The sequence below is a fragment of the Haemaphysalis longicornis genome, unplaced genomic scaffold (assembly GCF_048455015.1).
Source record: "Haemaphysalis longicornis isolate Haplotype H1 unplaced genomic scaffold, Haemaphysalis longicornis Haplotype H1 scaffold_4, whole genome shotgun sequence".
Classification (NCBI taxonomy): domain Eukaryota; kingdom Metazoa; phylum Arthropoda; class Arachnida; order Ixodida; family Ixodidae; genus Haemaphysalis; species Haemaphysalis longicornis.
The window spans coordinates 221,570,964-221,684,304 of NW_027526361.1; the positions used below are offsets into that span (position 1 = coordinate 221,570,964).

A 113,341-nucleotide genomic window follows, 5' to 3' on the forward strand; every position below is an offset into this window, starting at 1 on the left:
ATGTTTTTCTTATTAAGCAGACTATACGAAAATAGGGTTTTCAAGAGGCCAAAATTTTGAGTGCAGTTGGCCTTTAAGACTGGTGTGCCCCCTTAAACAGGCAGCAAATATAGGTCAGTTGGTGAATTGTCCTCTCACAGAACAGTCTGAGCAAAACATTGGAATAAACAGGAACGACATATGGAGTAGTGACGAACGAAAAATTTGTTTGGTAGGCAGTCACCGCTTTATGCTATCCGCTGTCAATTGCCCTGTTCTGAAAGGGGGCCATGAGGACAAAATACAACTTTACAAAGACCTAACTGTTAGCAACTCGCCCAGCTCTATTACTGCAACTAGGAGTGTTCTTCCAACAAGCAAATGAAAGGAAAAAAAGTAAACTTCCAAATTTCATGCCAAGGTGATGCAATATGGTTAACTGTACAGCACGCAAACATTTAAGTGATACCGTCACCTAGAGCTCTGGGCCCCGCTACGACAGCCCTGTCAAGTTTCTTGACAAACGAGATTCTGTGGCGTAAAGAAATCAGCAGAAATTGCTTCATTTGTTTCAGTTTTGTGTGGTGATATTTAAAATTGAGATATCACCACATATATTGCCATATATCATCCCATATATTTTACTTTTGCTCCCCCCCTTTTTTTATTTCGTTCCTTTCATTTCACTGTTGCCTCCCCCCACCCCCACCCCCATCTGGGGTAACGTGCGCCACACTTAGTGAGGCTAACCTTTTCAGATCTCTTTCTCTCTCTCTCTTTCTTAGTAATAGTGTCATTTAAATCAGAACAAAGCAGTACTGTTTTAATGAAAAAAAACTTGCAGTTTGCTTTTATGGCACCTTGAAGCAAGATCAAAGTTTTCTCAACTTTCCAGCAATGAAACAGTAAACAGAGGTCAGTTTAAAATTGTATTAGTAGTATCGACATTACGGTACCTTGTGCCACGTGCCGGACGTCACAGTAGTGCAGGATTTCAGGTTCTTTTTCCCTCGTGTTTTCGATGCCCGAGTGCCTGTCAGTGGTGGAGGATTTGAACACGATGCCTGAAGATTGAAAAAACTGAAGTCCTTTGATCAAGTCTTTTTTTTTTCCCATATTTTATCTGGATTTGACATCTTCACTCTGAAAAAGAATTTACTGAGTAGTTAGATAGTTGTGTACTACATATGGCCATATACAGCAGATCAGATGGCAATCATGAACTTTGACGTAAATCATAGGTTGACGTCGTGTAAAACAATAAGGCGAAAAATAGTGGTAATAAGCGTAGTTCTTTTGCTGGTCGAACAAAATGCCTTCCTTGAAGTTACCTCGCTCACTCGGATTTGCTCTCTACAAGGTTGGGAAATTTAACTTGTCATTTTAGATTTCATTATTCCTCCAATGGCTACATTACATGGTGGTTTAGGATCGGTTGCAAAATAGTACACAAAGGCACGAAATCTTTACAAGCAATATCTGTACAACAAGTGAAGTGAAACAGTGTTACCCGTACAGCTTTTATGCGTCACACAAAGCTGGTGTAAGAGAGAATGTTTTTGGAAAATGGTTTACGTCCCATCACAAACCAGACATTTGACTACCACGTCAACGAGATACCAATTAGCTCTAATGCAGTACATTTACCAATCACAAAAAATGCGATTCATTTAGGGCCCTGCAGGTGATGCCATTTAAGGGGTGACACTGCTCTTTAAACGGCTTCCTTTAATTGTTAATAAACTTTGCGAAACTTGTCAGTATTGCTCCTTTTTTTCCACTGACTTCAAATGTGCCATTATTTTTTGAGTGAGTCAATTAGTTACCAAGATAATGAGAGATAATCATTTTTGGAGGAACAATAAATAAATCAGTGTTAGTGATAAAACTTTAATCTTTATATTTTCCAATACTAGGAACCCTGATGAGTGCAACAAAAGAATCGGTTTTTTGATGCACCGCTTGGAACTAATTTTACAGCTTTTACAACCTTGGTGTTTAAAATGGGCCTTCAAAATGGTTCCTTGCCACTGGAACTGTAAAATTAGTTCCAAGCGGTGCATAAAAAAAAAACGATTCTTTTGTTGTACTCATTAGGGTTTATAGTATTGGAAAATATAAAGATTGAAGTTTTATCACTAACACTCTTTTGTTTATTGTTCCTCCAAAAATGATCCTCTCTCATTATCTTGGTAACCAATTGACTCACTCAAAAAATAATGGCACATTTGAAGTCAGTGGAAAAGAGCAGCAAGACTGAAAAGTTTCACAGAGTTTATTAACAATTAAAGGAAGCTGTTTAAAGAGCAGTGTCTCCCCTTAAACCCACTGCTGCAAGCGCTAGTCATCTTCTGTCGTCTGCAAATTTTTATTTTCGGCATAATTATCGCAAATAGCATTTTTAACTAGTGCTAAGCATGCAGTTATGGTTCATGCAAAGAAGAGAAGGGTATACCAGCCATTGTGACAGTTGGGAGGAGGTGTAATGTTTTGTACTCATAAAAGGCACGGTCTGCAATCGTGTGCACTTCCATCATTTTCAGCAGCTTCGATGTTGTGGCCAGACTTGCATCTGTGAAAAGAATTGCAGCGTCCAAATCAACATTGCCCTTTGGTTTCCGGTCAACTGTCGGCTGGCTCGTCCAAACTTGCTGCTCCCGCTTGGAGCATGCATTGTTTCGACATGCGGTTGTTGCCATAACACTGGCAACATTCAAACATAAAGGGACCCTGCAGCCCTTACCATCGACTACTCAGAATGCCATCATCATCATCACCACCAGCGTATCTACGCCCACTGCAGGGCAAAGGCCTCTCCCATTAATATCCAATTACCCCGGTCCTGTGCTAACTGCGACCAATTTATCCCCGCAAACTTCTTGATCTCCTCTGCCCATCTAACTTTCTGCCGCCCCCTGCCACGCTTGCCTTCTCTAGGGATCCACTCTGTTACCCTTAATGGCTTCGCATTACATGCCCTGCCTATGCCCATTTCTTCTTCTTAATTTCTACTAATATGTCCTTAAAGGGACCCTGCAACATTCTTTGAGCACTGCAAGTAATTACTTACCTGCGCGACGTTTAGATTACACTGCCAGGAATACCTGAGCCAAATATTACACGTGCACGTGAAGCGGTGAGCGCGCAAATCGATGTGAAAGACGCGGAAAAACCAACCGCTCTCTCTTCAGTTGTCCTCATTATGCAACCCCTGGCATGGCCTAAGGGACGTCACATAGGCCATGGCTGCCCGATCGGCTGTCACTGGTCAACTTCGCGGCTAGATTCTCCCATTTCCGTCGTCGTCATCGCTGTGTACGAACCTCTTCTATGCCTGAACCTGTACGCACAGTTTTGCAGTTTCTTTTGTGTTTTGAGTGCGCGCGAAGCTTGAGTGATGAGCTCAATATTGTCCTTTCAACGGGACCACTCGACTACAAACGTTTATTGCTTCAAAAACGCCCTACCAGCCCGAGCACGCACTTGCGAGCAGGCACCCATGCCTGCTTTTTTGTGGCACCAGACCGGAAATAGGCCCCTCCGCGTTGCGGAGAAAAGGAGAAAACTACCCGGCATGTGATATATCGAAGGCCGCCGAAGAGAACGCCGCGAGCCGCCCCCTTCTCCGGGAGAGAGCGCGCAGCTTTCGTCGCGCTGTCCGCGGTCGAGTTGAGAGGGAACGATTATGCGCGATTTCTCATCGCGCGTAGTTTCGTTAATTGTGAACGGATTTTCATAATTCTTGCGGGAGGAGATTTCTGAACAATAGACTTTATCCCAAAATACATTACTAGTAGTCGATAGCAAGTGTTGCAGGGTCCCTTTAACACGCGTTTGTTCCCTGACCCACTCCACTCTCTTCTCGTCTCTTAACTCTCACCAAAAAAAAAAAAAGAATCTGCGTATTGATGGAATTGCAGAATGGGGCTTGGGGTGCGGCCTGACCCCAGCGACCATTGCCGGTAACGCACTCCCTCACCAGAGCAGGAGTGGCCACCCTGGTGTAGTAACGGCCACAACCTCCCATGAATACACCAATTAACCCACTCAGAATGTATTTTGGGGTAAAGTCTATTGTCCCAGCAATCTCCTTCCGCAAGAATTATGAAAATCCGTTCACAATTAACAAAACTACGCGTGATGAGAAATCGCGCATAATCGTTCCCTCTCAACTCGACCGCGGACAGCGCGACGAAAGCTGCGTGCTCTCTCCCGGAGAAGGGGGCGGCTCGCGGCGTTCTCTTCGGCGGCCTTCGATATATCACATGCCGGGTAGTTTTCTCCTTTTCTCCGCAACGCGGAGGGGCCTATTTCCGGTCTTACCAACTTCAATCACGCTTTGTCCCTGAGAGCTTTCCAGGCGGCACAAGCACATTTGAAAATTCAAGCCTGTCTGCAGAGTCAGGAGGCAGACACGCCAAAATGGCTGCGTCAAACAAGAAATGCCGCAACAGAAAGCAGTGCATCTAGCCCTTAGAATGTGTGCGGCAAATGGTTGCCACAACACCTGCAGACACAAGCTGACACCAAGCATGGTTGCTCTGTGCTGTTCAAACGTCCACTCAACACACTGCTCACTTGGGTAATACCATATTTATTCGCATATAAGGCGAGGTTTTTTTTCCAAAATCCGCAGTCTCAGTCATACCCCGCCTTATATTCGAAGCTAAATACATATAAATATATATATATATGGTAATTTTTTTTTTCTCTCGAACGTGCACCATTTCCTTATAATGATGACCGTCTTATGATCGAATAAATATGGTACTTGAGTTTCAGTGCGTTGTCATCATCAAAATGGCACAGAATTATGTTTGAGTTTTGAGTCACCCATAATGGTGTCTGTAAAAACACCATCATTGAAGGGACCGTGAAAACAAAATACAGGTATTAAATAGACTGCTTTTTCGCGATAACAATGGTCACAATTTTAGGGCAAACTTAAACCAAACAACGGAGTTATCGAGGAATGCATAAGTTAACAGTGGCGACTCCCCAGCGACTAACAGCGATTTCTGTACGATGTCGCAAAATCTTCACTGTGAGATTGGCAGCCACCGATGACCTAAGCCACCACCAAGAAACATGACAAGGAAATAGTAGTGAGGGTCCTAGTTCTGCTCAATGGTATCACTGGAATAGTTACGTGCAGTCAACGCTGTGATGAAAATGTCGTTCGTGCTGGGCTGGCTCATGTTATGTCACTCCTGAGTCCTGCCTATACTGCACCACTGTAGCACAAAATTAGAAAGTTTATCAATATTCAGCATGCCTTTTTCAATAAAAAAAACAAAACGAATGGAGCTCACACGAACGCATAAGACTTGAAGGTAGCAAAGCTGTAGACTAATTCCCCGCCCATCACGACAGTTTAGGTCCACGATTGCAGCCGATTTGATTCCTTTTCGCTGCCGCAACGGCCTTTACTCCATCATTGTTGCTATAAGTGTGGGCTCCTTTCATTTTTCGGAAGCAATAATCATTGGACAACACCTCGGAGGGGCATACATTATGACGTGTCTTTCTCAGTTTGAGCAAGTGTTGCCACGATTACAGTGAACGCTGGAGTCTTTCTCGTCCCAGCAAGTGTTACCACGATTACGGCGAACGCTGGAGTTTTCTTTTTTCTGCCAATCTTGGCCGATTTCCCTAAGTAGGCATGCTTGGGCGGTCATCGCTAGGCACGCACACAAGACCGATAGACATTTTCTTGGTTTTGTTAACTGCCGGGCGGTCGCCGCGAGGCCCGCGGTCACGTTCGCGTGCTCGGCAATTTCTCGGTATTTTTAACTGCAGACACGAAAAATTACGATTTGCTGAACAGCTTTGCTGTTAAAACGTCATTCCGGGCTTGAATACAGCTGAGCGGGCTAGCAAAAACCAGTTCATTCAAACTCAATAAACTTGCACTTTGTCTTCATGGTCAGTTGAAATTCGCTTGTAACAGCTGCCTGCCTATTCACTGAACTGTGGGGCTTCGTAGAACATTGACTGCCTGCAGCAGTTCAGCCTGACATGAGGTTTGACTGCATTTCATCATTACATCTGTATTCAGGTAGTAGAACAAGGAGGGATATTTTCCTTTTTCAATTTCAGCTTGTTTTCTCCCTTCAACTCCCAGCCCTTTTTGGTTCATATTTATGCGTGTATAACACACCCCTGCATGCAACCCACACCCCCACTCTCAGCACGCCAGAAAAAAAATTGAAAAATTCTCGCGTATTGCCCGCACAATTGATACAGGAGAGGCTGCACCAAAGCTACTCCTCAAGCAACACATCACATACTGTGTAGAGAGAACAAGTGTATATTTAGCAAGTAGAATACACTGACTGCAAGGCGAAAGTCACAATTCACTCAGTGTCACTGCTCTCGCGAGAGCTATCACTTGAGCCGCAGTCCTCACTGTTGTACACAAGGTCATCTTCACGGCGCAACACGCAGTGCAGTTTCATGGCACAACGCGCATTGCTGCGAAGCTGCACTAAAGGAGAAACCCCGCGTATTATCCGCACCTTTATTTTGCCACTGAAATTTTCACATTTTTGGTGTGGGTTATACGCGAGAAAATATGGTATTTCTAAGAAGAAGCGAACAAATCAACCTTAAATTTTCTGCGTTCTGGAACAAGGTCAGGAATACCCTTCAAAGTTGTCACACAGTGTCAGAAATACAGAAAACAAAATTACACAAAAGGATAGTTTGTCAACATTGTTGAGTCACAGTCCTGGAGACTGACAACAATGCTACAGGTTTTGTCTTCACCATAATGTCTTTAAGGAAGGCTAACAAAATTCATGTGACCTAGAAATAAATAAAATGTTTTGGAGAAAGCATTTCCACCTACTCTTTGCCAAGAGTGCTTTCCGACGCCAGTGTCGTTCTGCCTCGTTCACACACGGCGTCTGAGGCACTGTCTTTGCCCCGTGGAGGTAAGACATCGGGCGATGGTAAATGAGCTTCCAGGTGTCGACGTTTGACTGGTGTTGATTGAGCAGGTCGGACATCCTGACTTCCGACTTGCACTGCTTTATAACAGGCTTCCTTTACCATGATGCTAACCTGGACACCTTCCAAACACCATAAAACAAGGAACGTTCATACACTGTGCCAGAAGCATTGTTTTTGCCCCATGCTGGTGAGACATCAGGTGGTGGTAGGTGAGTTTCTTGGTGTCGACGTTTGACTGTTGTTGATTTAGCAGGTCGAACATCCCGCCTTTCAACTCGCATCGCTTTATCAAAGGCTTCCTTCACCGAGATGTTAGTCTGGACACCTGCCACAAAAATATAAAATGAGAAAAGATGCATCAGTACCAGATGTTTACTCGAAACGTGTTCACAATTTATCTGCGTGGTTCTGGTCTACATTCATTTTTCAACCACAATGAATATATTTATGCATGAGATCCGGCAATGCGCGAGACAGGTTTTCTGTCTATAGGAGTGAAGGTGCCGAAGAGAGAACAGTGATTCACTTATAGCATCAATGCAGAAGCTGTGCATATGCATATCTGTTTCTCTAGCAGCCTCACAGCATCCCTTGGTCTTCAATCGTTCACTTAACCAACCGCAGCATTTGATTACTTCTTTCATAGATAAGAAATCAAAAGTGGCCACGCATTGTAATGACTTCGTGCCAAGTGTAAATGAGAGAAAATTAATCATCAAGACTTTATATCTGGAAATTCAAAAGAGGGTCCACAACAACAAAACTATGGGTGTCGCAAAGAAACCGGCAAACCAGACTGAAGACCCAATGATTGGTTATGGTTAAGGAACTCCTTCACCAATCAGCTAGTGCTCCACCTTGGGTTGCAGCAAAATTGGTGGTATGCTGTGCATCTTGGAGACGCAGATTCACAAACACATTCAGTTGGTGCTGAAGTACGTATACAAACTGACCAAGGGCACTCGCGCATCCCCACAATTTTTTCCAATTAGTCACAGTACACCTTATGTATACACAAAAGCTGGAAAATTATTTACTATGTTGATATGCTCGTATCTTGTGAATATTTCTGTAAGTGCGTCGTGCCGGCTTGGTTACACAGAAACATGGTAAAAACAAAATGGAAATCCGTAATGTGTATGCAAGTCGTCTGCACACAGATCTTTGGACTCACGCTTGTTTCTCCCAGGTATGAAAGCTTGGACTCCTTTGTTGTTGCCCACATCGTGGCCCGTTTGGGTACCCACACAGCCGTGAGGTTGCTCCTGGCTTGGAACGCCAGAATAAGTGGCCTGGAAGTGCAAACAAGAATTGAACCACATATCACGTGTGGTTTATCTAATGCAGAGTAAAAAATTCTGTTCGACATTGTCAAAAAATGCAGCAATTTGAATTTGTCATATTTGTTTTTCTTGAAAAAAAAAAAGCGTCTGTTAGAATTTCAAAGACATTTTTGTAGGATTTGTCACAGCACTGAAGTTATTCACATTTGTAGGGGGGGGCTCCTAAAAAAAAGAAAATGGCTGCGTTTCTGCTCCTTCCGTTGCAAATGCCGAGGAAAGACAATAGTCGACTGGTGCCCCTGCCAAGTAAAGGCCTCTTTTCTCTTTCCCGCTCACCTCTTATGCTGTTCCTCTCCCGTCTTACTCCTCTCACCATAAATGCTCTAGAGGTTTGCTCAAGCCAATTTAAATCTACCGTGTTCCACTGCTCCTGGTCGGGTGCCTTGATGCCAGCACTGCCGTAGCGGAGATGCGCGTGAATCGAGGCATCCTACTAACGTTTATAGAACCGCATTGACCTACTCCACAAGCGTTTAAAGCGGAATGCGGAACCTACCGTAATTCCCCGATTCTAACGCGCACCTTTTTTCTGGAAAAATAGGCCTAAAAATCGCATGCGCGTTAGAATCGGATACGAAACCGAAACTGCCGAAACAGCGGAAATTTCGTCCCACCCATAGCCATCGCCATCTCAAGATGGCGCTAAAGCCTTTAGCAACAATTTTTCGAACGCATAAAGCATAGGCGCCTAGGCTTTTCTATCGGCGTTCACACAAATCGTCAAATCGTTCCACTTGCGCGCTTGATAACAGCAATGGCAGCAGCGGCTCTCACGCGTTCAAAACGAGCGGTCGGCTGACGCGTGCGCCCCTGGAGCTCGCGGGATGGGCGTGCGAGGCGTGGGCCACGATCCCATCGACCATGGTTGAGCGTTCGTTCAGAAGTGTGGCATGGCGAACGCTCTTGACGGCACTGAGGACGAGATAATGTGGTCAGCGGAAAGCGACGAGGAGTGAGATGAGTGAGATTACTTTGGGAAATAAATCGCCCGTTTCTCTCGCATTCGTTTCTCTGGGTCACAAAGTTTCGTGCGCGTTACAATCGGAGGTGCAGTTTTTTTCGTTTTTTTGCCAGGAAAATCGGGTGCGCGTTAGAATCGGGGGCGCGTGAGAATCGGGTAATTACGGTATATAGTGGAACTTTCTCGTTACTGTTGCCGTTTCATTTCTTAAATGCCGCCAGTAGCTATAGTAGCACGGGCAAGAGGAGGCGACGGTTTTCTGCAGTTGATGTAGTCGTTTATTTGCCATCACAAAAACTAAGCATCCGTGAATTTTTTAATAAAGGAACACTGCAAATATCACTCATGTATTGATTTCCTGCCTTATATTTGCGTAATGTCTTGTTTCTGTTCAACAATGTTGACAAGTATAAAGAATGCCACTGGACTTAAGACGTTTTACATTTGGCTGTGGGTATATAAAAATATTGCACAGCTTCTGCTTCCCTTTAGCCGAGTAGCTGAATCATGCTACGAGTAACGTTTTGGACTGTATTATAAGCAGTCTGTTCGGACTCAGACTTCAAATGAACACACGTTCAAATGACGTGTTGGTGAACTTTCTGATGTGAGCTGGTGCTTTTGTTTTGAAAGAAATCGTGGTGCCGCATGTCTTCGAGCCCGGCCGCAACGGGCGATGTTCCCACTGGTGTGGCATGTCCGGTAGATCCTGATGAGTTATTTGGAACACGAGTTGGCAGCTCTAGGCAAAGAAGCCTTCCTTTTGTGCTGGTCATGCACTTTATGGTGGTCAGGAGTAGAGCACTGCACGGGCCTGATTTTAAGGCCCGAGCCCGACCCGAGCCCGCTTCGCGAAGCCCGAGCCCGACCCGGGCCCGTAACACCTAGCCCGAGCCCGGTCCGGGCCCGGGCATTCATAAGTGAGCCTGGCCCGAGCCCGGCCCGGGCCCGCCATCTCAAGCCCAGGCCCGGCCCGGCCCGGTAATTTATTTTTTGGCCTAGGGAGGGCCCGCGCGTGTGTGACCAGGCCCGGTCTTTGACGCTGAAGAAAGTTTGTTTGTTATATTCCGGGCGATCAGACGGAGCATCTAGTCTGTACAAGCACGTCATGAACTGAGCGAAAAAAATAAGGGTTTAAAAGTACACGTAGTTTAGCTTTCACCGTCTGCAGTTCACGCCACATCGGCGTAACAATAGCTCGTATTCTTAGACGAGAGACACCATCACCTTTGATTACCAGACTCTTGGCAACTTCACGTGGTTGTCTCGGACACAAGTTGGTATTGCTGCAATTTTTTGATCCGCATTTGAATCAACGAGTATGTACGCGCGTTGAAATACTTCACCTGCAGTGGTTGTTAAGCGGTGGTGTTTCTCTGGCATGCGTGTTTGATTCCCGGCCACGGCAGCCGCATTTTGATTGGTGCGACATCTAAAACACACGTGTACATACATAGACATGGGTGCAAAGCTCCAGGATATCTGAATTAATTTCTTCCCCTCTTGGGCACTCGTTGTAATCGTATCTTTGGTATGTTATACACCAAAATATAAAATCTTGATGCAGTACAAGAAATGTCACTAAAATTACAGTATAGTGAACATCAGACCTAGCAAAACACGTTTTTAAAACAATGCGTACAACTAACAGCAAGAAGCGTGCAAAAATAAACCAAGAATATTCATTTTTAAGCTCTTCTCTACACTTCACGTCGGACCTATTAACGTCGTGCCTATGAATTCAAGCCCGAGCCCGGCCCGGGCCCACGGAGTCGAGCCCGAGCCCGGTCCGGGCCCGCGGCATTGAGCCCGGGCCCGGCCCGGGCCCGCCGAAAATCGACTTCGGGTGGCCCGGCCCGGCCCGCGGGCCGGGTCGGGCCCGGGCTTTCGGGCCGGCCCGGGCCCGTGCAGTGCTCTAGTCAGGAGCAACATCCTGAGCGTCTCTCTAGTGCCGTACTGAGTTCGGTATAATTTATGAACTCTTTCTTTGAACGCTGGCGAACTTTGTGCGACTTGATTTGTTGTAGCTTGTGTCCCACCCCAAACCATTCTTGTGTAGTGTGTGGAAGACCATGTTACATGAAAACTCATTGGATAATTTTTTGTACCTAGGGCAGTGCTGTTACTAGTTGCTGCGCTGCGCCCTGATATGGGGGTTATAACAAATTCTCTTTACCACACCTCCCCTTCTTACAGCAGTCATCACAAGTGGCGAGCCATGCGCAAACTTTGGGCAGGCCCGTCTCGGACCCCTCCGTACTCGGGCATATTACAGCTGGCTCGCTTGACGAGGGTGGGTTAGCTACTAGTCCAGAGGTTACACTCGCTCACGGGTCGGTTAGCATGAAGATATAGCCGAGGTCTTCGTGGGGCATTTCACCACCCTTTTCTTGACCGAGAACATGTCATGGGATGCACAGGATTTTGAGGACAAGCTCAGCGCGTTTTGTGGGGTGCTGCCGTGTGTGCCAGATCACGTTGTTGAATCACTGTGGGCTCTCGTGGATGCTGGCGAGCTCTGCGAGTGTGTTGAGAAATTGAATGGTGCATGGGCACCTGGGCCCGATGGGATTCCTGCTGGGTTTAACAAGAGGTTTGTCCCGCCCATTCAGGGTGCGCTCCTCGACATGGTGAACAGCCTCCTTCTCCACGGAGTAAAGCCGCAATCCTTCCGTGAGGATCGCATAATCTTGATTGTGAAGCCAGACGGGGAAACTACGCAGCCCCAGGCGTATCGACCGATTACATTCTTCAACACTGACTACAAGATCGTAGCATCCATTTTGGCCAGACGCACCAGTGCCGTTTTACCCGATAATATCAGCCAAGCATAAACGTGCCGCGTGCAAGGTCACATGATTTTCTTGTCCCTGGAATTGACGGGGGATCGGTTCAGCTGTGCAACAAAGATTGGCACCTCTGGATGCTTCGTCTCCCTAGATCACGCGAAAGCCTTTGACAGAGTGGAACATCAATACCTGGCAGGCATTTTGCGTCAATACGGCTTTCCGCCCGACTTTGTAACAATGCTTGAGCTGCTGTACTCGAACGTGAGCGTTAGACTCCTTGTCAACGGACTATTAAGTAGTACATTCCCTGTCACCCGTGGGATAAGGCAGGGCTGCCCCTTGTTGCCTCTGCTCTTTGTCATTTGTCCGGACCCACTGCTTCGCCGTATTCTTCCCGTTGCCAGGCATAGGCCAAGACAAGGTGTCCGCGTATGTGGATGATGTATCCCTGTTCATTTGGGACGTGGGCAACTATCAAGCATTTATGCGGCTGTTTAATGAGTACGGTCAGCTGTCTGGAGCTCGACTGAACAGGGGCAAAAGTATGGCGGTGCGCTTCAGCACATTTGCGGCTGGCATAGTGGGCGACATGGAATGGGTTATGGGTGTTCGAGTACTTGGTGTGGTTTTCCATTCCTCGGGTGAAGTGGCACGTAGTACATGGAAGGGCCTCCTCGAGACAGCGGAGCAGAGTCTTGCAGTTGCATCAAAGTTCAGACTTCCCCTCGCAGAGCGTAGCTACATAATTAAGTCGTCCGTCTCGGCGTCGCTATTTTATATGCCACCGGGCCATTTCACCCGTCAGCTCGCCACGCAGTTTGGGTCCTTCTTTTGGGCTGGCAAGACAGAAACAGTATCGCGTGCGCTGTTCAGACTGCCCAAGACAATGAATGGGCGGTTTCAGTCTGCCTTGCTTGCAAACCATGTGTAGCGTGCTGAGTACCCAGGGAGGGTGCTGCTGCAATACTTTCTTGGAACTTCCCGCTCAATGTGACGAACGCATTGCCGGTCCGTCTGCAGAGCAGTCGCCGCCATTTTATGCCTTTAGTTGTCAAAACACTGACAAATGTTCAGTCTACCTTGCCAAGCTTAAATTTTAGGGAAAGCACGGCACGCGAATTGTGCGAAAAATTGGCAATAAACCAGTTATACAATCATCAGATAGCAAGATCACGCAGCATCCGTTGGCATCAGCGGACTCCGGCGGAGCTTGCATCTGATGTTCGGGATTTCGGATGGTTGCGTGGCTGGGAAGCTCTTCCGACAAGTGACCGTCTAGCGAGATTTGGCATTGTGCGTTGCTCACGGTGCCCGCACTGCGAGCACAGTGAAAAATTGGAACGTGCCTTGTTCTAGTGTCGCGTAGCAGCAATGTTTTGGACTGTGTTTTGCAGGTTGTTTGTTCTCACACTTCGAATGAGCAAACGTTCAAACGACGTGTTGGTGAACTTTCTGATGTGTGCTGGTGCTTCTGTATTGTGGCGAAATAGTGGCGCCACGTGTCTTCGTGCCCGACCGCACCAGGCTGTTTTCACTGCTGTGGCGCATACGGTCGATCATTCTGAGTCACTTAAAAACTGAGTTGGCAGCTCTAGGCGAAGCCTTTCTGTTACACTGGTTCATGTGCTTCATAGCAGTCGATCTAACATCCTATTGTAGAGCATTGAGTTTCAGCTAGTTACTGAACTCTCTCGGGGGACACCTGTGAACTTTCTGTGGATTAATTTTGCAGCAGCTTGTTTCACCACCACAGACATTTGTTGTGAAGAGTGTTGAATGCCCGGAGCACGTGGAAACTGTTTTTTTTTTTTTTTCTATTTTTTAGGGCAGCTACTGTTACCACTAGTAGCTGCGCCCTGATATGTGGTTTGTAATAAATTCTCTTTTCACAGACCAAAATTTCTGTGTTTAAGTCGTCCAAGAAAGACTATCGTCTTTAAAAAAAAATAAGAAGCGCCACCTATACGTGCCAGAGGGAATTGTGCGGTCTATAACTCATGCTCAGTGCCTTTGGGGTCGTAGAATGTAGTCGGGGCCTCAGAGGACTGCAAAGGGGTCGTAATGGACGTGACAAATGTTTTCGTCCAGCGCCGCGAACCAGAGGTGGTACCACTCAACGTGCGCGCGCATGAGCTACGTTGTTCCCGATTATGGCACTTTCAATCGCTACTGCGTGAACTCGGAATCGAGCGGTTTAGAATGAACGCGATCAACGAATAGCTGTTATAAACGTACAAAGCAAAAATGACGCACGCACGAAATCTCGACAACTGTCCAAGGATAATTAAGCTGGGCGAACGATACCTTCTGCCCTATCACATCGGTTTTAACAAGTAAACTGGTATTCGAAGTACTTACCGAGTGACTCTCGCTTGGCTCCGAATACTCGGGCTGACCAGGGGGCACCACAGATGGGACGGCGGTGTTCATAAGTCGACGACGAGCGGAGGCATGTCCCAGGAGGGAGCTAACGTAAGGATCCCTGCTGTAATCACTTCGTCGGAAATGAAGCGAGCACACTCGTACTTCCTTAAGCTCTTTTTCTCCTCCGTTTGCAAAGTTCACAAAACGTAGCCACTTGCTTCGCCGAGGTTCGTCGTGGGGCAGCGAGTGAAAGGAGACCTCCTCATCGGCGGGGATGCCGCACTCCCTCGACGATTTGCCCGTACTACATGGGCATGTCAAAACGCAGCAACGAAATTTCATTGTAAAGTACTCTCACCGCTGCCTGACGTTCTTTACTTCCCTCTTCCTGTCAACGGTATGGGTTAGGACACCAAGCAAGGTCGCGGCTACGCGATCTGGAACGGTTCGTTGGCCCCCATGTTTGCGCGCCGGTGTGGAGTGCAGCCATGGTGCAGCATCGGTAAGGGGTAGTTTCGTACGCATTTGCGTGCATGTTTGCGTGTTCGTCCGGAACTTCAACTGCTTACTCCACCGTTCTTAGTGTTATAATAAGAATGTGCACTAAGTTTCACAGTCAAATAACTCATAATGCAAGCTTATAAGCCCTCCCTAACTTGCGTTTGCTTTTGACGGCCTCAGCCAATCGCACTAGCGGGGCATATGACATCATAGGTTCTGTGGCGGGAAATGAGCTAGTGGCTAGTGGGTCGTATGGTCATTCCTTTCTTCATAATTATATAGCTTATTTGAGCGAAGTTTATGTTAAGAGTGTTGTCAATATGATTCTAACGAAGCAATCTTTCAAATGAACTAAACTTGTGTTTTGCCTGCAAAAGCCCCCCAAGAGATTCATGATTTCACCATACACCTGCTTGTTGCGGGGCATTCCACAGCACGCGCCCGGCTAACCACCAACGCACACCACGCCGGTAACGGGCAACTGACCCCCACCCAGGCTTTATTCAGCTTTGGCAGTGGTGCCCTCTCACGATCGGTAGCACACACACCAATGTAAGGTCCCTAAAATTACTAAGGTAGCGCCATCTTCAGATCTCGCCGCCTTTCGCCCTCACCCGCGCTCCTCTCTTACTTCGTTTTTTGCCATTTTCTTTTTCGCCGGCGAACGCCGCGCGCCATTGGCCAAGGGAAAAGTCACGTGGTTTTGTTTTTTTTGCTCCGCCGCCGGGTTGGCCGGGTCGCCTCGCCGATGCCTCGCCCGCTGGGACATTGCGCAACGCCGCCGCTGCGACGCCATTGCTGGCTTCCGAGCCACCGTCGCCACCGTGCTTCAGTACTGGCTTTATCGTAGGCGCCAGCTAATAGCAAAGTAAGAATTAGCTGCTCGTTTCGAAAAAATGTCGCACCGGTGTCGTTTTAAAGGGGGCCTGAGATGGATTTCAAAGTGTTTTTGTTTGTGTCAGAAAACTACTCTATAGTTCTTGTAGAAACAAGTCCAAAAATGGTAAACATATTCGCTCACGCTAACAAAAGTTATTACCCCGACGAGACAGAACTATTTGTTGGCTCGGCGGCTTGCGATGACGACATAGTCCGACCTCGTCCGAGGCGAAGCACTCATTTCATGGTTGGCCGCCGGAATGTCCGCGATTTTTGACGGCGGCGGTTTGGTTTAGAGCGTCGTCGTTACCATGGTTACTTCAGCGAGTGGGTCGCACATGAGACGACGACGTCCTTTTTTTTTTTTTTTTTAAGCTACCTTTTCAGTCCTTACGGACTTTGAGCAGGATATACTGGTGATTGCGGAAGTCGACCTTGCATGCGCGAGAGTTTCCGTGAACGGTAACTTATTTTTACCGTCGGTATACATAGCGATACAGAGGCTATAGAATTTCTACCGACTTAGTAGCGAGCCCCCTGCGCCGGCGAAATGTACGCTCGCGTTTTGATTAGATTACCGGAAAGTTCCGAGTGAACGCCCTCCCCCGAAACATCGCCCACCCCCTTTTACGGGTGAAATATTCAATTTACTGAAAGACGCGCGCCCACCCCGTAAAATCCATGGCGTTAGCGCCGCGCGATGAGTGAACAAAACAAACCCGAATCATCTCTTCATGTGTAGATGCGGTCACTTATTCGTCCTTTCCGCGCTTGACCCGAAATTTCGCCCATCTCGTATTTTTCACTTGATATATCACTGTACTTAAATTTGGGTGGGCGTTCTTCCGGAACTTTACGGCACAGCAAATGCGCTGTGCTCGGCGCTTCATGCAAGCAATCTTAGTTGATGTAGTTTACTACATTCTTGCTAAATGATGATCAGGAGCACGATAAATGACAATTTTTTTTAGAATGAGCGAGCAAAATTTCCGCCCCTACTCCAGCTTCCCACGCTTCCAATGGTTCAGATGCCTTTATGAACTAGCATAGCTCTTTTATGCTTTCAAAATCGTCTTGGGCAAGGTAATATAGGTAACTGCGGAATCATTACAATATATCTTACTCATTTTATATCGAAATATTTAGCGGTGGCGTGAATTCTGGTTAATGCAATACTTGGTCCTAATTGTTCCCACAAGATGGCGGCGTCAACGTCATGTTTTCAATTTTTTAAGCTCTACAGTAGAAGTATACGGCTCTTTTAAAAAAAAAATTATTGTATTGTGAGAGTTCAATCTAAGACGTCCAAGATTCAAGCCATTTCAAGCGTAAGCGAACAGTTCTGGGCAAAAAACGTTTGTGCAATTTGCTTTGAGACAAATACGCCAGATGTCGCTACTCGGCAGAGCCGCTAAGCCGGAATGCAGAAACCGCAGAGTGCAATCCTTTCGTTTTCAGCGGCAAACGGCTACTCTTGCTTCATTTAACACGGTAAACGGTAAAGCGCGCTAAGGACACTAGGCAACAGGTTCATTCAGAAGGCCGGCGCAGCAAACCACACTTTCCTGCGATCATGACTTGATGGGAAGCAATGAAATGAAACTCTTTGGCAGTTGTCGTTACGGGATGAGCATGCTGTTACCCTTGTCGCGACCGCCGCAGAGAATCAGCTGCGGCAGCGTTTGGGCTTGAACTGATTTATTCAGCCCGCGTGAGCGCACTTGAGCGTGCGCCTCGTGATCACGAGCAGTGCCCAGCGTCGTCCAAGCGCTGCGTGCGGAGCTCCGCCTTCGTCGTCGGCGCGGCGCTCCCTTGGCGCGCCGTTCGTTACCACCTCTGAAACAACGTCGAGGCTACGCTCGAAACACAGATGGTGCAAAGAATCCTTTCGGGTACAGCGTCCAAGAAAGCAAATGCAAAGAAAACTGATGATACTCTAACACCAGACACGGAGCGCTGAGCGATCACGCTGGCTGCAAGCGTCGTTGCTCCTGCGCTCACTGTATCCTTCCGCCGAGAACGGAGGAGCGTCAAGCCCGGTTTGGCCCGGTGTGTAAGTGCTTTACACTCCGGTATAAAACAAATATGTGCGATTGTGTAAAAGCACACACACACAAAAGATGTTTTTTGTAGCTTTCTGATGTTTTTACGCTCGTAAAAAATTGATTAAATCAAGAGCGCACAAACACGTCACGATTAGTTCAAGAAATAGCCGTTGAGCTCCGATACCATCGACCCCCCAAAAAACCCCATCTCAGGGGCCCTTTAAGTTGCTTCTCGGTGTCGATGTGTTGTGCCTTAGGCAGCGCGAATATCGTCAGGCAGGGCACAAGACTTCGTTATTCCGTCCGGGAAACGCGACGCAGAAAGGAGAAAAGTTTGGTTGCATAGATTTGAACGGGCATACTTCAGGCCGACGCTACCATCACTCTTTTGCGAGGTAAGTTTCTGAATGCTTGTTCTTGCTCTGTTAAATTCTGCGCGAGCTTGAGCGGTCACTTACGAAGAAATGCGTATTCCCTTCGCGACCGTCGTCCACGCTTTGTTCTGAGTAGGCATTGCGCGCAGCGCCGAGTTCGTCCCGTCGTAAGCTTTGGTTTGGATAAGAGGCCGTGTATTTGTCATGTGCGCGCTTAACTTCCAGCATCAATATCAGCGGCATAGCATGTTCAGTCAGTTGTCGTAAGGTTTTCGTGACGCGAGAATTGTTCACCTGAATTCATGCTTGTTTTGGCCGACGGCAGCTTGCGTCTGACCATGTATCGTGTGCGTTCCGAGTGCGTGTACGCTCTTTTTGGCGTGAAGTCATGTTTTGTGTGTTAGCTACCCGGGTGGTATTATAATCCCGTTGTTATGACATCGGAGTGATTTGCTGCGTAATATGGGCTTGGTCGGTGCGGCGCAAATTGAGGCTGTTGCGAGAAAAAAAAATTGCGGCTAGGTAAAACAATTTAAGGTCAGCTAATATAGTGACCGCGCCGTTGACGTACGTTTGATGCGCAATTCTGTTATCGCTTTATTAAATTCGCGCACGTTTGAATGAGCACTTCAAATGCATATTCGCACCGTAACGGCTGTACGCCATTTCTTCCGTGTATGCACAGAGGAACGTTAATTACGACTTACGTTTGCATTACACGTGATGCCGTACATTTGCAGTGTGCGCGCTTACTTCATCTTAGTAGTCAATGGCGCAGCGTATCCAGTCATTGCGATTTGAACCAAAACACACTGGGCGACTATATTATTTTCAGCAGACGTATTTTTGTCCAGCAAAGCGCTTGCTAAACGGGTTTAGTGTAGCGAGTTGAGCGGACGCGGCACTGAGCAGATGCGCAAACACGAATTAGACCATGCTACGGTAGAACAGTCACTAACTCCCTTCTGCAATGCATTATTGACTATATTTGCCGAGTGTTTGTGGCGCATCTCAAACTCGGTGGCGACATTTTTTTCCCTTCTCAATAGGATTATTTCACGGATCAATTTGAGCAACGGATATTGGAGAAGCTTGGCGTTAAAAAAACTAAACCCAAATGCCACTCCCAACATTTTTTCTCACGGGAAGCCACGTCAGCAGCACAAGCCATCTGCACGACGTCATTGCGGACGTTTGTTCCAATAAAATATCTATTTGCTGGCACCAATTCATTTTTGTGATTTATTGTTTTCTCTTGATAATCATCGTGACATTGGTCCTCTTTCGAATTTCTTTCGGGTGTATCCCTGTGCAATGTACAAATCTGCCAGAATATATCCCAGGACAAAACAATTATGTCCAGGCGCCTCCATTAATAACGGCTGTAAACCTATGCTGTAAACGACCGCGCCCGGTGAAAAAACGTATTGCATGATTAATTAACTGCACTAACTAGTTACATAATTTGTACCTAGAGGGACTCGATCTCTGGTTCGTGTGAGAAATGAGAGGCCACAAATCTGTAATTTCAGTTTACCCGATCGATTCATCGCAGTCTTCTCTGGCGCGTATTCCCAGAATTATAAGTCTGCGTTTTTCACTAGGTTCGCACATGAACGTACGGCCGCGAGTGTAGTTTAGTGTATCCGGCTGCGAAGTCGGGGAAGCAGGGGCTTTTCACGTCGCTGTACGTGCACACACGCACAACAGCATGTGTATGTTTTTAGTCTACTCACAGCAGCCTATAACGACATGAAGGTGAAGGAAACATTTCTACAAAAACGGCAAAGCACTCTAAACTACGCGGAATTAAGGTAGGCTGTAGGTCGTTAGTAAAAGCGGGCGCAGATTGAACGCCGCTGAGGATACACAATTATCGCAAGAAAGGCGAGTGCAAGGACGCCAGCGCAGCGCTCGAACTACGGCATTTGCGAATGAAGCGCACTGTATACTGCCGCGAACCGTGCGCAAGACCTCTGTGCAGTGATTGCACGACCACAGTCACGCGAATGCAAGAACGGAACTACCGTAACAGAGCAGTTTGAAATGTCCACGCTCGATCCTTTCGCATTCACGAGCTATCCTGAGGTGTTACAGAATGCCGCACACGTAAACAAAAACCGCGCTGTGCGTATGCGCCAGCGGCATCCGCCCCGCAAATACCCCCTTGTAGACAAAAATATAAAACAAAACACTATCACTCAGTGCGTGTTGGTAAAACGGGGCTCTAGAAATCCTATAAATGCTACCAAAGAGCGATTTCGGCGCGAAAACAAGAGCAAACTGCAGCGAGCGCCCTGAAGCGTAGCGAGGGCGTCTGCTCTCAAGTGGCCAACAAATATGGCGGCCCCGCCGCGGAGTTAAAGGGACGGCGGCGCCGCGGGTGAGGGGAGAGAAAAAAGAGGAGGGCAGCGGAGAAGGAGGGAGCAGTTGGCGCTACCTTAGTTCTTTCAGGGACCTTACACCAATGGTCACCGTGGTGCCATCTGTCTATATGAGCACACACTACACTGCTGAAGTTGTTCCTTGAAATTGTCATGCACATTTAACTCACGTCCTCTAATTAAATGCGTTTATGTCAGCTGTGAAGCCTGCACAATTGGCACTGCTCGTTAACATTTGACAGAAATGATTTGGTTGTTTTTAACGTATGAGCATTCATTTGACAGAAAATTCCCCTGGGCATATGTGCTTTTAAAGGGACACTGAAGTGATATGTAAACATTGCGGGATAACTTGCGCAAATTGTAGTCCGGAGTCCGGCCATGTTTCGACCACTCTGGGCGCGTTTACGCGATTTTATTTAGTAGAAAAATCAATTCAAAAATGCTGTCCTCCTCTCTTTACGCTCGCCCATTTTTTGCGGCGTTTTCGTGTGACGTCGACTAACTAAACTAACTAAGTGGTTCGAGTGAAAAGGAAAGGAGATGCACTGGGGATATTATTGAGCCCAGCTGGGGGCTCACCTGCATACAACCCAGTGCGGGGGGGAGGGGGAAGAGGGGTATATAAAGATTAGAGGAGAAAGGGAGTGATAAAAGGATAGGTAGGAGAGAGGGAGAGATACAAATATAGGTAGGCGAGCAACAAGAGCGAGGAGCCTCGACGTGAATATCCGTGAAGCAGCAGCAATGGCGCGTCCAGCAGACTACTGTCTATAGGCGCTGAGCAAGTCCTGTAGCCTCCAAGTAGGCCAGCAGGAGGCGGAAGACGTGACGGCGGGTGAAGTCAGGGCCTGCTGGGTGTAGCAGGTTCTCCAGGCGCTGGTGGGGCAGCCCAAGACGTTGGAGCGAAGTCTGCAGCACTCCTCGGTGTGCCGCAAACTCCGGACAGGAGCAAAGCAGGTGCTCCAGCGTCTCAGGCTCGGGACAGTGGGCACAGGTGGGGGAGGCGCGGCGGCCTTGGCGGTGCAGTCGGGCTGCCACGTCAACACAATTCAGCCGCAGCCGGAGCAGCAGGCTGCGGACGTCCCTGCTCAGACGCCCCGGGAGGACCCGAGGGGTCTGGCCACTCACCACACGGCGGTCTGGGTGCATGGCGAGGGCCACTTTGGCGAGCTGCTGGCGTGCAGCGTCGAATGGTGTGACGTCCCGGGAGACAGGGGTGACTGGCTGGTGGGCACCCTTGGCCAGGGCGTCGGCGGCGTCGTTCCCCGGGATCCCCATGTGGGACGGCAGCCACTGCAGGCGGACATGGCAGCCGCCAGAGGCCACTGCATGGAGCTTGGCAGCCAACGATGTTTCTACGTGCCCGCAGGAACTGGACGGCTGGTCTGCCTCCCGCAGTCGTAGCAGAGCTGGCCGAGAGTCCGTCAGGATCAAGGCCTGGCTGTCCTGGCCCGCCCCCCAAGTAGCACAGAACATTAGACTAACGTTATCTGGAAGTTGCGAAAGTTTAAATAACGTTAAATGTTACGAGGCAATGTTTATGTAACGTTTTAAAAAAACATTCAATGTTTATGTTATGTTAAAAACGTTATTTTTACGTTGAAAACAAACATGTATGTTAACGTTTTGTTCCCAACATTTATTTAACGTTTAGGAAACAACTTAAAACCAATGTTAGAAATGCTAATGTTATTACAATGCTTATGACTCAACATTAAAGTAATGTAAATATACAAACATTATAACAACGTTCAGGCATGTTCAGGAAACAACTTATGACCAATGTTAGAAATGGTAACGTTATTACAATGCTCAGAACTCAACATTAAAGTAATGTAAAAATTCAAACATTATAATAACGTTCAGAGCATGTTCACGGCAGAACATTAATGGGATGTAAAAATGTAAACATTATTATAATGTTAGGAAGCAACCGCACAGCAACGTTATAGGTAACATCTTTATTGCAACATTATTACAATGTTCAAGGCATAACGTTGAAGTAACTTCAGAAATTTAACGTTATTAAAATACTCGAGGTAATACTGTCAGGTAACATAATAAATCTGATCGTAAGCATAACATTTAAGTTACAACAGCAGAGTAATGTGATGCTTGAAGAATTAAAAAAATGTTCAAACTAATTGCACAATACGACAACTGGCTTTTACCAAAGTACTCAGGGGTACAGGTGGTCAAAACACGCCCTCCCCCCGAAATTTCTCGTGAGGGAGGTGGGGCGGGGGGGGGGGGTGTCATCTAGGACGGGTATTTCGTGTCAACGTGAATCGCACGCGCTAGATAACGCTTCCAGGCTCCAGCGCGTACCGCTCGGTTCTTCTGGCTCCCTCTTCACCATTTTGACATACTAAAAAGATAAGGATATTTCGGGTTGTTTCCTTATTTCACATATCACATTTCAACTTTGCATCTCGTGCCGTCGGCGTGTCGCCACCGATTCTGCTATCTCTGGCGTGTCATCCGCGGTAAACTTCCGGCTCGTTTGAGCTCGTTCAGCCAGTCACATATATATTTTTTTGTACCAAAGAGGCCACCTTTTTATCTTCTTTCCCGCGATCGACGCGTGCCTCTCTCAGCTTTTCGATTTAATCTTTTCCGCAGCCTTCACGCAACATCCGTTACCTCCCGTCACAGCTCCTAAAGCATGCGTTGCGCCATGGAAACTAAGTTCGATGAAGTGTCACAAGCCTTGGTCGATGACTGGAGAGACAATTAAGGAGGACAGATGTCTGTTTGGGCCCCTAACATTAGAAAGATCAGAGCTCTAGTCAATGTGCAGCGAGAGGCAGCTATATGAAATTGTTCCGAATGCGTAAATGTGCCGCGCTTCTTGTGTCCGAACCCCTTCCACTTCTTCAACTCGCGAGCCCTGGCGTAAATTAAATGTTATGACCTGAAATAAGGTCCCCGCTTGTTACATTGTTAAATTGGTTGATATCTCGAATTAGGCTTGAAATAAAGAAAAAGGACGCTCTGGGCGAATGAAACCAACTGTCTGTTCTTAGCAGACATCGTGACGAAGAGACAGAAAGGCAGTTTAGTGGGTAAGCTTTACGGGTGAGGGCGGGAAGGGAGGCTAACAAATACCTCCCCCCCCCCCGGTATAAAATCCTGGCTACGCCAATGCTTTTAAAAATCGCAGCCACATTATTTCAGTGCTTGACTGCAGTTTGACGCCGGAGATGCGCTGAGACAACGGTTGTAAGTGTGTATGCGCGCGTGTTTATTTTGTGTTATGAGCCCAGCCGCGAGCATGTTGAGGAGGATAAATTACAGCCCCAATCGGGCACCACTTGTGGTTTTTGGCCGCTGCGAGTCAGCGCTAAACGTTTCCCAGGTAAGGCGACTTTCCCCTCAGTTGCTTTTGTTCCCTCAGTTCAATCAGAGACATTGAAGGACCCGAATAGCTCCGTCAACAACCGGTCCTATTCATGACCAGTCCTATTGTTGCCCAGCGCCCCTCCCCTCGTTTTGCAAGGCGTGTTTCATTCGGTGTTGGTTTCATGCGGGTGAGCGCGGTGAGTGGGGGCTTGCTCCCCCTCTCACGACCCGCAGGGAAAGTCCGTCAAAAGCCTGTTCTTGTCTGTCATCTGCACGGAGCGCAAGAAAGAGCGACAACACAGCAGCAGAAGGTGCTTTGCGTCATCGAGAAACACACTTGTTGCAGGGAAACAGCGATTTGCAAATAAAATGCAGGTTACTTCAAATATACACGAAAACACGCTTTTAACTATTTTCAGTAAGCATCATAACGCTAAATTTATTTTAAAAAACAGTAATGCTGGAAAAATTAATAGGAATTGATAGTTTTATGTGTAATTTTTACATCCCTGTCACGTTTGCACCACAAATTCTGCGCTATTGGAGCAGAAAACAAAAATGTGAGGCCTACTTCTTATCAATGCGGCGATCGAATTAACACCCATTGGATGATCTGGTAGATTTGCAACGAACTCACACCTACAGTGAAAGCCAGAGTTGCCCTGCACATGCAACGCGAAACTGCGACACCGCAGTTTCGCGTTATTTTGTTTCGTATTAGCCATATAAAGTACAACAGTATTGTTATGGTGCGTCAGCCACAGAGGAAGGAGACACGAACGCCAGTGCCTAGCCTGCTCGGACATGTGCTTAATTGTAGCCAAAACAAGACGCTGGGCGCGCTCAGGTCGACTCTGAGGTGTACATGTATTGAAAAGGAAGTAGACGAAGCTCTGGCGTTCTTGGTCTGCGCGGGGCCTTCTGTTCTGTAAATACGCCGTGTTGGTTTTTGGATTGTAGGGTTTAACGCGGCGATGCAACGCAGGCGATGAGGCGCGCCGTAGTGGAGGGCTCCGGATTAATTTTGACCACCTCGGGATCTTTAACGTGCGCCAAAATCTCGTACGGACGGGCGTTTTTGCTTTTCACCTCCATCAGAAAAGCGGCCGCAGCGGCCGGGAATCGAACCAGCATCCTCGTGCCCAGCAGCACAACGCCTTAGCCACTGAGCCACCACAGCGGGTGTGAATAGGCCTTGTAAATACATCTTCGTTTCACGTCTTCCTCTCCGTAACATGTTGGTGGCGGTTGTTAACCATACATCCGTGCTCCTGCCTCGAGCCTATACGAGCGCGTAAGTGCTCCCAAATGATGATACCCTACGCTCACGCTCGCGCTACAAACGGCTAGCCTCCTGGTTATAAGTTTTGTCGGGAAATAGACTGCATGATGTCGATGGACGCTGGACCAAAGGTTAAGTCAAGCACCGGAACCCTTGCGAAGTATCTAACCAAGCTGTGCAGCCTTCCTTTGTAGCCGCATAACTGTATTTCTAAAGTGGATTTCAACTTTTAACGTCTACGTATATAAGCTGCACTCCGCTGTCGCTCCAATTCCTCCCCATAGCGCTGCGCTGGCGGGCACGATTGCTGCCTAAATATTCTATAATGTTTGACAACTGCATTACCTTTGATGAAACTTCATAAAAATATTTAGGAGACGAAATTGAAACTTTGAAAACTTTCCTTTGCGGCAGACGTAATCAATTCGTCAATTTTGATGCAAGTCTAGGTTTATCCGCCATGTAAAAGCGCGCACCACGTTGAAATACAGAGTTACCCGTAAAGTTAAACCTGGATGTAACGAAGTTGATAAAAATTCAATTTTTCGTTACATGCAGGTCTTCATTATATGCAAGTTTCGATTTAAGGCACGCGTAAATGAAGCAGAAACTAAATCAAAATACTTGACATCAGGGATCGTGAACTCTCCCTTCAGGAATTTATTTCAGTGAAAAAATGCGCTATTTGCGGCCTCTGCTTTCCCACGAAGTTTTTCAGTACAGGGCAGTCCAAAGAATCAAGGTCATTTACCCCTGTATTCGCAAACGTAACTTAAGTATTAATTTTGCCTTTTGACATTCTTCGCTGCCTTAACCAGTTTCAAGGAGCAAACGTATGCTGAAAGGGCGCCTTTTCGCGAACTTGATGCTATTTAATTGCTGCACTCAAACGTTTTGAGAAGGTGCTAGCTGGGATACTGTACTGGACGACAACGTTGATCCTACTTCCTGGCGACGGCATGCTTTATCGGCGATCAGGCGAGAATTAAATTACGTAATCGTGTTCAGTGCTCAAGGCTGCAGGGGTAACTCGCTTGTTTAAAGAATACATGTACGAAAAAAAAAAAACTTTTTTTTTGTAGTTATGTGACCACACAGCAGTAGTTATTCGGCACGCACCAGCCGGACTGGTTAAGTTGCCCAGAATTCTTTTTTCATCGAAGCATCATATTTCTGACTAGTGAATCAAAACGTTTAAGTTCTAGTTTACAAAAAAAAAAAAAAATGTCACTGGTGTTTTTGACAAATTTTCTCCCTACATCCCGGACTACTATAAAACTGGACGTGTAGCCACTCTTATTTCATGTTTGGTTATGAAGCGTTCCTTGATTCGTGCATCACGATCGATCAGTTTCGTTCAAAGTCATGCCTTATGAAATAATGTTAAATCTTGCTCGCGAGTCCTCCTCATTCTGTTCGTCGAGACGAGCAGGTAAGGCTGTCTTCACTATGGAATGTAAAAGGCGAACCCCGTGGCGCTGTCCCCAAGGGCGGGTGGATAAGTGTCCCGTCGCATTGTGCGACGTTTCTTTGTGTAGCATCCCCCCACGGCTTTTTGTTTATTCAGACAGGTTTCAGCCGCAGACAGCGGCTGCGGAAAGTTGCTTGGAGATCCACTGCCTTCTCGCCCCATATGAGAGGGAAAGAAAAAAGGGCAAGGGCCGAAGGGGTCTTTTCTCGCCACTGCCGAGAGGACCCCGTACCCCGTGCGTTACGGTGCGTACCCAGCTCCAGTCGTTGCACCGGATCGTTTACCTGGCACACTGCAGTTGTAGACGTAAGTATATGCGCAAGCGCATGCTTGTTCAGTCGTAGTCTGTTCGACGGAGTTATATCTTTCTCTCTGGTCTCTCCAACCGAGACCCGTTTAATCGCTGGATATTGAAATTGAAGCGCCAGAGGCAGCGTTTGGGCAATGTGAGCGACATACAAGGAAAACAAGGAAGGTGTGCAGGAGCAGCTCGTGAGTATTTCCTTGCTTATAGGCCCGTGCACACTTGCGACGAAGCAACGCCATTTCTTTCGCGGCGACAAATTGGCCGAGACCAAACGACAAAACCGTCGCCGGGCGGCAAAAGCTCCTGAAATCGCGTCGCTTCGTGTGAACGGGCCTGATATGTTTGGTGAAATATACTAGGCAGTATTGATGGAAGAATTGATGTTACGGGTTCGTTGCATGGAAACGATTTTTGCGCGCCTTGTGCAAAGTGAATTCGGAAAACTAACCTCGCGCACATTCGAATGATTTTCACTTCAGTCTGGCAAGTGAGGTAGCGGCATGGGCACGCGAAACAAAATAATGTGCGTCTCACGCTAGTTCGTTGTGCTAAATATTAAAAAAAAAAAACATTACGTTTGCCCCTAATTGCCTGGCGATGCGATAATCATGTTGGGAACGCCGGGGTTTTAACGTGAACAAAAAAAAGGGGGGGGGGGAGGTGCAAGCTACTTCGGAATATAGTCGACACTAATGCAAATGAACTGGTCAGAATGCACCCCTTGGTAGCCTATTTTGCTGCTGGTTAGCGTGGTATGATAGTGTACCTATCGCGAAAAGTTCGTCAAACTTCTCGGCTACTGTTAAAAGCTGCAAACCTGAGCCTTTTGTCGTAGCTCTCTTCGCTGGCGATAAGCAACCAGACAACCTGCGTGACTATACAGCCAACTTTGTTAGAAAGGGGCACTTTGAGAGTCAGTATATTATCTCTATGACTTTGAGGGCTGAAGGTGTCACAGAGGGTGGGAAAAAGTGCGCTGTTCGAGCACATGCGTTCGTTTGAGACTTACATTTTTGAAATGCATTAAGCAGCATAGCGCGTTCTTGAGTTGTGAGAAATGCACCCCAAAAGGCTGGTAAATAGCAACTGGTAAAGAGTCGAAGTCACTTTCATTGCAGGCTATGGTTTTCAAGATACCCTCAAACCGGGAAAGCCGCGGAGTTCATCGACTATGAGTGCCAATCCCGAAACTATAGAAATCGGTAAGTAAATATTGCTCAATTGTGTAAATTGCTAGCGAGTTAGCCAATCAAAATGGAAAAGCGAATTAAATCGATAACGCACAGCACAACAGGAGGTGGAATGACCAGGGCAGCCGATAAAGATCCGAAGGGGGTAATTGGGGGTAGGAGGTGTGGGAGGTACTAGGTCATGCTAGCGATCACCCAATCCCTCTAAAGGGACCCGTTCCGCCCAAAAGAGGTCACTCTGGATACAAAATTTTGTCTACTGCACGTACTTTGTCAGAAGTTTGGAACCAACACGCTTTCATTGCGGCCGCATTGAGCATGCACAGCCGTCGTTCGCCGAAATTAAACGGACATGCTTCTGGCAAAAAGGCTAGTTCTAGTAGTACTGTCCATCGGTGGTGCGGTTTCGAACAGCTTGAATCAAAGGCTTTTACTTCCGTGGTTCCAGGCGCACTTCCCAACTTTTGAAAAATCCTGTAAATGCTCAGCAGTGATGAATAACAGGGTGCGTTTCATATGACGAAGTAACTACGCCGAGCGTGAAAAAACAAAAACCGTGGTTAAAGTGAACGCTAACAAATTTAGTTGCTGCAATGATGCGCATGGCTTTGACTGAAAAACTGAACCTTCCTGCATTCGTGCAAAAAAAAAAAAAAGAAAAAGAATGCCCCGGTTGTTGTAAAATGCTCAAATTCTTCCTCATTTTTTCCCCTAGCCTGCTCCAAGCATGTATTATAAAACATGCGAAACAACTTTTTTCAGTGCTGAGAAAGACTAGGATCTAAGTTGTTCGTTTATGAATTCCCACTTTGGTTCCCTTTATTATGTAAGTAAACTTGGACCATTTATACACATTCGTGTTTAATGGGTGTGTTCTTTTGTGTGACCCATCTGTAATACCTTTTAGCACTTTGTGTTCTTTTTTAGGTGAAATATCTGCCGGACTGGAGGAGCAAACATCGCTTCTACAACCAAGCGAATTTTCAGATTTGTTGTTTCAATTCAGGTAGCTGTCATCTATATACAGTTGGACAGGAAGAAAAGAAGAAAAAGGTCCGAGAGGCTTAAAGTCCGTCCCCTAGTAGTATTTGGTGAGTGTATAAAATTTCTGAGAGCGTATTTTGATTTGTTTTAGTAGTTCAATTTATGAACTGCTATGCAGCCCATAACTAGTCGCGCCCTATGTTTCCAGCTGCTGCGGGTGTGACCCAGGCCACAGTCAATAGCGGGCCACATTTTTGGTGACTGGCTCCGCTTTGCAAATATTGGGCTCACAGGAACCCACAAGGTAAGAATAAACTGATATTCTCAAAATTTAATAGTGCATTTATATTTAAATGATTTTCATCCTAATCTCTGCCTAATAAAAATATATGGACCATGCAGAAGACATAAAACTCCGCAAGCAAGCAACAGTAAACTCGGGGGATTCAAGTTGGGAGTCAGGTGACCCAAAATTTTGTGCGCTTTCTTTCTTCTGGTCATATGATTAGCAAGAGTTGCTGCGTAGCTGCTTGTTCGTTTACTCTTCATTTAGTGTGTGCGTGTGTGCGCTCTTTTGAACTAAACAAATCCTTAGGGGGCAATTACTTTTTCGCGCAAAAACAGCCTACTGCTGCAGCGTACTGCAGTAGAAATTGTTTGCTTTTTCCACACAGACGCAGCCAGCCCCTGGATGGAGCCTCTTCCTAAGTGTGCTATCCATAGCCTCTCCTGCACAGCCGCAGCAATGGAATGTAAATAAAAAAAAATATATGTAACCATGCAAAATGAAATAAAATTTTGTTTGAAATTTCACTTTTCCTTGTTATTTTGAAAATGATTTAAATATATCGTATCCGGTGTACGGGGATAACAGAAACAATGCTCAACGATATACATTCCATACGTTTGGCAAAACGTCACTGTAACGTTCCTGGTCCACATTCTGAAAAGGTTTTGAAATGTTAAAAGATCGTTTCAAGCATGTTTTCTGCAACGTTAGGTAAATGTAAATCCAACATAATTAATATGTTGCCGAAATGCTTCCTCACAGTTCCAATAATGTTTCACGAAACGTTACTGTAACGTTTTTAGCTGTTCTTAAAATGTTTTCTAGCTTGTTTCTGCAACGTTAGGTAAACGCAACTCCAAAAGTATTTATTTGTTGTATAAATGTTTTCTTACTGTTCGCATGACGTTTGGCGAAAATTGATGTAACGTTTTCCATTGCTTTTAAACGTTTTTTGAACGTTATTAGATTGTTCGCTGCAACGTTAGGGAAATGTAACGCTAACATTAATAATATGTTGTAAAAATGTTTTGTAGACGTTTAAATAATGTTTTCCAAAACATTATTGTAACGTTTGGGACAACATTAGTTAAACATTTCAAAAAAATGACATTAAGAACATTGCTCTAACGTTAACACCAAACAAAAAAATTACGTTCTTCTAATGTTTTGGTGCTACTTGGGCCGTTCTAGCAGCAGGTCCGCAGCCAGGTGCAGGCCGGCCAGCTCCGCAGTGGTTGACGACGCAGGGAAGGGCAGGCGGCACGTTCGGCTGGCGCCCAGCGCAGGAGCCGTGCAGGCAGCTGCCGCAGTGCCCGTGTGGGGCAGTACCGAGCCGTCCGTGTAGACATGTAGGCGTCCACTGGCGCCCTCGTGCAGCAGGGCAGCCACCTCCTGGTAGATGGCCGCGTGTGGGGTGGTGCGCTTGCTGCGTACCCCGTGGAGCTTGGTGGCGATCTGCAGGGCCTCCCCCGTGCCAGGCGGAGGCGGCTCCAGACGGGGCCGCTGCGGCACCACGATATTCTCCTCGTAGAGCTTCAGCAGCGTGCCCATCTGCGAGTTGGGCCTGCCTCGGAACCGCTGCAGCAGGGCGGCCCCATCCACGGACTTCTGCAGCCGATCGATGTGGCGCAGACCCGTCTGGAGGGCCCGCATCTCGATAGTCCAGGTGGCCGCCTCGGTGTAGGTGCCCCCAATGGGAGAGTACCTGGGGAGGCCCAGGCAGAGCCGGATGGCCCGGCGCTGGTCCAGCTCCAGCTCCCCCCACCGGCGGCGTTTTAGCGTCACCAGCGGCAGCGCGTACAGCACGGCCGACGTGGCCATGCTGTTGTAGATACGCAGTGCCACACTGTGGGAGCACCCGTTGCCACGGGCCAGCAGCTGTCGTACTCCATGCAGTACCCCGGCAGCACGTCGCTGTTGGGCCCGCACGGCTGGTGTCCAGGTGAGCCGGCAGTCCACCAGGAACCCCAGGTAGGTGACTTGGAGGCGCCAAGGAAGGGGCTTGCCATGCAGGACAAACTCCGGCGTCTGGCGGCGGGCGGTCTTCCCGTAGGGGTGCCGCATGATGGCCTGTGTCTTTGCCTCGGACAGCACCAGGCCGCGGCTTGCCAGGAAAGCCGCGACCGAGTCCAGTGCTGTCTGCAGGCACGCCCTCACGCGCCTGTTCTCCCCGGTGGGCCCGTGCGTCCAGATGGCGATGTCGTCAGCATAGACCGCCATCCCAACTGGGTACTGGAGGCCAGCGGGGATGCAGTCTGGAAGCGGGGCCAGCACCAGGTTGAACAGGAAGGGGCTTAGCACGCCCCCCTGGGGCACCCCAGAGCAGACGTCCCGCGGGCTGCTGGTTGCCCGGCCGACCTTGACCCGGAAGGTTCGGCCAGCGAGGAACGCCTGCGTCGAGAGGAGCCCAGCTCGCAATTTTGGCTACGCTACTGCACGGCTCCCCGGCCTTCAGACAGAGTCCGTCGGCCCAGCGTTTCGTCCGCCGGCCGCCGACGGGTCGTCGCAATTCGTTCGCTCAGTTGAAACGAAGCCAGAACACGTTTGTGAATGGAAGAATGGGCCTTTCTTTACTTGGTTAGTTTGTACACTGTATCTAGCTCCAAGTCAAGGTCGCTTCACACAAGCGCTGCACAAGCGCACATGCGACGCTTCGCTGACTGGTAATCCAGTAGGAAAATATAAGGCCTCTTGAAGGCGGGAGAAGAGTCAGCGAATTCAATATAGGTACTAAGGAAATAAAATCAACTGATATTTTTACCGTACAGCGTAAAAATAGGGTGCGGGAAGCACTTTTTTGCGCTGGGCGAACAAGCACAGCGGTCAGCAGCACGACTACGCATCTGCGAACGCTTTTCCGTCTACGAAATGCAATTGCTAGACGTGAGCTATTGTGGAAACTCGGGCGACGCTTACTGCACGAGTGCAATACAACAAATAGTCACCTAAGCTGCTTGAAATGTCAAAACTCAATAAAAGTTTAAACTGGTTGTACAATATATACCCTATATATTACAAATGCCCGCGGAGCCCGCTCCTTGGCCGAGCGGTCTGGGTTGCTGGGTATGCCACCGCAAGCATTTTGCAAGTCACCAGTTCGAATCCCCGCGGGTACGTGGCTTTTTTTTTTTTTGTAAGTTAACTTTTTCGTTTTCTGCCGATGTTTTCTACATTGAGTTCACCTTTTTTTGGGCCGCAACGTTCATGGCTCCACGAACTAGTTCACAGAACGCGCGCAGGCTGGCACTGGCGCGCTAGCGAGTTCTCGTTGGCGTGCTGTTGCCATAAGCACCGACTGCTTGCGGGCAGTGGGCACAGGCCAGAATGAACAGACCCTTGGCCTGGTGCGAACACGCTTTTTACGGTACAGGCATGAGTGAGGCAAGCTCCAAATATGGGGGAAAAGCGCATGACATTTGGGCGTCTGCGGGTACTCGGAGGGCGTCCATGCACTGCGTAGGCCTCGGCTAGTGAATGCTACGATTCCAAGCCGTCCTGGGAGGCTTATCTTTATGCATTTTTACAGGTGACAACATGGCAGAAGCGCGGTACGATGATTACTGAGTTATTAGAGAGTTTTAGCATAGCGGCTCCCGTACGCTACGCAAAGGTTAGCGGGTAGCGGGAGCGGACTGCGCATGCGCGCGCGGGGAGTGCGAGGAGGTTGCCCCTCAGCGGAGGGAAAGAGCGGGCATGGCGAAGGCAGGCCGCGCGGAACTAATCCACCCCACCGTGACGAATTTGCTCTCCCCAGTCGCGCCCCGCTACCCGCCGCCGTAGCGTTAGCGGACGGAGCACGCTATGCTAAAACTCTCTATTGAGAATGCCCATCCAGCAACGCCACCGGTTGTGTTTTACAGAACCGAAACCGAAACTTGTTTGGTTGCTCACCTTGGGCATCGTCCAATCACGGTGCGGCTCCTCCTAACGTCACACACTGCGCCATTGCTGCTGCTTCACGGATATTCACGTCGAGGCTTCTCGCTCTTGTTGCTCGCCTACCTATCCTTTTATCTCTCCCTTTCTCCTACCTATCCTTTTATCACTCCCTTTCTCCTCTAATCTTTATATACCCCTCCTCCCCCTACCCCCCCGCACTGGGTTGTATGCAGGTAAGCCCCCAGCTGGGCTCAATAATATCCCCAGTGCATCTCCTTTTCCTTTTTCACTCGTACCACTTAGTAGTAGTAGTCCTAACGTCACAGCTTTAGTTGGTGCGGCCGCCGCAAACCGCGCATGGTAGTTTTTCTTCTTTCGCGCTTTGTAAAATAATTACCGATTTGTCAACCGGATAAACGATGAAAAGTGTGCTAATTTGAGCCAGTCTACGCAGTGCAAGCAAAAACGGGAGCTTGACAAATTCACTTCAGTGTCCCTTTAAAGGAGCCATGAAAAGAAAATACAAGTTGGGTTTATTAGGAAAACTGCTTAGTCCCGAAAACAATGATACTAATGTCACCGCAGTCATATTGCTCTCTCTTCCCTATATATTTTTGTGCCTTTTCACACAATTCACTTTGACCGGCTTCATACTTCTGCCCACGTGGCATCACGTTGTGTCACGCAGCACACACGTCTACAACTTCTACGTTTCCAGTTGATAGTTTAAAAAATTTTGTGAAATGGGCACATTAGCCCCTCAAAGCTCCTGAATACTGACGAATCCAGCAAGTGAGTACGTGCCCGAAAAAAAGGAACAACGGAGAGAGAATAAACATCTTTAAAGCTCGATGGTGCAAGATGGTAAGAGCACAGGCCTGTCTGTGTGGGGCGTCCACTAGACCGGGATGTCCTGGTCCTTGCTGGGTGCTCGTGCCATCTCTATCTAGCAGGCGCTGGGTCGAGAGGTCTGAGCTGGGCTGCTCGTTTGTGGGTTGAGGATTTGGTGTGAGGGTCGGGGATTGTTGGCATTTCCAGGTCAGATATGGTATAGGGTGCCGGGCTGGGGGCAAAAGTTGCAGCTGCTGTAATAATGGGTGGCGTACATATGGTGGGGGAGGGTTGGGTAGGGGTAGAAGTTGGTCTGGAGTTGGCAGAGTGTGGTCACTTCGGCTCGGGAAAGATGGGAGTGGGGTGACAGGAACTGCTGCTGTTCATGTGGTCTTCTCCTGGTGGTCTTGACTCGTTTCGGAGATAGCCCAACCGGAGGGTGTTTACTTGGGCCGTGCCATGTTCCGCCTCATTTCCGTTTAAGCGGGATTCACACGACGGAGAAACCCTCTCACGGAGGCGGACGGATATGTGACGTCAACAGCACGTGACCGGATTATCCGGCCTGGCGGCGCATCCACACGTGCGGAGCTACGCGGAGTGACTAGCTGACGACAGCGCCGAGGAACAGGTTCCATTCCCCGCCGAGGGCCACCGCCGTCGAGCGAAAACATGCGGAGGTATTTTCTTTCGCGGAGCCACCGCGGGCTATCCCCACCGAGGGGCGGAGCCTAAAACCGTTCACGTGAGCGGGTCCCGCGGGTCAAAAAGAGAGGGTTTCTCCGTCGTGTGAATCCCGCTTTAAGGACTTGTTTTTAAAGGTCGGAAGTAGTAAAAGGCTTGCTTTTACCACTTTAATTTGCCCTAAAATAGAATACGCCAGTGCCATTTGGGACCCTCATCAAGCCTACATCGTATTAAATATCCAATCCTTGCAAAACCGTGCTGCTTGTTTCATTTACTCAGATTATTCTTCCTATTCCAGCATCACTAACTTAAAAAACCATGCTGAGCTAGAGGATTTAGCCCTTCATCGGAAATAGGCGCGCTTATCACTTTTCCACAAACTTTACAATCACCCATCATTACATGACAGTTTTTTTGAACCCCCCTGTTCTATCTTTCCACGCCGTGATCATCCTAACAAACTCCCGCTATCTCGCTCACTTCGTTTCGCACAGTCATTCATCCCGGCCACTATTATTGAGTGGAACAGTTTTTCCTCACACATTGCCACTGAGAAAGACTAGCTAAGTTTTTAGAGCTCATGCGCACTACGGTGACTAACTAATTTTTTTTCTTTGGTTGCTTTTGTTGTTTTGTTTCCCTTTTTTAACTATTGTATAACGCCATGCAATAGACCCTATGCAAAATGCGCCCCGCCATCTCACGTCGACTCCGGTAACTAGGTCCGCCATTTTGGTACGGTCGTTTGAAACCGAAACCAATTAGCAAAACATAGAAGGCGGGCATTGACCGCTCTTGGTGATGGACTTCAATGCCGGAGCATTGCTTCGTGCCGCAGTGCACGCAATGCGGAAATACCGGTACAAATGGAGAAAAGGTACGTGAAGTTCCACGCTTTTGAACGAACTTTCTGACGCGAACTATGCCGGCGCGAGCAACCTTTGTGACACGCTGGGCGCGGTGCGCTGGGAGCGAATATTTGTCGCTGGTTCGCTAAGCGCGGGATTCCGTAGTCGCTGTCCGGATGAAAAATACATCTGCGTTGGAGTTCTGTGGTCCAGCCTTTGTATTCGAAAAGAAGCCTGAGCGTGCGCCACCTATTCATGCGACTGACAGCGGCACTCGACCGGGAAAACAGTACCACACGTTGCCAAAATTAAGCTGTTTCTTTACTCGTCCCTGTGGCTCTACGCCCGCTTCATTTCATTGTTAAATGGTGCCGCTTAGCCCTTACACGAGCCTTTATCTTACCTAGGGCTGTAAACAAACTTTTCTTGCCGCACTACGCCGTCACGGCGCGGTTGAAAATGTCCTCTGTGGCGGGCGCGCACGGTATGGGAGTGTGTTGTTGGTTTCTTTTACGTTGCATTTAGCCGCGTGTCGTTGCAGAAGTGGCGTACACTGTTTTATGATGATCTAACGGTGGAAAATTCGAGCTATTGCACTTGGTTCCTGATTTGCCGGGCTGAAAGGTTTGTTGTTACGTCAAGTTAACTTGGTGCCCATTGTAATTTCAGCCACGATGTATTTACTGTCGAATATTTTGCGACTAAATACACACTCACTCCTCTAGTTTGTCACATGCTGCATGCATGCCTCCGACGTAATGATAGTGGCCATTGATGTAGGCAGCTGAGACAATTTTCAAGTTTTATTCAAAAAAAAAAAGAAAAAGAAAACGGCCACAGTTGCATCAGGCCACCAAGCACCAGCTTGAGTGCTTTTGCATTTTTTGTATCCACAGTGAAAATCCCAGTAAATTAAACTACTTCGCTGATTTATAGTGCGTACAGTATAGCAAACTGTGGATATAAATGGAACAACGGGAAGCATTCGCGCACCCCTGCATGCCGCGGTCTAGTAAACATGAGGTTGCCCAGCCTCTGCGTGCTCGCGAGATGACCACGCAGCCTCTGCGTGCTCGCGAGATGACCACGGCGAAATGTGGCATGAATGCTTGCTGGTAGATCATAGGTGACCCCAGTGCCGGATTAGGAAACTTTGGGGCCCGGGGCTACTGCGTCCTTGGGGCCCTGATAATGATGATGATGATGATTCCCCTTTAATATGCGAAAATTTTCGAAGCCCATGTTATGCTCTCTGATCAGTGATAAATTATGCATAATTTTACGCTTTCCGGAAACTAATTGCTCGGCTTTATGTCTAGTATTATATAACGGATTTTAAGAGGCGTAAAAGTTAGTATGGTTTGATTGCCGGTCCGTCACAGATTCACAATTAATCGAAGCGCCGTGTCGGCCTGCACACGCCATGGTACATAAGAGTATTTTCTTACAAGAAGCATATTTTATTTAGCCTGTAAAGTTTTAATTTTATTGTAAAGTTATCCACCTGCATATACGGGAGGGCTCAAAGTCAGCGCAGGCAGCTGTCACTCACAGACATCTGCCAAACAGTTAGCCTCCACGGCTTACAGGCCAAAATCCTGTAGATTACCCGCGCAGACGAAAAAGCACGCGGCGGTTAGAACATACGCAACCTTCCTATCGCAGCACGATTAGCACAAAAAAAAAATGTCGCTTTTTGGGCTGGGGAGTGGTCGGCTTCATGCGTGGGTTTGCGCATGGCCGTCGAACTTTCAGCGGCGAGAAACTCCTGTTGCGCGCGCAGCTTTGATGGTCTTGCTAGTCGGCAAAGCCGTTGCACGTTAACGGGTCCCCTTTGGGTTGGATAGCGACAGGTGAGCACGAGAGATGGCATCAGACAACAGTTTAATAGGGATAGACAGTCTCTGCTCCCCCCCCCCCGCGCTGCTGCTCCCGTCGGTGCCGCGCAACAATTCCAGCAGTCAGTAGTTGGTTGTCGATCGGTCGGGTCGTTGTTCGGTCGTAAAGTGGAAACACGCTGAAGACCTCTCGTTTTCGAGTCCTCAACCCGTCTGCCGCGTCCAATGTTTTTCCCGCGCTCCTTCGGGGGTTCCTCTCCTCCTGTCGCCACGACCAAGCACGACCAGAACTGCGGGCCGCCCTTTGGTCCGCGCTGCGCCGTGCGGCGGCTCATTTCAAAGCGAAAAGCGCCCACGGGGACAAGCGGCTTAACATCCCCGAGTCACGGCGGAGGTCCGTTTTCAAGATGGCATCGAAGGGGCCGCACGCAGGATGCGTTTTTAAGTGGGCACAGCTTTCGTCATCCCGAACAGAAACAGACGTTGTTGTTGCTTTGTTTGGCGTCCACGCCTGAGCTCTTCACACCGGCTAGGCCTGCTGATTGCCCAGCTCGAAGGGAGCCGCTCGGGCTGGCCCGGCGGCCTCTGCGTCCACACAGAGTGGCGCCTGAGAATTAGCTACAAATGGAGTAGCGCGGACGTATAGCTTCCGCAACGCTTGTTGCTCAGACAGCCTGCAGAGGCTACAGCACAAAGGCACGGGCTGAAGCCGAACGACCCCGCCAGTGGCCTACACAACCTTTGAACATTTAAATAACCATACGCTGACCATTGAGCGAGAAATATCGAGTCGATATCTATCACGCTTATGCGATTCAACTAATCCACTAGCTTTATTGAACGGGTCGTCATCGCAATGAAGTTCCTTGTCAAGCGCTATACATTGAAATTTCTGGCAGAAATTGTGTATGAGAGGGCAGTGCTTAAGTTGTCAATAATGACATATAACGACCCTCAGGTTTAAACAATTTACAATGTTCTTCCAACATTATTTCATTATTCGCATGCCTGACCCTTTCTTATACGGAAACGTGCGCGCGCCGAAACGTCCGCGTACTTAGATGTCCGTGTACCGAAAAGACTACCGAACCGACCTGTGTCGCGAAAAAGACCGGAGCCGAGCTCGGGGCCTGTTTTATGTGGCTTCTTAGGCCCGGTCAAGCTGCGTACCCAAGACTTTTGGTCAAAGCCGTATTCTCATAAACCTCGGCAAAACAAGAAAGAGGAGTAGGAATAACTAATTTAAATTGAAATGGACTCGAAGGTTGTCAACCATAGCGTGAGGGGCCCCCCACTCCTCCACACCTGTCACGAGTTAGTCAGCTACGGTGTGAAGGTGAGGTTGAAGCTCCTACCTTCAACTTTCAATGCGGGCAGCGAGCACACTCAATAACTTTTTTATATGGTCGAGAGGGGCCCCTGACAGCTGTGGGCCCGGGGCTGCAGCCCCCGTAGCCCCCACCCTAATCCGGCCCTGGGTGACCCTTCAGGTGCCATGCCAGTCCTTGTTTCTGTCACTGTGGGGGGTGAGGCCAGCACAACTGGGGCAAAAAACCCATTCCCAAGGCTACCAAGTTTTCTCCCAAGCGCCTGCACGACACTTTGTTGCTGCTCGCATTGCTCCTGTACTCGACGTGCATCGAACAGACGCGTTGGCAAGGGAAGGGAGGGGCCATTTTCTCGAGGGCTTCTCCAGTCAATGTCTTGGGCACTCGCTGGCTTGATGCCCTGCTGTCTCGGACGTCCCCACTGTTGTGGCAGCTCAGTGCACGCAAGCTCCGGTGGCGCCTATTAAAACCTTCGTCTTGCAAGAGGGCGAGTAGGTGCACATCAGCCAGGATGTGACTCCATGCTCCACTGCAACCCGCCGGGCAATAGCACGCTGCCTCAAAATCGCCCCACTGTCCGTCTCAAACGTGAGGCACACAGCATAGGGCCGGTCACTTTTCTTCTGGGAGCGAAAACAGCTGCTGAGCACATGGATGAGGCCCAACCTGCAAGAACAGAGAGAGTAACAGTAAATAGCACTCATAGAAGAACAGCACTAGTCCGATACAGTTTATGGTAAAGGGACAGATCAGAAAGAAGTTGCTGCAAGGAGCAGACTCAAAATGACCAGATTTTGTGTCACGCTTAACAATGTTGCAAGGGCAATAATAAACACCTCAAACAGCAATGATGTCAAAATTGTTTGTCAAGTTCGAGCGTGCAAGTATCTCTGCATGCTTTGTTAATGCATTTTCAAGAGAAGGAAGTTTAACATTTAAAAACCTCACCGTGGGTAATGAATGATACCAGTACCCACATAATCTTGTTCGTACGTCATAACTTAAAGCAATAATATGATTATCTGGAACTCACTTCCAGAACCTTTCGAGATAAACAGGTAAACATTTGGGATATACCGATGACCCATCGAGTTAAAAAAAATCTTATAGTTCACTGACTTCGAGCTAACGAGGTTTTACTGTATTATCTATTCGTGCACACCAAAAAGACGCGCTTTAGAAACAAACACAACCACAACCACCCCACCGCCAAAAAAGAAGAAGAAAGATACACAAACAGATTTTTGCGGCAGAACATGCGCAATAAATAATGAAAACACACACAAAAAAAGAAAATTCAAGGCGTATGTGCGCTTTTGTAGTTGACTTCGCCGCAAAGCGCGATTGCTTTGCGGCAAACGCGCGGGCGGACGACCGTCACGGAAAACGGCCGCAACCTTTCCGTAAACATCTTCGCCAAAAATCATCTCGTAAATTCGATGTACAGCATTTGAAAATACAGTGTGTTGCGACGGTAATTGGAACACTTTAAAAATTTTTCCTGAGCGAACCGCCGCTCTATTCGTGCTCAAACTTGCCACGATGGTCGCAATTTGTGGTCTATTTTGTTTGACACCGGAAACAACGGCGGTACTTACCTGTTTATCCTGAAAATAAATAAAAACGATTTTCGCCTATGGGAAAATGGCGGCGATTTGAACGTGCGAGCCTAAAACCGGGTTTTCTGATCGTCTGTTAGCTCATTTCTAGGTGCATTTTCTGATCGCCTGCTGCACCATTTGGCTCCGAACGTGAATCCCAAACGTGCGTTTCACTCTGCAGGAGGTTCCGTCGTTCCAACATCAACTTGCGTTGGCTCGCACGTCCAAATCAGCCGCCATTTTCCCATAGGCGAAAATCGTTTTTATTTATTTTCAGAATACACAGGTAAGTACCATCGTTGCTCCCGGTATCAAACAAAATAGACCACAAATTGCGACCTTCGTGGCAAGTTTGAGCACGAATAGAGCGGCGGTTCGCTCAGGAAAAATTTTTAAAGTGTTCCAATTATCGTCGCAACACCCTGTACTTAATCCACCCACTAGCGGTACGGTCTGGCGATTGTCGCTTTCCTCTTTCAGGGTTACTGCAACAGGGTCGCCGCTACGCATTTGCATGGTAAACAACGGCGAACAAAGTGCTATACAAATGCTCATACCAGTTAACTCGCGTCAAGTAAAAAACAAAGAAGGATTTACTTACTGCGAGTCGCACGTGTTTGTCCGCACCGATGAAGGCGAGCAATGCGCCTCGGTGGCTAGGCGGCATGCCCTGCTCCGCTGCCGCTCGGATGGGTCTTTGGCGCGGCACCCCGAGTGGTATGAGTCTTCAGGCACAGTCGGCAGCGCAGACAAGTCCTTCGTCCACAATCCGCGGTCGGGAGCCGGAAAACGCCGTCCAGTTTGAGCCATATTGCGTTACCGTCACTTACTCTTCCGCAGTAATACTGGTAATACGAGACTTCCCGATCGGCGCCCGTACCAATATGGCCGACGGCCTCGCTTACATCAGTGTTGCTAGATCACCAAGCAATTTCGCATAAGGTTTGCGTTTTGTTGCGGTTGTCAGGTTGTAGTGTATCGTGTTGTACTGCTTTTTTTGTTGTTTTCACACCATGTTGTATTGCCCCCGCCCCCCTATGTAATACCCTCTTCTAGAGGGCGTAACCTGAATAAATAAATAAATATAAATGTCAGGAAGCTGCGGGATGGTCTTAAGAATCGTGAGGGCAAGATGCTTGATATGCGGCCAAGCTGGTAGCTAAGGCATGCTACTTGCAAGTCTGTGATCACTGTGACGTATTCACAGTTTGTTGTGGTTGCTAAGGCGATGGCATATATCCTCAGCAGCATTTATAGAGGTGGTGCATATAATTAATTGGCGATCGTGAGCTGGGTTCCCTGGTTATCCATCAATGTGACTGCATGGGCAGGTTTGCGGGTGTGGTGTGCGGTGTCCATGTAGCACGTCGTACGGTTTCGTGGGTGCTTCTTAGTAACAACATCAACCCGTGCTTGTGGCATGCTTTGTTGAAAGGCGGCACATAGTTTGCGGTATGGGAGCTACACGAATGTGTTGGAGGATGTGGAGGGGGACACATTGTGGCTGGTCTTCTTTGTGTGGTACTGGGTATCCGAGGTGTGTAAGGGTGTGTTGTCCAGTAAGTGTAAGCTTGAGGCGGGTGGTTTGGGAGCAACGATGAGTTCATTGCGATTCTTTCAAGGTGTTGTGCACTCCTAGTTGGAGCAACTTGCGTGGGGATGTTGACGGGGGTAGGTCTTGGGCGAGTTTGTAGGCTTGGCGGATGAACGTATTACGTTTTTTTTTCTTCGGTGGGTTTGAGAGCCCGTTATGGTGTGCCGTAGTTTAGATTAGTGATCAATATCCTGAAGGCTGTAGCGGCGATGCATCGCACGAGGTGTGCGAGGTGTGTGAGAATGCGTTGTTAGGCAGGTAGGGTTTGAGAGCCGGTTCATTTTTGGGGATGCTGAGGCCAGGTATGCGGAGGTGGGAGACTGTGGGTACTGGTTGGTTGTTGATTGTTAACTCCGGATGGGGAACTGGGTGTGTTCGTTTTTTGTAAGTGCGGCCACAGAGCGTGAGGAGGGCTGATTTTTTGGGGATGCATTCTAGTCCATGAGCTTGGAGGTATGTTTCGGTGACATGTATGGCTTCCTGAAGTGCGTCTTGTTTGGCGCCGGTGCAGCCAGTGGGGACCCACGATGTGAGGTCCTCGTTGCGGGTTGGTTGAGGAATCGTCACTGTATTGCGGGTTAGTTACAGAATGGCCACTTCAATGGACCTTTTTCTCGTGGCGCTCTGCGCATGCGCAATTCTAGCTTCCAGCGACTGATTCGCCATTCTTGGGGGGCTAAATGTAAACAAAACGACGCCATATAGGATTACCCAGTTGTGAACGCCGAGACAGCTAAGTGGTGCTCCGTTTTCTCAGTACTGAAAGCGGCCCACAGATATGCGCTACGGCTTCCACCGAAAAAGTTCTCTGCCACCAAAACCATGCGGGGCGCCTGGGACGGCTTCCTCAACTGTGCAGGGTAGGCGGAAAAATGGGGGCGGGTTCTTCCATAATCCCCCAAATGTGGTTCGGGCGGCCGCCGCAAGAGGGCTACGCTACTGAAAAAAGGTCCGTTTCCGCCATGGTAAAACGTGCGTCCATGTCTGGGTTGGGTTTCCCCGTCTATGATGGAAGTGGCGGAGTAGTGGAAGGGGGCACAGGAACAACAACTTTTACTCTTTTAGGGCTCAGCCCTTTGGCGGCCGTCTCTGGGCTGAGCCGCGTCGCCGTCGTCGTGACCGAGCGAACAATATTGCTAAGGCCAACGAGTGAAAGAAAAAGTGAACGATGAAAGAAAGCAAAGGAGGAGAGTGTCGCAAAATTAAGAGGGGAGGAAGGTTGGGGTGGTTGTGGTTTGCGACGGGAAAATGAAAGGAAATTCACTGGGGATATTTTGAGCTCGGCAGGGAGCTCACGTGCATACAACCCAGTGCAGGGAAGGGAAGTAGATGGGGAGTGACAGGATAAAGTAGAAAGGGAGACAGAGAGACAAAGGTATGAGAGAGCTGTCAGTCCTAGAAAGCTGTCAGTCCGGGCACATCAGTCAATCACTGCACTCCGGGCTACACTCGCTGCGTAAGACCGGTCGTCTCCAGGAAATGAAGCAGATAAGCGAAGGCTTCCCGTTGGGTTGCCGCAGGCCCCTTCGGGAACAGAAGGTCTTCCATGCCGGCGCTGGGAAAGTTCGCCGTGGCAGCGCAAGCCAGTGCTCTCCGATAGTGTGCGGTGGGGGAGAGGAGGGGAAAGTATGCTGTGCCCGCACGAGGCGCTCGTCTGCGCGACACTTGGCGAAAACGTGAGGGTGGCGTGCGCTTGACTATGATGTGCGTTCGTTTAAGACGCGGGTCGCGGACCCTTTCTGAAGCGCACTTAGTGCCGCCGCCGCAGAGGCTCACCATAGCTACCGTCTAGGGAACCCACAAGCGAGTGCTGCCTCAGTGCACTGCTGCTGCGCCCAAATATCGCATTTGGGAGTATCGTAATCACCAGCCAATGTTTATTCTACTGCCGGCAACTTACTACCGGCAACGTACTACAACGGGTCCCCTTCTCCCCGTGTAGTCAGAGTGGCGCTGGCTACCACCCTCAAGCGTCAGATACACTTCTAGTAAATATAAATAGCCCAGAAAGTGAAGGAGAACACAGTCGCCCAGATTGCCGAATCGGTAAGGCATTCGAGATCTAATTGAAAGGCGTGGGTTCGGTCCCCACTATGGGCGCGTGTTTTCCTTTCTTTCTTTCTTCCGTATATTAAAAAAATGTTAACTTCATTACCCCTAGTAAAAAAAAAACCTAACCACATTCCTATGCCTCCTTTGGCGTTGTAGACTGCCGACCTATCTTTCTGTATATCCTCAATGAGCCCCTCATTTCCTTACTATATATATATATATATATATATATATTAAGGCCCTTGAGCAACGGGTGAATCGAGACGTTTATTCGGCGATCCAGTCGGTTCCGAACACCGTACCGAGAGCGGTGATGATGATGCACGAGCGAAGAGGATTAGGTAATGTTAATGAGAACGATAATGTTACTGCGAGGAGGCAATGCAGGAGATTGCCCAGATTGTATGAACAGTCCCTGGGAGTGTCGAGGCTGTGCCGACGCGACATACGCGCTCACAATAATTTCCCCTGCGAGTGAAGGCGGGCGCCTGACCGCCAATGTTCATGGAGTACAGCGGACAAAAGGCTTCAGCCGTGACACGTGCAGGATTTCTGTGCCACGGTATTGACGGTCTAAGCGAGCTTGACTAGGCGTGACACGATAGTTGACAGGGGATGTTTCCTCAAGGACCGTGTACGGGCCTGTGAAACGGTGGAGAAATTTTTCACCTAGTCCTGGTCTTCGACTGGGTGTCCAAAGTAAGACCTAGTCACCAGGGCAGAACGGAACAGTACGGTGGCTGGCGTCGTAGCGGTCCTTGCGGCCGTGCAGGCTGGCTTCAGTCTGCAGACGAGCCACTCGACGGCAATGGTTTACACGGGAGAGGAACTGTTCGGAGGAGGGGCTTGAGGTCGACACGGGAGCCGATAAAAATGTGGTGTCCAGAATTAACGATGGGTCGCGGCCGTATACGAGGAAATATGGAGAGTAGCCGGTGGTCCATTGAACTGCAGTATTATAAGCAAACGTAACAAATGGAAGAATAGTGTCCCAGTGTGTGTGATCAGGTCGAATGTACATAGAAAGCATATCCGAGAGTGTCCGGTGAAATCTTTCAGTGAGGCCGTTCGTTTGCGGGTGGTAGGAGGAAGTGGCTTTGTGGACTGTGTTCGAAGCACGAAGAACATCTTCAACAACACTGGACAGAAAAACCCTACCGCGGTCACTCAAAAGAACACGAGGGGCTCCATGGCGCAAGAGTATTGCGTGCAGGAAGAAGTTTGCGACCTCTGCTGCGCAGCCAGAGCGAATTGGCGCCGTTTCTGCATAACGTGTTAGGTGGTCAACTGCGGTCACAATCCACCGATATCGTGCAGCTGTACAAGGGAGAGGCCCGTAGAGATCTATACCAACCATTTGGAAAGGCATTGACGGACACGGAAGTGGCTGCAACAGTCCGGCAGGCGGGGATATGGATCTCTTGCGCTGCTGACAGGATGGGCAGGAAGCGACGTAACGGGCAACGCAGGTGGACAGGCCGGGGCAAAAGAAACGACTGCGGACGCGCTCGTAGGTTTTACTGAAGCCTAGGTGGCCCGCTGTGGCATCGTCGTGCAGCGCTTCCAGTATCTGCTCGCGGATGGAACGTGGCGCAACAGGAACCCATCGGTGGCCAGAAGAGAGATGAGTGGAACGGTACAAGATGCCGTCCAAAAACTTGAATTGTTGAAGCTGCCGACTATTGTTTGGAGGGGGTGATGAGCCGGTAAGCTGGTCGATCATTCCACGGCAGTATGTGTCGGCCCTTTGAAGAGAAGGCAGGCCCGAGAGGTCCTCAACTGCTACACGATTGACAGGTGCGATGGGAAGGACCGTGTTGAAGGGTAATGACGCGGAAGTCTTGTTCGACCCAAGAGGGCAACGAGAAAGTGCATCCGCATCCTGGTGCTTTTTCCCGGACCTGTATGTGACAGTAAAGTCATATTCTTGGAGTCGAATAACCCATCGTCCGAGCCGTCCTGATAAATTTTTCAGCGTCTGCAACCAGCACAGAGCGTGGTGGTCAGTCACACTGTGAAGTGGCGGCCGTAGAGGTAAGGTCGATATTTTTGAACGGCCCAAACCACAGCGAGACACTCTTGCTCGGTGATTGTGCAATTTTTCTCGGCAGTGCTTAGGGTACGACTTGAGTAAGAAACAACCGTTTCTCGGTGTTCAGAATAACAGGGCGAGACTCATCAAAATGGCATAGTACCGGCCCTGAGGTGAGTGCGTGCTTGAGTTGTCGGAAAGCCTCCTCACAGTCGTCTGACCATACAAAGGGTGTTCCGGAGTGTAGCAGCTTGTTGAGAGGCGAAGAAACTGCAGCAAAGTTGCGGACGAAACGGCGGAAGTAAGACGCTAAGCCAAGAAAGCTGCGTAGGGCTTTTTGCTGTTGTGGCCGTGGGAAATCGATGACAGCAGCAATCTTCTCCGGGTCGGGCCGAATCCCCTCATTGCTGACGACGTGGCCTAGAACCTTTATGCTTCTTGTGGCGAAACGGGACTTCTTCGCGTTCAACTGAAGACCCGCATTCGCGAGGCATGTAAGAACCTCATCTAGCCGTTTCAAGTGCTCAGTTAAACTTGAAGAAAAAATAACGATGTCGTCCAAATAACAGAGGCATGTTCTCCATTTCAGGCCCCGAAGAACATTGTCGATCATTCGCTCGAAAGTTGCAGGAGCGTTACATAGTCCGAAAGGCATTACATTAAATTCATACAGTCCATCAGGGGCGGCAAATGCTGTCTTTTCTTTATCGGCCTCGTTCATTGGAATTTGCCAATAAGCTGAGCGAAGGTCAAGGCTGGAAAAGTATTCCGCTCCTTCTAGGCAGTCCAGGGCATCATCGATGCGAGGCATCGGATATTCATCCTTTCGGGTAATTCTATTGAGTGCGCGGTAATCGATACAAAATCGAACAGATCCGTCTTTTTTCTTAACGAGGACCACGGGGGACGACCAAGGGCTGTTTGATGGGCGGATAAGTTTGCGTTGAAGCATATCAGCGACATTCTCACTGATGACCTTTCGTTCGGAAGAAGACGCATGGTAAGGACGGCGGCAAATAATACGGGATCCATCTGTTTCGATTCGGTGCGTTGCGACGAAAGTTTTGCCAAGCGTAGTACAATTCGAATCAAATAAGGATTTGTGCTTGTTCAGGAGGTCTAGTAAAGAGTCAGTTTGCGTGGGGGAGAGGTCAGAGCTGATTGCGGCAGATATAGCCGGGTGCAACGGTTTAGAGGGCGAACTTGGGCAGGAGGAAATAGGGGAGAGGAGAACAACACAGACAGCTTCGGAGTCAGCAGCGGTAGCCACAGCGGTGCTTTGACGAAGGAGAATAGGTTCAGGAGTAACGTTCGCGGCAACGAGTGCGGCCGACCCGCTGAAGAAGCGCACAAGACAGATGGCGATCACGATGCCTCTTGGGAGAAACCGAGTACATGGAAGGATGAGACGTCCCCATCATGACAGTTGCCACTGCGAACGGAAATTGTTGTCTCTCTACCAGGTTTCAGGACGAAATCGGCACTTGCCACGAAGCACTGCTGCTTGACGTCAGGAACACCCGTATAGTCCGTAGCGGTGATCTCGATGTCGGGGTATCGGCAAGAGATGACCGCGGATGCCGATGATAGAAAGTCCCATCCCAGAATGAGTTCATGGGAGCAGCTAGGTAACACCGCGCACTGAATATGGTGCCGAATTCCCTCTATCAAAACACGTATTGTACAGTAGCCGGATGGCTCGAGCACCTCTCGATTAGCACCGCACAACGAAGGTCCAGTATACGGGGTAGTCACTTTTCGGAGGCGCGAACACAACTTCTCATTATTAATCACTGATATACTTGCTCCGGTACCAACAAGGGCATCAACACGAAAACCAACTTCCACAGATAATGTATTTGATGGTCTTAATGGAGGAGTTTTTGGCTTTTTGACGAGTGCAGTTTCCCCTCCAGAAACTGCAGGCGCTAGTTTTCCGATTGGTTGTCATTAGAGCGGGTCACGGGTCGAAGAGGTGACAGAGAGCGGCGATATGGTGAGGGTGAGCGTCGCCGTGATGGACGCTCGGGCGGAGGCGGGCCGAACGAGGTTGTTGGCGGCGGCGATTGGCGACGCGGGGGCGAACCAGATGTGCTACGTCGGGACCCGTAAGAAAAGCCAACGTCACGTTCGCACGGTGCGTACCCGCGTCGTTCATCTTGCTGACGTCGTCAACAGAAACGAGATATGTGCCCGCGAATACCGGAATAATAGCACAGGGGCGGTCACCCGGGAAGGGCTGGCGGCCAGGGTGCATGTTCGTGTAGTACCCCCTTGGCATGCTTGCTGCGGGTATAGCTGTTAAGTGCCCGTGGGCCAACGGGGCTTGCATTGGTAAGGGCGGTTTGGATGCGATGGCCGAGTAGGACGGCGTGGGAGTCGTAGGACCAGGAGACGTCGAGGGCGTCACACCCGCAATAGATGCCAGCTCCTCTTTCACCAGGTCGCGCAGCCGAGGAGCTTCCGTGCGAAAGTGATATCGTGGAGCAGAAAGCGGGTCGCTGAGCTGCAGCTCTCCACGGATGATTTGGCGTATGAGAAACCGTAAGTCCGTGTCCCCTTGTGACGGCGTAGCCAGAGCAGCCGGTTGCAAACGAACAGCCTGCAATTCGTCCAGACGCTGGCAGGTTGTGCGCACATAGCTGACGCTGGTCGGATTTTGCACCACGAGGGCGTTGAACGCGAAAGAAGCGATGCCCTTCAGGATGTGGCGAACCTTGTCGGCCTCTGGCATACTTGCATCCACGCGGCGGCAGAGAGCAACGACGTCCTCTATGTATGAGGTATACGTCTCGTCAGAGCGCTGAAGCCGAGTGGCCAGCTTCCGTTTCGCCTCGTCTGACCGAGCGGCTGTCGTGCCGAATATCTTGCGCAGCTCCTGACAAAAGCTGGCCAAGTCATCGATGGGGTGTGCATTGTTCAGAAACCATGTTTTTGCCACCTCGTCCAAGGAAATGGAAACCTGCTGCAGCTTCACCGCGTCATCCCAGCGGTTGAAAGCACTGACGCGAGCATACTCATCCAACCAGTCATCGACGTCTTCACCGCGGAGCCCTGCAAAATGCGGGGGGTCGCGCTAGCGGCAGGTGACGGCAAATGCAAGAGGCGCAGGAGTGGAGGCGCCAGCTTGGTTGCTTCCGGCCTCACGCTGCATCTGTGTTGAAGGCAAACGCCGACCGGAACGGAGCTCCAGGGGTGCGCTTGTAAGGCGTTGAGGACGGGACCGAGGTCAACCTCCACCACTTGTAAGGCCCTTGAGCAACGGGTGAACCGAGACGTTTATTCGGCGATCCAGTCGGTTCCGAACACCGTACCGAGAGCGGTGATGATGATGCACGAGCGAAGAGGATTGGGTAATGTTAATGAGAATGATGATGTTACTGCGAGGAGGCAATGCAGGAGATTGTCCAGATTGTATGAACAGTCCCTGGGAGTGTCGAGCTGTGCCGACGCGACATACGCGCTCACAATATATATATATATATATATATATATATATATATATATACAGAAACACAGGTCGGCAGTCTACAACGCCAAAGGAGGCATAGGGGTGTGGTTAGGCTCTTTTTTTACTCCGGTTAATGAAGTTAACATTTTTTATAATATATGCGGAAGAAAGAAAGAAAAACACGCGCCCAGAGTGGGGACCGAACCCACGCCTTTCGATAAGATCTCGAATGCCTTACCAATTCGGCTATCTGGGCGACTGTGTTCTCCTTCACTTTCTGGGCTATTTATATTTACTAGAAGTGTATCTGACGCTTGAGGGTGATAGCCAGCGCCACTCTGACTACACGGGGAGAAGGGGACCTTCTTTTTAACCCCCGGGGCGTGACTGAAAGGGGCCCGGGGCGTGGGTGACCGAAACCGGGGCGTGACCGAAAGGCGTGGGTTCGGTCCCCACTCTGGGCGCTTGTTTTTCTTTCTTTCTTCCGTATATGTTATAAAAAATGTTAACTTCATTAACCGTAGTAAAAAAAAGAGCCTAACCACACCCCTATGCCTCCTTTGGCGTTGTAGACTGCCGACCTGTGTTTCTGTATTTCCTCAACCAGACCCTCATTCCCTTACGATATATATATATATATATATATATATATATATATATATATATATATATATATATATATATAGTATAAGTAAAGAGTCGGATACACAGCAAGAACAATAACAAACCATGTTTACTTACGTAGCGGCAACGGGACTTGCCTTCATCAGAGTAAAGTTACATGATTTTGCTGTCGCAAACATTTTGAACACATTTCTTATATAGGTTTGCATAAAACTGAGAAAGAGCGGAAAATGTTTCGGAAATGGGGAGTGTGCATACAGTCAGGCTACGCCTATGTTACAACATCAACAAACAAACAAGAAAAATAAAAGGGGGGGGGGGAGAGCGAGAGAGAGAAAAAGGGGTCGTGTTAACAATGCAGCGTTCAAGGTTGCACCGTGACGGGTCAACGTATGCCGCGCGGGCTGCAAGTTCAGACAATGGGGGAAACTGGACAACCGCGGTTTGAAAAGAAAGGGAAAAGTATACACTGAGGTATTCAGTGACTGCTGAGACTGGTTCGGGGGGAAGCGAAGATGGGTGTGCCCCCCGCGGGTCAAGAGAATAGATAGGGGGCACAAAAGAGCATTTCACAGAAGCTAGCAATTGAACAGGAAATAGGTAGGGTCACAAAAGGTTAAACATGAATAGATCACAAAGAGTTAAACATTCTTAAGTGGTGGTGGGAACGAGGCCTCCCTCCCCAGAACAAATGGCATTGTTGAGCCGCATTAGGCTAATAAAGCTGCTGTATTAGGAGAGTTTCTGCGAATTCTGATGGCAAACTCGAGGGTAGGAATAATGAACATCGTTATAAAAATTATGAAGCCGCTAATTTTAATCGAGGGATAAGCACGTTAGTTTTCCGTAACTTTCATTAATTCCAAGCGTGGCTGACCCAAACTTATAAATGAGATAAGATTCCCGAACCTCGCGGTCGTGGTGCGTTTTGAAGGCGGATTCTAAAATCGTTGCTTTAAGATGTTCAAATGCATGCCCGGGACTGTTCACATGTCTTGACAGGGGCAAATAAGGGCAGCTTTTTGCATGAGAGCGGTGATTATTGAACCGTATTTGGAAGGGCGTTTCAGTTTGGCCGATATATTGTTGCCTACAAACAGTGCACTCTAGAAGATATACGACATTAGCGGAGTCACAGTTAAAGTTACCTTTTATATTTACGTAGTAGTCTGAAGCCGTGCTGGTGGCGCGCTGTGTAGTGGTCATGTGTGGGCATACTTTACATCGGGGTTTATTGCAGGGCATGCAGCCAGTAGTTGCCGGTCGGTTGATACGAGAGTTAGTAAGAAAGTCACCTAAATTCTTATTACGCCGGTAGACAACGCGTGGTGGTTCGGGGAATATGCTTTTTAAGCGGTCACTTTGCATTAGGATATTGTGATGTTTTTTGAGCACGGTTGACACTCTCGGAGCGAAGGATGAGTGGGTTAAAACTAAGTTAGTTTGCGGGTTCCTGTTGGGGGCTTTTTTCTTACAGATTTCGTTACGGTCTAATTGGTTGGCTCGCACAATAGCGTCGTCGATAACTTTTTCCGGGTATTTTTTATTCAGGAGGGCGGTCTTGAGTTCTCGACAGTTTGAGTCAAAGTCGGCTTGGTTTGAGCAAATTCTCCTAAATCGGTGGGCTTGGCTGTAAGGTATTGCTGTCTTGCAGTGTCTGACATGGCTGCTTCGGAAGTGCAAATACTGCCGCGTGTCTGTCGGTTTTCTATACAGTTTAGTTTGAAGCCGACCTTGGAAGGTAGTAACGGTGACGTCCAGAAAGTTTACACTGTGTTCCGAATACGAATGAGCAAGGGAAATACTAGGATGGGCTAGGTTAAATGCCTCAATGAAGGTGAGGAGCTCCGCCTCACCGTGTTGCCAGATCATGAATATGTCATCAATATACCTTTTATAGTACATTGGCTTTAAATTTTGGGTGTCAAGAAAGTTTGATTCGAGGTGAGCCATAAAGATATTATCGTAGTTAGGTCCGATTCGAGTTCCCATTGACGTTCCGCTGACTTGCACGTAATGACCTCCGTCGAACTGAAAATTGTTAAGTTCAAGAATAAGCCTAAGGAATGTTTGGAGAGCAGAAGAATCGATAGGTTTGTCGCACGTTGACTGCTCATACGCAAGGGATACAGCGGCGATGCCATCTTCATGGGGGATGTTAGTATACAGTGACGCAACATCAAGGGTGACTAGAAGGCAGTTATCAGGAATTTCAATTTTTGAGATGTCTGAGAGAAAGTCATTGGTATCCTTAATGAAGGAGGGAAAGCTGGGCGGAATGTCGCAAATGAGATTATCCACATAGCGCGAGAGGTTTTCGGTAACAGTGCCAATGCCAGAAACAATGGGGCGCCCTGGGTTGTTCACCTTGTGAATCTTTGGGAGAAGATAGAATTTACCGGCTACTGGGCTTAAGGGGATCAGGGAACGAGCCGTGGTTTCATTTATTGTTTTATTTTTAACAAGCTCAGCAAGTTTATCTCTGACAATTTGCTTATAATCTTGAGTGGGATCATTGGGTAGTGCTTTATAGAACGTCGATACTGATAGTTGCTTATTGGCCTCGTTAACATAGTCGGTTTTGTCAAGGATTACGATTGCGTCTCCCTTGTCGGCAGGTTTAATAATTATGTCGGGACAGCTTGCGAGTTCCTCTAGGGCTTTCTTTTCGTTGGTAGTCATGTTGTGGTGGAACGAAACTTGTGTTTGGTAAGCTTTTCGCACATCGCGTTGGACAGCTTTGATGTACATGTCGAGGCAACTATCACGCTGTGTGGGAGGGGTCCAGTGCTTATAGCTAGGTAGGGTTCTGCGGGCTTCTTCCGTCGCGGGGTGATCGTAGAAGTATTCTCGTAGTCTCACGTTTCTGGCGAAGTTATCTAAGTCCTTAAAAAGTTGAAATTCATCAAAACCACCAGTAGCCGGGCAAAAGTTTAGGCCCTTTGACAAGACGTTCATCTGAGCTGGGGAGAGGGTTATACTTGAAAGGTTCATTACATTCCCGGTAAGGTTTTCTTTTGTGACGGCAGGCGAGGGAAAAATATTAGTACAGGGATTTAACTGAGCTGTTTGGGGTGCAGTAGTCGAAGCATTTATTACAGTCGTAGTGACATTATCGGCCGTATTGTCAGAGTTGTGGCAGTTACTAATGCCGGAGCTTGTTAGGTTCTTACGCATGTGGCCAGTGTTAGAAATCTTATCCCGGTTAAACTTTCGGTCTTTTGTTCGGGATATGGCGGAGGCCGTCTTAGATTCTTAGTTGCTTAAAAGGTTCAACTCTCTTTTGCTTAGTTCCTGACTAAGTAGTTCCTCTTTCTTTCGGAGAGAATGGGCCGTAGTTTTGTAGTGATTGAGGATTATTTCAGTTAATTGTAAGGATGCTTTATCGAGTACCTGTTTCCACTTATTCATGTTGGACGGGGAGAGTTCGGTAGTAGCAGGTTTTATTCTAATCCTAAGACCCCTAGGAGCGACCGCGGCAGTCAAGTACTGTGCTAGAGCGGATATATATAGATTGTATTTATTTGTTTGTACGTAGCCCATGTACCTACCACTAAACAATTATTTGCATCAAACTATTATTGCAATGCCTGCTATGCGTACGCATTCTGTTTATTGCGGCTCCGTAAGCCCGCGCTTTTCTGTATGTATGTATGACTATGTGTGTCATACTATTATTTGCTATAATTTCTCTTTGTATACCGCATATTAAAAGTGGCCTTTATTGTATTTTCTGTTGCGAGTGCAATGCCAATCGCTGCAGCCAAAAGGGAGAGGGGACTTGTCAAGCTGTTCGCACAGCCTTTTTTCCTCTCCTCCTCCATCGCCGATGGAAATTGAAGCAATAAAAAAAATGTCCTAATCCCAGACGACATTGTTTTGTGAAATTCTTAAAATGAACAGAAAACATCAAAGCACTTTTGTAACGAGAAAAACGGTTAAAAAGAGAGGCTTTCTCCCATGCAAACTTATTCAGAGTAAAAAAACTGAAATCCAATCCGCTCCAACCGTGACGGAATGGGGAATCGAATAAACTTAGGCTTCATAACGCGGGGGACCCAGGTTTGATTCCGACCATGGGAAGAGTTTTAAATGCAGAGCATTTCTTAGCCTCGCCTCTTCCTGCGTCGGACGGCGTCCACAGCTCCGCGTCCGCAGCAGGTGCGCGCATGCGTCGTAGTCAGCCCGTTTGCTCGTCACCCCCGGAACGCTCCGTCGCGGTCTCGGCCACGGCCGGGCTGGAGGAGCTGCGGGCGCGCACTTGCATATGAAAGTGCGTGCTCGTCGCTCCTCCAGTCCGGCCGTGTCTCGGCGTAACAGGTGCGTGATAGCAGCGCGGTGGGGCGTAGAAGAGCGCGCGCTGCTTGCGCATGCGCGCTCTCCCCCCCGTACCGCTCTCCCTCTACTGCGCGCGCTGCAAATATAAAGCCGCTAGCGGTCGCTCGTGCTTCAGTCACTGCGTTGCTCCTTCCTTCCTTGGTTGACGCTCGCTCCCACGTTTACTCGTGTCTGCTACTCCAGCATCACGGAAGAAGCGATGGAAGAAACACTGCCTTCAACCAGTACTGAGGCCCCAATGCTCTGCATTTACTCGTGTTCCCCTCGCGGGAAGGCGCGGGAATTTTTTTTCTTGAGGTGCTTCCCTTTTCATTATCATCATCACCATCGTAGTCGTCGTCGTCGTCATCATGGCACAGGAGGGACAATGAGTGTGACAGCGTGATGCAGGCAACGTGAAGAAGTTAACACGTTAAGCTTGAGAACGGGGTCAACGATCCGAGTGAAGCAATCTCGGGGCTGAAAGGTGCAATGGTACTTTTACTGCCCTGCAGGACGGAAATCTCTGCCCACGTGCTAATACTGTTGTCGGAGTAATGTCGCGTAGTGAGCGATTAATCAGGTCCAGTTGGCATGCAATGAGGTGGGGGAAGTATTGTCCTTCTCTTGCTGTAAGTAACCCAGAAAAATTAAAGCCGTTACACTCAATGTGAAAGCTGTCCGAAGTGCAGAACAGTGAATCGCCACAATGGGCTGCAGCGCCGTTATCTTCTCACTGCTGCCACCCAATGCATTTCAAATTTCCCGCATTCGCAGTGCTCGTGCACCCCATGCCTGAAACTGCGTCAGCGGGAGTTCTGTCCTTTTTGCGCTTGCTTTAACTTAGTATGCTGTAGCTGTTTTGCGTTATTTGGAGCGCGTAATTTTTTTTTCTTGCGCGGCTGGAGCCTTGCTGCGTCATTTCGAACGCGTCATTTCTTTCTTGCGCGGCTGGAGCTTTTTTGCGGCATTTCTAAGGCGCCATTGTTTTCTTGCGCGGCCACTTTTCTCGCTCACTATCGTAAAAACCAACCCAGCGAGAGTTGCTAACTAAATGAACGTGGGGGCTGCCGGTTATATACACAGATTTTGCCTGAAATGTACCTTCAGTTTGCTTTGCGCTAAACAACAGTGGAAATGTATGACAAGCACCAGCGGTCCACGAGGTTCCAACGGTTATGAATATTTAAACCGCGTGGTTTTCGAAGCCTCAGCGTCACTCATTGACGACGTTACAGAAGGCTCTACTTGGGTCTGTTATCCCGCTGCGCAGCCTGATTCCGGCAGTCGCATCGACCGTTAGCGAGCTAAGACGACAAGGAGAACCCATAAAGTGCTCTGCACTTACTCCCATCGTCGCTATGTCGACTTCCTGTTCATACGCGCTAATTTTGCGTAGAAGCACGCTTTACAGGAGGCAGGAGCAAAGAACTTTCGGGATACATGCGTTTCTGATGGGTGGTGAGTGCGAAAGCATTATTGCAATTGAGCGTCACTGAGTGTTTTTTTTAGTTTTGTATCGGCGGCTACTGCGGTGCTGCGAGGCCAGCTGAGCGCGTGTTTGGTTGACATGCCGCAGCCACAAAACAGCTTTCCCACACCCGCACACGCACTCACCACCTTCCACGTGGTTTTTCGCATACGCAGGAGGACCCGAGAAGCGTCATCCCTTGCTTGTTTTTTACTAATGTGAATCTGGGAGTATGGAATGCCTAACAATAGCGTGTAAGTCGTTTCTCAGCTTTTGATGCCGACACCAGCACCCCGGTCGTCTTTCTTGCTCAACCGGCCATTTATTGTCTTCATTTTAAACAGTCCACGCCCAATTTGGCATCTAAGGTGACTTTACTAGCGTCCCTCTGAAAAGCTGAGAACACAGTGGCTTGAGAAAAACCTCTTCATCTAATGTCTCGAAGTGGGAAAGGCTGGGCCAAGAGTTTTTGTCTAAGATTTGTGCGGCTGCTGATGCTCGACGTCTTGTGGGTTCCGTATTTTCGCACGTATAACTAGAATACAGAAAAGGTGGCATTGCTTATAAAACTGGTGAACTTAGCCTGGCGAGATGGTAGGGAAAAGTGACCATGGGCAATGTGCATTACCTAAAAGGCTGTTCCAGAAAAGGTGGAGAAACCGTACCGTTTGTTTCGTACGCCCGTGAGCCCATTGGACCGTTAACGAAATTTATTGCCCAGTAAGGTAGGTCAATTTTGTACCTAATGCCAGCATCGATTACATTATACCACATGGCGGAAATCTAATCAGTCAAGAAGATGAGACAAAATCACAACTAAATTACGCGTACGGCGACCGGTCGTCGTAACGAAAGAGTATATAATTGGTATGAAGTAATGAGCTCGCGGCATCAGACATGCTGCTTTTTAAATGGCCTGCAAGCTTGAGTCTTTTTATGTGGCTGTAAATTTTGGAATTTTTTTTATGCAGGCGGAAGGAATACCGTTAGCACTTAGAGATTTAATGTTTTTAAGGGAAGATTTTCGGTTGCATAGAAAAAGGGCGCGCTTCAATCTGAGGCTAGCAGCGGAAAACTCGATCTGCATAAACACCTTAAAGGTGTAATCATCAGCTTATAGCCACACGACCATGGCTTCGGAAAACAATGCAAAGTGGGCAGCGGATTTCTCTTGGGGTGCCAGCGACGTGGTTCATGACCAAGTTAAAATGCATGATGCCAAGTACTGAGACCCTAGGTTCTCCTCATGTAGTCATATTGGTTGTCAGACAAGCCAGCCATCCACAATTTACCATGTGACAGGGACACGTACGCAACTGAAAACAGCTTCAGGAGGCCAGATTTACAACCAACCACACTTGACAGGGAGCAAACGTTTTATTTCTTTCAGTTACCTGAGTGTGCGTGTTTGAGGCAGTAAAACTTGTGACAGGGATGCGCACCCGGAGGAGTTGAAACCAGCAACAGGCATCTACAAAAAGCCAACGTTCGTAGGAAGCTGAAGCAAGCAAACGGGCGAAAAAAGCAGACAAACCAACAGGGATTTTTGGAGCTCCATTTAAGACCTCTACACCACCAGTAGCACAGCCATTCCCGACCCAGCCTACTCTCCGCAAATAATCTATCCTTGCAGAGCTCTCGTTTCCTTCGCCTGCTTTCGGCCAGCGCGCCTCTTCACGCCTTAACCGTTCAAAAAGGACACGGTGGTGCTCCGCCAATAATGCTCGCACCTTTGAAACACTTTCGCGCCCTCCGCACACCGAAACGTCGCCTGACGTTCAAGGGGAGCTTCTTCTTAGGCCCCCAGCTCAATCATCGACGCATTTCTTGATATTTAACTGCCATCGTCCTTATTTTTCGGGCATATTTGCTCCTCTTACTTTTTAAATGTGTGCCGTTGTTCTGCGTTGGCTGAATGAAAGATGTGTCGGGGACAATAAATATTGACAAGGCCTCGTTTCCCTGCAAAACTGTAACACAAGCCACCCTAGCAGTTTTCAGGTAACCTATACAGCCTAGGAGCGCCCGCAAGGCTTGTTTACTCTCGTCAGAAGCGCTATGAGTTCAGGCAGCAGCGCTGCAGTTAATGAGAGACTGCACAAGACACGGTGAGACCAACCACGCGAATTACCGCTATGAAACCTTTCTGAAAGGTAGATATTTCTGTACTAGATAGAATTCTGAGAAAAGCTTCTATAGGCGTCATCTTCCCCGGCATAAAAAGTGTTAGGTCTGAGAAATCTCAAAATGAGCCGGAACTGCCCGGGACAAGGCAGTAGCAACGCACATGTAGCTTGTCTAATGCATCTGAACGCCACTGGCTACTTTTAAAGAAAATACCTTGCGGCATTTAACTCTGTCTGCGTGCTTTGAAGTAGAAAGTGGCATAGCTTTCTCTGACGATACCGAATTTACCGCTGCATTGCATGTGGGCCTCCTCACTGACTTTCCTTTCGTCTGTATTCTGTGCCAGACTGCAGACTAATCGAAGCTTTGTACTCAGAAGCAACAAAAATGCATTATAGTTGCGTCGTCAAAACACCTCGGGACAATCGCAATGTAGCAGTAACGTAATGCCAGCGCTTTCCTATGCAAAGCACGTAAGCATGTGATGCGTTAACCGAATTGATTTTTCTGCCATTTCAACCTTCCCTTCACATTGCACGAACCTCAAAAGCTGTGTTCATTCGGTGCCAGCGTAAAGCAGTGATTAAATTCCCTATCGGGGACGACGCCCCTCTGGCCCTCTGGTTTCGATTGAAGTTTCAGCCGTGATTTTTTAGATGACGGCAAACAGATTTCGGTACCATCCGATGGTCGCAAGGCCAGGAGTGTCGCCTCATTGGGGGCATCATGCTTTCGTAACAAAATTGCACAAGCCGTGAAATCATAAAGTAAGAAAGTCCTGTTAAAACGGACTCATACTTAAAGCGCTTGTCCACGAATCTGGGTTACCGTGCTTGAAAAAGCGCAGGGATCGGGTTTGCACCACACGGTCCCGCTTGGGGCTCACATCTCGTCGTACTACCCAGAAAGCTGTGGTCACAAGTTCTCCCCTGTTTCGCACCGCGTATGACTCTTGTCGTCCTCAAATTGTGTACTGGACGAAAACCTACGCTTCTCGTCGTCTTGTGCGCGTGTCAGTTTATTCAGCGGTGTGTCTTCAGCGTATAGAAAAATGTACAAATACGCACTTTTCAGATATCGCGTAACGAAGACGGTTTGTCCGAATCTCGGCGAATCAAGGATAACCTATGGGCTAGCAATTTACGGTCTAGCTTCCGCATACAAAGTAATAATTTAATTAGCATCTTGCGCAAGACTGCTGAAGGCCTCGGTTATGGCTGTCAGATTGGTTTGAAGGTTCCCCGTTCAAGAATATTTCACATTTCACGTAACCTAACCTTACCTAAGCTAACCTATAACCTAACCTAACCTGCTGAAAGCCTGGGTTATGGATGAGAGATTGGTTTGAAGGTTCCCCGTGCAAGAATACTTCACATTCACATTCAATTAGAGCGGTACTTGTCCGCAGAATGCAGGGTTACAAATGCAACACTGCTGCCTCCGCCCGGCATAGAAAAATTTATTCCACATCAGGTCTACATAACGTACAAAAAAATGTAAAAAAAGATCGCACATGTTCCGCTTTAATAGGCCTGAAACAAATTCTGGCAAGGATATTCATACTTAAGGGTGTGGGTAACCGTGCGCCCCCTTCCCCCAACTATGCTGAAGGTGGTTCGAATTTCTGGTTTTTGTTGTGTCATGTAAGTGGAATTGTCTTCACCATTGATGTATTTCATCCTATAACACTTTTGTTCATTTTTTTTGCGTAGCCCTCGTTGTGAACGCTGTCTATTTCCGTTGTTTCAGAATACGAAGTTGATGTAATCCTTTCTTTGAAAGCGAAGCTTTGGTGTCCTCACTGGTGCCGTTGTACGCCAATACGCCCTGCAGGAAAGCCAACTTTCTCTGACGATGATGATGGATGATCATTGGTGGAGTGAAAGAAAGAAACGCTTTCCGTTGCCGGAAAGCATAGACGCCGGTTATGAAGCCGGCGTTTACACACACTACTGAATTCGTCACTCCGATACTTGCATCGAATCCTCGGCCCCGCTTCACACTGGTTTGGGTTCCTGGCCACGCTGGCATGTGCGGAAACGCCTTAGCAAACGCGCTCACCCGAGTACCTTTCCCGGGTCCGCCCATGTGCTGGCCAACCTTGTACCACCCGCCGACTGTTCGTATTCAACATCGCGCTTCCCGCCGTTACCAATTACACGCCCAACGCCTATCGCGTACCCTGTACCCGCCCCCCTGTTCCCGTCTAACTCGTGATGCTGCACGCCTCATTCGGCAGACTCAAACCTCCTCAATCCCCTCCCATCACATTCTTCACCGCATCTATCGGCGCCCTGGCGATCCTTCCTGTCCCACCTGTTCTTCCTACCCATCCATCCCTCATTCTTATTGGGACTGCACCCCGCCATCTCTTGACCCATCCCTCGCCTCCATCACCTCCTGGGAGCTCTGGTTGTCTCCCCCGCCGACAGTAAACATCCAGGCTGCCCATGAAGCTCTCAACAAACACGTGCACCGGATCCGCACAGACATTCTGGAGTACTACGTGGATCCGGTGAATTGAACTTTGAAATTAGGACCTGGACTTAGGTCCTGCGGAAATAAAGTTTGTTCTCTCTCTCTCTCTCTCTCTCTCTCTCTCTCTCTCTCTCTCTCTCTCTCTCTCTCTCTCTCTCTCTCTCTCTCTCTCTCTCTCTCTCTCTCTCTCTCTCTCTACGCGAGTGCTCCATTTAGACATGGTCGAAGTGGTTTGGAAAACTTAGACGACAACCAAGGAATCCTTCACAAGAAGAATGGAGTTGCTCTGTGTGCCGCAAGGCTGTTAGCCATAAGACATTAGGCCTAACTTCCCATTTCGATGTTCAGGACGTCAGGCCTAACGTCCCATATTGTGGTTTAACGCCTCAAATCGACACCCACTCAAACAATTGCTCACTGAACGCTAAGCAGCAAGTACCGATTCGCGCCGCACACCCCAAACACAAACGTCAGGCCTACGGAGTGCGCACCTGAGAGTTGCTGTGGGTTATGCTAGAAGATTCTTTCGTAGCTCCAGAATAGCGCGTACTCGCAGTGTGAGATTGGCCATCCAAAGAATCCATCACGAGAAAGCTTCCCGTTCAACCATCGTCATCCTTTCTTAGTTTTTACTGTAGAAAGACTATGTTGCTTGTGTTTTTTGCTTGGTCTTCTATTTGTAATATTCGCACATACTTATATGTGTTCACACTTACTTTACTTATTATGGTGCCACTAAGGCACCTTCTTCTATCCTATCTAATGCTAAGGTGACCAGCTGCGCACAGCAGCCGAATGCGATAAGCACACTTGATCGGACAATGTTACTTACGTTTGCCGAAAATAAAACTATATTCAAAATAAGTAATCAAGCAGTCATAAACCGGTAACCGGTAAGAGTAGCGTAGAATGACAGCGGGCAGCGTGTCAGCGTGCCAGTGTCTGGGACATTTAGAGGCAGTGATTCCTCATTGTAGGTGCAAAAACACGTTCGCCGTAATCAGCACATTTGGCAGGGTAACCATAATCAGATTATTATACTGACTATTGCCAGCGTTTCTTTATTTGTACCATTGGTTCTTAAAATGAAGATTAGATACCCCAGCACATGAAAATGCCAGTTTCAAGAGAACATAGCACGAGGTCTAGCAAATGCACGGAGCCTTGGCACGGAGCCTTGTCAGACATCCGCCTGTACATCTGCCCCCCTCGCGGATACCAACCTTGGAAAAAATTCTGAATAAATTTCATCTCGTGAGCTGAACATCCTTAAAAGCACAATGCTGAAGCCCTGAGTTTGTCTCCACGTCAGGCACTTCTCATACTCAGCTCCAACGGAAAACCTACACACCATAGAAGCCTTCCGTATAGGAAGCCCGAAAAGGTTTCGGGCAAGGGACTATACAACCAGCCCACTAAGTAAACCAACTCTTGAATTCTCTGCAACTTATAGATGCCAATAAAAACACACGTCATGTCAGCAGGGAAAAACATCCCGGAAAAAAAAAAGTTTCACAAACGTGAAACTTAGGGAGGGGCGAAGCATGCAGTGTATATGTGTATTCTTGGCGCCTTGGCGTTTTTGCCAACGGATACGAAACCATTGAGGGGTAGAGGTATACAAGCCTTGCTGTAAAAGTCTCTTGTCTTTCCAGCCCGAATCTATCTAGCGCGAGGTGTAAACGAGTGTCCCGGTGTTTTTTTAGTACGCGTTAGGAAGCGCTCCAGCGTAAGGCGTACAAAAGCGCCCTCGTGTTTTTTTAGTACGCGTTACGCCCTAGCGCAAGGAGTAAACGTGTTTTTTTTTGTCGTTTAACGAGTGTCCCGGTGTTTTTTTAGTACGCGTTACGTTCTAGCGCGAGGCGTAAACGAGTTCCCTGGTGTTTAAGTACCGTGACTACGTGAGACGACGATTACGACGACGACAGGAGATGCCAGCAACCCCAGCCCATAGAGGGCTTCGCCCCTAAAAATTCGACCAATTTTTTTTTCCCGTCTTCAGCCTCAGATGTCACCCATTTTCTTAGGGCCGTTCGACGTAACGTGAGGATAGGATAGTGTGTCTGGGCAGCTAGGTAAGCGATTATGCAGAGTTATGGGAGACGTCGTTCACCTAAAACTCGCCACGGCAAAAGCCCACCTGGCGTTTTCTTCTGCTGGACACCGTAGCTGCAGCTTGAGATACTCTGCGGAAGTTGACAGAAGCCAGGGCGTGCAGAGAAAGCAAGCAGATTTACGACCGCTGTCGGCGTTCGCTTTAGCGTCGACGGCCTAAGAACGCTGAAGGGGCCGTTTGAGACGCGAGCAGGTGCTGCCGCAACTAGACAGCCATCTCCCTTCAAGGCTGCATCAAAAACACACAAAAACCAAGAGCAAACTGCATTTCCCAAATCCCCGACGACGAACTCGAACCGTCCGCCTCGTATGCAACTAAGCTGAGCCGGTAAGCCGCGGCAAAATCCCCCCTCACTCTTTCTGCTTCGGCAGACTGTCCAAGCCACCACTTCCTCTCTCTCTCTTTCTTTCGTCCTTACCCCCTTTCCTCACCCCAGTGCGTTGCCGCCTGGCGCCTTACGGCCGTTATAAACCCCGTCGGGACGCCGCGGCCCGTGCTGCAAATCCCTCGAATAATTCATGGTAAATTCGAAGGGCTTCACTCCAACACGGGTAGAGAGACTCGAAAAGAGAGGGCGTCGAAATACTGAAGGACAACACCACGTGAAGCACAGGCAGGGTTAAAAAAATGAATCTGGAAAGTAGTATCAACAACAACAGTAATAAAAATATAAAGGCTGATTTTTTTTCAGCCTGAAGAGTACACGAATTGCCTGGAAGAGAAGTTTGTAGTCCACGTGTACCTTACCGTGGTGGCGGATTTGAACATGCAACCCTAAGGAGCCTAGGATGGAGGGAAAGGACGGGGCGCCCGGCTCGAGCGAGCTATATATTATCCGTTCGACGTATGTGCTGCTCCGAAGCGAGGCGGCCTTTAAGACTGCGCGTTTGCCTTCGGTGCCGCAAGTAGGATGTGTTGCTGGCTGGTATAAAACGAGACTGAAGTGGCGGGCTCAGTACTTGCACCCAGAAGGGATTTCAAGTGCATAAATCACATATGCGGGAGAGGATAGCAACGTGGCCTACAAAGTTTCCAAATGAAAGGTTTTCAACGCGGTTTGGTATATGCGCTGTTTTATCAGCATATGTAAGTGGTATCGCTGAAACCACCACTGTATACACTCAGCTAAAGAAACTGCATTTAAAGTGGGCTAGGGTTACACGCATTCTCGCTGAAGCTGTCGTTTCCTTCCGCTCCCCGCGCATGTTTAGGGACCATTAAATCTTGGGCCTCACCTCATCTTACGTTGTCTGCACGTTTTAGTCCAGAAAGCTTGCGTATACATCTACCACATCGCTCCTTCACCAGACTGCAAAGGAAGAGAGAGAGAGAAAAGCAAACGGAAAGGCCGAGATGTTATCCACGCTTAGAGCCCGGATTGCTACTCGACACTGGGGAAGGGCTGTGCAGGGGATGAAAGAGAAAGCAAGAAAAAAAGAGGGGAAAGGAGAAGGGCCGCGCACACACTTCAGTCCCTTTGCGGGCGCTATAGTCTTTCGGCTAAGCCTGTTTCCTTCATAAAACGCAAAAGGGCTTTTGTTGCCTTCTGCGAAGTCGATTCTAGGGGTCGGTGTCCTAGAATAGTCTCTAGTGTGAATGGTTGATTGTCCAATCGGTTGAGCTGGGCGGCCAAAACACGTCTTTCTTATGAATGCTGCGGGCAACGACAAAGCACATGTTCGATTGACTCTTCAACCTCGCAGGCGTCGCACTGGGCACTACTGGCCATCCCGATGAGGAAGGAGTAGGCTTTTGTGAAAGCCACTCTTAACCAGAGTCTACAAAGTAAAGGAAAGTTTGACATCCACCTGTATGCAGCCGTACGGCTACAAAGGAAAGCTATACAGCTTCCCCAGAAACTTTGCAGTTGAAGAAAAATTCGTCCTGGTCCAGGATTCAAACCCGGGACCACCGCTTAACCGGAGCAGTCGCTCTACCAACTGAGCTAACTAGGAGGCTAGTCGTTTGTAGTGCGAGAGCGAATTGATCAACAACTCGAAGTGAAGGACAGGTGCTAATCGACTAGATTTAGGGGAAATCCCTAAGGTGAAGTAAGTTTCTGCAAAGGAAATTTGACATCCACCTGATGCAGTGGATGTAACTCAACTTACTCAACTCAATGGACTGTAACTCAACTTACGCCTGCTATTCCTGCCTGAACCATTTACACCCGTGTTTAGGATGATAGCCTTTCTTATGGTACTTAAATCCAAAAATTTTGGTCTGTTTTTTTGTCTGTCTTTCTGTCTGTCTGTGTGTCGCCCGTCTGTCACATAAAGAGAATTAAATAAATCCAGTAACAGCTATGACCTGTTGTAGTTAGCCACTACCAAAGTAGACAGGAAACAGGATATATGGAATGTGATACTGACAAAATAGAGCGAAAAGCATACATGTCCATATTCAGCCATCCGGCCGAAAGGTGAAAGTAGTCTTGCAAGAAACGTTTATACAGCCAAAACGTTTCCGAACCACCCAATCAGAAAACATGCTTCATCCCTGTCTACATGGTTGGGCAAAACAAAAACATCAGGCGTATCCGACGAAAACATCAATGCACAAATGGTAGTCACAATGCTCTTTTAATTGAAAAACTGTGGCCTCGGTGTGTGCGATATAAAAAAAAAATTCGCTTCAAAAACAAAAATTACGCCCACCTCCCCTCGCGGGAACCCTGGTGTAATGCGACGCTGAGGGGGGTTCAAGCGCAAGCGGAGAGCAGCCGTGGACCGAAAGCCCACCGGAGAGTGGCACACCGGTTATATGCGCAGCGCTCTGAGGAGAGGAGACCGCGCAGAGAGTGCCGCGGCTATGACGCAACACAATCCAACACAATCCACTTTAATCCAATCCAATCCAATCCAATCCAAGCCAAGCCAAGCCAAACCAAGCCAAGCCAAGCCAAGCCAGTCCAATCCAATCCAATCCAATGCCCCTCGGGAGAGAGTGTTCGCTATCGGAGAGGAGAGGGCGAGAGTGGCTGCGGACAACCGACGCACGCGGACAACAACGGACGCACGCAGGAAGGACAGGGCCGCCGACAAGAGATGCTCTGAGCGTCGCATCTAATATTTTGACCCAAAAATGCAAAAACAATTCAGGCGAGCTTGTATCTCGTGGTGCTGTTGCAAGTTCAAGAGTAAGAAAGGGTTGCAGTGAATGACGCCATCAATGGAAAGCGGGAACATTGAAGTGACTTGAGCAAACCTCTTCCATTTTTGTACTGGAAGGATCGAATGGTAGTGGGGAAGGCATAACAAGCGGGTGGGAGAGATAATAGGGCTTTAGTGCGGCAAAGGTGCTTTTCGACGACATTTGCAGTGAAGTGAGTAGGTACGCGGCCAATGTTAAAGTAGATGGTCTTTCTTGGGCCACTTAAACGCAAAAATTTTTGTCTGTCTGTCTGTCTGTCTGTCTGTCTGTCTGTCTGGGACTCGATTAAGCCACTCGAAAAAAGTGGAACAGAGCTGCGCAATAGCCTTATATGCCCACAGCCAAATCTAAACGTCGAAGTCCGGTGTCAGTGTTCATACTTGTCAACATTGTTGAACAAGAACAAGACATTACGCAAATATAAGGCAGCAAATCAATCCATAAGTGACATTTGCAGTGTTCCTTTATTAAAAAAATTCATGGATGCTGGTTTTGCGATAGCAAATGAAAAAAATTCCCCCGCATTTCCCCGAGGGGGAGAATGTGAAAGTGCGAATGCACGGTTGTCGGCCCGCTTGCGGCGCTTGCGCTCGGCCCCCGCAGCCCACCGCCTCGCCGCCTTCTCTTCCATCTCTTCCATCGGGTTTGTAGTATCACGTGTACACCACGCAGTTATCAAGCCGCTATAACGCCGCTGAGTCGCCAACGCACGCCGCTGACGACGTAGTTTGAATGCGTTAAAGATATAAAGCGCGTTACTAACACTGATATCAGCGTCGCGTCCGTGGCTTAGTCGGTAAAGCGTCGCGCTGCGGCCGCAAAGTCCTCGGATCGAAACCTGGCGCCGGATGCTGTTTTTTTATATATAGAGAGGAGGACTGCGGACGCCGCCGCCGCCGCCGCCGCCGCCGGCGGTGGATGGTTTGGGGTCGCTTATAAAGTGATTCCCACCTCCCCTCGCGGGAACCCCGGTGTAGATGCGACGCATAGGCGGAGCGGCGAAGGGACCGCGTTTTATAGCGCGCATAACGTTGAGGGTACTGCGTAAGCCGGTCCCAGTCGATGACGACGTTGGCGTACTTGTAAAGCGGCGTGGACTCTAGGTGTTTGAGCCAAGCGTGGATGTTGCTTCGCCGGAGAACGGCACACCGGTTATATGCGGAGCGCGCCCGAAGGAGAGGAAACCGCGGAAGAGAGAGTACTGCACATGCGCCGGCCCCAGCGCGTCTGCCGCGGCTATGACGCAACGTGCCGCGGCTATGACGCAACACAATCCAACACAATCCACTTTAATCCAATCCAATCCAAATCCAATCCAATCCAATCCAATCCAGGCCAAGCCAAGCCAATCCAATCCAATCCAAGCCAATAAAATCCAATCCAATGCCCCTCGCGAGAGAGTGTTCGCTATCGGAGAGGAGAGGGGGTGAGCGGCGGAGAGCGCAGCTGGCGCGGCGAGGAGAATGGGGGAGGGGTGGACAACGCCGACGACAACGACAACGACGCCGGAGGGACAAGGCGAGTGAATCAGATGCTCTGCATCTAATATTACATCAACGGCAGAATACCGTCGCCTGCTGTTGCCAGCGCTACCTCCCGGCGGCATTTAAAAATCAAACGGCAACAGTAACGAAAGGTTCCACTGGATAGGTTCCGCGTTCTGCTTGGAACGCAACGTTCTATAAACGTTGCAGTAGGGTCCTCGATTCACGTGCGTCTCCGCCGTCCGGCAGCGCTGGCATCGAGACACCCGCATGGAGCAGTGGAACGCGGTAAATTTAAACTGACTTCAGCAATGCTCTAACCTGTTATCATGGGAGGAACGAGACGGGAGAGGAGCAGCATGAGAGGTGAGCGGAAAGGAGAAGGGAGGTATTAAAGACGATAGTCTTTCTTGGGCTACTTAAACCCAGAAATTTTGGTCTGTCTGTATGTCTGTCTGTCCGTCTGTCTGTCTGTGACTCGATTCAGCCACCCGGCCAAAGCAAAACAATTCCTCCGCAATAGTCTTATATAGTCACAGCTAAATCTACCCGTCTATGTCCGGTGTAATGTTCATACTTGTCAACATTGTTGAAGAAGAACAAGACATTACGCAAATATGAGTCAATAAATCAATACAGAAGTGATATTTGCAGTGTTCCTTTATAAAAATTCAAACATTCTTGACTTTTGCGAAATTAAATACTTCATCAACTGCAGAAAAAGAATTCACTCCGCCGTCGCCTGCTGTCGCCCGCGCCACTATAGCTTCTGGCGTCATTTTAAGAAATCAACCGGCAACAATTACGCAAGGTTCCACTAGATAGTTTCCACGCTCTGCTTGCAACGCACGTGGAGTAGGGAAACGCGGTTCTATAAACGTTGAAGTAGGGTGCCTCGATTAACGCGCGTCTTCGCCGTACGGCAGCGCTGGCATCGAGACACCCGGTTTGGAGCAGTGGAACGCGGGAAATTTAAAATGATTTAAGCAAACATTTGGTGTCTTTACTTTGGGAGGAGCGCGACGCAAGAGGAACAACATGAGAGGTGAGCGGTAAAGCGAAGGGGGGCATTTACTTCGCAAAAGCCGATAAAGACTATCGTCTTTTGACGGCATTTGCAACGAAAGGAGCAGATACGCGGCCAATTTTTTTACTTGGCAGGGGCGCCAGTCGACTATTGTCTTTCGTCGACATTTGCAACGATAGGAGCAGATACGCGGCCATTTTTTTCTTGGGCTACTTGAACGCGAAAATTTTAGATGCGAAGCATGTCATGGTCGGGGCTATGTCCCTCCCTTGTTGTTGTTGTTGCGCCGTCCACACCCCCACTGCGCATGCTCGGCTTGCTGAACGGCCGGTGGTGGCTTACCCTTTAATGGCTCCTGGAGCTACAGTGTTAGCGGTGTCTTCCTGGGCCGGCACGAGACGAGCACGCTTCCCTTTTAAGGGCTCCTGGAGCGACAGTGTTGCCGGTGTCTTCCTGGGCCGGCACGAGACGAGCACGCTTCCCTTTTAAGGGTTCCTGGAGCGACAGTGTTGCCGGTGTCTTCCTGGGCCGGCACGAGACGAGCACGCTTCACGCGCCTTCGACGTTTCATCGTCGTCGGGGGCGGCATGCGTCGGCGAGTCTCGGCGGGTGGTGATTACAAGCGGCCCACAACCATCCGGGGAACGTGCATCGACCTCATCTTCAGCAACTTTACGGTTCATCCACTACAAGAGCCCCTGACTACATTTCAGACCATAAGGCGGTCATAATCAAAGCGGAACGCCAACCACAGCTCGACGTCACCTACGTTGAACATGATGATGATAATGCCTAAATAAAGACAAGCTCATACCACGTACAACGTCTCTCTCCCTCTCTCTCTCTCTCTCTGTAATGACTCTCCACTCTAACACCCCCCCCACCATTCAATAAAATTCCACCATCTTCCCGTAGGATGCTTATGGTCGAGCCTGTTCCCTCCCTTGTTGCGCCGCCCACACCTTCACTGCGCATGCGCGTCTCTCCTCCATTCTCCTCCTCACAGCCGTACAAGCAAAGTGTGCACACGCGCTGCGCGCTACTCCACTGCGCATGCGCGCGTCTCTCCTCCAATCTCCTCCTCACCGTACCCACGCGTCTCCTTACTCTAACACCACACACCAACTCTACTCACACTACTTACTTCAACTCTACTTACACACCAACCAACCCCCACTGCTGCGTCGCATCCTACTCAGGGTTCTCCCCACGGGAAGATGGTGAAATTTTTTAAATGCAGAGCATTTCTTTAACTCACATGTAGCGTCCGCCGTGCGTCCGCAACAGCTCAGCGCGCAGGTGCGCCCTCTCCCCCACTCCTCCTCTCCCGCATCACGCTACCCTCCCCGCTCTCAACAGCAGGTCCGCACCCCTCCCCCTACACTATATAAAAAAATAATACTTACCGGCGCCTGGTTTCGATCCCAGGACCCTGCGGGCGGAACGCGAGGTACATGGTGCTCTTCCCACTGCGCCACAAAACCGACACAGAATGAAAGGCTACGAACGGGCCTTATATCCTTGACTCATTCAAACTACGTCAAGAAGCTGCTGATACAACGCATTCACTACCTGTGGGCGGAACGCGAGGTACATGGTGCTCTTCCCACTGCGCCACAAAACCGACACAGAATAGGAGGCTACGAACGCGGCTTATATCATTGACTCATTCAAACTACGTCAAGAAGCTGCTGATACAACGCATTCACTACCACACACTCCCCAAACACTAAACGTTAACGCTATACACTCACCCCCTATAAGACGCATTTACTCGAGTCCCCCTCGCGGGGAGATGGGCCCAATTTTTGGTTTGTGTCTGTCTGTTTCTATGTCAGTCTGTCTGTTTGTCTGTCTATCGATTCAGCCACCCGGCCAAAAGTAAAATGCATTCTTGAACGAGAAATGTGTATGGACAAAAGTTGTCTGCACCACTAGATCTGAAAACACGCTTCATGCTTGTGAAAATTATTCGGCAAATGAAAAGATTACGTATATTTGAGGCAAAACATCCATGCGTAAGTGATATGTGCAGAGTTATTTTAATTAAAGGGTCATTGCTGCTTAATTTTTACGATCAAATAGACCCTTTATTTGATCGTAATACGCGTTGAAAAAAATCCCGGGCCATCTCCACTAACCGGAAACCTGGGGAGGGGCGAAGCATGCAGTGTATAACTGTATTCTTGACGCCTTAGTGTTTTTGCCAACGGAGATGAAACCGTTAGGGGTAGAGGTGTACAGCGTCAATTGCTGTAAAAATTCCGTGTCTTTGAAGCACGAAAGCTCTCTAGCGCGACGAGTAAACGAGTGTGCCGGTGTTTTTTTAGTACGCGTTACGAAGCGCTCCAGTGCGTGACGTAACAGAGTTTCCCTGTGTTTTAGTACCATGACTACATGAGACGACGATTACGACGACGATGACGACAGGAGACGCCAACAGCTGCAGCCTCTAAGGGTCTTCGCCCCTAACAATGTTTTCACTAAAGCTTGACTCTGGGCTAGTTGGGTACACATGACACCTTAGGAAACAGCGCGAAAAACTTGGACAGAGAGAGGGCAAACAGACACCAGCGTTCGTGTCTGTTTGCCCTCTCTCTGTCCAAGTTTTTCGCGCTGTTTCCTAAAATGTTTTCACCCCGACAGACAAAAGGTGCTCGCGCCCAGGACTGGACTTCGTGGCGACATTTAAAGCCCAACGGTAGGGAAAGGTTTCAATAGATAGCGCCCTAGCAGTGAAACGCGGTACAAGTGAATTGAATCGAGCAATCCTCCACCGTGTGTATCGTGAGAGCCGGGAGACCGGTAGATAAAAGCGGGGAGGCGAGGGGGAAGGACAGGAGAGGCGTTTACGTGGAAGGCGCGGCAGACTACTGTCGTCTCTCTACGTCATTTGAAGCGAAGCAAGAAGATACGCCGCCGATATTTATTTTTGCGATCTTCGTTGTCGTATAGGCCATTTGAGTGCTAAACACACAGGTTCCTCTTGCAATCTTGCATTTTCCTTTGACCCTTTAGGTTGTAAACGGTGTGTTCTTCGTTTTCCTCCGTACGCGTTTCTACCACTGCTTATTTCCAACCGTGTTTGGCACCCCAATGAGGCGAACTACTTTCGAAATTGGTTTACGAACCTGCCGCTTGAGCACTTTTTTTCAACCGCAACTGCTTTTTTTCTGCTTCTTCCCAGCGTTTTCGCCGTGGGCGCTCGCACGTTCAGGCAGCCGGACACAAATCTTCGGCTTCTTCCTTCATTTAAGCCCCTTGAACCTTCGTTGCGGAACGGAAGGGATGCAATTTATTCGGGAATGAAGCGGAAAAAACAAATGCGTCTTTTCGAGCAGCCATATTTCTCCCTCTCCTCCCCTGAGCGGCGTCTTCGAAGTCTTTTTTAGTCTGCTTTTTGCTTGACGTGTACTTGTTACTTGCCAGCCACTCCACTCGAAGCGATGACTCATCGAAGAAGGAACGCAATATGCATTCAACATATGGCGCAGTTCGTAACGCCCTCCATACGGAGAAGAATGAAAAACGTAGGTCATCCGTTTTTGGGTATTTCCGTCGACCACGTTTTATATTGCTCTATGTCCCACTAGTTTGTGGAGCCATAACTTAGCCCGCCCATGTTATCTGCTGGATTATGCATGCAAATGGGCGGAGGCTGAGACGGTGGCTAGGTTATATTTATTTTGCGAAGAACCTTTGTCGAGGTTGTAATCATCCACATGATTCAGCGGTAATCTGGATCGGGTGAAGTTTTGGATCATCAACAATAACTTAGTCTACAAGTGGGCGTTTTGAAGTGCTTTTTTCCTCGGTCGGGTTCCGAAAGTGTGTGGTTTACGAGGGCGAGTAGACGCAGTCGCGCGGCCTGCGGTCATTCTTTATCTTTATTTGTTAAAGTTACATCTGCTTACACCGGTTATTAGCCAGCTCGCAATGGTGAAAGCCATTCACCATGAATACGAGGTGCACATGAAATCACTATGTAAATTCGGCGGGGTACTTAAAGGAGCCATGAAGACAAAACACAAGTTTGGTTCATTAAAAAGATTGCCTCGTTAGAACCATACTGACACCACTTTTAACGTAAACTTCGCTCAAATAAGCTATATAATTAGGAATAAAAGAAATGGCCATGCGACCTACTCGCTTATTTCCAGCAACAGAACCTATGATATCATACCAGCCTGCTTTACGATTGGCGGAGGCCGGCCAAGGCAAACGCAAGTTAGGCTGAGCTTATAAGCTTGCAGAACGAGCTATTTGTGCTTAAATTTAGGGCACATTCTTTTTAAAGCAGTAAGAATGGTGGGACAAACAGTGGAGGTTAAGAAAGCACGTGTAAACATAGAAGTACTAATGCGTACTGCTGTTGCTGCTGCGCGCACTACGCTTGGTTTAGTTGCACAGCACTGCGAGGCTTTTGGGTTGTCTCAGACGACACTGGCCGATTGACGCAAGCAACGGTGTCTTACGTGACCATATTTGTCGAGTGCGCACTATGTTTCACGAAACGATTATTTTCTCCCAGAACCAAAACAAGCCAGGTTTAAATACGGTCGAAAAAAAAAGGCAGAAAACGGCTTGTCACTGTATGGTGGCGCCCTCTAGGTTAAGTAACGTGAACAAACGCGGGAACGCCGCCGCTCTAGCCCGGCTGTGCGCAATCGGCTGCAGAGCGGTCGGTTCCTGCGATGTCATCGCAGACCACGAAAACAAATGATTTAGCGGGAAAAACAAAATTTTAACATAAATTGATTAATTTCTCAGTGAATGAACCATCTTTTGCATCCGGACAAGTGCTGGGGGCACTATAAAACGCGAAATCTTTCGAATAAAACAAACTTTTATTTTGTCTTCATGGCTCGTATAAGTGGGCTTACGTACTTCGAAGGGGTAAGCTTAGCGATTATAATTCTTCACTGCTTCATCGAGTTTGCGTTTCTTTCTTCGATTTCGATTCTTCGTTGTCGACGCGAACAACAGACTGGCCGCCATTCGCACGGCAAATTCTCCACAGTCGGAGATCTCCTGTGCTCGCACCTGTTCAACTCACGTGCCGTCACGTTCCCCGGTTACGCGGCACTCATAGTTACGCGGCACGCGGCAGTCTTGTTCCCCCTCTGGTGGGGTGTCGAGTTTGCGCAGTAATTATGCCTTAAGTTCATGCTCTGGAGACCCAGGTTCAAATCATCATCATCATCATCACCACCAGCCTATCTACGTCCACTGCAGGGCAAAGGCCTCTCTAATTATTCTCCAATTATCCCGGTCCGGCGCTAACTGCGTCCAATTTATCCCCGCAAACTTCTTGATCTCATCTGCCCATCTAACTTTCTGCGACCCCCTGCCACGCTTGCCTTCTCTAGGGACCCACTCGGTTACCCTTAATGACCAACGGTCATCTTGCCTTCGTATTACACGCCCTGCCCACGTCCATTTCTTCTTCTAAATTTCTACTAATATGTCCTCAACACGCGTTTGTTCCCTGACCCACTCCGCTCTCTTCTTGTCCCTCAGTGTTACACATATCATTTTCCGTTGCATTGCTCACTGAGTCATCCTCAGTTTAAGTTGAACCCTCTTAGTGAGCCTCCAAGTTTCTGCCCCGTAGGTGAGCACCGCTAAGATGCAGCTGTCATACACTTTCTTCTTCAGGGACAATGGTAGGCTACCAAGAATGCCTGCCGTATGCACTCCACCCCATTCTTATCCTTCTAATTATCTCTGCTCAAATAATACACGAACCCAAATGTGTTTGTATTATTGTTTTTCTCTTTAGACTGGCAGCCATTTTAGTAACCTTCGTTTTGACGACGACGACGACGACGACGGTCACTTTTTGTGTTTGATGAGACATGTGAGGTTTCCTCGTTAAAAGAGTGTTCGAACTCATTGAAGGGTTCAACCTGTTAGAAAAGCTGGTTGACTTCCCCCCCTTCTTTACGAAACATGTGATGCCCCGTACGATTACCAATACCAGGAAATGCAGCAAAAGCTGCGATATCAAATATACCATGCCGCTGAACGGTGATTTGGGGCATGACCACTGTCCTCATTCCGGGAACCCTCCTTGTACTCGACAGGCAAGCGCGTTCGAAAAACGCTATCGAACTGCAAGGAACAAAGCAGCCTACTCCATACTGAGCAAGTTATCTGTTATGTCGGCCGGACGGTGCGGCCGAACGGATGCACCACACCACACATCGTAGCCCAGACGAACGGAAGTCTTTATTGAAGGATGTCTGTCCTATATATATACATACTATAACGAGTGTGGCGCCACATCTTGGCGTCTACAGATAATCGCAGATGAGTGGCGGCACCTGGTGCTATTGCACAACACTACATCTTTCCCTCCCTGGGAAGAAACGTATGAATCATTAGAAAGTCCAGTCCGCACAAAGCAATCACAATTGCAGTCACTGTCTGTACACAGAAATCACAATTGCAGTCACTGTCTGTACACAGAAATCACAATTGCAGTCACTATCTGTACACAGAAATCACAAAACAGTCACTATCTGTGTGAACACTCACTGCTGTCAAATCACTGCACGTAATCTTGGAAGCGCACTGGAGGTCTGCGATTTCTCCTTGGCCGGTCAGGCGGTGGCTCGGCATCGAGTCCATTGCCCTCTACCGGTACACTGCACTCCTCCGTGCGAGAGCCTGAAGCCAGGCTATGCGGGTGCGAACCTTGCGGCTGTGGTGGGCTCGGCGGCACGGGTAGTGGTACAGGGCGTGAAGGAGACGCAAGTTGATCAGCGGAACCCGCTTCCTGCGTTTGATGCGGACCAGCAGGCGTAGTGATCGAAGTTTTCGATGGTACATCTCTCCTGTGACAGTCTGTCAAAGGGGGCATGTCGTGCGCGCCAGAGATGTCTACGTTAGTTTCTTGCTCTGGCGATGCCTCTTTTGGTACCGCTGACAGCTGCGAAGCGTTCCAGGTTCGACCGTCTTCCAGATAGAAAGACCAGCGGCCGATTCTTTTGAGGATTTTCAATGGTGGTCCATAACTTGGAGTGCCCTTTGGTCCGGGAATTGGTTTTTTCACTCGTACGTAGGTGCCCACTTGGAACTTGGGGACCCTAGCAGCTCGCCGTTGATCAGCGTAGGCCTTGCTCTTCCGTTGATGCTCTGCGACTCTTTTCCTGAGCACGCTCATCTCCCGCGATGGATTTGTGCTGAAGTCGGCCGTAGGCTGACCAATTACATCCAGCGATGTTCTCATGTGTCGGCCATGTAGAAGAACGGCCGGTGAGAGACCGGTGGTGCTGTGAGGGGTGGCTCTGTATACTCCTAAGTATTCAGTCACAGTTGCCTTCACTGGACGCTGCTCCAGCAGGGCCAGTTGAATGTACGACTTCAGTACACGATTAAATCTTTCCACTAGACCATTTGCCTGTGGGTGGTATACGGCAGAAAAGATGTGCCTGATTCCACGGTCTTCAAGGAAGGATTCAAATTCCCTCGAAGTGAACTGTCTGCCGTGATCAGACACTATCTCTGTCGGGTAACCCTCACGTGCGAAGAGTGAGAGTAGAAACTTCGTCACCGTGTGGGAGGTAACATCAGCGCAAAAAGCCACTTCTGGCCATTTCGAAAAATAGTCAACTACTGAAATGGCGAACCTGCAGTCTGTAGGTGCACGCTCGAAAGGACCAACAATGTCAATAGCTATCTTGTCCCAAGGTTTGTCAGGAAGAGGGATTGGCTGCAGTGGTGTGGGCGAGTTCTTGGCACTTTTGTCCGCGCTCTGACAAATGGCACAACTGCGGATAGTTGTTTCAACGTGTTTGTCTAACCCTGGCCACCAATACTTCTCTCGTAGGCGTTGTTTGGTTTTCACGATACCAGGGTGGTATTCGTGAGCCAGCTGGACAAAAGTGGCTGTGAGCTTGGCGGGGACTACGATGCGCTCAGTACGCAAGAGTATGCCGTCAACCACTGTCAACTCCTTCCGGACTTCATAGTAGGGAGTCAGGTTAAGTGCCAGGTTTTTGCGTGGCGGCCACGATGTCTGTACGTAACGGGCAACGTCTTGGAGAGTGCTATTCTCCGCGGTTGCATGCTTCAGTTCATCGTGATGTACACACATTACGAGAGACACTATTTCTTCTTCTGACTCGGGGCCACCTTCAGTGTCTGGAAGAGGTAGCCGGGACAAGGCATCAGCTACCTTGTTGTGCTCACCACGCCTGTACTGCACCGTGAAGTTGTACCGCAGTAACCGTGCAGTCCATCTTGCTATGCGGAGTGGTCGCTGTCCTGTGCCTTGAGCAGAAAGCAGGGCTACTAGAGCTTGGTGATCCGTTTGCAGAGTAACTGGACGACCCCATAGGTACACATGCCATTTCTCTAGAGCCCACAAGCAAGCTAGAGCCTCACGTTCACCAGTCGAGTACTTCCGTTCTGCTTCCGTCAATGTTCGTGACGCGAATGCCACAGTTCGAATGTGCCGACCATCAACTTGTTGCAGTACCGCACCTAAACCATATGCGGATGCATCGGTGGCTACAATGACGGGAAGTGCTGGATCGAACATTTGTAGTACCCTGTGGGAGGCTAGGAGGCTCTTTACTCTTGTAAGACTGTTCTCAGCAGCAGTGTCCCAGTTAAAAGGAGTGTCCTTACGAAGGAGTCTGCGCATGGGCTCCACTTCCTCTGCTAGTCGTGGAACAAATCTAGCATAGTATTCTACTAGTCCCAGGAACGACCGGAGCTTGCCAGCATCTGTAGGGGTGGCAGCGTGAACAATGGCGTCAACTTTGGTCTGAAGGGGTGCTACTCCTTCGGCGCTAACGCGGTGACCAAGAAACGAGAGTTCGGATGTGTTGAAAACACATTTGTCATTTAGCTTGAGCCCAGCGTGTGAAATTCGTTGCAGGACTTCCTCTAAGTTCCGCATGTGCTCTTTCTCCGACTTGCCGAAGATGATGACGTCATCCAGGTAGCAGAGAACGCCTTTGCATCCCTGTAGAATTGACGTCATGAGTTGCTGGAATGCTGCTGGTGCTGAGGCTAGGCCGAAACATACTCTCTTAAATCGAAAAAGGCCATCGTGCGTTATGAACGCTGTAATATCTCTACTGTCTGGATGAAGCAGAACCTGGTAGTATGCGGAGGCCAAATCCAACTTTGAAAAGTAACGGGCACCGTTCAGGGCATGCAGCAACTCTTCTGTGTGTGGCAGGGGAAAGCTGTCGACCACCACAGCTTTGTTAGCTTCACGGAGGTCCACGCAGATGCGAATGCTGCCATCTTTCTTGCGAGCTGCAACAATAGGGGAAACCCACTCTGACGCATTTACGCATTCAATGACATCAGCAGAAAGTAGGTTCCTCAGTTCGTCGCTGACTGCTTCTCGCACTGAAAGTGGTAGGCGTCTGAGCTTCTGCGTGACAGGAGCTACCGACTGTTTGAGCTTGACCCGATGCTGGACACCTTTGGCAAGTCCTAGCTCCGGTGAAAACAAGTGTCCGAACTTGGCCCATAATGAAGTAGGCATACCAAACTTGGGTGGACCCAGTGGTGGCTTCGTGGTGGGCGGAGACAACTTGTTTGTGTCCTGCGAATGCATTTCGGGGCGTAGCATTTTGGGGCCTTTTGTGTCGACGTTCGGTTCAGCGGCCATATTAAGGCAGCGCAATTCTGTGCCTACAATCTGGAGACCAAGAGCTTTTACAGCATCAATACCCAGGAGTGATGTTCCACCTGGTGTAACGTGAAACGTTAACACAGCCGTTTCTGATTTGTACGTTACGAGGGCGGTGAACTGGCCATGCACAGGAATCTTCCGACGTGAAAAATCCAGCAACGTTATTTGCGACTTTTTCAGCTCAACTTGGTCTCTGAGCCGGCTCCTAAAGTTATGTTCTCCCATTATCGACACAGCTGAGCCAGTGTCCACTAAGAATGTTATGATGCACGGGCGTGATGCCAGAGCAACAGGTTGAACCCCGACATCAACGTAGACGCCCGTACGCTTCTCAGCGTGAACAGTAAGAATGTTCACGACACTCTCAGCGTCTTCTGAAACGATTTCGGCAACTCGAGCCGGGCGTCGTCCACGTCCGCGACGCGAATTTCGGCAGTACTGTTGAAAGTGGCCTCGGCGGCCGCACGCGAAGCAGGCTCGACCGCGGGCTGCACAGGCTGACGGCTGGCAGTTTTGTGCGCCGCAGTTGCCGCACACGTTTGTGTTTACGGAGTACGGGACGATGGCGCTAGCAATCTCCGGTGCAGGCGGACGAACGAAGCCGGAGCGCGAAGAGCTAGGCGTACTACGTCGGTCGGTACTGCTGGACTGGCGTACATGTCTGCGACGGCCTGCCGGGTTGCGTCCGCGGTTATGTTGTGGTACTACTCGATCCACAGGGGCTGTTCCGAGAGCTTCGGATTCGCGCTGCACTTGCTCGCGAAGAAGCGCTATCTCCACGGCGCGGTCAAACGTGAGCGCGTCACCCTCGAGCAATAGGCGCTCCCGTAGGCGCGGGCATGTGACCCCGGCGACGAACTGGTCGCACAGATTTGTATCCGCTTGCGCGGCAAAGTTGCATGACGAAGCCAGTTCGCGAAGCGCAAGAGCAAACTCCGATATCGGCTCACCGTGCAGTTGACGACGGTCACGGAAGCGATGTCGCTCGACGCGTACGTTGCAAGTAGCGGAAAAGTGTCGAGCCAGCGCTTGAACAGCTGCGTCGTACTCGTCCGGTGGCTGTGCGAGCTCGGCATCGGCTTGTTTGATCTCTGTTGTTCCAACTGCAGCGGTGGTTGCAGAAGGCGTAACCGTCTGAAGGGGGGCGGTTCCCGCACTCGGATGCGCGGGCGGGTGGTCTGGGGCGTTCGGTGGTGGTGGCGGTGGCAGGGCGTCGAAAATCCGTTGTCCTTCAGGTCCGAGGCAGTGCAGAAGGAGGGCTCGGCGGCGGGCCGCCGATAGCTCAGACGCTCCAGAGGCGAGCGTGAAGTTTTCGAACAGGCGCAGCCATCGCGGCCAGGGGATGGCGAGCGTGCCTGGTGAAACGAGGAACGGCGGCGGCGGCGAAATTCCGGGTAGCATCCTCGTCGCCAGTTTGTTATGTCGGCCGGACGGTGCGGCCGAACGGATGCACCACACCACACATCGTAGCCCAGACGAACGGAAGTCTTTATTGAAGGATGTCTGTCCTATATATATACATACTATAACGAGTGTGGCGCCACATCTTGGCGTCTACAGATAATCGCAGATGAGTGGCGGCACCTGGTGCTATTGCACAACACTACATTATCTAATTGCTGCCTGTCAGGCATGGCGGTGCTTTATTATATTCAACCGACCAGCGCTCACTGTTTGCCGCACTAGCGGGGGCACTCCAGTAGGATCCAGTACACCAACTCGCTCTCATATCGACTAAACGGGAGCCAGCGCCCCTCGAGTATTACATTGTACAGCTGTCATGAGTTCAGTGAGACGTGCTCTTCAAACTTTAACTCCGGCGTCGTGACCAAATGCAGGGCGCATGTGCGCCCAGCAGCTGACCAGAGACGGAATTCTCTGTTTTGTGCATTTCATGTCCGCTTTAGAGTCTTCTTTCCGAGCGAGCCCTTATTGGCTGAAAAGAGATGACTTGATGTAACGCAGCCCATCAATTGGTCAGAGGACTCGCAAGAGCAGCTACGTCACGGCTGAAACGGAAGTTATTAGACGTTTTCGGACCGGACAGAACTCAGAATTCCACCCCAGAGTAAATTGCGTGGCGTCAATGTGGCCGAAACACTTCTGCTTATGTGCGGTCACGGATGGTGTAGGGTTGTGAGCTGTTGAATGTGGTTGCAACGGGCAGACAGTCGTATGGTGTGAGAAACTCTGCCCATCTATGGCTTGCGGGTTTGCAGGAGATCCTCAAATTGCAAGCAGATTTCACGGTGTCCGACTGCATGCAGAAAAAAGTGGCATTAGGTTGGCCGCAGTGTGTGCATATATAGGAGTTGCAATGGGCTTGCACTATGGACAACATTCGTGAGGGGGTGGGGTGATTACACCAATAATACAAGGGTAAAATGTCTTTCAATAAGTGCAAGGATGGTGTTGTTGCTGGCGATTTTTCGAATTTAACTTACACAAAGGCATAAATGGGGGCCTGGCATACGGAGTACCGCAGAAAAACTGCCAACACGGCTGGAACAACGTGCACGGCATCAGTGTCGTATTCAGAAATATTTATAACGAGTGTTATATGCCGCCTGTCAAAATAAAAAAAAAAATGAAAAGGGCGCCTGTGTCCAAAGAGTGTGTTGGTTATTTGTCTGCTTTAGTAAATCCAATACATTAGGTGCATCGTTCGCTGTAACATCAACATAAAAAATAAAAGTGCCCACAGCACTCTCAGGAACTATTTGTTAACAATTTGACATGGTTCTTACCTAAGGTTTTCTGTTTTAATTTATGTATGCGGAATGTAAATAGCATTGGCAAAAAAGGCTCAAGGGAGGGAGAGAGGGATGCAGGACAGAAATTTTCGGGGGGAGCTCGAACACTGAATCACAGCTCCCCCCCCCCTACCACCCCTCCCTCTCTGGCTACGCCCTTGCTCGGCATCATACTCAGCATCATGCTCGGCCTGGGGACTGAGCCTAAACCTCGTGGCGGCATTTCAAGTCCAACAGCAACGAAACGTTCAAAAGGATGGCACAGTGGAACGAGCAGTTGAACGACGAAAAATCGAATTGACTTGAACATACCTACACCGTGTTTACCGAGGGACGAACGATGCTGGAGGACAATAGCATGAGAGGTGGGCGGAGAGAGAAGAGAGCCATTTACGTGGCAGGGGCGACAGAAGAATGCCGTCTTCCGAGAGGACATTTGCACCAAGGTATACGCGCCAATTTTTTTTTGTGGATCTGGCTGTTCTGATTGTCATTTCGTTGTTGGCAATAGATTTCCCCTTTTGCATCGTTATCTTCTTTTTCATTCTGAAAGGGAATCGGCCTCTAGACTTTTCTCGATTCCTACGTCGGCCATGTGTTGGTTCATTATATGCTGAAGAAACGTTATTTTGTTTTAAAGACAGTGGTCGTTCGAGAAAATCTTGTGGACACAATTGCACAAAATGCTGCGTAGAAACTTGATGAATTGGCAAACAGAAGGCCTCTTGCTCTTGCGGGGAATGTCTCGCTGCGTTAAATCGTATGTGTGGGGTAGCATAAACCTGCCCCCAACAACATTAAAGCGACCGCTGCAGCCGGAAATTCGAGCACTCCATTTGCCTGTCGTCGGAATATTTTCGGAATAATATGCCTTCGCCAGTACCCCACCTGAACCAAAATATTTTTCACCGCCTCAAAGGGAACAGCGTGGGGAATTTAGGTACAGATTGGAAGAACGAAGTCAACGTGTGTCAGTTTGTGTGCAATAATGCATGTAAACGAAGAAACTCCGCAAGTGAGACTGCACTTTCGTGTCACCTAGAACCCAAATAAGATACAAAGGACAGAGTTAACAAGCAACGGGAACAGTGGTAAAGCGGCTGAGAGCACAGCAAGAGAGTTCAAATACGAGGAACATAGTGCAATTTAGGAGTATAGAAAAAGACACAGCCAGTGATTTCAGTTGCATTGGAAGTCCTTGAGGCACCTCTGTTTCCTGAAAACAATCGTGTCGTGGCGTGCGGCGCTGCGGGGCGAGGTTATTCGTCGGGGTCCATAGTGGTACGGCGCGCTCTTACCTTCCGTTGGCGCCGTGGAGGCAGCTCTCTTGTACACGCCGGTCTCCTCTTCGGAGACTCGACGAGACACTACCCCTTATAGGAGGGGGCCAAATAGTTCCACTGTGGATGGACACTAGTTTTACTGTGGATGAACACTGGGACGCAGCATGGATCCGTCCAGACCACGCTAATACGTTTCGTATAGGATACAGACGTGAAAGCGTCTAGCGCCATATACAGGTTCGCTTTCAACAATAGGGACATTCTTTCGACAAACTGCTAAAACGGGACCGCTGTTCAATCTTCGTAGATATGAGGTACTTTGGCTGTTATTGTAAAAGGCTAGCTTAGAGCCTCTGCAATCAGGCGTGTTTTTTAACTCAAGAATATTTTGTACGCAAATTTTGTTTTTAAATGTCCGTGTCCAGTTTCGCTTAAATAACAGTGGTTAGGTATGTACTAGATTGCGTTACGCAGTGTGCAGCTTACCACTGATTTGCGCCTTGCAATGAGGGCCGCTTCTGTACATAGACGAAATGAAAAATCAATCTGGGAGGGTTTGTAGATGAGTAGCTGGTTCATTGCATAAACTGAACATCGCTAAGACGGGACAAAATGAGGGGGCTGAATAAAAATTGCTATTTCTGGAAATAAAGAGTATATATACGGGAATAAAATGAACATGTTTATCTTGTTTGAAACGCGGCACGCGTGAAAACAGATCAGACTAAGGTATGGAAGTGTGTATCTAGCACGCCCGCGATCTACAGGTCATATTTACAGGTGCCGATTTACGCGATCTCTACAGTGGGCACGGAAGCAGCTACGCTTCGCAGATTGCTCACCATAACTGCAGCTACTTTATCTCGCAGGTCAGTTTCTGCACATATCTTAATAGCAAAACAGCGAGCGACCGCTTTCTGTTGCTATTTCCGTGTCCACAAGTGTAGCTCTCTTAAAAGCGATTGTGCAGCTGTCACCTGTCAGCTTTTGGTATTGGCGGGGGATGTTGACATGAACGCGGGACACGATACCAAGACCACGCCACAATCCATGCACTTAACGGACGAACCTGCTCCGCCACTTGCACAAGTGGACGGTTGACGTCCAGGTCGGGCAAGAGTCGGTGAAGGGTTCCCGTGCTACGCTTTGCCAGAAACATGATACCAGGCCGGTGTTACTTTTTCTAGTTTCATTTCTATTATTGCGCTCCTAAAGGTGCGGGTGATTTACTAAAAAGCAGGGAAGAGGAAAAAAACTGGGGATATTGTTGAGCTCATCGGGGAGTTCACCCTCATACAACTCAGTTCAGGGAAATAAAGGGGGGTTTCAAAGGACAGGAAGACAGAAAGAGAGGGAAGAAGGAAGTGAGTGGGGGATAGTCTATGTCGCGTTCGTCTCGTCTCGTCCAAGGCTCGACGGCTACAAACGCTGTACTAGTCCGGTCCCAACAAGGAAGTTGGGAAGGTGCTGGAAGACTTCCCGTCGGAAGGTGTCCGGTCCCGTGGGGAACAGGAAGTCTTCCAGCTTGTGGCTTGGTGCACCGAGTCACTTGAGTGCAGCCCTGAGTTCCTACCTCGTGGTGTCATGCTGGCGGCAAGAGCACAGTAAGTGCTCGAGCGTCCCGGGCTCTGGGCAGTCGGCGCAGCGGCCCGGTGGCCCTGGTGGTGCAGGCGGGCTCCCACATTGCAGCAATTAAGCCGCAGGCGAAGCAGACGTCTCTGCTGAAGCGTCCGGACAGGACCCGTGGGGCCTGGCCACTGACCACTCGGGCATCTGGATGCAGGGCCTCCACCACTCGGGTCAAGATAGTCCTTGCGGCGTCGGATGACACTACATTCCGGGAGGCTGGGTCCCCTGCCTGGCGAGAAGCACCGTTCACCAGGGCGTCTGCAACCTCGTCGTCCATGATGTCCACGTGCGATGGCAGCCAGTGAAGTCGCAGTGGACACCCCTGAGCCTCCACCGCTTGAAGCTTTGCCACCATCGACCGCTCTACGTAGCCGCTGGATCTGGCTGGCTGGTCGGCGGCTCGCAGACGGAGGAGGGCATACCGGGAATTAGTCAGGATGATGGCCCCCCAGACCTGGGTCCCCTGCTCTAGAAGAAGATCTGCGGCCAAGTGGAGTACAGCCAGCTCTTCGTGGGTGGATGAGGCCGGGAAGGGCAGGCTGCACACCTGGCGGGTGCCAATTTCCAGGGCCGTGCAGGTGGCTCCGGCTCTGCCTGTCGATTGTTGCACGGAGTCATCCGTGTACACCTGCAGAAGTCCAGCAGCGTCGTCCTGCAGGAGGGCGGCCACCTCTCGGAAGATGGCTTGGGGTGGATGGACCTCTTGCTACGGACCCCCGGCAATGTGGTGACGATGCGTAGAGCCTGCCCCGTGCCTGAGGGTTGTGGCTCCACGCGGGGCCGCTGTGGCAACGCGATATGGCTCTCGTAGGTACTGAGAAACATGCCCATTCGAGAGTTGGGCCGGCTGCGGAAGCGCTGGAGGAGTGCCGCGCCGTACGGTGTGCCCTGTAGGCGGTGGATGTGGTGGAGCCTCACCTGCAGGGCCCGCATCTGGATAGGCCAAGAGCCTGCCTCTGTGTACATCGCCACCACCGGAGATGTGCTCGGAAGGTCCAGGCAAAGGCGGATAGCCCGGCGCTGATCCACCTCCAGCTCCTCCCACCGGCGCGGCTTGAGTTGCACCAGAGGCAGAGCATAAAGGACAGCGGACGGCGCCATCCTGTGGAACACCCGCAGGGCCACGGTATGTGTGCAGCCCTGACCACGCGTCAGCAACCTCCGTACGCCCTGGTGGACCCTCGCTGTGCGTTGCCGGAGCGCCTTCGCTGCAAATAGCCAGGACAACTGGCAGGCTTCGGAAGGTGGCGGGCCTGGGGAAACAGTCCTTCTCTCGTTTTTTTCTCTCCCCTTCTACTCGGTGCGACTGGTGGGGCGCATGCGCGAAAACTGTCACGCTGCCGCTGCCGCACGGCAAGGCCGACTCGCGTCTCATGTAGAAGGAAATTTCTCGTGTGTGCTCTCTCAGTCATTATGGTGCTGAAAAAGGACGAGAACCGGCGTATTCAGCAAAAAGGGACGCGAGAACACCACACGGAATCGCAACAAGAAGTCTTTTTGAGTGCTTTTAGCGAATGGTAAGAGCCTCGTTTGTATGCCGTGGAGCTGAGCTGAAGGATATGACTTGTCGTGCGTGTGCTGTGCTTGATAACAGATAGCCTAGTCTGTGCTGTATAGCGCATCAGTGTTTCTCGCCGCACGTCGTGTTCGCGCACTTACGGCGAATAAAGTGTTCGAGTGATATTCGTCGTTCCTCGCATGCGGCGTGCGCCGGGCAGAGTAGCTGCGCTGGCGGCGCTGGCTTCGCGCCGGTAGTAGCAGATCTGGCCCGGTTGAGTCCGCGTAGCGATGGTTGGCGGGTGGGAATCAGGGGGCTGGGATAGAATCAAACCGGCATACCGGTTTGATTCGGCATACTGGCAGAATCAAACCGGTAGCAGAATCAAACGGGATGGCAGAAACACAAACACCCTCCCTCCATGAACGCTACGGCTCCTCGCATTGTTGCCATGACAATTATAATGCCTTCAAGACCAACATGGCGGCGGCGTTGCTATGGCAATAACAACGTAATATTGTTTCCCGAGTCTCACCAGGGGAGAATATGGTGCTAGTACAGAAAGTATCCCGGACGCTGGGTGGAAGGCTATGAGGCCGCTTCCTTATTATACCATGAATGAAAATATTAGGTATGTGTGCTCGTCTCTGTATCTCGGAGAAAAGTCAGCAGCAATTGACGAACTGCTTGTTGATGTACAGTGTTGCTGAACATCTAAACAGGAAAGCATTGAAAAAGTCCGCAATGAAGGCAACCATCTTCAGCCCGACCTAATTTAAACGAACACAGGCTACGTCGCGACAATTTAATATTTTATGACATTCAGGAATCCTCACCAGAATCATATGCTGTCGGAGGGCACAAATTTATTTCGCGTCATTCTGACTTACCAGATTGTCCAGTTACTTCGGACGCTATAGCTGGTATTCACATAGACGTTGAGCGGCCGATTTCTTCTCCTGGCAACACTTAAAACCGCCATGACCATGTCCACCGTGCTTGCGCATGCGTCCGCATCTCGCAGACGAAAATATGGCCGCGCATCTGCTCCTTTCGTTGCAAATGTCGACTAAAGACGATATCCGACTGGCGCCCCAGCCAAGTAAATGCCTTCCTTTTCTTTCCCGCTCACCTCTCACGCTGTTCCTCTCCCGTCACGCTCCTCTGAAGGTAAACACGCTTGAGGTTTGCTGAAGTAAATTTAAATTTACCGCCTTCTGCTGCTCCAGGAAGGGTGCTTCGGTTCCAGCGCTGCCGTACGGCGGAGACGCGTGCGAATCGGAGCGTACTAGTTCAACGTTTATAGAACCACGTTGCCCTGCTCCACGTGCCTTCCAAGCGGAACGTGGAAACTATCTCGCGGAACGTTTCGTAACTGTTTCCGTTTGATTTCTTAAAATGCCGCTAGAATCTATAGTGGCTGCCAATATCACTGATGTATTTTTTGATTTTCTGCTTCATATTTGCGCAGTGTTGTGTTCTTGTTCAACAATGTTGACAAGTGTGAACATTGCCACCGGGCTTAGCCGTTTAGATTTGGCTGTGGATGTATAAACCTATTGTGGAGCTTATATTTCATTTTGGCCGCGTGGCTGGATCGCGTTACAGACAGACAGACAGACAGACAGACAGACAGACAGACAGACAGACAGACAGACAGACAGACAGACCAAAATGTTCTCGTTCAAGTAGCCCAAGAAAGACTATCGTCCTTAAAAACAGGCCCTGGAGTCCGTCGTCTGCATCGTACCCACACTGTTATCGGTCGTGGAGTCAACAGACATGAATAATAGCAGTGTCAACGCGTTGTGATGCGTACCTCAGCTAGCACCATTTGTTAAAACGCTGCTACCTTCGCTTCGCTCGAATGAATGGATTACCGACGGCACTTTATAGTCAATAAAGCTTTCTATCTACAAGGTTTTGTCTCTCTCCTGTAAACACGGCAGGCTGCTTCTTCGACAACAGGATCATTCTTGCACAGCCAAAAGACTGGCGAAAGAATGTTTCAACACAAAGTATATTGCCGCGAACCATGCATTCTGTTTGTCTGCTTCTGCTTCGTTTTTACCACGTGGAAGCGCGCGGCTGTGTTATCTGTGTTTCAAGCAAAGTGCATGTATCCTTTCCTTTCTTTTGGATGTAACACGGGATATCTTATTTGAATGTTTAAATGTCACACGGGCTATCTTACGGGCTATAGGAAGGTATGCTGCTTCGTTTTTACCATGTGGCGGCCCCCGGTTGCGTTATCTGTGCTTCAAGCAAACTGCATGTATCCTTTCCTTTCATTTGAATGTAACACGGGATATTATATTTGAATGTTTGAATGTAACACGGGCTATCTTACGGGCTATAAGCAGAGTGTTTGGCCTGACGTTACCAGCCTAGAATACTCTTTGATCTGCAGTGTTCTCGTTGTAATTCGAAGTTTTGAGAAACAGCCGCGCTGAAAGACAGCCTCCGTGGGAAGCCGCTGCGGTATTCGATTTTACCGACACTCGCCTGCGCACGTCACTTTGTTGACTGCTGCTTCGCCGCCTATGTATTTTTTGATTCGTCGGGGGAGCACAATTTGCTCCAGTAAACTCATTTCTCCTTCAAGACAGCTACATCGTCTTTGACTGCGCGACCTCTGGTGGAGGGCTGGGTGCGCACCTTAATGCTCTCTACGACCTCTGCAAGCCGCCCAGCCAGTCCAACTAGGGCCAGCCGCCGAATGCAAGGTTCACCGCCCGAGTTAAGTCTCCTGGAAGAGGGACCCAAGAGAACGAGCGCTGCAACCACCACCATGGTGCAAGAATAAACTTCGCCAGTCCTGCAGGCAGCCAGCCGCACCCAGGGGATCACGGCGAAATAATTGATCTGCAGACCAAGTCGATAGCTTTTCCCTCAGATCACGCCATGACACCGGAATCGAACCCAGAACACCGTGCTGCTTCTGTAAGGATCGCCGGTGATGGTGTCACTCTGCCACCCTGCCACCCCGCTCAAAGTTGATGATCATCGTCTGCAGTTAAAAAGCTGTCTGTTACGTCGACCCTATCGTAGAGAGTGATCTAAGGTAGCTCCTCGATCGACCACGGTGTCCCCGTCACAAGAGGCACTGCGCGCATTAAGCAACGCAAATCCCACGTTTTGGTCACTAATTTCACCAAGGAGTACCAGCATCTAAACAAGGGCGCTGCAATTGTGTTCCTCGAACAAACGCCAGAAGCAAGTGCCGTGATCGCGATCGCTGACTTTGAACACGCACCCGAAGACACCTTCAAGCTTCCGCGTTTCTTCGACGTGAACCCGGCGCTACCACAAGAAAAACGGAAGAAATTATTGGCTTTGCTGCGTCGCTACAGCGAGTGTTTTTCGTCGAACTGAAGATTACGTCAGACACCTCTAGCGAAGCACTGAATAATAACCGAAGATGGAGGCCGGCCTACCCGACAGTCACAATACCGCGTGTCTTCACACGAACGGGAAGCCATCCGGACTCAAGTCGACGACATGCTCAGCGACGACATTATACAGCCATCGAATAGCCCCTGGGTTGCGCCGGTCGTACCTGGGAAGAAAAAAGACGGCACATTAAGGTTCTGCGTTGACTACCGGCGACTGAACAAAATCACCAAGAAAGACGTGTACCTCCTGCCACTATCGACGACGTCTTTGACCACCTCTACCACGCGAAATACTTCTTTTTTAGGAATCTGAATACATGCAACTGGCGAATTGGAGTGGACAAGCGATACCGAGAGGTGGCTGCATTCATAACCCCGGACGGCCTATACGAGTTCAAGGTGATGCCGTTTGGGCTGTGCACGGCACCAGCGACGTTTCGAAGATTCATAGACAGTGTGCTAGCTGGTCTGAAGTGGCACACCTGCCTCGTATACCTCGACGTCGTTGTGGTATTCGCCCGGACTTTCGACGAACACCTCGCAAAGTTGCAGTCTGTAGTAGAGGCTGTTCGTACGTCGGGGTTTACGCTGAAGGCTGAAAAGCGCCGCTTCGCGTACGAAGAATGCAGCTTCGCGTTTCTTGGCCCCGTCGTCAACGCCGCGGGAGTCCTTCCTGAACCGGCAAAAACTTCAGCCATAGCCAACTTTCCAAGACCCAAAGACAAGAAGGGCGTGCGAAGATGCCTCGGGCTGTGCGCGTACTACTGGCGGTTCATCCGAAATTTTGCACGCATTTCAGAGCCACTCACGCGCTTGACGAAAGATTAAACCCCTTTCAGCTGGGAAAACGCCCAAGAAAAAGGAATTCACCGAGCTGCAACAACGCCTGCAAAGCCCGCCTGTGCTCGCTTATTTTGACGAAAACACCGAAACAGAAAGGCGCGCGGACGCCAGTGATATAGGCTTGGGTGCCGTCCTCGTCCAAAAACAAAACGGTTGCGAAAAAGTAATCGCCTGTGCGAGCCGTGGTCTGACAAAGGAAGAAAAAAAAAACTAACAGCCTCTGAGAAAGAATGCCTGGCTCTAATATGGGTCATTTCAAAATTTCGCCGATACGTGTATGGAAGACCGTTCAAGGTTGTGACAGACCGCCACGCGCTGTGTTGGCTCGCCAATTTGAAGGACCCATCTGGCGGTTTCGGTAGGTGGAGCTTGTGCCTGCAAGAATTCGACGTTACAATAGTCTATAAATCCGGCAGGAAACACTCCGACGCCGACTTCCTGTCCCGCGCTCCCGTCGATCCACCACCACAAGACTGTGATGAAGACAGCGCGTTCTTCGGAGTCGTGGCGGAGAGCGACATAACCGCCCAGCAACGTGCCGACCCCGACTTGTGCATCATGATCGACTACTTCGAAGGACGCAAATGTCAGCGTGCCAACGGCCTTCAAACGAAGCTTACCTGCACTAAACCTCAAAAATTCCGTCCTCGTGAAGAAAAATTTGAACCCAGGAACGAGAACAAATTATCTTTTTGTCTACCCCGCAGACCTTCAGGGCAAAATTTAGGAAGTGTGTCAGAACGACCCATTTTCCGGAAATATCGTTATAGCACGCACTATTGAAAAAAGGAAGGCGAAGTACTATTTGCCCCGATTTACATCCGATGTCTCTCACTACGTCCGGAGCTGCCTCGACTGCAAGCGACGAAAAACGCCGCCGACGAGACCCGCCGGACTTCTGCAACCGATCGCCGTCCCATCAAGGTCCTTCCAACACATCGGAATGGACCTTCTGGGCTCGTTACCTACGTCAGGATCCCAGAACAAGTGGATTGTCCTAGCGACCGACTACCTGACGCGCTGCGCAGACACCGCCGCTCTTCCCAGACGGTCTGCGCAAGAAATCACAAAGTTCTTTATCTACCCAGTTGTGCTGCGACATGGAGCCCCTGAAGTACTAATCACGGACCGCGGAACGGCATTCACTGCGGAGCTCGTGCAAGGCGCCCTACGTTGCAGGAACACGGATCATCCTAAAAACACGGCTTATCGCCCTCAGACGAACGCACTAACCGGACGCCTTAACAAGACAATGGCCGATATGCTATGTACGTCGCTGTCCAGGAAATGACGCAGGGAACTCCATTCGACCTTGTCTACGGTCGACAACCGACGTCGATGCTTGACGCCATGCTTCCAGATGTAGACTACGAAGACGGCCTCAACGTGGATTTCCAAGGACCTCCACCGTGCGGAGGAAGCCCGCCAGATCGTTCGCGTACGTACTACGGACCAGCAGCTGGCGGATGCCGGACGCTTCAACCTCCGACGCCGAGACGCCGAGTAACAGCCAAGTGATCTTGTGTGGGTTTGGACTCCAATTCGACGACTCGGACTGAGTGAGAAGCTCCTGCGACGGTACTTCGGGCCCTACAGAATCCAGCAACGTGCTGGCCAACTTAAGGTTGTTCCCGGCATTGGTTCCGACACATCACGACGACGAACGTGACCCGAAGTCGTCCGCGTAGTTCTCCTTAAGTCTTACTACGCAAGATGACGGACTTTTTGTTGTTTGTTTCGACTGTCGTGTTCTTTTAGCATCGGGTCGATGCAACCTTGTAGTAGGGGTCATTCCGGGAACCACGCATTCTTTTTGTATGGTTCTGTTTTGTTTGTACCATCAGGCTGCGCCCTGCTGTGTTATCTGCGGTTCAAGCAAAGTGCATGTATCCTTTCTTCTCTCTTGAATGTAATACGGGCTGTCTTTTTTTTATAGGGAGAGTTTTGGCCCTGGCGTCACTAGACTAGAATAATGTTTGATCTCCAGTATTCTCGTTGCACTTCGAAGTTTCGAGAAACAACCGCGCCGTAAGATAAATACTCCCTGGGCAGCCGCCGTGGTACTCGATTCGCCGACACTCGTCTGTGTACGTCACTTACTTGACTGCTGATTCGCCGTCTGTGTATTCTTTGAGTGGTCAGGGGTGCACAAATTCGCTCCAATAAACATGTTTTCTTTGAAGACAGCTGCGTTGTCTTTGACTACGTGACAATATAAAGGAAAGACCATTTCCAAATTGCAAAACTGCTGCCATGGTTATACAGTGGACTGCCGGTAAGAGGAACTCGGTTAAGAGGAATACTATGGTTGCGGCGAACAACATTTTTGCGCTTTTATAACGGCCACAATGCAAAAACCTCCGCTTAAAAAGAATTTCTGTTAATACGAAGACATTTTTGCGGTCCCTTCGAGTTCGTGTTAACGGGAGTCTACTGTATATGCTCACATCATACAAAAGATTGTAACTATACAGAGACGAGAGTACCAATCTTATTTTAATTAAGATTAGGCGTTGGTTCGATTTTTGAATTAGTGAAATTGAAATAAAAAGAACGCTTTAAAAACCCTCTAAAGAAGGCGAGTTCAAAGGAAACACAAAAAGAATTAGGAGCGGCTTAGCTCGGCTATACCAGGATATACGTAGCGTGAGCTAAGGTTCAGCTGGTTATTCTTAGCTTTCCAGGTTGTCTAGGATAAGCTTGATTATCATGCTTACGGCTGATTCAATGGCACACACACGGTATACGCATTATGTGACGCATGTATATTTATCAAGCGGCTCCGGCGCAGCGTCACCAGTCGCCCCAGAGCTAAGTTGGTTTCACAGGGGCACGCCGGTGCTGCTGCGACGCACGAGCCATCGGTTCCACATCCGGCCACCCCTCGCATGATCATCAAGTGGACCGAGCCGCCACATGCGGAACGGAGGTCGGCGAAGACGCTGGGCGCGTGGGGTGTGTGAGAGACGCCGGGAAGTGAGCAACGTTCTGTGCGCCGTGTGACGTCAGTGCTGCTCGCGCATGCGCAGCACGGCTCTCCAGGAGCCACACGAAACTGATAAACCTCGGCCAGTGTAGCTCAGGCTACACACAATTGGCTGGAATCCACGCTGTGAAGGTGGTTGGAAAGGAAAGCTGTGAACGACCCCCACAAAAAGTAAGCTTCTAAGCCTACAGTGGAGATTACAAACATTTCCTTATATGAAGGGGCGACCAACGCGGTAGGATTTGAAGCGCCTTCTCTTACAACCACAGCAGGTGCACGAACGAAGAAGCGAGCGGCGGCGAAAGATGCGGCGAACTCGAAACTAAAGCGTGGCAAACTGTTCGCATGGCGACGCAGTGAAACATCCCCCTTGCGAGGGGCACGATCAAATGCAGAGCATTTCCGGGGGCGCACGACGTTAAGTAGTTTGCGCTACGTTAATGTTGTTGCACTTGTGGCAACTGCTGACGAAAAAGCGCTCGTCAGGAGTAAAATTGGCAGCCTCGGCGCAGGTTGAGTCCGAGAGAGGGGAGAGAGTGTCCTTGAAACGTGCCTGGGCGCGCTATCGAATGTTCATCGCGCCGATAGCGAAACGTCTGAGCCGGGAATGTCGAGGCGAGCGATGCGGACTACTACGGACGCCTAGAACGGGTGACATCGTGAGTTAAAGAAATGCTCTGCATTTAAAATTCCACATGCAACGTCACTTGAATTCACACACGTGGCTCTAGAAAGAGTGAGACCAGAGATTCTGCCTGGGATTGACGGGGGCGCAGTCCCGAACGCAGCAGCGTCGGCCACGGCCGGACTCCAGCGGCATACGCCGCCGCTGCAGCCCGTCTGCCGGAAGAAAGAAAACGGAGATGAGTGTGTTTCGAAGGGGGAGACAGTGGAACCTAGCCATCCTGATGTGCTAGCTCGGGGCTAGCACATCACCTCATGACATAAACCACCTCATGACACAAGCGCAGACATCGAAACAATCCAGTCTGAGAGCTTAGAGATTCCCATTTATGCAGAATTAAGATAAATAGTTTCGTAAGTTTGAGATTGGCGAGTAAGCTGATGGAACTTCTATAATCGCTATTTATCAGAACCATTTGCTCTATTCGTCTTTTGTAATACCCGTAAAACACAACCGAACTGGTATTGAGCAATTTAGAAAACGCAGTCGCATTCGGGACAAGCAGTGTGCAAAAGGTGGCGTCTCTCTAGCGGCCAGATGTCTGTAAGTCGTCTCTACATTCTGTTTTCTCGCCCTGCAAACCAATCCTTAACGTATCTTTGCCGTACGACCACTTAATTCCGTCGGGTCTAGGTTACCCAGGAGGTGCTGTCGAACGAGTGCGAAGCCGTGCGAAGTAAGCACGCAATGGACGCGAAGCTGCGCCAAAACAAGCCCAACACTTTCGCTAAAGCAGACGACAAAGCCGAAGGAAGGGTCCAACCGACGCGCCCGACAGGGTGAGCCCGGGGAGCCCTGGGTAATAGCGCGCTATTGCCGCGCCATCTATACTGCTCTGCGTGAGTGTAAAGCACCCTCCTTCTCCTCCCCAGCCGCGTTGGGAGTTTCTTGTCCCGCACGCCACGAAAAAACTGTTGGCTGGTAGAGGTGGAAAGCTTTGCTTTAAAGTAGATATCGGCTAGAGCTGTTCCATGCACGACAGAAAAAATACACAGTAAAACAACTAACGAAGAGTGCAGGTAGATACGGGCTGGGCGCCAATTGGAGTTGGAGAATCTCTGGATAAGATATGGGTTGAGGATGCGTTTGAGGACATTTAAAGTGCTAAGGGACCTCTGCATGATAAGTGTGACCATGCCGTGGATAATAGAGACTAGAAGGCTGACGATAGGATGTCTAAATTTCACTTGATTAGTAAATACATCCTAGGTAACAAAAAAAAAGACAAAGCTGACAGAAACATAAACAAACAAAAAAGAGAAAAGAAATTGAAGGCTCAAAGTCGTTGAGATATAGAAGGCAAAAAATTTATCATCAGTAAGGAAAATCTTTATGATAGCGGCAAGGGCATTGCTTTGCTATGTGAGGTGATCAAGTTGGTTGAAACAGGAGACATTTGCAGGGCAAGTGTAGCCTGTTGAAGAAAATAGAAAATACTCCGCACACAGTATTGAAATATTATCAGTACAGAGAAAGTAAACACCAAGGCTGTGGAGGTACTCAAAAGAAGATTGGAATGCTGGTGGAGAAAAATCATGGAGGGGAATATAATGTAGGACAGCTACCACCTTTTGCGGACAAATAAGGATTATCTGAAGATTAGCATACTATTGATACATTAGGTTTTTCGGTGCGAAGGCACACGTATTCCCCCCGCCATAAAGACGCGCTGCCTGTATCAATCAATCAATCAATCAATCAATCAATCAATCAATCAATCAATCAATCAATCAATCAATCAATCAATCGTGAGAAAATTAAATTTAGTTCAGGAAACCTTTTTGCATTAATCATGTAGAAGTCAGAGGGAAGGGAATGAAGGGGAGCGGTGGGAGGAGGGAAGGTAGAGGGCATTACGTAGCATACGCGACAGAAGACTGGTGTTCCAACGACATTCGCTTCGAAGCAGGCAGATAAGCGAATTTGTCAGCCTCGTAACCGGGGAACGAAGGAAACACCGAAGACAGAAAGAAAAAGGAGGAGGAAAGTGTGGCCGAAGTGTGAGGTGGAGGGCTATGCCGAGGCGGCGCCGGCGCCACAGAAGCCCAGCATGCGCATTGCGTGATGCACGTACATAGGTACTTCGGCGTCCTCGTCGTTGCTACTTCCTCTTTGAATAAAGCAACTACAGTCGAACACGGATATATCGAACTCAAAGGGGATCGCGAATTAGTTCGATATATAAAAAATTCGATATAAAAAAATCAAGGCCCCGATACCTTACCTGTAGCGGACGATCACCTACAATCGGCGCATTCAAGAACGACAACTAATTCCGCACACACGATGCAACGGAATGTTTTATTTCCGTGAAATAAAATTGGCTATCTTGGCCTGCTTCTTCGTCTTCGAAATGAAGTTGAAGACGCTGACCTCGATCTTATCGAGGCTGTCCAGGTGCGACAGTCCGGCTCCCTCCATGTCGCCACAACAAGGGCGAATCAAGCCGAACGCTGCCGCCACTTCGGCAGCGGAGTACGCGCGTGTAGCCACCGCCTCGTTCGGACGATCTTCGTCGCACCTTGAGCTGTCGGCCTGGGCATCCTGGGTCCCTGCGACCGCAGCTACAATGTCCTCGTCAGCGAGGCTCACAACAGCCTGAACATTGCAGTCCACTTCCACGAAATCGTCCGCAGACACTTCGGGTGGAACGGCAGCCGGGAAGAGTGTCGACAACTCGCGAAACGCGTCGTCTATGCGCTCTTCGTCGCCGTCTTCACCGGTTTCCGCATGTTCCGCCGTCACGAAGCCTGCCTTCCGGAAGCAGTTGGCCACTGTGTCCGTCTTCACGTCTCCCCAGGCGCCCGTCAGCATTTGAATGGCACCAAGCAGGTCAACCTTCAGCTCGGTGCCCATGCGGAGGTTGACCAGCAGCCTATCAAGGAGTCGCCGCCTGTAGCCCACCTTGAAAGCCTTCATGATGCCCTAGTCGAGCGGTTGCAGCTTCGCTGTCGTGTTGGCCGGCAGAAACTTCAGCTCGATGTTTTTGAGCTCGCAAGTGGTGTGGTGGGCCGAGAAGTTGTCGACAAGAAGGCAAGCGCGACGCCCCGACTTGCCCAGCTCGACGTCCCACGCTTGCAGCCATTCTGTGAACAGCTGACGCGTCATCCACGCCTTCTTGTTCGAGGCGTAGCGAACGGGGAGCTGCTTACAGTTCTTGAAACAGCGCGGTGCCCTTGCTTACCCCATCACAAAGGGCTGGAGCTTACGAGACCCATCCATGTTGGCTGCCAGCAGAACGCACACGCGGACTTTACTCATTTTGCCGCCGTGACACGTGCTGCCCCGGACGTCGAGAGTCTTGCTCGGCAGCATTTGCCAAAATAAACCGGTCTCGTCGGCATTGAAAATTTCCGCGGGTGAAAACTTCGCCGAGATTTCCGGCCACTCCTTCGTCAAACACTGCTGGATGTCCTGGCTGCGTACGGCTTCGCTTTCGCCAGAAATGGTTTTGCCGACGATGTTGTAGCGTTGCTTAAAGTCGGTGAAGCCACCCGGTGTTGTCGCCGAAATTGTCCTCACCCAGTGCAGCAGCAAACCATTTGGCCTTAGCCATCAGGATTGGGCCATCGACAGGAATGTTCTTCGCGCGCACTTCTAAAAACCAGGCATAGAGTGCCTTTTCTACTTTCCCGTGGGCAGTAGCACGCACACGACAGGCTCCCGACGTTCGCTGCTCCGAAGCCTTTGCCTTGATATCCGCCTTGTTCTTCAACAAAGTGCTCAGAGTGCTGCGTGGTATCCCGATGTCGTCCGCCACCGTCGAACTTTTTTCGCCCGCCTCAACACGCTGTATGGCTTTTAACTTCGTCGCAAAGTCAACGTTCCTCCGCTTCTTGACGCTGGCCATTACTACACGATAAGTCGAAAATTCAAGCAGTCCGCAGCGCCTTTGCACAGCACGCACGCAAAAGAGGAATGCGCTGGTACGCGACAACTAAGGGGAGCGAACTCCGCCAACAAAGCGCACGCGAACAGTCGCGATGGCGGCGATGGCTGACCGGGCTGCCTGCTAGGGCAGCAGCGATTTACGAAAGGTGCGAGCTGTGGTTAGCTGATCAAAACTCACAAAACATCAACAACAAAAAAGAAAGAAAAGGCGAAAGGAGGAGGCCGCCGGCGCCCAACAGCACAGTCCGAGCCCCCGAGCCCTCACGTTTTTCAAGCGTTTCGGGTGTCGGCGGAGGCGCTGTGCCGCGAAGGTGGCGAAGGTCGCGGGGCGCAGCGAGTGCCGAAGCGGACCTTCCAGCTCGTGCGGCGTTCGATATATCTGATGGCGGGTAAAAATACCGTTCGATATAAACGTGCGAATTTCTATACTTTTACAAAGGATTTTCAAGGGGATAATTTACGAGTTCGATATAGACGAAAATTCGATATATCCGTGTTCGATATATCCGTGTTCGACTGTATCTCTCTTCCTCGTTAAGTGGCTCATGCGAACCACATAACTTGCGCGGGAGTTTCAAGCGTGATTTACAAGTACATGCTTGCCGGCGGCAGCGACGCGCTGCGAGATAACGACAGAGTAACGCGCGCCGCCGTGCGTTCGCTGATCACGCAGTCACTTCCTGAGACGCAGCAGATATGCGCCGTGACTGATAAGACTGCAGTTCACGCTGCGCACAAATTTCGCAATAAGGAGTATAGCGATCGCCGGTCATTTTTTTCGCTCTTTGCTTTGCTTCATGTTTTAAATGCAGAGCATTTCTTAGCCTCGCCTCTTCCTGCGTCGGACGGCGTCAACAGCTCCGCGTCCGCAGCAGGTGCGCCTCTCCTCCTTCCCTCCTCTCTCTCAACAGCAGCTGGCGCGCGCATGCGTCGTAGTCAGCCCATTCGCTCTGTCGCGGTCTCGGCGTAACAGGTGCGTGATAGCAGCGCGGTTGGTCGTGAAAGGGCGCGCGCTGCTTGCGCATGCGCGCTCTCCCCCCCGTACTGCTCTCCCTCTACTGCGCGCGCTGCAAAAATAAAGCGGCTAGCGGTCGCTCGTGCTTCAGTCACTGCGTTGCTCCTTCCTTCCTTGGTTGACGCTCGCTCCACCCTAACGCGACTTTACTCTCCCCTCTCTACCCCAAACCAACACCAACGCAACTACGACCCAACTACCCACCCTAACGCGACTTTACGCGGCGTTAACGACCCCTGATGCTCTGCATTTACTCGTGTTCCCCTCGCGGGAATTTTTTTGAGTACATCCTACCCCTGCGCAGGGCAGCCAACCGGACGTCATTGTCTTGTTTACTGTTTGGTTTCTTCTATCCCCTCTCTCTATCTCTCTCTCTCTCTCTCTCTCTCTCTCTCTCTCTCTCTCTCTCTCTCTCTCTCTCTCTCTCTCTCACTCTCTCTCTCTCTGCCATGTGACCAAAATCTGTGATTAACTGCGACTTTATTGGCATCTATTCACTGCGACCAGCAATCTTATTCTTCCGCTATCGTGTGCTTTGCATAGCTGCTCTCCAGAAAACGTCAGTTTACACCGAAGCACTTCATGGCTAAGGTTACGTGTTTTCCGTTCCCCTTGCGTAAAAACTCAGCTCCTGAATTGCATGCACAATTCTTTGTTTATATGAAGGCCTTTTCTCATCACTTGGATTTGCATTTTTGAGAGTAAATATTATTAGGCACTTTTGTCAAAGATTAATATACACTGAAATAGATAATATATGATTCCCAAACATTCGCCGCTGTGCAAGCAGCGTTGGTAATGTCCACACTCGCCCCAGCCTCTCCTCGTCGGGGTACCAATCGCTTGCGTGCCTACTGCCTACTGGCCTGTGGCTCCTCGTGGTTCCGGTCTCGTAGTAAAGGCAGGTTGACCTTCTCCATTTTAATCCTAACTACCTTCTGTCGTCGTAATGAGGAGTACGAGCACAGTCCGGACTACAGCTTCGCTGGTCTTCATCTTCACAATGTGGAACGGCTCATTTCTTTAAACCGCACACTCCAAAAGTAGCCCGCATTCTTTTTTTCATTCTCCCTTCACATGGACCAACAAGCTCGGCAGGTGGACTCAGAGTTCTCTAGTAAAGATGTCGCTCAACTTGAAATGCGCCGGATTCCAGCGAACGATACTTGTATGATAAGTTTTTCAGTTGGCCGCAGTATCGGACTTCCTGCAACGCTACGCAGCGCGAAGCAAGGGCTCAGAATTTCGAGTTCAAATTTGTCGCAAATGCTTTTAAAGACGATAGTCTTTCTTGGGCTACTTAAACCCAGAAATTTTGGTCTGTCTGTATGTCTGTCTGTCTGTCTGTCTGTCTGTCCGTCTGTCTGTCTGTGACTCGATTCAGCCACCCAGCCAAAGTAAAACAAAGCCTGCGCAATAGTCTTATATAGTCACAGCTAAATGTGCCCGTCTAATTCCGGTGTAATGTCCATACTTGTCAATATTGTTGAAGAACAACAAGACATTACGCATATATAAGACAACAAATTAATACAGAAGTGATATTTGCAGCGTTTCTTTATAAAAAAAAATCGTACATGTTTGATTTTGGCAAGATTAAATACTTCATCAACTGAAGAAAAAAATATCACTCCGCCGTCGCCTGCTGTTGCCCGCGCTGTATAGCTTCAGGCGGCATTTGAAGAAATCAAGTGGCAACAGTTACGAAAGGTTCCACTAGATATATTCCACGTTCTGTTTGGAACGCACGTGGACTAGGGAAACGCGGTTATATAAACGTGGAAGTAGGGCGCCTCGATTCACGCGCGTCTTCGCCGTACAGCAGCGTTGGCATCGAGACGCCCGGTTTGGAGCAGTGGAACGCGGGAAATTTAAATTAAGCAAACCTTTGGCGTCTTTACCTTAGGAGGAGCGCGACGCAAGAGGAACAACATGAGAGGTGAGCGGGAAAGCGAAGAGAGGAATTTACTTGACAAAAGTCGATAAAGACTATTTTCTTTTGACGACATTTGCAACAAAAGCAGCAGATACGCATCGATAAAGACTATTTTCTTTTGACGACATTTGCAACAAAAGCAGCAGATACGCATCGCGGCGTAAATGAGACTGCGTTTCATTTGGATTGGTCACTCGTGGTCCTCCTATTTTTTCGTAACGCTTCCAAACAGCCCGTACCACTTGTCTGTGGGAAATAGTTGTAACGTAGAAAAACGTCCATAGTGTCAATACCAGAAATCATAAATAAACCTTTGCGAAACTCCTCTCGTCAAAAGAAACCTGGCAAAGAAGCGACAACGGGTTTGCTGAACAAGTATTGATATTTCCCGGCCACTTCCGCGCCTGCGCCATTAAAATGAAGTTTCGCGTGCGCGACAACGCACGTGATCGAATATGCGTTGGTAGCGAGGTCGCCGTCTCTACGCCAACGCGTTTCTAAGTCTGTGCACTTTGTTGTAAGCCTCGTCGTCCTCCTACGGCCGACCAGCCAGAAACCATCCCACCCATCCACCTGAGCTGCCTGTTTCTCTCCCTGTTTCTTTCTGCGGCATCAGTGGAAGAGAAAATCACGCGACTTTCCAATCTGAGAACCCTGATTAGAGGCGACGAATAACAGTGGAGATATTCCACATCGATCCCTGCATTGGCACAGCTTGCGTTACAGTGACGCTTTCCCTATCCAGTTATGACGGCCTTAAGACGGGACTGCAATAAAGATGGGATTTTTGAAGCGCAACTGTAAGACGCTGCCTAAGACGAAAGGGATTCATCCATCCGCGCATTAGATGGCCCTAGATGGCCACTTTGCGATCCGGTTCTCAGCCAAGCGGTTGGCAAACAACTCGCGCGGTTTTGTCGTGGTGGTAATTTATTTATTGTTCTATGACCACCGGAATAAAGACTCGTGCGGCGCACTAAAAGCAAATATAGTCTGCGAGCTTGAGATTTATTCAACGTTAACATATTTGACGTCATAGCTCAGAGTTTTGAGCTCTTGTGCATAAAATAAGAAGGATAAATCTAGTACGGAGTTTTTCAAGTGGCGAAAATAGTCTCGATAGGAAGGAATATTCAAACAGAAAAAAAAAACCACACACAAATAGGGAAATAGTACGAACGGATACCGTAGTTGAGGATGATCTCTTCGAGGCCGTAATTATTCGTGATATGTAAAATTGGCCGCGTGTCTGTTTGTTAGGCAACAAATGTCGGACGACGTCGAGTGACGAGTCTTGTGTCGCGCCTGCCACGTGACAGCATCTTCTGCCTCCCCTTTCAACCTGCTTTCTCTACCCCCCTCCCCCCGGCATCCTCTCATAAACGCAATGAAGATTTGCCGTATCCAATTCAGTGTTGCCGCTTTCACAAAAATACCGCGCCATCTGCTGGGCCCTTTTGCTACTGAAGGGCTTCCGGCGCCTCTAAATTGTTAGGGGCGTAGCCCTTTAGTGGCTCGGGCTGTTGGCGTCTAATCTCGTCGTCGTAACCGTCGTCTCATGTAGTCACGGTGCTAAAACACCGGGGCACTCGTTTACGCCTCGCGCTGGAGCGCTTCGTAACGCGTACATTAGTGGAGGTGGCCCGAGATTTGTCTTGTGTTTTTTGTTTGATCTGGCACCACGTACCCACTGTTTAAATTCCTTTTTATTAGCTATCGCAAAAGCAATGCCTACATATAGTCCCAATTAAACAAACACTGCTATAGTATCTATGGTACTTATTTGTTGCCTGAAATGTGCGTAATGTTTTCTTTATGATTGCTGGCATGTAAGAAGAACGGCACCAGTTTCAGTAGTTCGTGAAGATTCTGCGTACATAAGCTCCTTGGTCGAGCAGGGCACAACGTTTTGCGGAGCGGATTAATATAGTGACGGACAGACCAATGTTTTCTTCCTTAGGCAGACAAAGAAATACAATCATTACTAGAATTGATGCGCAAAAATTACGCAAAGATATTTGTAAAACGAACACAATGTATAGAAAAGGCATAACATTCGGCAAATGCAGCAACTCCGTCATTCGTTGTAATTTAGACTTTTGTTACCAACCCCGTGTGGGATGCATGTACACGTGTCTAATAGTTCAAAGCGTTAAGCTTTTCACTGCATGACGATTTAAAAATCCGATTCGAGGACGCCTATTTGCAAGCTATATATGTCAAAACATACAAGTTACGGCTTCGCGGTTGCGACGGCGTTGCACCGGTCTGTCGAAGGTCGTTAAGCCCGTTCTACATGGGGCGAATTTCGCCTGCGAATTCGCAGTTGCGGCGCCGCCCATGCGCCAAAAAGATTTATTTTCCCATTTTCACTGCTGCGACATATTGCCAAATGCTAAGCGGCGTTCACAAGAGATGTTCGACTCTTCCAAACATTTGGAAATTCGCCACAGCAACGAGAATAGATCGTTTTGATGCACGAGTGGCGCTGCAGCTGCGAATTCGCAAGTGACATGTGGAACGGGCTTAAGAGTGAAAGATTTGAAAAAAATTTGGAACGGTTCAACGACTTTATCTGGTATTGCCATTTTTACGGGGCTAAGTAAAACAACTAACGGGAACGAACGTTTCTGCACCTCGAAAACAGGAACTGTTTGAAGGCTTTAAGAGTAGCCAACGATTGTTCGGCCCTTAGAGACGCACGAGTGAAAAATTTCCCAATCTATGTATTTTTCACGCTTGGACGTAACTGACCCCCACAGGAAACTTTTGTGGTGGTATCTGAAGCGTTTCCTATTGCCTTATTTATAACTCGCTTGTGCACACCTTGATGCGCAGTAGAGGGAGGGGCTACGCGGGCACGCGACAGAGGGACGTAAGTCTTTCATATCTAACATCGCGTCTCTATGACGTACAGAGAGTGTGACTTTGCCTGCCACGCCGGCTTAGCAAGAAACTAACCTAACGTGAGGCCTAAGTATAGGACACTGGGCCTAATATCTGGCTTGGAAAAATAACGTCGTCAAACGCATCCATTCAAAGAATGACTCAGGTTTAACCCTTCTAGACCTAGATATCACGGTTCTATATCACTACGGCGGACAGTCGCATTACGGCTAAGAGTGCATTACGGCTGAACGTCGCAACACGGCGGAGAGTCTCACTACGGCTGAAAGTGCATTACGGCTGAACGTCGCAACACGGCGGAGAGTCTAACTACGGCTAAATGTTCGTTACGGCTGAACGTCGCAACACGGCGGAGAGTCTCACTACGGCTAAATGTGCGTTACGGCTGAACGTCACAACACGGCGGAAAGGGGACCCTTTCAGCCGATCAGCCGTTCAAATGATCTGCTGCTAGTTGCGTTCAGCATTGTCGCAGCTGGGCGTTACGGGCAAGAGCCTGGATATATATTTCAGCGTGCCTTTCCCGCATTTTCATTGTTTTCCGGCACTTGTTTTATTTTTTGTTTGTTAATTAATAGCATCTCCAACGTATATATTCCACGTTTTTGCATTAAAAACAGTAGCCACTATGCCATCAACCCTAACCCCGCGCGCAATATCCCTTAGTTGTGTTCTTCAGTGTATTTAGATTGCTATTGTAAAATATACACATTGTGGCAGAAGCTGCCAACGCCAGAAGCCGCCAACGCAAAAAAAAGCAGTCGTTGCACAAGACAGAATCATGCGCATTTTCCTGAATCGCCGACAAATGCCGGTCAAAGATTTTGTAAGAGCGATAAGATTGCCTGTAAGATTGTCTGTTTGAAAAATTGATTGATTGATTGATTGATGGTTTTACGCACCGACGCAACACAGGCGATGAAGCTCAAAATATCCCCAGTGAATTTCCTTTCCTTTTCCCGTCGCAAACCACAACCCCCAAGGCGCGCCATAGTGGAGGGCTCCGGATTAATTTTGACCACCTGGGGATCTTTAACGTTCGCCGAAATCTCGAACACACGGGCGTTTTTGCTTTTTGCCTCTATCAGAAAAGCGGCCGCTGCGGCCGGGAATCGAACCCGCGACCTCGTGCTCAGTAGTGCAATGCCTTAGCCACTGAGCCGCTGCGGCGGGTTGTTTGAAATATTGACTGAAAGATTGAATGCTGTAGTGTTTTCTCTGTCCACTTTTCGCCCATCCTGCGCCATTTGTTAACCACTCATTTTGTTTTATTAAACCCAATTGATCTCATGCTCCGGTGCCATCTCCATAAGCTGCTTCGCATCTAAAAGCAAGTTTTAGGTACGTTAAGATAATTTCTTAAGAGGACGCAATAGTTGGAAGGAAAACAGGTCAGCCTTTAGCACTTGGATCAAGGCACAGCAATTTTGATGGCAGTTAAAGACGGTGGTGCCATCTATATGCAGTATGCATTGAGGAATTAAAACAGAGAGGAAGATCATTTGTTAAATTAAAAGGAGCAATGGGCCCAAGATCGAGCCTTGTGGAACTCCTCTAGTAACGGTGACAGGGTATGATATTCCTGTAGAAATTAATGTCTGTTGCATGATTAGTAGACGGCTTCGTATCAAGTTATGGCAGGACCTGTTACCCCATAACGCTCAAGCAAAATGAAAAGAACGTCATGGTCCCTTGTGTCGAATGCTGCCGAGAACTCTAAGAAAATCCAGCAGCAGCGTCACAGCGGTCAATGAACGATTTAATTTTGTCTGTTAGGCACACAGTCATAATGTTAGTCCATAGGACAGCACGAAAACCTAACTGAGAAAGGGGGAGCAAGCGGATGTTTTTAAAATGGCCAAAAAGGCTGGTTTCAATTAGTTTTTTTTTAAACCTTATCTGAGAAGAAAAGGATAGATTTGGGGCGATAATTATGCATAAACCCCGCGAGACCTTTTTTGAGTAAAGGAATATTGTTCGATACTTCAAATTCTTCTATAAATAATACCTATTTAAAAATTAAACGCGTATTTAGCCGTACCACTACTTCAGCCGTAAAAAATAAACACGCGAAATACGCAAGAAATAAAACAAGTGCCGGAAAACAATGAACATGCGGGAAAGGCACGCTGAAATATATATCCAGGCTCTTGCCCGTAACGCCCAGCTGCGACAATGCTGAACGCAACTAGCAGCAGATCATTTGAACGGCTGATCGGCTGAAAGGGTCCCCTTTCCGCCGTATTGTGACGTTCAGCCGTAACGCACATTTAGCCGTAGTGAGACTCTCCGCCGTGTTGCGACGTTCAGCCGTAACGCACATTTAGCCGTAGTGAGACTCTCCGCCGTGTTGCGACGTTCAGCCGTAACGAACATTTAGCCGTAGTGAGACTCTCCGCCGTGTTGCGACGTTCAGCCGTAATGCACTTTCAGCCGTAGTGAGACTCTCCGCCGTGTTGCGACGTTCAGCCGTAATGCACTCTTAGCCGTAATGCGACTGTCCGCCGTAGTGGGACGATGCCGATATCACGAGTGGCCACAAAGACGGCGCACAAAGGGCTTCGTAAAAGTTTGCCTTTGCTTGATAATTTCGCAGTCTGCCCTTGAGCTATACCTACTACTTGATTGCATTCATCATTGCGCTTGCGCCGAAGGGCCCACACAGACAGCTCAGGCGGCGCGCTATCGATGGCGAGGGTGAGAGACGAAGCGCCGGCAAAGCAGCCGTTAAATACTCACCTATCCACGTGATTCGCTTGCACTGGAATGCCCGCACAAACGGCCTAGCCGGGGCTGAATGATCAAGCGCAGGCAAAGCAGCCGTTTTACGCTCGTCTAGTCAAGTGGTACAGCAGCGGCTATGTTCCGAGCGAGCGAAGCAATACGGGCGAAAAGCGCAGGTCGCGCGAAGGCGGCTGAAGATAGGAAGATCACTCGCAACCAGATGAATGACCTTTAACGATGAGGCGTAGTAGAGCTTTCCCCGAAACGAACTCCCCCTGCTCAACGTTCTTCGGACTGCTGGTACCGACTGACCTCGGGAGGCCTTGAAGTGTTACGTTAGGCCCAGGCTTGGGCACTCGGGCACATACCCGGCAGTTGCGGCTGCTAAACTCGCAAAGCGATGCATGCCCATAGAGTTCACACACTTACAGGGACGTATTGGATGAAGCTTTACAAACACGAATGTATTATGCTGCCGCATGCGTGGATACAGGCGATGTTGTGGGAGCGCGCGACAAACAGTCATCATTCGATCAATGAAATACTAACAGGGAAGCATTAGCAGTATTCACCACACGAGACCTGTGCCAGTAATCCGAAATACTGTACGCGTATATATACAACGAGTGGCACGCACTCACAATGAGATGTTGTGCAACGCTTTTAATCAGAGCAGTTTGCTGCTTTCGCAGGCCATTCTGAGTTTGGCGGAGTGATACCAGAAGATTAAAAATTTCATACAACGCAGCCGATGCCCTCGCTCTTAACCCGTGTTCATGAAGTGAAATGCCGGTATGGCGTTTTTGTTTCTTTCGTTGCTTCGGAGAGCGGAGAGAAACAAAGTGACCCAAACATCCAGAATTTGCACACATCTGGGACCTTCTTCGGTTGCTGTGGGTGACAGGAGTTTCTGCAGAAGCCTTTCCTAAAACAGAGAAAGCGCGAAAGTGCAGCATAGTGTGCTGGAAGCCGGAGTCCTTATAAAGGCGAAAGTGGAACTCGGGCCCTGTTCCCGATTTTCTCTCAAAGACAAATTCAACGGTGAGGTCCGAAAGAAAAGCTTTCACTGTGGCCGTCTTCATGCAGATTTCATGAGACTGCTGTCACGCTGCTGTCAACGCGCGAGGCTAGCGTTTTCGGTTTTGTCCATCTTCAGCGCCCTTCCTTCTCAACAGCTAAGTCAGCCTCGCTGCTCCTTCTGGCCGCTATGCATACGTATAATGGGCCTGCCATCGACCAGGTGGCGCGTAGAGAACGGGCGGAGAAAGCTTCCGGAGTGAATTCGAAGAACATGGATTCGCAGATAAGCGCCGCTAGCTTGGCTTGGCAAGCTATCCCGCTCGGCAGTTTATTTTCGCCCATTTCACTGCCTGGCATCCCCGAAGACGAAGCATACAACTATGGCAGTGTTGTGTTTCAGCAACTACTCTACCATGTATCCGGTAGCAATAACCGACGAGGAAGTGGTGATGGGTGCTCTTGCGAACCCTCAGAAGTTCGAGGCCGAAGCGGGGGGGAGCGGAGTGAAGGAACTATTCGAAACAAAGCCAAACTTTAATGTCTACTCATGAAACACTAATCTTAAGGGTGCAAAAACCTGTACAGTGGTTGCTGCTTTTTGCGGTAATACTCCAACATTACGCGGCGGTGCCTCTGGCATCACGTGATAGACACTCAGAGGTAAGCAAGACTGCTCATGGCGTTACAACACAGCTCCATGTTCAATAAGCGGGCATAGCTATACAACGCCTAGGCAGCCTCTGGACAACAAAAATAGCAACAATGCATCATAAAATGTGTGATACAGGCTCTTCTTTTTAACCTGATGCTGTTGAAGAAGTATGTTTATTTGTTGCTTATACGAAAAACTTCTTTCTCACGTTGCTGTTCTGTAACAGAACGCGGAAACAATAAATTTTCCGGATGGGATGGATATTTGTTGGCTAGTGAGAACACCATCCTGATTGCAGATCGAGACAAGAGGAAAAATACACATGGCGAGGGCACAAGCAAACATTTGTCCGTGCCCTCCCCTTGTGCGCTTCTTGTCTTGTGTTGCACTGTAGTCATAACACATCCGTGCAAATTAGCTCCAGTGCGTGCGCGTGAAGGTGGTTAGAAAGCAAAGCTTTAAACGACACCCACAACAATTGCCCATGCGGCGTGGCTCTACACGTGGCTCTACACACGTAGAGCCACACGTAGAGCCCTCTTTGTAGAGCCACACACGTGGCTCTACAAAGAGGGAAACCGGTGATTCTGTCAGCCGTTACCTGGAATTCGCGGGGGCGGCGTGCCGAACGCCGCAGCTTCGGCCACGGCCGGGCTAGAGCGGCAGACGCCGCCGCTGCAGCCCGGCCGTGCGTCGGCAGAAAGAAAACAGAGGAGCGTCTTTCGAAGGGTGAGACAGCGGAACGTAGCCATCCTGATGTGCTAGCTTGGGGCTACATCTCCGCGCGACATTAGCCCTGACACCGAAACATTTCGGCATTTGAGCTTCGTGATTCCCATTTATACCGATTTACAAGCACAGAGGGAACTTTTATAATCGCTATTTATCAGAACCAGTTGCTCATTTCAGCTTTTGTAATACATGTTGAAACACAACCGAATTGGTGTACACCAGTTTAGAAAACTGAGTGCCATTCGTGGAAAGTCGTGCGCAAAAGGTAGCGTTGTTCTAGCGGCCAGATGTAGGTATGTGGTCTGTACATTTTAAAGCAAAGCGTTGCCACCTTCGTCCAGCGATTTCGTGTAGGATGCGCAAGGTGGCCTTTTGACCGGAGACACACCCCCAGCGACGCACCCCTCGCTGCGCATCGCGTGATTCGCCGGGCCCACTATCGGCGCTTCGCACAAGGCCCCGTTTTAAGTCGTTTTGCGACTTAGCGGCGGCGGCAGCTACGGGAGCGGCCGCTCAGCTGATCGGCAGCCGACCAAAACCACCGCGTTCCACTCATGCGCCGCTTGGTCGTCTCGGGATATGTGGCTCATTTCACGCCGCGTTCGCCGTGAAACAGGAACGCCGCGTTCGTCGAGAATGAAAGCGAGGCCGGGCCTCCTTCTGTGAACGTTGCACGGGACCGAACGACTTTGACCCATGGTCGGCAATATACCAAGCGAAACCAAGACTGAACCAGACTAAGCCAACTTTTGCTTTGCATATCCAACGTTTTGTTTTCGCGCCCTGGCAACCAATACTTAACATATTTTTGCCGTGCCACCACTTAATTCTGTCGAGTCCGGTTTACCTAGGAGGGGCTGTCGAACAATTTAATCAAGCCGTGCGAAGGAAACGCCCAATGGACGCAAAGCTGCACCAAAAGAGGCGCCCAAAACAACCGTCGCTAAAGCAGACGACAAAGCCGACGGATTGGGTCCCGCTGTCGCGCCCGCCGGGGTGAGGAGGCTCGGGCACGCGGGGAACGCTGGGTAATAGCGGCCATTCGCCTCGCCATCTACACTGTGCTCCGTTTGTGAGAAACATTAAGGCCATCGCCGGGCTAAAGCGGAGGCTGGCGCACGCCGCCGCTCTAGCCCGGCCATGATTATGGCATGGCCTCCGGGATCGGCTGCCGGCGGCGCGCCGTTGCTACGGCACGCTGCCGGCTGCCGATCGCGGAGGCCGTGATTAAGGGCCCGTCGGAGAGGGCGAATTCGGCGCTCCTTTTTATGTTACTCCATGGTCGCCTCCAAAAACCGCCATCCCCCTCCGGAGCCGCTGAATCAAAACCAGCGTCTGTCTCCACGTCACCATGTTAGTTTGCGTAGCTTATCGCCATCGCGATGTTGATCCCAAGTGCTCTAAGGCGTATTTTTCTGAGTTTATTCGGTTGATTATTGAAGCATGGAGGGCTCAGCCTGAGCCTCCAGAATGGTTGCCTGTGATGGAAACATTAACAAGCATGAAACAATTTTAGTCGGCTTTCTTCTACCAAACTATCGGCTAGCAGTTTTATTAATGTAGTGTTTTGTTGTGGGTGTTTGTATTGTCAAAGTAAGGCAATAAAGAAAAACAATTGTTTGCGTAGCTTAGTCGCTAAGACGACGGACTGTCGCTACGCATATCTTTGGGGCCAGGTTAGATCCCTAGTGGTGCCAGTAGTTTTTTTTCAGCCTGGTTGGGAGTTTCTTGTGGCGCACGCCCCGACAAAACCGTTGGCTGGTAGAGGTAGAAAGCTTTGCGTTAAAAAAATCAGTGGTGTGAACACATCAGTCCGGAAGAAGTCCCAGAAAAACAATCCCGGGACATCTCCACTAACATGAAACCTGGGGATCAGTGAAACATGCAGTGTATAAGTGTATTTTAGGCGCCTTGGCATTTTTGCCAACTGATATGAAACCGTTAGGGGTAGAGGTATACATCTTTGCGGCAAAAGCCTCTTGTCCTTGAAGCACGATGCTCTCTAGCGCGAGGCGTAAACGAGTGTCCCGGTGTTCTTTTAGTACGCGTTGCGTTCTAGAGCGAGGCGTAAACGAGTTTCTCGATGTTTCAGTACTGTGACTACATGAGACGACGATTACGACGACAGGAGACGCCAACAGGCTCGGGCCCTAAGGGGCTTCGCCCGTAAAAGCGTAGAGCTTTTGTCCGGTGCTAGGAAAGTGAAAACGGAGACTAATACCACATAAAATTGCATTCAAACCTGTTTGTAGAAACCGGATCCTGCACTAGGTTGAATCCCACCTATGCGTGGGACGCGTAATTTTATGTGTGCCAGATTTTCTACCGTTCCTGCTGACGGGGGAGGCATCCAGGGTCACTTTGCAGTGGGACATTATAGTATTTCGCCTCAATAACGGCGCTGTGGGACTTCCGCCGTCTAGTGACGAAGGCATTTGCCCTGGAAGCTTCGCCAATACAGCAAAGTTGAAAACCACGCTGTCAGTGTCTTCCAGTGGCTGCAGTGTCGAGGCTTTACTTTCCTGCTCCGTCTGTCAACAAACAATCAACTCCTCCTAATAGCAACGTAGCATACGGACAACGTAGCATGTGGACAATGCACAATAAGGCTGAAGTTTAGCTGGAGGTAACAGCCGCGTCTGAATACACTTTTTCGTTTGGTGCTTCCAGAAATCGGGGAAGGCGGAAGTAGTACCGTGTAAAAACATATCCCTGCTTTATTTCACTTTGTTTCGGTCTTGGATGGGGTCACTTTATTTTCTTCTATTTCATTCACTCCCCCAAAAGCTGCAACGAAGTCTTTAAACGCTCTAACGTATAACTTGACAGTGTATGCACGATCACCGTCAAGTGCAATAACAACAACAAAAAAAGACGAAGGACGTGACTGCCTGCGCCGGCCCTTGTTTGTCACGTCCTTCGTCTTCCTTGCTGCGCTGAAAGGTGGGCTTTAGGGTAGTTGTATTTGTTGATCCTGTATTCGCTTCTTTTTCCCCCTCTATTTTTTCCTGTAAAAAACAATTCTCAAAGCAGAGATGAGAAACACACTGCTATTTTCATCGCTGGCATGTACGTGCGTGCAGCCAGTATGCAATTTTTAATACTACGTGCCACTTGCTTCGTCAAGGGTTTTTTTTTTAAATATAAATTTGTCAGGATACTGCGCCAGTTAATTACGGGGATTCTCACTCGTAATAAAGCTCAAGTTATACGAGCCCAGTCGTGGAGAAGCCTTTCTCATCGCTGTAATTCTCACAGAAGCATGGCGAGTGACGACTAGAAAAGTGGACAAGGGGAAGGTATAAAAAGTTGATCGTTAAGCCAAGAGCGTTACAGTGTTCATTATTTAGCCCGCTGTACAGCGTAAGCCTTCCTTGCGGGCATGGCACCGTCCCACGCAAATGGTGATTCCAGCGGCAGAGGTTAGCTGCTATTCAGGTTTACGATGCTTGTTAGAGTGCAAGAATTATTCGCCAGCCTCGGCCGATGTAGCGTTAACGGGTTGAAGTAGCACTCATGATGCACTATTCGTGGAGCCTTCCGTATTTTCAACGGTTGGGGGGTTGGCGACGCGGGCGAGCGAGGACCGCCGTTAGTAAAGTTTAGCCTCAGGCACTGATGTGCGCCTCGTAAACCAGTACCCGCAGCTTGCGCAATAAGAACGACGTTGTTCAGCGCTAAGTACGGCTCAGCTCATAGAGAGAAGTAACTTTATTAACAGAAGGTGAATTTAGTCCGGGGATATGGGTATGGAGCTGAGAACGAACTGTGCCCGTACAGTAAGCTGTCAGTGATTTTGGGCGCTTGAATCGGTTATTTTCTCCTTCCACTTGACGAAGCAAGCGGGAGTAATGGGCGGTAGGGCGGGATTCTGTGCGCACGTCCAAATTGTGTGGTATAAAGGCCCGTTCACGCTTGCGACGAAAGCGAGCGAAAGCAACGAAAGCGACGGAAATTTCTGTCGCTTTCGTCGACTGGCATCGCTTTCGTCGCGCGACGAGAGCGATCGGTCTCGACCAATTTTTTTCGCCTCCGTTGCGCTGTCGCTTTTGAAGCGGAAGCAGGAGGCGAGACTTCCTGACGTCATATCCTGCCAAAGCACCCGGATGCTGTGTCTCCACAAGCGGCAAAGCTCCCGTGAAGTCTCACTCCGAGCGCCAGACAATAACAAGAAAAGCAAAAAATAGTCGTCGCCCGTCGCTCGATTTCGCGTGCAAGTGTGAACAGCAAGGGTGGCGATCGCTTTCGCCTTCGTCGCTTTGTCGCGTCGCTTCGTCGCAAGTGTGAACGGGCCTTAAGTCCGGGTATTCTCCCCAGTGCTGGCAATCTCGGGTACCCTACATTTACCGGAATTTCGGTATCGTATGATAAGTGGAATGAACCGGGTCTGTACTTGTCTTAATGCCGTCGCGTTACTGTATACCGTGAGGTGTTCGAAAGAGCTGCCTCGTGGTGTGCGTCTTTTGAGTCAACATAGCGGCTGCGGGAGAAGGGCCTTGTCATTCGCCTGTGCCGGGGGGTTGAGGTTGCGAGGGAGCGCATTTGCGCTCTCGTTGCCAGTAATGCGTTCATGCCCAGGAAGCGAAAAGGTTACCTAAGTTTGGCCTAAACGAAGGACATTAAGCCTAATGCCAACCATACAGGTCTATCGTCGTCAGCCTGTAGGACATTGTAAAATGTAGTAATTTACTTGTACGTCAAACGGTTGGTACCGGTTTTCGTTGTAAGCTCGCAAACGGGCCGTTCAGCCTAATCTAGGTAGCATAACCATCAGTCGTTGCTGTTATCCTAACAGAGTGTGACGTGCCACGGAGTCTGAAGCTACAGCTTGTGGGCCTGCTCTCTACGGCATGCCAGTGAATGAGGCACACTGCGGTTGCGTTAAGGAACTCTCTGGCTAAGACCAGCCGCACTGTCCGGGCACACACCACCAGTCCTCCAGAAGTCCAAAGTCCGAGTCTCCCCACCCGCGCCCGCTTCTTCCACACCACTACCCACTGCTCCGCGTCCACAAGCGACATCCCTCGGGAGCCCACGTCCCTAATTCCCGCGGCCGGCGGCAGCACAGGAGGCGACGAGGGAGAGGGGAGAGATCTAGCGGCGAGGGCGCCCAGCAACACCCTCTAGTCTAGAAGGTATTGCGCTAAGGCACTCCCTACAAGCTCAGAAAACAAACACACACAAGGAAAATAAAGGGACATACGAAGTGCTGCTATGCCCCTTTCTTGTACTTGTGTGCGCGTCTTCTGGTAGCATGAGTCATTTTGAGCCATGTTTATTCACGAGTAAACTAGCCCAAACTTCAACTATAACGCACGTAACGCATTCTTCCCGTATTGCGTGGCAAAATGT

General features: G+C 49.3%; 2 protein-coding genes across 2 annotated transcripts; both read right to left on the bottom strand.

Moving 5' to 3' along the window:
- Window positions 1-21,267: 21,267 nt before the first annotated feature.
- LOC144180228 (uncharacterized) lies at window positions 21,268-34,260 on the bottom strand. Its single transcript, XM_077708608.1, has 3 exons — window positions 34,225-34,260; window positions 30,619-31,832; window positions 21,268-22,017 (listed from the first exon to the last, which is right to left on the bottom strand). Exons 1-3 carry the CDS (start codon window positions 34,258-34,260, stop codon window positions 21,345-21,347), a joined length of 1,923 nt encoding a protein of 640 aa, XP_077564734.1. The 3' UTR covers window positions 21,268-21,344.
- Window positions 34,261-48,081: 13,821 nt separating this feature from the next.
- On the bottom strand, window positions 48,082-79,639 carry LOC144180229 (uncharacterized). Its single transcript, XM_077708609.1, has 4 exons — window positions 76,237-79,639; window positions 48,975-49,185; window positions 48,335-48,866; window positions 48,082-48,225 (listed from the first exon to the last, which is right to left on the bottom strand). The coding sequence occupies exons 1-4, from the start codon at window positions 79,439-79,441 to the stop codon at window positions 48,082-48,084; spliced, it is 4,092 nt and encodes a 1,363-aa protein (XP_077564735.1). The 5' UTR covers window positions 79,442-79,639.
- Between the last annotated feature and the right edge of the window lie 33,702 nt (window positions 79,640-113,341).

Excerpts from the sequence above, each read along its gene's own strand:
- LOC144180229 (XM_077708609.1), bottom strand. The coding sequence starts at position 79,441 with ATGCTACCCGGAATTTCGCCGCCGCCGCCGTTCCTCGTTTCACCAGGC. Across the intron at positions 48,867-48,974 it reads TTCGGCACGACAGCCGCTCG|TATGCCAGAGGCCGACAAGG; the intron begins GTCAGACGAGGC and ends CGTGGATGCAAG. Across the intron at positions 48,226-48,334 it reads GCCCCTGTGCTATTATTCCG|CACATCTGGTTCGCCCCCGC; the intron begins GTATTCGCGGGC and ends GTCCCGACGTAG.
- LOC144180228 (XM_077708608.1), bottom strand. The coding sequence starts at position 34,260 with ATGGCACGAGCACCCAGCAAGGACCAGGACATCCCG. Across the intron at positions 31,833-34,224 it reads GCAAGGACCAGGACATCCCG|GCGTTCCTCGCTGGCCGAAC; the intron begins GTCTAGTGGACG and ends CTCTCGACGCAG. Across the intron at positions 22,018-30,618 it reads CTGCTGCTAGAACGGCCCAA|CCAGGCCTTGATCCTGACGG; the intron begins GTAGCACCAAAA and ends GGGCCAGGACAG.